Source organism: Anabrus simplex, chromosome 1 (genome assembly GCF_040414725.1).
Source record: "Anabrus simplex isolate iqAnaSimp1 chromosome 1, ASM4041472v1, whole genome shotgun sequence".
Classification (NCBI taxonomy): Eukaryota; Metazoa; Arthropoda; class Insecta; order Orthoptera; family Tettigoniidae; genus Anabrus; species Anabrus simplex.
Window position 1 is genome coordinate 1,637,657,749 of NC_090265.1, and position 121,896 is coordinate 1,637,779,644.

The 121,896-nt window shown below is 40.3% G+C and overlaps 1 protein-coding gene across 1 annotated transcript; it reads left to right on the plus strand.

Moving 5' to 3' along the window:
• The first annotated feature begins 35,277 nt into the window (after positions 1–35,277).
• LOC136858640 (myrosinase 1-like) lies at positions 35,278–117,909 on the plus strand. Its single transcript, XM_067138345.2, has 11 exons — positions 35,278–35,372; positions 38,678–38,811; positions 38,895–39,029; positions 48,549–48,671; positions 67,044–67,233; positions 79,756–79,850; positions 82,274–82,421; positions 94,325–94,476; positions 108,597–108,731; positions 111,548–111,654; positions 117,748–117,909. Exons 2-11 carry the CDS (start codon positions 38,704–38,706, stop codon positions 117,863–117,865), a joined length of 1,311 nt encoding a protein of 436 aa, XP_066994446.2. The 5' UTR covers positions 35,278–35,372; positions 38,678–38,703; the 3' UTR covers positions 117,866–117,909.
• Positions 117,910–121,896: the final 3,987 nt, after the last annotated feature.

Below are 121,896 nucleotides of genomic sequence, written 5' to 3' on the forward strand. Positions count from 1 at the left end.
TGGCGACGATGGGATAGGAAAGGCCTAGGAGTTCGAAGGAAGCGTCCATGGCCTTAATTAAGGTACAGCCCCACCATTCGCCTGGTGTGAAAATGGGAAACCACGGAAAACCATCTTCAGGGCTGCCGACAGTGGGATTCAAACCCACTATGTCCCGGATGCAAGCTCACAGCCACGCGCCCGGTAATATGGTCCTGAAAAAGTGTACTTATCTCCCATCAACGGTAACGATGATATTACTTTTCTTATCATCAAATGAATTGCTAAAACAGCTTCGGCATGATAAGCAGGAAATTGAGTGACTTTTTTTTTTTTGGACACAAATACTGAAACACAATGATTCTTCAGGTTATCACACAATACTATAGGATGTGTCCTTTCTTCTCTGCTGGTATGTCAAAGTCAAGTTGATTGTCATTTTGAATAATAGAAAATCTATTCTACTTAACCTAATTCCATGTATGTGGTGGGTGAAGTCAGATAATGAAGCTCCAGTTGGTGCCAAGGTACAGGAAGATAGGATTTAGTGACACACGTTGCGCACATGCTCAGCTTTAACAAAATCTGTGATTCAGGATTGTCTGGACAGACAATTATTCAGCTGTAAAAGTGATCTACTTTCTTAGGATTGCTAGTTTCTCAAAATGAAAATAACTTATGACGTGCTTCATGAGTGAACGACAATCTGGAGAAAACACTTTATGAATTATTATTATTATTATTATTATTATTATTATTATTATTATTGTCTGGTCCATGGCTAAACGGTTAGCGTACTAACCTGTGGTCACAGGGGTCCCGGGTTCGATTCCCGGCAGGGTCGGGAATTTTAACCATCATTTGTTAATTTCCCTGGCACGGGGACTGATGTATGTGTTGTCTTTATCATCATTTCATCCTCATCACGACGCGCCTGTCGCTTACGGACGTCAAATCAAAAGACCTGCACCTGGCGAGCCGAACCCGTCCTGGGATCTCCCGGCAGTAAAAGCCAAACGCAATTTCATTTTCTATTAAATTATAGATCTTTCTTTCTTTCTTTCTTTCTTTCTTTCTTTCTTTCTTTCTTTCTTTCTTTCTTTCTTTCTTTCTTAATCTGCTTACCCTCCAGGGTCGGTTTTTCCCTCGGACTCAGCGAGGGATCACACCTCTACCACCTCAAGTGCAGTGTCCTGGAGCTTCAGACTCTGGGTCGGAGGATACAACTGGGGAGGATGACCAGTACCTCGCCCAGGCGGCCTCACCTGCTATGTTCAACAGGGGCCTTGTGGGACGGATGGGAAGATTGGAAGGGATAGACAAGGAAGAGAGAAGGAAGCGGCCGTGGCCTTAAGTTAGGTACCTTCCCGGCATTTGCCTGGAGGAAAAGTGGGAAACCATGGAAAACCACTTCCAGGATGGCTGAAGTGGGAATCGAACCCACCTCTACTCAGTTGACCTGCCGAGGCTGAGTGGACCCCGTTCTAGCCCTCGTACCACTTTTCAAATTTCGTGGCAGAGCCGGGATTCGAACCCGGGCCTCCGGAGGTGGCATTGTAATAAAATCCCGGTCGTTCCTTGGTTGAGATTTTTCTATTCATGAAAAGTTCATGAAAAGTGGGCTCAGGAAAATTCTTGCAGATATAATTAATTAATTAATTAATTAAGATAATTAATGTGCTTTGATAGAAGGCACTTACGGTTTAGGAAAGCATATTCCAATGGGGCTCAACTTGCAGTATTCCAGCAAGATATAGCACATATTTTAGCTTCAGAAGGTCAAATAAACTAAGGAGGGGGGGATTAGTTCAGTGGCTTAATTGTTGGCTTCCGAGCCAGAAGGCTGGGGTTGGAATCTCGGTCAATCCTGGGTTGACATTTTTCGATTCATGAAAAGTGGACTCAGGAAAATTCTTGCTCAAATGAAATGTTGTGAATATTCCGCTTAAATGGAATGTGTTTTCGTCTTTTGTTGCAAAGACCCTCCGTAAATTATTGGAACATCGCAATCATTGATAGTAGCTGTAGCGGACCATAGGACTCTCCGGTCTAGTACACATCTGGTATGACTCACACACTGCTTCACCGTCAAATATTTGCCTCATTTCATTTCGCCTGTGAATTCTGTGTGATGCACTATGGAGTTCCTTACAACGACCAAGGACAAGCTTCACATACAGTAGGGGCCCATGACCTAGATGTAAGGCCCCTTTAAACAACAAGCATCATTATCATCATCACCACATACAGTAAACTACGAAGGCTACGTGTACCAGCAGTACAGGAGTACAACAAACGCCCTTATCACTTGGCAATGTCATACCGTCCGCACACGGTGCAACATTTTACACAGACAACTCGTACCTTCCAAGTAAAGAATACCTACAATAGAATGTTCTCTTCTTCTTCTTCTTCTTCTTCTTCTTTGAGTAATTAGTCTAATGATTGGTTTGCCACTGCGATGTGTCTACTCCAACGGGGTCAATCATGTGCAGTACGTTTTGCGTCTGCATATCTCCGGCATCCTGAGTTTACAAGAAACGTCATCATGACATACTTCAGTAGTTTTTTTTTTTTTAAGGCTTTTGAGGTCCCACATCTTTTTGTTAGTTCATTTCGAATGAGTCAAGTGGCGTACATTAGATTCCGACGAAGAATAAACAGTAGGAAGTATTGGGTTCATCCCTACAATCAAAAGAACATACGATGCAGGCTATTCACTGCAACCAAAGAACTGCAAGAAAGTGACGTCATATATCTTGCATTCTATAGAATGCAGAAAGAGTCATATACTGTACTTGTTGAAATCATTACCCCTGCTCTCCATCACCAATACACGAACATGAGCGAGCGGATCAGCGCTGGAGAAAGAATTTGATTGTATTAAGATAAGCATTGCTTCTATTTCCTCAAAATAGTTTAATTTTTTACAGGTTTCTTAAAAACAGAGAACTAAGCACATTTACAAAAAATAATGAATTTCAAAATTTTAACGCGATATAGTTATAGGTTTCTCGATTACGCTTATATGAATTACTAGCAAATGTACCCGTGCTTCGCTACGGTATTATACCTTGTATACAGAGTTCTACGTAAGTTACTGCACACACAGTGAGTAAGATTGTATTAAATTGCACGTCTCATAGCGATATCCGAGAAACAAAACGGGCAAGACCCCATACGTTGTTTCCCATGTAAGATGCAATTTTGGGGAAATTTAGATGATAATGGGAGGTCACATTTCCTCCTGTTATTCACAATCGAGTTCGGGAGTTTCTACAATAACGGCAGGCTCACTTACCAGCTGTCATTCACAATAGAGATGGGTAGTTTTCATTATAATATCAGGCCCCCTTCCATCTCCAGTTGGAGAGATTTGACTGTAACCGAGACATGCTGCACTATCCTAAATATAAAGAATTGAGATACGACAATAAGGTATAGCACCAAAGTTGAAGATCTCTCCAAATTCAGCAGCGATTGTTTAATCTACTTTGTGAAATGACTTATGGTTTAGAAAGCAGTTACCACGAAACGAAGGTCTGAACCGTCGAGGAAATTGCCTCCATATTTCGATATTTTTCGGGGACTAATAGTAACACATTTGAACAGCCTGGAATACTCACTCAAAGGAAAGAGTGTGCAGTGACAAGCGAAATAATGTATATAACAAATGGACGTAACGTATGATGGATGTTTCGCATGTAGTCCACGGATTTTACAGAAAATCAATAGCTTACTTACTTACTTACTTCCTCTTCATGGATTAGGCTAATAGCCTGTTCCGACCTCAGATTTCATTCCATCTCTTCATAGGACGACCAATATCTCTTCTTCCTGTAGGATGGTATTCCAGGGCAAGTTTTGGGATTCTGTCGTTATCCATCCTCAGAACGTGGTTTTTCCAATTTATCCTGTTTTGGAATATTCTTTCATTCATTGAGAATATATTTAATTTTTGTCTTATCTCTTCATTTCGTATTTTATCTTTTAGGGAGTATCCTTTCACTGATCTTAGGAATCTCATTTCAGATTATTGTATTTTATTCCTATAGCTTATTTTATCTACCCATGTCTCACTTCCATATAGCAAAGTTGGTACAGCCATAGTCTTATGGAATTTAAGTTTAGTATCTTCTCTTACTTTTCCTTTCAGTGTTCGGCAAATTGTCCCACACATATATTGAAATCGATGAAGCTTCTTCTTCACCTCGTCATCATCATTAAAAGATATTTCACAACCAAGGTACTTAAAATTTGTGACTTGTTCTACTGGTTGATTGTCGATTACTATCTTCGCTCTGATAGGATATTTCCCTTGCCACGCCACAACTTCGGTTTTTGTTCTGGATAGCCGAAGATTATAACTTTTACAAATGGTGTTTAACTGATGTATTGATTTCTGGAGTTTATCTTCATCATCCTGCAGGATAAATTGATCATCTGCAAAGAGCATAGTGTTTATGTATGTGTTTGTGTTCAATTTTATTCCAGAGTGCACAATCCGTTTCCAATTTCTGATTACTTCATCTATATATATATTGAACAGTGTTGGAGAGAGGCTGCATCCCTGACGTACACCTTGATTAATTAATATTTCTTCCGTTAGTTTGTATCCTAAATCTAACACAATTCTCGTCCTTTTGTACAGACTTTGGATAAATTGAATAAGATGTTTAGGGTATCCATTTTTTACCATTATATTCCATAACTGTTCTCTATTTACCCTATCAAAAGCCTTTTTATAGTCGACAAAAGCGACATTATTCAAGTTAAATTCTCTTCTCTTCTCCAGTATCTGTTTGAGGCTAAATATATTATCTGTACAGGATCTGCCTTTCCTAAATCCACATTGTTCTTCCAATAAGAGATTGTGTGCAATGATTTTAAGTCTATTATTTATTATTTTAGCATATATTTTATAGCCAACATTTAATAAACTTATTCCTCGATAGTTACTGCAAAAACTTCGATTTCCTTTCTTGAAAAGTGATATTATTTTAGCTTTTCTCCATTCTTCGGGTATATTTCTTCTTTTCCAACAAAGATTAATTAAATGTAACATTCTAAATTTAAGAATGATCCCACCATATTTGAACAACTCCATATTTATGTTGTCTAACCCTGGTGCTTTTCTATTTTTGAAAGATTTCAGAACAGTATTAAGTTCTTCTATATCTATTAGGTCAATTCCTTCAATGTCGATATCTATATCTTGATCTTCCTGACTCTCTCCATACTCTCCGTTATACCACAATTCTTTGTAGTGTTGTATCCACGTTTCTTCTTCGATTACATTTATATTAGCAGTTTCTCTTTCATCACTGTTGAGGTGCTTCATTAACTTATATGCCATCTCTTGCCTACCATGGATATCATCCTCTATTGAGTTTATTAACCTATCCCATGATTCTTGCTTGAGTTTTCTCGTTAGTGACTTGACCTTGTTCCTGCTGTTTTTATATTCTTTCTCATTTTGTGGGGTGCGATGCTGTATCATTTTCAGGTATAATATTTGTTTTTGCTTGACAGCTTCTGAAATTTCTTTATTCCATATTTTAAGCCCAGTTTTTCTCCTAAATTTCTTCTTCACTCCAATGGCTTCATCTGCTGCCCTCTGAATTGCTGAGGTTATGATTTCCCATTCTTTGTTAATATCAGTACTTGTCGGAATCTGACCTAAATACTGTTGCAGCCGATTTTGATATAAGTATTTTATTCCATCATCCTGTAGTAAATATACCTTATAGATCTCTTGGTTTCTGTGTATATTTCTATTCAGCCTTTTCCTCCATTTAGCAAGAATTCTGATTTTTGCAATGACCAGATAATGATCTGTATATAAATCGCTGCCTCTATGTACTCTGACATCTGTTACATCTGGGCCTAACTTTTTATTGACCATTATATAGTCAATAATTGATCGCTGTCCTCTTGCAGTCCATGTGAATTTATGTATATCTTTCTTCTCAAAGAAGGTGTTAGTAATTTTTAATTGATTATAGGATGAAAATTCTATCAATAATTTACCATTTTCATTCAAAGTTGGTTCACCTTTATTTCCCACTATTTCTGCAATTTGTTTGTTTGCTACTCGAGCATTGAGATCACCAGCCAGAACAACAAAGTCACTTTTACATATGTTATCCAACACTGATTGAAGAACTTCATAAAACTGTTCAGATTCTTCCTGTTTGTTTTCTTCAGGAGCATACACGGCTACCAAGGTTAATTTCCCTCTCTCTACCTTCAACCTCAGCATCAAAATCCTTTCATTTATAATGGTGTAGCTTTCTATTTTGTTTTTCCACTTCCTGTCTATTAATATTGCGACTCCTGCTGCAGCTCTTTTATCCTGTGTAACTCCGCTATAAATCATAGTGTATTTATCAATTTCTTTTGTTCCTTGTAATTTCTTTTTTGTCTCAGTAATTACAGCAACATTGATTTCTTTCCTAGCCAGCTCTCTATCCAGTTCTTCTTCTTTTCTTTTTATGCCCCTCACGTTCCAAGTTCCCAACTTTAATGTATCTCTAATTCCAAATCGTTTGGCCTTTGATCTTGCCTTTGTCGTCATCATAGAATCTGTCCGGTTATTCATCTGAGATTTATGAGTGAGCTAAGTTTTTAAGTGGAAGAGTTACCAGCCCTTCGCACAACCCCCAACCTGGAGGACCAGGGACTCTTCTGTAGGGGTTACCATACCTTAGCCGAGGGACCCAGTTTTAAGGCGCCAGGAACTCGCCCTCACCCATCCCCATGAGGGGTAGGATTTGCTGGTTACATTGACAGATGGACTGTCAACTAAAGCATTTCTTGAGTTTTAATGGCAGCACTTAGTCGACATCAGTGCAACCCCCAAGACTCAACAACCAGCTATTGACCCTCCTCCTTTACCGGGCTTGGGACCGGCACTAGGAAATCCGAGTCATTCCTAGTGGCGGAGCATAAGAGGAAATGGAAGGAAACTGTTGTTGTTGACCTATAAACCCCCATTCTATTCAGTGATTTTAAACCATATGCATATCTAAACCCTCCCCTGGATCAGTACACTCTATATGTGAATTTTGGTCGAGATCTATCCAGCCGTTTCGCCGTGGTGGTGGAACAGACGGACAGACAGACAGACAGGCAGGCAGACAAATAGACACGAAAGCTAAAAACCACTGATATGGTCTTGAGTTGACCTAAATCGGATAAATATCTGAAAAATTTGCAAAACAAACGAAATTACAGACAGCGGACCCCCTACAACTTTATTTATATAGATAAGTTTTTCCGCTATAAAGTGTTGGCTTCCAGTGGATGTTCAAGGTTTTGATCAAGGCCATAGGCCCTACGCATGTGAGGGTGGTATTTCCATTTGCGGCCTAGTTGGAGCAAAAGGATCATATGAGGACAGGAAGATACTAGCCGGTGAAGGTGTTTCTAAAGAACTAGGTATCTAGCTCCACAAATAGATTCCATCCTGTTACTTCACCAATCAGAAGGAGTGTCCTTCTTTTGAAGGATCGCAATTGATGGTCAGTCAGTGTCAAGAGATCAGATACAAGACTGTTCAGAAACTGCAGAATTCCTTCCTTCCTTCCTTCCTTCCTTCCTTCCTTCCTTCCTTCCTTCCTTCCTTCCTTCCTTCCTTCCGGCTTTGGACTGCAGAGTACTCTTGCTCACAGCGTAGTACTCTGGGACAGTTCTGTCAACGTCATTTTCGAAGATAAGTTTTACTTCGTTTCTTCCCTGTTGGTTGTTTTCGATAAATCTGGTTAGGATTGGACTGTGGCAGTTGCCTCGATTCAGTCAAAGTATTAGCGGACTGTTTATGGGCTAGTGGCAAGGAATCATGAACATTAGATGACAACAGAGGTAAAGTCGGATCAGCTGGTATTGGTGCTGGCGGAGGCGGAGACGGAGGGGACAATGGATCCCAGTCCGTTCATTCGGAATCAAAAGGTGTTGAAAGAAGGGGCGAAGAGCCCATATCTTCGGGGTCAGTTACCTCGCCTCCTTCGAGATTTGGAGGTAAATTATCCGTAGTAAACTGCATGGCTTCATGTAAGTAAAGTAAAAGTACACTTCTGTCCTCATCCTGCGGTGATGCAGCTCTTTTCATGCGCACCCCCCAGTGGAGGTGACCTGCATGTACCATTTCAACCACATACCAGCCCTTCCGCCATTCTTAAATTTCTGGCAGTAGCGGGAATTGAACCTGGGCCACCGAGGACGGCAGCTAATAATGCTAACCGCTACGCTACGGAGGCATACTTCGTGTCGGTAATACGTCTCCTTTCCTTGGTGGGGCTTTCAGCCTCCTTAGGTACACCGTTCTTAAATTCTTCCATCTTTCTTTACACGCACTTACAGTAAAAAAATATTAATAAATTATTAATTAAAATTAAGGTCCGCCTCTGTGGTGTAGTGGTTAGTGTGATTAACTGCCACCCCCGGAGGCCCGGTTTTGATTCCGGGCTCTGCCACGAAATTTGAAAAGTGGTACGAGGGCTGTAACCTGGTCCACTCAGCCTCGGGAGATCAACTGAGTAGAGGTGAGTGCGATTCCCACCTCAGCCATCCTGGAAGTGGTTTTTCGTGGTTTCCCACTTCTCCTCCAGACAAATGCCGGGATGGTACCTAACTTGAGGCCACGGTCGCTTCCTTCCCTCTTCCTTGTCTATCCCTTCCATCTTCCCATCCCCCTGCAAGGCCCCTGTTCAGCATAGGAGGTGAGGCCGCCTGGGCGAGGCACCGGTCATCCTTCCCGACTCAGAGTCTGAAGCTGCAGGACACTGCCCTTGAGGCGGTAGAGGTGGGATCCCTCGCTGAGTCCGAGGGAAAAACCGACCCTGGAGGCTAAACAGATAAAGCAGAAGGAGAAGAAGAAGCGTTGACAACAACTCGCACTAAACACAACAATCGCTCGGAAAAGCTCACTATTTTAATTGAATGCTTTGAGGCAGAAGCGTAGCAATGATCGGTCGATGGAGGGGGGGGGGGGGGAGTATAGTGACAAAATAATGATAGAACCCAATGAAAGTGCTTGTGCGTGTGTGGTGCGCGCATGCAAGACTTGTCATTACGAAGGGGTAGTACCCAAAACTAAGCGGAGTAATATCGCCATGGGATGGCTTCTGTAGTACGCACTTCTACCGCTAGGCGTGTATGGCGCAACTCATTGCCAGTTCAGTGCCGCCTGTGTTGTCAATCTGACTGGTTCTGTTCATGTGGAATGATTGTTTTTGCTAGCGCTGCTTTGTTCTCGTTTCGTATTTTTTATGATAGCAAGTTTAAGTGAACAACGTGCAGCTGAGAAATGTTGTTTTCTACTCGGTAAAAAGACCCAATTTGTGGCAGACAGGAGACTGGTTCTTCCACCACGACAACGCACCTGCACACACAGCCATCTCTGTTTGACAGTTTTGGGCTAAAAATGACATGGTTCCGCTGCCCCACGCACCTTAATCGCCTGACCTGGCCCGTGCGACTTTTCTTATTTCCACGTATGAAAAGGGGCATGGAAGGATACCGATTTCACAACATTGAAGAGGTCAAGAAGAAAACGAAGGAGGAGCTGTCAGCCATTTCTATGATGATAATTATGATGCTTGTTGTTTAAAGTGGCCTAAGATCTAAGGTCATCGGCCCAGAGCCCAGGGCGCTATGAATCTGCAAATCGCTGTAACCATTACCCTTGAACGCGACTCTGAGCGTGTCTATCTCCACCTGGATATGTGATGGCTCACAAATTCGTCTCGCCCTCTTGGCGAGTGTCGTGAGAATGCCTTGTTTTTGTGCTGGATGGTGGTGAGAATCTGCATGAAGATAGCGATTTGTGTGGGGGGGCTTACGATAGACGGTATGTCCTAAGGAGCCGTCCGGTTTCTTTCTTACTAGAACATCCAAGAAAGGAAGGCATCCGCCCGACTCCATCTCCATAGTGAATTTTATTGAAGGATGTTGCTGATTTAGGTGGTTTAGAAATAGATGAAGTTTCTCAGGACCTTCTGTCCAGACCACAAATGCATCATCAACATACCTCCACCATATCATAGGTTTGACGGGCGCCGAAGCAGTATCCTCCTCCTCAAATTGCTCCATAAAGAAATTAGCCACTACGGGCGAAAGTGGACTTCCCATTGCCACTCCGTCCGTCTGTTCGTAAAAATTCCCAACCCACAAGAAATAGCTGGAAGTCATGCAATGGTAAAATAGCTTAGTAATGCCCTCAGGGAACAGGTGTTCAATGAGAGTCATGACCGAGTCAATCGGCACTTTATTGAACAAGGACTCCACATCGAAACTCACCAAAAGTGCACTGTCGAGTATTAGAATAAGATCTCGGCTATATTGTCAGAGCCTGTTTACAGACTGAGCTTCCGTGACCCAACCACTCGTGTGCCCAACGCCACCGTGAAGCTCTTAAGGCAATCTTCAATTCCAAAAGAGGAGGCTAAACATCTGTCCCCGGGGGATGCAGTGCCACCTAGATTATATGGACTGCCTAAGATCCATAAAAAAGATGTTCCCCTCAGACCTATTGTTAGTGCGATAGGTTCTCCTACGTATGCTCTGGCTAAATACCTAAGAAAATTGCTTCAGCCACACATAGGACGTACTGAATCATATGTCAGGGACTCTCGGTATTTCGTCAACAACCTGTCAACCATAATTCTTCAACCTAATGCACTGTATATTCTTGTTTTTGTTTTATTTGTGTTGCGTATTTACACTTCAGACAATGGACGTCATCCTACTTCTAATGAACCCATGACTGTCACACAATGGACGCCATCGTACCAGCTAATGGGCATATGACAGTGACACAATGGACGTCATCCTACCAGCTACTTACAGTATAATTAACACATGACTGTGACACAATGGACGTCATCGTACCAGCTACTTCTAATGGACACATGACTGTGACACAATGGACGTCATCTTACCAGTTACTTATAATGAACACATGACTGTCACACAATGGACGTCATCCTACCAGCTACTTCTAATGAACATATGACTGTCACACAAGGGACGACATCCTACCAGCTACTTCTAATGAACATATGACTGTCACACACGTTGCACAGAACACGAATTGTGCAAACAGATATCAACACCACCAACAAGGAGCTGTGATGATGTCAGCCGGTCTGTCAACGGATAACATCAGCAAGTTACAGGAGATGCTCCACATGTTTACCACCCATCTGCACACATGCTCCGGCTCTTCTTCGCAAGGAATCCCGAACACGTCCAATCACACCTGGTTACTCGCGGATGTGGGCACTACAGCATTGCAATGTATGCTTTCACTCCCTCGAATTCGTTGGAAGGTCTTGGACTCGAGCGGGTTTCGCCCGAACGGAGAGCACTTTTGCAACTATGCTGACGAGCGAACTATGCTCCCGAGAAGGACAATCGCAAGAAACAACAGGTAATCATTTGAATGTTTATTAGAAAACGATAAAATTAATAATGCCATAATATTTACGTTTGTCCTGATTTTTCTTTATATTAAAATTTATACTCGGTGGCATCTTCGTATTACACAATAATGAAAATCAATGAAATTTAAATAGATAATATTTATCTTGTAGTTCGCCTGTGTGGTGTAGTGGTTAGTGTGATTAGCTGCCACCCCCGGAGTCCCAGGTTCGATTCCCGGCTCTGCCACAAAATTTGAAAAGTGGTACAAGGGCTGGAACGGGATCCACTCAGCCTCGGGAGATCAAGTGAGTAGAGGTGGGATCGATTCCCAGCTCAGCCATCCTGAAGGTGTTTCCCTGTTTTCCAGGCAAATGCCGGGCTGGTACCTAACTTAAGGCCACGGCCGATTTTTCCCTCTTCCTTTTCCCTTTCAATCTTCCCATTCCCGCAAGACCCCTGTTCAGCATAGCAGGTGAGGCCGTCTGGGCGAGGTACTGGTCCTCCTCCCCAGTTGTATCTCCCGACCAAGAATCGGAAGCTCCAGGTTACTGCCCTTGAGGCGGTAGAGGTGGGATCCCCCGCTCAGCCCGAGGGAAAAACCGACCCTAGAGGGTAACCATATAAAGAAGAAGGTGAGCAGATTAAGAAAGAAGAAGAATATTTATCTTGTAAACATTAAATATCATTATCATTTTAATTAATATATTCGGTTAAAATGTATATGAATTAGAACTAAACGAAACGAAACGAATAAAGGAAATAAAAGAGTATATTGTGTTCCCTCTGTTTGTTTAATTCAGTTTCATATATTTCGTTTGCCGTTGCAATTGTTTAAATATACACTATACAGTGTGATTCAGCAGCCCCTTCCAATATCGTTTGCTGCAGCCCAACTAACGTGCACATGGTTAGACGGGTGCTATTACCCTGCAGGCGTACTCTATGGTACTAATGTTCAGTGAGTACATTTTGCACACGATTCTGCACCCTACAGAAATTTTATATCATCCGTTCGCAAAACATGACGCCTTGAAATCATGTAGCAACGTCTTTTTACCATGTAACTATGTTGATGTCCGCCTCTGTGGTGTAGTGGTTAGTGTGATTAGCTGCCAGCCCCGGAGGCCCGGGTTCGATTCCCGACTCTGCCACGAAATTTGAACAGTGGTACGAGGGCTGGAACGGGGTCCACTCAGCCTCGGGAGGTCAACTGAGTAGAGGTGGGTTCAATTCCCAGCTCAGCCATCCTGAAGGTGTTTTCCCTGTTTTCCAGGCAAATGCCGGGATGGTACCTAACTTAAGGCCACGGCCGCTTCCTTCCCTCTTCTTTGTCTATCCCTTCCAATCTTCTCATCCCTCTGCAAGGCCCCTGTTCAGCTTAGCAGGTGAGGCCGCCTGGGCGAGGTACTGGTCATCCTCCGCAGTTGTATCGCCCGACCCAATGTCTCACACTCCAGGACACTGCCGTTGAGGCGGTAGAGGTGGGATCCCTCGCTGAGTCCGAGAGAGAAACCAAACCTGGAGGGTAAACAGATTAAGAAAGAAACTATGTTAATGTGTCGTGTCTCGTGACCGGGTGTAACGAAGAGGAATCAATGCATAAAACCAGGTAACAGCGCAGTAATTAATGACTTTAAACACGGAACCGGGTGGTGTATGTACACTGATCACGTCGTACTACCAACTTGTTTGCAGCAGTGTAGCGTAGGGGATGTGGTTAGGCCTTCGCCTAGCAATCGTCGAAATATGCCAGCAGTGGTTCGAATCCTGCATCGTTCAAATATTTTCGCATCTGTATGATGTTTGAATACGTAAACACAGGCCCACGTTTGCCACATTCAGACAGTAGAATGACGCTGTTATTCATCTCGTGCCCTGTGCGTACTTCACTGGTTAGGGCCTGAATGTACTGTAATCTCTGCTATGCGTTAACATGCTCCTCGTTTATAAGGAAGCAAGACAAAACGCGCGAGGCACTACGTCTCTACCAGGAACGGTATCCCGACAGGCGACATTCCGTCGTGTTGAAAGACGCCTAAGGGCAACAGGGATTTCCAACCAGCCACCAGTCCGCGATAGGCCCGTTATATCGGGTGAAAACCGGCCCTGAAGATGGTTTCCCATTTTCACACCATGCAAATGCTGGGGCTGTACCTTAATTAAGGCCACGGCTGCTTCCTTCCAACTCCTAGGCCTTTCCTATCCCATCGTCGCCATAAGACCTATCTGTGTCGGTGCGACGTAAAGCCCTTAGCAAAGAAACATCGGGTGAAACACAAGAGGCCGTTCTAGAGGCAGCCCGTAATAATCTACACATCAGTACAAGGGTGACTGCACGACAGGTGAACGCCAGCCAGCCGTCCGTCTGGCGAATATCGTATGAAAATAAATTTCACCCATACCATCTTGAGCTAGACCAAGAGCTCCATGGGCGGGAATTCGAAGCTCGAATGGAGTTCTGTCGGTGGTTATTAGGCAGGCTGGACAATGATGCAGCATTCGTATCGCATATCTTGTTCTCGGACGAATCGCGCTTCCACAATAATGGGAACGTCAATCCCCACAACATGCACTATTGGAGTCCGAACAATCCTCCCTGGGTGCGACAGGCGGCCCATAAAGTATGCTGGAGAGTGAATGTTTGGTGTGAAATCTTGGGAGATCGCCTGATTGGTCCTTATTTCATTGAGGACCATTGGACGGGCCCACGCTACCTTCACAATTTACGTCGGAAACTCCCACTGCTGCTGGAGGATGTGCCCTTGCACGATCGTTTGACGATGTGGTTGCAACGGGATGGAACTCCACCACGTTCGACTTTGCACGTTCGTAACAATCTGAACGAGGAACTGTCAGGGAAATGGATAGGACGAGGAGGCCCTGTTTCTTGGCCCGCCAGATTCTCCATGTGGAGACTTTTGAAGAACGTCGTTTACACTCAAGCGCCGGAAAATTCCGACCAGCTCCGGTAAATCATCACAGAGGCCTGTCGAGCAATTACATCTGGAATGCTTCAGCGCGCAAGAGGATCTATTGGACACTGCGCCCGAATGTGCATAAACCGAAACGATCATCACATCGAGCATTTGCTGCGATAAAACGTTGTCATGGCAGTTGTGTTCCTATTATATCCGGTCTGAATGTGCCCGGCCTGCTAACTAATCGGCCCTTATTAGAGCCACAAGCACATTCATTTACATGAAAGCGGGTATTGTACTTATATCGGGTGCGTACGTATTAAACAACCATTTCAAAACATTTGTAATCTTCGCCCCGGACTCGAATCTCCTACTTGGCATTCAAGCCCGCTCCGCCACGCTTTTATCAAATACATTACGGTTCCGTACGGCACACTGGGCAGCTTATAGCATTGATTAGGTTAACTGCGGTCACAATACCAATCTAGTGTTTCGCCGGCGTGTCAGGTTCATATGATCTAGAAGGCACACGCATGTCTTCCAGTGTATAATACGAGTATAGCATTACGGTATCCTATCCTAGTAAGGCGGTAAATACCAAGATATTCGGTTGTGTTTTCCGAGCATACCGGCAGGGCAGATGTCTTCTAGACGTATAATAGTGTGGGTTGCATAAAATTACCTTGGAAGGGGCAGCTAAATCCCGCAGTATACTTTGTTTCCCTTTCTTTAATCTGCTTACCCTCCAACGTTGGTATTTCCCCCGGACTCAGCGAGGGATCCCACCTCTACCGCCTCAAAGGGAGTGTTCTGGAGCGTGAGACATTGGGTCGGGGATACAACTGGGGAGAGTGACCAGTATCTCGCCCAGGCGGCCTCACCTCTATGCTGAACAGGGGGCTTGGTGGAGGATGGGGAGATTGGAAAAGATATATAAGGAAGAGGGAAGGAAGCGGCCATGGCCTTAAGTTAGGTACCATCCCGGCATTTGCCTGGAGGAGAAGTGGAAAACCACGGAAAACCACTTCGTGGACGGCTAAGGTGGGAATCGAGCCCACCTCTACTCAGTTGATCTCCCGAGGCTGAGTGGACCCCGTTCCAGCCCTCGTATCACTTTTCAAATTTCGTGGCAGAGCCGCGAATCGAACCCGGGCCTCCGGGAGTGGCAGCTAATCACACTAACCACTACACCACAGAGGCGGACATGCTGTATACTATGTATTTTTATTCTTGTATACTAGACCGAACGTAAATTAAATTACGTCTTGGGGTAAAAAATAACAATGATATAGAATAAATGCATTTTTAAAATAATGTGACCGAACAAGTTGGCCGTGCGGTTAGGGTCGCACAGCTGTGAACTTGTATTCGCAAGATTGTGAGTTCGAACCCCACTGTCGACAGGCCTTAAGATGGCTTTCCGCGGGGTTTTTTCTTTAGATCGCACCGAGACAGATAGGTGTTATGGCGACGATGGGACAGGAAAGGCCTAGGAATGGGAAGGATGCGGCCGTAGCCTTAATTAAGCTACAACCCCAGCATTTGCCTGGTGTGAAAATGGGAAACCACGGAAGACCATCTTCAGGGCTGCCGACAGTGGGGTTCGAACCCACTATCTCCAGGATGCGAGCTCACAGCTGCCCGCCCCTAACCGCACGGCCAACTCGCCCGGTGGTTTCGCTTTTTGACACCAAGCAAATGCTGGGGCTGAACCTTAATTAAGGTCACGGCCGTTTCCTTCCCACTCCTAGCTCTTTCCTCTCCCATCATCATCTTCTTCTGTCTTTTCTACCGTTTTTCCCATACATGTGGGGTCGTGGGTGCGAACTGTGTCGGACATGTGGACTGGCCCTGTGTTTACGGTCGGATGCCCTTCCCGATGCCAGCCCTATGTGGAGGGATGTAATCACTATTGCGTGTTTCTGTGATGGTTGGTAGTGCAGTGTGTTGTCTGAATGTGAAGAGGAAAGTATTGGGACAAACACAAACACCCAGTCCCCAGCCCAGAAGAGGCTATTAAAATCCCCGACCCGACCCGGAATCGAACCCGGGACCTTCTGAACCGAAGGCCTCAACACTGACCATTCAGCCAATGAGTCGGATCTCTTTCCTCTCCCATCACTGCGACGTAAAACAAGTTGCAAAATAATTAATATAAAATTGCTTATACTAGGTAAATTTCAAGGGCCTACAAGATATTTGATCCTCGATCTGACGTGAAACAAATGTCGTGTAAATTCAGGCCCTGTTCCCAATTCTATGAGCTTGTCTTTGATTTCCACTCTGATATTTTCTGTAGTTTATTCTGTTGTCTGGGAAAACGGATGTCGCTAAGACAATGCTTTTCATTGTCCATTAAGAATCAACCTAATGAGTATCTTCGCACTTATTTCAGCGGCCTTTGTTTATGTTATGCGAGATGGTTTTAGAAGGGGTAGAATATCATCCTTGTATACTCCTCCATACTGTGCACCAATATTTACTAGTTCCTGGGACATCTCACGAAAGTCATCACACTACCGGGCGAGTCTGCCATTTTCACACCAAGCAAATGCTGGAGCTGTACCTTAAATAAGGCCACAGCCGCTTCCTTCCTATTCCTAGGCCTTTCCTGTCCCATCGTCGCCATAAGACCTATCTGTGTCGGTGCGACGTAAAGCAAATAGCGAAAGCCATCACCCCACACGAAACTAAAAGGACGTAAATCAGAAGTGCACATTTTTACAGATTTCTGCGTAAGAAATTTTTAACAGCTTGTGGTACAGTACGCTGTGTTCTTTGGACAAGTACTTTACAGACGCATGACCTCAATGGTAATGTTATTGAATTTACATCCCTCTAACATGTGACCTCAGATATGGTATTGTAGCCTTATAATATGTTCACACTATGTACAGGGTACAAAGTCTACCTGCTTACCATCATGAATAATTGCAATATAAAACTTTTCCCACACATCAATTTTGAAGCCTACTGGCTTCCTTAAACTATAATAGTGACTTACAAGTTTATCCTTCATCACCTCCTTATTTTCCATTCCATGTTGACTAAGTAACTATCATCACGAGTGTTGCTCCTAGTTCGCTGGCGAGCGAAAAAGCCTCGAACACTCACTCCATCTAGCGGTGTACTAGCCAACAAACTGATCCCTCACTCACGCTCGAGCGAAACGCGACGATGCAGGGCTCTAGAGGGCACACGCATTGATCACACGCTCCTGTAACATCTGAATATTGTCGATGGGTGTGGCATACACCAATGTCTTTAAATGTCCCCATAGCCAGAAATCCAATAGATTGAGGTCCGGCGAGCGGGGAGACCATGCTACTAAACCTCTATGACCAATCCATCATCAAGGAAGGGTTTGGTTTAAGTACTGCCGCGCGATGCGTAGAAAATGGAGTGGTGCCCCGTCGTGCATAATCCATATACACTGACTGACAGAGCAAATGCAACACCAACGAGGAGTGGTTCGAAAGGGATGAAATTTGGGGAAAAAACAGAGACGGCATGGACGAATAATTGATGTTTATTTCAAACCGATATGCAGGTTACGCAATGCGCACGGCATCGACTCAGTAGGATGTAGGACCACCGCGAGCGGCGATGCACGCAGAAACACGTCGAGGTACAGAGTCAATAAGAGTGCGGATGGTGTCCTGAGGGATGGTTCTCCATTCTCTGTCAACCATTTGCCACAGTTGGTCGTCCATACGAGGCTGGGGCAGAGTTTGCAAACGGCGTCCAATGAGATCCCACACGTGTTCGATTGGTGAGAGATCCGGAGAGTACGCTGGCCACGGAAGCATCTGTACACCTCGTAGAGCCTGTTGGGAGATGCGAGCAGTGTGTGGGCGGGCATTATCCTGCTGAAACAGAGCATTGGGCAGCCCCTGAAGGTACGGGAGTGCCACCGGCCGCAGCACATACTGCACGTAGCGGTGGGCATTTAACGTGCCTTGAATACGCACTAGAGGTGGCGTGGAATCATACGCAATAGCGCCCCAAACCATGATGCCGCGTTGTCTAGCGGTAGGGCGCTCCACAGTTACTGCCGGATTTGACCTTTCTCCACGCCGACGCCACACTCGTCTGCGGTGACTATCACTGACAGAACAGAAGCGTGACTCATCGGAGAACACGACGTTCCGCCATTCCCTCATCCAAGTCGCTCTAGCCCGGCACCATGCCAGGCGTGCACGTCTATGCTGTGGAGACAATGGTAGTCTTCTGAGCGGACGCCGGGAGTGCAGGCCTCCTTCAACCAATCGACGGGAAATTGTTCTGGTCGATATTGGAACAGCCAGGGTGTCTTGCACACGCTGAAGAATGTCGGTTGACGTGGCGTGCGGGGCTGCCACCGCTTGGCGGCGGATGCGCCGATCCTCGCGTGCTGACGTCACTCGGGCTGCGCCTGGACCCCTCGCACGTGCCACATGTCCCTGCGCCAACCATCTTCGCCACAGGCGCTGCACCGTGGACACATCCCTATGGGTATCGGCTGCGATTTGACGAAGCGACCAACCTGCCCTTCTCAGCCCGATCACCATACCCCTCGTAAAGTCGTCTGTCTGCTGGAAATGCCTCCGTTGACGGCGGCCTGGCATTCTTAGATATACACGTGTCCTGTGGCACACGACAACACGTTCTACAATGACTGTCGGCTGAGAAATCACGGTACGAAGTGGGCCATTCGCCAACGCCGTGTCCCATTTATCGTTCGCTACGTGCGCAGCACAGCGGCGCATTTCACATCATGAGCATACCTCAGTGACGTCAGTCTACCCTGCAATTGGCATAAAGTTCTGACCACTCCTTCTTGGTGTTGCATTTGCTCTGTCAGTCAGTGTACGTTGGCGTTCTAGAAGCCTAACGTCCGGGTAATTCATCGCGCAGGAATCGATGATACACAGCACCTGTTAATCTGTTCGTAAAATGCATAGCTCTATTAATTTGTCTCTCACTGTTCCTCCCCACACATTGAGACTAAAACGATCCTGATGCCTCGACTCCCTGACAGCTCGAGGATTTGCATCCGCCCACACGTGCATGTTGTGTTAATTTAAGACGCCATTTCGGGTGAATCCTGCCTCATCCGTAAATAAAATGCAGGCTGTGTCAGGGGAAATCTGGACTCGTCAGTGAAGAACACAGGCCTCCATTGGCGAAGTTGCCAGTTGACGTGGGTACGGGGAGACAGAAGGCGAGCTGCGTGATGTTGCTGCTTTAAACGAGGCACTCGAACAAGACGTCTGGGTCGTAAGGACACTTCTCTTAACCTGCTTCTTACTGTCTGGTCCGACACCGTGACTCCAGTGACCCTACTGAGGTCTTGTTGCAGTTCTCTGGCAGTTGCTGAACGATGCCGCAACGCACAGATGGTCAGATATCGGTCATCCTGTAGGGTTGCCATGCGTCCACGACTTTGCCAACCCTCCTTGTGAACTGGCCTGTCTCATTGTAGCGATTCCACAAGCGGTGAATAACTGACGGAGAGACATTGAGATCCACAGCAACACGACGAAAAGTCCATCCTTCCTGGATCTAAGTGACGACCCTTCCAACTTGAACCTCGTTAAGATGCCTCATGGGATGTGCTGGTTGACGTACAACGTGCTCAAATGACCGCAGTAGTCTGTGTACCTCACAACGACACACGGACGCACCGCTATTCACTTTGTTTTGAGGAGTCACCTGACAGTTTAATGCATGGCCACGCCTACAGATCGAGTATAACTTCGATTTGACATACCCTGAGTAGCTAAGGTCTCAAGGTATGCTCTACGCCCATTGGAACCCCATCTACCAAATTAACGTTCACATACCAGACGTTACAAAACATGTTCCCCTATTTTTAACTGAATAATAATAATAATAATAATAATAATAATAATAATAATAATAATAATAATAATAATAATAATAATAATAATAATAATAATTCCTTGCGGTATTTATATACTATACAGTTTAGGACCTAAACATCTCCAAAATATGCTTTTACAAATAGCTAAATGATCCAAAAAGTGGAAAATATAACCAAACATACAGTATATAGGTACTTCCATCGAATGGTTTTTGCCCTGCCCATTTTGCAATCTTACTGCATTACTTCAGTTCATTTCCATACTAGATCCACATAGACAACCTTCACGATGAAACGTTAAGAAGACGAACAGCTCTGTGAATCAGTTTGCAGAGATCTCCTTGTACATTATATCAGTGTTCAATCCACGTAGAGTAAAAACAAAGAGATCACTTCTTTTACTGAATCTTAGCACAGAAACCCCCGTGGGTGGGGGAGATAGAATAAAACCCAAGGTATCCCCTGCCTGTCGTAGGAGGCGCCCTAGCATTGCTTACGCTTACTTGTGCTAGGCTCCTCACTTTCAACTATCCTGTCCGACCTCCCTTGGTCAACTCTTGTTCTTTTCCGACACCGACGGTATTAGAGCATTCGAGTCCTAGGAAGTCTTTCATTTTCACGCCCTTCGTGGCGCTTGCGTTTCTTTACCCGATGCCTTAATTTTTCGTAGTGTCGGACCGCTTCCATTTTTCCTCTCTGATTAATGGCTATAGAGGATGGTTGACTAGTTGTACTTCCTCTTAAAACAATAATCACCACCACCATCACCTGCTTCAGTGCACATACTGTCACAGACAAATCAAATCAAAAGCTTGATTCAGCAGTCTGTCCAAACTCATGAGAGATATGGAAATAATATTATGCACTAGTCGCTGTGGTTGGATAGGACTAGCAACACACAGCATACTACCACAGTGAGTATTGTTTAACAAAAGACTCCTTTCCGTATATAATCAGGGCATTTGTTGCTTTGACTACATGTTCAGGAAGAATTCAAGATCTAGGACGTTCGTATGACTACCATGCATTATTTTTCCCAAAGTACTTCCCAGATTGTATTGTCTAATTTCCATCAAGTTAAGCTCACCGGACATAAACAATACTGCGCACGCACAGATGGATCGTAAAGCCAACTGGCACAGCGAACGAGTCCCGTGCTCAATCGCACGCGCACTGCCTCTACGTGAGCATAAAACAGTAGCGATCAGTGAGACATTGATGTTTCAAGCGGACAGTGTACACCAACATAGGTAGATATAAGGATGCGACAGAGTGGCAAAAAGGGGCAATCGTGTTTGGCCATGCCCATAGCCATACGGTGCATGAAGTTGCTGGATTTATTGGTGATTCGCAGGGGACTGTACAAGCAGTGGTGTACTACACGTGGCCTCGAAACATGACGTCAGAAATGTGGTCGGCAAAGATCCTGACTAGTAATGGGAAGAAGCAGTTCACCTCTGGGAACTAGTTCATTCACTCTCGCTCCCAACCAAGAACTACTTCACGAACTACTTCGCGAACTAGTTCAAAATGTGTAATTTTCCCGCCAGAGCACTCTGCAACCGCTGAAGTAGTTCGCGAACAAGTTCTTTCTCATTCCCTTCACACAAGGCTTCATCGCTTCGCGAGCTTTCCAGAACGAGGAAGTACACAAAGCGGACAACAGGTAGCACGCAGGTGCACTTCTCTGTAACATTCATAAATGCTATAGAGGTGAACGTTCCTATTACCGGTAATGTCAGTTCACACTCTCCCCCCCCCCCCCGCCCCTTCCCGCTCTCAAACCCTCAGAAATGTAAGTGTACGAAAAATCTGTTTCTCTTCAAAGATAATCAAACTTTCTGTTAAATATTGTCGACTAGAAAATGAGATGTTTTAAACGTGGATTTGCTATCGCAGGAGAACCCTTTTCTTGGTGGTGATTCCATCCCCTGACTGAAACATAAACATCTGAGCGTTGGTCAACCTTTTCCTCGCCGGTGGCGCTAAACGCCAGACTCCAACACTCTCGCTCCCAAGAAAGAACTACTTCACGAACTACTTCAAAATGTGTAATTTTCCCACCAGAGCACTCTGCAACAGCTGAAGTAGTTCGTCCGCGAACAAGTTCCTTCCCAATCCTTCACACTCGTGAAGTCCTACAGTTCGCGAAGTAGTTCTCGAGAGATGAGTAAACACTTCACAGTTCGTGGGAGTGAAGTAGTTCCCGAGAACTAGTTCGTTCGCGAACTACCCATCACTAATCCTGACTGAGAGGAACCGGAGACGCCTTTCACGGCTTGTGAATCAAAATCGCTTCCAAACCCGACAGAACTTGCTGCAATCAATGAATGAAGGTCAATCCCAACTTGTCAGCGAGAGAATATTGCGACAGGAACCGTATGCAATGAACATTTGGAGTCGGTAACCTCGCAAAAGGCCATTGCTCACACTAGGCACATAAACCTCCGCGTCGTCAATGTGCCAGAAATTATTGAAGGTGGACAGTAGCTGACTCCGAAGGCCAAATGAAGCATTTCATCCTGGATGTGTGCAAGGTCAGGTTCAAGTCGGAGGTGGGTCTGTGATGTTTTGGGGATGTTTTTCGTATCATGGATTGGCTCCGCTCTCTGAGATGACCACTAACATTAACCAGCATGTTTATTTAAACATTCTGGATGATCAGGTGTTGCCTTTCAGTCAACGTCTGCATGATGAGTATGCTATTTTTTCAAAATTACAACAGCAGAGTTCATCGGGCTGGACGCATATGTGACTGGTATTATGAACACTCTTCCACCCTATTATATCTCGATTGGCCTGCAAAATCACCTGACTTGAACCGCATTGATAATCTGCGGGCACTGTTGGAACAGCGGAAAAAAATGCCGATATCAGCATCCCCGCAATTTGGTGGAATTGTGCGATTAACATTCTCAGCGAGTGGCTTAACCTGTACCTGCACAACCTTGTAGATTCACTTCCTAATCGAATCCAGGTGGTTATCAAGTCCAGAGGCGGAGTTGGTATTAAATAATGCTTGTAAAGATTTATCCAGGGGTGACTAATTTCTTGTCTTGTGAGTTTACGATCCCGTCTTAAAATATTTCATTTCTAAAGCTGACGTATTATGGTTCCCAGGGATTACGTACTGCGACTGTGAGATGCGGTTTTCAATATCAGGACCATTCACTCACTCTATGTAATCGCTGAAACTGGTTGGCGTTTAATAGGGGGCCTAGTACTTATGACCCGTGTCCGTAGATTTATAGGTGTCCTGAGGAACTTTTATTCAGGTCAAAATACTGGCACTCCAGCATCTTGTATAATTGATACCATTTGCTATTACCACGACATAATTATAAAGCGATGACTGTGGCGGTGATTACTGTTTTAAGAGGAAATATAACTTGGCAACTATCCTCTATTAACACTAATCAGAGGTAGAATGAAAAAGGTGCGACACTTTGCAGAATTAAGGTATCGACAAAGGTGAAAATGGAAGACTCCCAAGGCTTCGCAGAGGAAGGAATTAAGATATGACGATAAACTCGACTTTCTCCCCTTAAACAAACAAAATTATTAGTGGTGATTGTATTTTTAAGGGGAGGTACAAACGAGCAACCATCCTCATAACTCAGCAGACACCGATATTTCACATTCTACCACCTTTTATAATTTTAATCATCAAATTCAAACTTTATTTCATGGTCAGGATTTTAGCCTTGATGTTAACACAACTATCAACCCAAAGCAAAATTTTAATTTAATTAATTATTGAAAATAGTCGAAATGGAGTATGTAAGTCCTTAAATCGTCACATTATTCTTCTTCACTTCACTTAATGGAGAGAGTTCTCCTGAAACCTCCCTGAAACAAAGGTGTATTTCACATAGTTATCTATATATGACGGCACCACTGCCACCCCCCTTAGCTGTCAGCTGCCATTATATTTCCGAAACCACTTTTATTTTAAATTAATACCTTTCCTAGGAGCCGTAACTCAGCACAGTTCTTGAATTGCCTAAGTGTTCGCCTTTTGTGCTCAAACGAGCAGAATCACACCTCGCTGAAAGTGATCGGCATTTAAGAGTACTTATGAAAGACTCGCGTCCATTGATTTATTGGCGTGCTAAAGAACACTTTTAGGTCAAATTACTGGCACTCCAGCATCTCGTATAAATTATAATAGTTGCTACTACTACTAAGCCTACAACTACTAATGCTGCTGCTTAATTATAAAGTGGTGATTACTGTTTAAGAGGAAATATAACTTGGGAACCATCCTCTATTAACAATAATTAGAGGAAATGTATAAGAGGCGGGACACTTCGTAGAAAATAAGGAGAGGGCCATGGAGGGCATAAAAATGAAAGACTCTCAAGACCTCGCTAGGAAGAAATCAAGATATGACGATAAACTAGACTTTTCCCCCTTAAATAAACCAAATATTGGTGATTATAGTTTTATGAGAAAGTACAAATGAGTACCATACTGATAAGTCAGAAAACACGGATAATTCACATTCCGCCACCCTTTATCATTTTGAGCCATCAGATTCAAACTTTATTTCACCCTCAGCCTTATTGTTAACGCCGCTATCAGTTCCAAGCAACATCTTAAAGTAATTAATAATTGAAAATAGTCGAAATGGGGTGTATTTTCCCAATTATATTTATGTTCGAGATTACAACTGTAACTTAGGAACAATTCAACAGTAGTCGTGGTCATTTTTGGAAGTAATAATATCTTTCAACCACAACTGGACAGTCTGGGACTGTCTAACCACAATATAATACAAGAGGCCTTCCTTTCGACTAAATAATTGACTCAGGTTTAAGTAATGAGACACAGGACTCTGGTTTCCTGCCCCACGAGTGAACACGAAAACCAACCACGGAGTTTGTCATGTTGACGAATACAGCACAGTGAGTTAAGTATTTATCTCGAACTAATATTTCGCATCTACGGTCAAAACTAGAATTTTGTGTACTAGAGGCTTATCCTCGCCCTTGATCTACGCGATAAAATGTACCAGAAATACAAATATCGCACGAATTATGCCGCTAGGTGAATTGTTCTCATGTTTTATGATTTATTGATTTTGAAATTAATCTGTCGTACTAAAGAAGACGTTGAGATGCCGGATATTTTGTCTCATTGAAGTTGTTTTACGTGCCGGTATATATCTCCCAATACAACCGGACTAAGCCGGGATGGAACCCTGCCAGTTTGAAGTCAGAAAAGCAGCGCTCTACTATCGCAACCGCCCATAGTTAGCTCTTCAGCACATTTTTACAGAGTGGAGTCACAAGCAAACATAATTGTTCGAGTTGTTTCCTATCTTAATAACACAGGAGCGAATCCCATCAAATATTTTTTGTCATCCAGTTTTCCTCGTTATTCGGGGGAGATGATCAGACAGTACCATCGAACCAGAAAGTTTTCATGTTCTGAACTGGCAAGTTGGCCTCCGTTTCCTTTTTAATGTGTTCTGTGAGGCTTTCGTGGAGTACAAAAGCCTTCTACTTCCTTTTGCCATAGTTATCACCACCACCTCGTTCGCTGGAGCTATAGGGTGGATGATAAACAGCCATGTGATCATGTACCTCTGATTTTCTTGCCTTTCATCTTTCATACCTGCCCGTGCTCCTCGTCGAATATCAAGAATTCTGATAGCTCCTAGACAGTAATCATTTTTCAAGTGATACATGTCGCAAACGACGTGCTTAGTAGCTTCATATACTTGTGTGCATAAGTCTGATGTTCTTTGTTCAGTTAAGGTTACGATGACGTGTAAATCATCAAATGTTCACATTTTGTTTTCTTCACTTCCCTGAATAGAGGGAGTTTTCCTGAATTCGAAATTATATAATAATAGTACGCAAGCTTGTCTTCGACAGTCTAAATTACTATCTGTAAAGTAATTGGAAACTCTAAATGATGCGATGCGATGTGATGTGATGTGATGTGATGTGATGTGATGTGATGTGATGTGCCTTTGCTGGCAGAACCTAGTGTTTACAGTGCACTATGTCTTCTGATACGGGCTAGAGCAATTTTGTTACTTTCATTGATCTGTCTCTGTCTTATCCTTGGCTTTGACAATATGAAAGTGGCTGAGGTATGAGCGATGCTAGTAATGCCATTCCTTGTGCAGCCAGTCCCTGCTATAAATGGTGTGAAAATGTTGCTCATAGGGTTGTTTAGTGCATGCATTTCAGTGGGCTTGGCAGACTGATATGTAATAGCTACTTCTGGCTCAGTGAGGAAAGCAACGGGAAACTACCTCACTCCTCATTTCCTTAGTACGCCTCTTCAGTGATGCCTAGGCCATCTATGACAGCTGATGGCAGAGCTGTTTAGGATCCAACCAGCCTTAGGACTGAAGACTGAACATACTTGGTGTGGTGTGGTGTGGTGTGGTGTGGTGTGTGAGAGGCATGAATAATGCAAAATATATATTAAAATATAACTTGAACTATGAACAGTCTACGAGACATATATTTAAATTGCGTGCCTTCTGGGCAATTGTGCAATTAAACTATGTGTTCATAGTACGTGTGTATTGAGTCATGCAATGTACGCTTACGCCATCTGTGTGCGACGATTGGAACTCCTATTTGTGTACTGACCTTGCTCGCCAGAGCGCGTACAAATGCTAGACGGTGTCGCTACTAGTGGCCTCGACCTGAATGTGTCTGTCGATTGTTTGAACTGTTCGATAGTGGACGCTTACTGTAGCCATGAATAACTGCTGACCAGCTTCTAATATAATGACCGACTCGGTCGGTATTGGGTAATAAGGGAGATATGCCTCGCCAAGGGACGATGATGAATGTATTTTAATATATTGTATTTCCACATTATTGTTAATTATGTAGGATCTTTTTTAAATTCTTACTTGTGAGTGCAGTAGTAATTAGGTGAAACACGCGGAGTTACCTAGGCATATATGGCATCTATGTAAGTACCGGTACGCCTTTTATGATTTACTTCTGTTAATATTATTACACGGGTATGCGTCATTTAAACTTTAGTTATTGGATTTATTGTGATCCGAATTATATTTGTGGAATTGTGTTCAAGATTTACGTGAGTGCCGTGTGTAACGGTAAAGGCCATTGTTGCTTAGATAACTTTTGAAATACTCCTTTGCCTTGATTAAATTTGTTTTTCACTTGGATTTATTCTGTTTTCCGGCGTATTTGCGAGTGCTTTTCTGTACCTTTTCCTGGACGCGTGTGCGGTTACTATTTCAAAATTATCGCTATCATTGTTGCGTTTTGTGCACGTTACCGTGTTTATTTTGGTTATGATTCTCATCTAATTTATTTGTGCATCCTTTCGTGTGTTTCGGCCTTCTCATCCCCGTGTTTCGACCTAGTACTACGCTTGCACAAATTATTACAGTTTTTTAAATTTTATTATTATTATCGTCAGATTTTGTCAATTTTAATATTTCTTTGGGGCATATATTTAGGGTTAATTGGTTTGTTTTCATCTTTACTGCGGGTATTTTATGACATTATTGTCCTAATTATTTTGATATACCCGCATTAATTTTATATGGTAGTAATTTGGTAATGTAACTTGTAACGTTATGGGTTTTAATTGAGGGTTTGGGCAGCCCTAGTGTGAGCGATCTGGAGTTCGGTTATTATCTCGTCTTCTTATTGTTGTTGCTTATCTCATCATGGCTTGGCAGTTACGTGATTGATGATTATTCATTATTGTCTTGACTGCGATAGCGTCAACTTGAGTGTGGCGTCGTTGTTTCATCTTGAGGGGAGTTCGTGTGTTTGACTCAGTTATGTTTATTGAACTGGCTCGTTCTCTTATTTATTGATTCCCTAGCCTACTATGGCATTGTGATTTAATCTACTAATTATTTAGGTTAATATTTTTAATTCTGTGCGGGCTTGTGTGTACATTATGGCCTGTATATGTGTACTGTTTTAAATTTATGTGATGTATTGTGGGACCAACGTTTATGTGGGTATTTCGGGGAACGATCCTCCACTGGGTTGTCAAAAGCCCTCTATTTAGCTATCCAACCCATTTTCCCTGTGTGCCTCTCGACAATAAGATCTTCTATTAATTTGTGATGTTTGTTGTCGGCTGGTGCATCAATTACAATATAACTATGCTTATTTACATTTAAATTATTTATTAACTAAATATTAATTATTCTACATATTATTCTGTTCTTTTCAAGTTTCCCTTCATTAATATTTTATCAAAGATTACTTATTTTTCAAATTTAATTTAATGTAAATATTATTTATCAATTTATATTTTTATTTTTTTAATTTGAAATTTGTGTGTCTTTTTTTGGTGATGCCTCAGCATTCCTTGGGATCCTTACTTGTTGTTTTTATATGGCTGGGTTTCAGTACTCTTCCAAATTTCCACGAATCCTTGATGAATTATTGCCTGATGTTCTGGTCTGTTGGCTCTGTTTTTCCTTTTTCTTGTGTGCGCACTTCCCTATGACGTTAACTAGCCTAACGTCATTTACCATAATTGTTAGGGGGTGTTGCATATGATACACTGAAGAAAATGGAAATTGCAACACCCAGAAGGAGTGGCGTTACATTGCTGCAATTGAACATGCAGGACGAGTGTTCGGATTTGATTCCATGATTACACTTTCAGGTCCCTCTGACCTCAAGTTTTAACAACAATCAATACAGGATGTGCCCACCACGAGCTGCAATACATTGATGAATTCGTCGAGGCATGGAGTCAATAAGGCCCTGGACCGCTTCCTGAGGAATTGTGGCCCATGATTGCTACACTGCACGGGTCGGTTGTTCCAGAGTTGTGGGTGGCTGAGGACGGTAGGCCAGTTGTCGACCCATCATTTCCCACATATACTCAATAGGACTGAGGTCCGGAGATCTGGCGGGTCATTCTAAGGTTGTGATGTGGAGAGCTTCTCTGGAGATACGTGCAGTGTGAACTCGGGCATTGTCCTGCTGAAACATCTTATTAGCGATGTTTGCCATCATAGGGACAACCACTGGATTGAGTATCCTGTCAACGTACTGTCGAGCAGTCATAGTGCCCTCAACAAGCACTAATTGTGATTTCACATTACAGCCAATAGCTCCCCAGACCATAATGCTTGGTGTTGGCCCTGTGTGCCTCTCGACAATAAGATCTGGGTGGCTCCTCTCCCCGGTACGTCGGCGCGCACGATTCCGGCGATCGCCGCTGGCAAGACAGAAGCGCGATACATCACTAAAGACGATCCTATGCCATTCGTCGACCCACGTCGATCTTTCTCGACACCAGGCCAGCCTTACAAGTCACTGTTGTGGGGTCAATGGAACACCTTCTGCAGGGACACGGACTCGTAAGCCAGCTGCTCGCAGGTGATTACCAACTGTTTGTTGTGTAACATGGGGTGCCACAGCTGCTCGAATTTGCGCTGCTGTTGCATGGGGTTCCATCCGGGCCATCCGAATTATGCGGTGATTCTCTCTCACAATTGTCTGTAGCGCTGGGCCGGTGCCAGGTATAGGAGTGTGGGTACCTTCATTTGACCACTGTTGCCATACATGCTGTACCGTAGATGCCTGTCGGCCAACACGTGCAGCGACAGTCCTTAGCGATAATCCAGCCTCACACAGCCCAATTATCCGAGCCCTCTCAAACGGCGACAGTTGTTGATAGCGTGCTCTTCTCTGTCGTCGAGGCATGTTTGACGGGGAACACTTCACTGCACAGACTGCAAGTCAACTACGCTACACCAGAGTCCGTATACAGGAATTGATTCCTCCGCGACCAATCACGTGCGGAGACCTGTAGCAACAATCCAATTGGTCTGAAACTTTGATCGTTTACATACGTACATGGCATCGTTCCGTATCTTGAAAATCAACATAAACGATCAATGCCTTCATGGTGTTGCAATTTCCGTTTTCTTGAGTGTATGTGATGTGATGTGATGTGATGTGATGTGATGTGATGTTTATTGAAGAACATTACAGGCTTTCGGCCCAAATACATGTCCCCGCTACAAAGAGAAAATATAAAAAATATGAATTAAATCTACCATGTGTACGCAAAATAAAAATAAACTAAATCTACTATGTGGACGCTCACATGGGCGGAAAGCCGGACCACATGCAAGCGCCACCCTTAAAACATAAAAATCAATCAATCAATCAATCATTACTGATCTGCATTTAGGACAGTCGCCCAGGTGGTAGATTCCCTATCTGTTGTTTTCCTAGCCTTCTCGTAAAAGATTGCAAAGAAACTGGAAGTTTATTGAACATCTCCCTTGGTAAGTTATTCCAATCCCTAACTCCCCTTCCTATAAATGAATATTTGCCCCAATTTGTCCTCTTGAATTCCAACTTTATCTTCATATTGTGATCTTTCCTACTTTTAAAGACATCACTCAAACTTATTCGTCTACTGATGTCATCGCACGCCATCTCTCCACTGACAGCTCGGAACATACCACTTAGTCGAGCAGCTCGTCTCCTTTCCCCCAAGTCTTCCCAGCTCAAACTTTGTAACATTTTTGTAACGCTACTCTTTTGTCGGAAATCACCCAGAACACATCGAGCTGCTTTTCTTTGGATTTTTCCAGTTCTTGAATCAAGTAATCCTGGTGAGGGTCCCATACACTAGAACCATACTCTAGTTGGGGTCTTACCAGAGACTTTTATGTCCTCTCCTTTACATCCTTACTACAAACCCTAAACACCCTCATAACCATGTGCAGAGATCTGTATCCAACTAAATCTACTATGTGGACGCTCACATGGTCGGGAAACCTTTCCACATGTGAGCGCCACCCTTATAACTAACAATCTTACTGAGCGGCCGTGCCCCCCCCCCCCCGCCCACTGGTGAGGACACTCTAAATGGAATATCAATATATCTTCTGTATAAAAGTTACACCTTCCAGGTTTTATATGGCATTTGAATGGAATCAAAACAGGTATTATAGTATTTCCTTACAAACCATATTGAGTGAAGTTAGAGTTTGGAGTTGAACTTTGAAGTCTATGAATCTGAGTACTCTTGAAAAAGCTACGTACAACTGTATTAAATATACAACCTTTGACGATCGAAAATTATTTTAGGTGAGAGCTAATACTTTCATGGACGTCATGTTCTCCCGACGGATTTCTGGTGGTGTATTTCTGTGGACGTATAGATATCGTCTTAGTTTATTTGCAACTTCCTACTCTTCTGACATTATTCACCATCTGTTATTTTCTCCGTCCTATTCTTCTCCTTCCTTATAAAGATCCTTCTAAAGCTTCCATAAGCAAACAGTCTCTTCGTAGCCAGTACCCAAGTCAGTTCCTATTCCTTGTGTGGATGGTTTGTAATAAGTTCCTCTTTTCTCCAACTCTCTTCATTACCTCGTCCTTCCGTACCCTTTCCACCCAGGATATCCTTTCCATCCTTCTCCATAACTACATCTAAAATGGGTCTAGTCTCTTTTCATCTACCTACCTTAGCCTTCTTGTCTACGCTCCACATAGCGCCACACTCCAAGCAAAGCATTTCGCCAGTCTCTACCTTAACCTCAAGTCCAAGCGTCTACATAGGAGTCTCTCCTTTCTGTCAAAGGCTTCTTTAGCGATGGCAATGCGAGTCCTTACCTCCCTACTGCTTCTCATATCGTCTGTTATTATGCTTCCTAGATATTTGAAAGCGGACACTTTTTCTATATTAGGCCTATTCTGGTTTATCTTGACATATGTCTTTTTTGCCTCGTACACTTATCACCATACTCCTTATCTTGTTCTTATTTTCATTCCATATTGCTCACAGATTGAATTCAGGTCTTCTACCATTCCATTTAGAACCTTTTTAGTCTCTGCTAACAACACCATGCCATCCCCAGATCGAATACACTCTAGTATCCTGCCACAGTACGTACTCCTCTTCTTCCATCCAGCATTTCCCAGCAATATTTTCTAGATAAAGGTAGACAGGATCCTTGTCTAACGCCCCTTCCAATTTTACTTTCCTCTGTCATCTCATTCCGTACCTTCACTCTGACCATCTGTTGTAACTAAAGGCCTTTGATTAGTCTTCTGTCCTTCCAGTCCACTCCTTTTGCACTCTGTCTTTACCTCTACGAAAAACCATACTGTTCTCCTGCGATATATCTGTCTAACTTTCCATACAATCTTCTAGTTAATACTTACCAGGGTAATGGTCCTTTAGTCCTCGCATTTCTTGGAATTCTTCTTCTGTGGAATAGGTTATCATGAGTGTTGAGAGAAAGTCTTCTGACCATTAACCTTTGTTGTACATCTCATTACAAAGGTATGTTATTTCCTTCACACCTCTGTTTCCAGGACACTTTAATATCTCTGCCGGCCATCCATCAGTACCGTCTGCCTTGTGATTCTTCATGTTCTTCAACGCCCTTTCCACCTCGCTTTCCAAAATACAATATCCTTTTTCATCTTCCAGTACGCTTCTCATCTTCAATCTCAATGTCATTTGGTATTTTGTCAGACTCATACTGAGTCTCTATAAATATTCTTGCCGGATGAATTAAGTCCAAAGCTCCAATGCTTGAAACCAGAGATTAGAAGGTTCAGTCTTATGCCAGTAGATGACGTCAATGTTATTATGTGCAACAAAATGACAACCTCACCTCCTTGAATGAGAGGCATTATATCGAGAAAGAACCAAGCATACGAAATTCCATCTCAGCCGAAACATGTCTCTACCAAAGAAAAACCTACAACGAAGCATCTAAGATCAACATTTGTTAAGATTTCATTCCTCAAACTTGCATACCCAACGCATACGGGGTCGGGTGTGAAGTGAAATGGATCTTCGTAAGGAGTTTTTACGACAGGATGCCCTTCCTTGCGTCAACATTATCAGAGGAGTTAACGAGATAAAATGAATGACGTGATATATGATACTGTAGTTTGAAGGGAGAGGGTGAAACTCCTGCCGACATATAGCCTACTCCTGACTAATAACACCAAAAGGTCTGCTCAAGGTTTTACGTCGCTATCCGACGGACGAATCACCATCAACAGCGTCATATGCCCTCACTCCATATGAGTACTACGAAAAGGTTTGGAATTTAACCCAAGCATTTGGCATGTAATCACGGTGCCCGATCATTTGACCTGCAAAGCTAAGCGATCGTCGTCACCATGCGCGCTGTGCTAACCATGGATATAGTTTCATAGCCCAGAATGGGAAAAAGATATTCATTCATTTCAGGTAAAGATAGTATTTTTCACTAAATAGTTCAAGTGTGATCGTCATCATTGCATTTCTCTTGTAACTTCAAAGATAGAAACGTATTTTTCTTTTTAAAAGCACAAAAGTCGTGGTCGTGAGGGACTCATATTTTTCTTGTGAATAAGCTAGTGATTAGAAATTGAAATTTGATATTTGTTCAATATTAGGCCTATTCTGGTTTATATTGACGTATGTCTTTTGGCCTCCTACCCTGCCGGCCAACATTTTACGGGTAAAAAGGAAATCGACCAACAGGACTCGAACCGGCTAACCACAGCGTTAAGCCATTTTTATACACTTGACGGGTTAACGACCATGGCCACAAAACGCGCTGTGCCTTTCGTGGAAATAATGTCTTGATACCCAAGAATGGAACAAAGTCATTCATTTCATTGAAAGTATTTTGATGGGTGTCATTGCACTGTTCTTGTAACGTAACCCATACTTTGTACCAGTTTGTCTGTCAAACGTTCTCGTTTTCTCAATATACCTATGAACAGCAACAGAAGCCTGACGCAGTTCGACACCATGCCGATAGATATAGATGTATACCTATGTCATCATAGCGATGATACAATAACTTCGCTGACAGAAACATATTTTTCTTTAAAAGGAGTTCAAAACTCGTGATCGTAAGAGGTTTATTGTATTTTTCTTGCAAAGAAGACATAACATATAACTGGTGCCAATTTCAGCCGTCGAAACCTTTCCGTTTTCTCAATATCACTGTAAATGACAGACAGACTAGTGCGTAAGCCTGCCTTCGACAGTCGACATTACTATCTATACAGTAACTTAAAGTTCTAAATGGTCTATTAATGAAATGAAATGGCGTATGGCCTTTAGTTCCGGGAGTGTCCGAGGACAAGTTCGGCTCGCCAGGTGCAGGTCTTTTGATTTGACGCGCGTAGGCGACCTGCGCGTCGTGATGAAGATGAAATGATGATGAAGACGGCACATACACCCAGCCCTCGTGCCAGCGAAGTTAACCAATGGTGGTTAAAATTCCCGACCCTACCGGAAATCGAACCTGGGACCTCTGTGGCCAAAGGCCAGCACGCTAACCATGTAGCCATGGAGCCGGACGGTCTATTAATGTATCTTATGAATAAAATGTACATGACGTTGACAGCTTCATGCCTTGGAGCAGGAATACTCTTTGACACAGCCATGCGTAATCGGTGAAATGAAATGAACATACGGAATAGCCATTCCACTGCGATCACAGTTACAAAATATACAGATCTAAATACTGAAGAAACGCTGCCCGATTCTCAGAGTATTTGATCTCATGTTATTATTCTAATGTAATAGTGGAATGCCTTTTCTGCGGTGAGGTTAAGATATCAATAAAGTTTGAGCGCCACCAGAAAATATTTCGGGACAGTGGGACATTTTGCGAAAAGATGGGAAAATCCCGGGGAAAATGGGACGAATCGTCTCCCCACGATTGTCCCTAAATAATAATAACAATATTGGTACAAGCCCATATTTATCAACAATAATCCAGCAGTACACTTTAGTACCGTTGTTAATATTCCACCCATATCCCGAGCAGTTCAAGGATACAGTACAAATGTACTTATAGCAGCTTATCGTAGCTAATCCTTGATCTGTGCTCGGCTGATAGGAGACAGTAGTTGATTACCCCAAAAATTGTCGTGTATATGTCTTCACACACAAAAGACGACGTATCATTTAATGACCCATTCTCAATTAGGCTTATCTCCTTATCATGGGATAACCTGGTATATATAAACGGTATTGGGTGTGGTGGAGGACCACTGTCAAAATGGGCTCTTCAACACGATCGTGTCTCCTGCTGCTGGCTCTAGTAGTGTTGGTTCATGGCGCGGCGAGGTCCCGCGCAGCCAGCAACCGCTTCCCTGATGACTTCCTCTTCGGCTCTGCTACCGCAGCCTATCAGGTGGAGGGAGCCTGGAACGAGGATGGTAAGAAATTATTTTTCGATCAAACTAATTACATGTGACTTACCTTAAAGTACTGTTGTTATTCCAACTAACCTTATCCGATATCGATTAATATCGTACGCTGAGCAATCATCAAACCTTGAAAGCAAAAATCCAACTTGGCAGTTGAAAAATAAGATCTGACCATTTGCAATACATATTTATTAATAAGACACACACACACACTCATGTCTATTTTCTTTCTTGTTGTTACTTCTGCAGCTCAACCCCAACCACTTCTGCTGATTTCCAGTGTTTTAATGTGTGTTGCTTTGAGGTTAAAATCTCTAAAACATAGCGCAGCTCCGTTCGGGTAACGTTTTGAAATAATCGGTAACACTCATGGTCAACATATACCATATAATATATGTATATATATACACTGCCTAACAAAAAACCTTAAGCACCCAGGAGTGTTTGAAAGTGAATGAAACTACATATGCTGAAAGACCAAGTGCTTTTATTGAACTGATTACGATATAGAATGAAAGAAACAAGGCAGTTCACAGTTACAGGTGGAAATTTATGGGCCAGGTCATTAGGGCGTCGCCGCCACCCCCCCCCCCCACACACACACACCTTCTTCCCGTTCCTCCCCCCGGCTGAACGCATGCCCTTATGCGATTCGGAATCGTGTCAAGCAGCCTATGGAGCCTCTTCTGAGGCAAGTTCGTCCACAGTTGTTGCAGTGCAGCTCCAGATCCCGCAGGTTGGTACTGGGGCGTTGTCCCCTTCCAAAGTCATCCCAAACGTGTTCAATGATGGAGAGGTCGGGGGACCTTGCTGACCAGTAGCGGCGATTGAGAAGGAAAAGTGCGGGGGCAAAAAAGAATTGTAGACAACAAACAGTACCAGGGTTTGCGGATATAGCAGTTGGGGCGGGGGGGGGGGGGAGGGGGGCGTTATATATACATGGATGCTGAAAAAGAAAGGTACAAAGTGGTAAGCTTTTTTATGCTCTCTGAGCGAATTTCGACAGAGGGGTAAAGGATGACAGTTTACCAACTTAGAAAACCAAACCAAACCCCATGGCACTACAGCTCTTGAAGGGCCTGGACCTACCAAGCGACCGCTGCTCGGCCCGAAGGCCTGCAGATTACGAGGTGACGTGTGGTCAGCACGACGAACCCTCTCGGCCGTTATTCTTGGCTTTCGAGACCGGGGCTGCTACCTCACCGTCAGATAGTTCCTCGATTCTAATCACGTAGGCTGAGTGGACCTCGAACCAGCCCTCAGGTTCAGGGTAAAAATTCCTGACCTGGCCGGGAATCGAAACCGGGGCTTGCGGGTAAGAGGCAGGGACGCTACCCCTATACCGAGGGGCCGGCCTTTTTACCAGCTTAAGTGCGGTAATAATACTTTTGTGAGATTTATATTCAATACTATACAATAAAACTTTCACCATAGGAACAATATTACACATTTATTGCAATTAAATAAAAGTACGGCGTGATTATACAATTCAAATAATTTAGTATTTGACTACACACTAAGAAACTGACAGACACTAAACAGACTTGCAGACTGACGAATGCGCGCGGCAAGCGGGTGAATCATCATGACCTTGGCAAAAAATGTATACCCTGCTAACCTTCCTCACAACATATGCAAAGTGTCCACTACTTGCTGTGGCGCTTAAAAAAATCGGATATCCGGGACGAACGACATTTTGCGCGTATTTCCGCTAATATTTTTTTTTTGCTAGGGGCTTTACGTCGCACCGACACAGATAGGTCTTATGGCGACGATAGGATAGGAAAGGCCTAGGAGTTGGAAGGAAGCGGCCGTGGCCTTAATTAAGGTACAGCCCCAGCATTTGCCTGGTGTGAAAATGGGAAACCACGGAAAACCATCTTCAGGGCTGCCGATAGTGGGATTCGAACCTACTATCTCCCGGATGCAAGCTCACAGCCGCACGCCTCTACGCGCACGGCCAACTCGCCCGGTGCTAATAATTTTGTTAAAACTATGAATGAAGGAAAGAATCAGTTGATAAGACAACAGGGCTTGTACAAATTGCCTTTTTAATAATTCCTAGTTTCAGTTGGCTAAAATGGAATAAAAATTTAATATTTTCTCCACAAAGTGGGGAGCAACTGCCCCCCCCCCCCCTTAATCGCCGCTACTGTTGCCGAAAATCGGAGGACCTTAACATGCTCTAGGCAGTTCATGGACACACATGCTGTGTGTTGACGTGCATTATCTTGTTGGAACACTGTCTCAGGGTGCTGTGCCATAAGGGGTAGGACGTGCGGTTGCATAATGCTTGTGACGTATGGCTGTGGCATCAAAGTCTGCCGAAGCACTGTTAGAGGTGACTTGAACGCATATCCTATGGCTCCACACACCATGATTCCAGGGATTACGGCTGTGTGTTTTTCCACAACATGGGCAGGATCTGCCCTCTGTCCTCGACGCCACCAAACCCGCACACGACGGTCATCGGAGGTTATGGAGAAGCGGGACTCATCACGGAACATGATGCGACGCCAATCGTCCTCTGTCCATGCCTTCCTGGCAAGCGGCCTCTATTAACACTAATCGGAAAGAATGTGGAAGATACCGACCTTCAAAGAATGAAGGCATCGGCAAAAGAAAGGGAAGGTTGACGAAGGGGGTGAAAATGACTCCCTCGGCCTTGGAAACCTAATAACGTCGGAGTCGAAAGAGAACAAGAGTTGACCAAGGGAGGTTGGATAGGAAAGATGAAAGTGAACAGCTTGACAAAAGTAAGTGGAAGCAATGCCAGACTCAGCTACGGGAACTGTGGTTGCCAACCCATGCTCCCAAATTGAGAGCCACAGGTCACCCTTTTATTTACGTCTTACGACAGGCGGAGGATACCGTGGGAGTATTCTACCACCCCCACCCATAAGGTATTTTATTGCTCCTGTATCTTTTGTTTAAGAAGCGCCCCCGAACCAACCCCATACCCGCTGGTCAAAAATTCTACCCCACTGCCCCTTCCCCGAAAAATATTCCTGGGTACGACCTTGCACTGAATCCATGGGTACGACCTTGCACTATATCCATGGACGGACGGCAAAGGACTCTCGTGTGCTGTGACGTTAATTCGGCCTTCGTGGCAATGATGAGCTCCTGACGTCTAAGTTACCTGCTACACTAACTTGGAAGCGATGCCGCACGGATGCCAGGTGCGGTGTATGACTACTAAATTATCCATAGAGTAAGGCGGAGATCCCAGCAACTGCACCATGGCATCGCGTTGGTATCCTAGTGCTATACCTCCCTTAGGCAGCTAAAGAGAAGAAACATCTCTGTTGCAGGCAAGGGCGAGAGTATATGGGATCACATGCTGCACGAACATCCGGAATACTCAACGGACCGGCAGAATGGAGACGTGGCAGATGACTCATATCATCTCTACAAAGAGGATATAAAGATACTAAAAGAAACAGGGGTGAGTAGATTTCTTCTCTTAATTTAGGAAAAACGTATTATGTTGTTTTGCAACTTACTTTCTGAACGTTGGTATTGTTTCAGATGAATCAATACCGCTTCTCCATTGCATGGACTCGTATAATGCCAACAGGGGAAGCAAACAACATTAATCAAGCAGGAATAGACTACTACAATAACCTGATTAATGAGGTGCTGGATAACGGGATACTGCCAGTGGTGAGTGGATTTTTTAGATACTATTAATGCCGAATCGGAGCCGGTCAGTTGCTTCGCCTGGTCAAAATACGACATAAAATGCCTCCTGTTTGCATGAGCTACAGTGCAAAAATTCCCCCCACTTTAATCAGGAAGTTTTCCGTTTATAAATACGCCACAACAACCTCACTTTCATTACCATATGCAGATTAATGAATGTCAATATAGGCTTTCTTGCAAAATTCACACAAATAACTGGTGTTGTAAAAGCGTGGCTAAAATATCGGTCAGCTTCGGTTAGATAAACGTCGTCATAAAACTTAAAATGTGTTTAAAAACATAACACACTGATCTCTAAACATGCAAGAATTAAAAGGAACAGCTCTAAGAATTCAAGTCGAGTAATCCGTTCTTGACAGAATACAGTTATTTTATCTTATGAAACTAATTATTTTGCCGAGGCTTCTTCGCGAAACATTAGTGTCATGCTGCGTTTCTTTGAGAACTTCTATGAAATATTTGGAAGGCTGGCGTTGAAAAATATTCAATGAAATGATTCTCGGTTGTTTATAGTGCGGCTAGATGATAGTTCTATCCAATACACAGGAGGGAAACTGGTGAATTCTGATCCGAAGGTGTCCAAAATTTAGTCGGTGAATTCCCTCATTGCCGGTACTTAGTCATTTGGTTTTAATACCATTGTATCTACGAGGAATTCATCCATATCTTCGGGTTGCAGAAAGGAAGCCCAAAAAATCAACGAACTTCCCTCCTCCTCAATACATGGCGCATAGTCTCGTTTGATTATTCGACGTCCTAGCCAAATGGGAGGCAATTTACATGCAATATTTCTAGTAAAGTAAAGAAAATTGATGAATTTATTTTCATCCTCCTTGTTGAATCTGTGAGATTTGTTGATTTATTGTTTGCAATCATATATAATGATGCCAGAGAATTGGACATAATACGGATAGACTGAAAAGAACGAGCAGGGACTATGAAGTCATGATCAACAACAACAATACAAAAGTCATCGTGGACAAATATGGGTAGAGAGCTGAATTTCAGGTAGTAAGGAGAATCGTCTACATGAGAATTCTGATCTCGGAAAAGAGAGACTGCTTGGATGAGAAAAAGAAACGCCTTGACTTGCAGAAATCATTAAAGAACAAGGGGAGTGTGTGTGTGAGGATCTTCAAAAGGCAGAAGAATTCGGAAAGCAGTATGTAAACATGGCTGGTTAGAGGGATAATGTCCAGTTAGAGGAAGTGACTAACACTAAAGAAGTGTTACAATTTACCTATGATAACAATGACATTTACAGTAAGGTACGAAGTTGAAAACTAGAAAAGCGGCCGGAACTGATAAGATTTAGGGGGTTATACTAAAGACAATGGGTTGGGATATAGTACCATATCTGAAGTACTTATTTGATTATTGTTTGGTCGGAGGAGCTATACCAGATGATTGGAGAGTTGCTATTGTAGCCCCGGTGTATAAAGGAAAGGGTGATAGACATAAAGCTGAAAATTACAGGCCAGTAAGTTTGACATGCATTGTATGTAAGCTTTGGGAAGGCATTCTTTCTGATTTTATTAGACATGTTTGTGAAACTAATAACTGGTTTGATAGAAGGCAGTTCGGTTTTAGGAAAGGTTATTCCACTGAAGCTCAACTTGTAGGATTCCAGCAAGATATAGTAGATATCTTGGATTCAGGAGGTCAAATGGACTGTTTCGCGATTGACCTATCTAAGACTTTTGATAGCGTAGATCATGGGAGACTACTGGCAAAAATGAGTGCAATTGAACTAAACAAAAGAGTGACTGAACGGGTAGCTATATTTCTAGAAAATAGAGAATTAGAGTAGGCGAAGCTTTATCTGACCCTGTAATAATTGAGAGGAGAATTCCTCACGGCAGTATTATTGGAACTTTATGTTTTCTTATATACTGTATATCAATTTTATGAGTAAAGAAGTGGAATCACAGATAAGACTTTTTGCGGATGATAACTATTCTATATACAGTAATAAATAAGTTAAAATTGTGAGCAACTGAAAATTGACCTCGATAATGTTGTAAGATGGGCAGTAGGCAATAGTATTATGATAAAACGGGGTTAAAAGTCAGGTTGTGAGTTTCACAAATAGAAAAAGTCCTCTCAGTTTTAATTACTGCGTTGATGGGATGAAAGTTCCGTATGGAAATCATTGTAAGTACCTAGCTGTTAAAATAAGGAAGGATCTTCATTGGGGTAATCACATAAATACGATTGTAAATAAAACGTACAGATCTATGCACATGGTTATGAGGGTGTTTAGGGGTTGTAGTAAGGATGTAAAGGAGAGGGCATATAAGTCTCTGGTAAGACCCAACTAGAGTACGGTTCCAGTGTATGGGACCCTCACCAGGACTGCTTGATTCGAGAACATCAAAGAAAGGACAATAAGTTCCACCTTTTCAATACTATATATTGTGTGAAAGTTTTACATTACAGTTAAAACATCACAACTTTTGTACATTCGGTACCGGTTTCGACAGATTCCCTGTCATCATCAGCCGAGAATAATTAAACAAAGACAAGTATAGATCATGATTCTTATGGTGTGATTACAATGGTGGATTAAAAATATACATTATATGATTAAAATAGTATATAAATATATATACACAAATAAAAGGTAAGTAAAATGGGAATGGTCATTATTCTATGAGGTGTACACCTTAATATTTCTAATTAAACGGTTAATTTGTTAAAAGAGATTTTGTTCTTGTAATATATAATTAGGGCCTATAGTGAAATTTGATTGTAGGCTTAATTCTGTAATATTTTAACTTTTTGACCAGTCAATGCATTGAAGTTATGTAGCCATGTTTGACACATTAAAAAGGTAAACAAACATTTAGTCGAATGGTGTTCCACATAAAATATGTACAATAAAATTCGATTGGAGCTTCAACTTGGACTTAAGAATGGAAGAATTATATTAATGTTCAATGCAAGCAGAAATAGATGAGTTAATTTTTTTTTCACTATGTATTGATGTTGATAGTTTAGAATGTCCATTGAACAGTTCAATATGTCGATTTGTATTCTGGAATGGTTTACATTATTTTTAGAAATAGTAATTGAGGTTCTTGCTAAGGTGGTACTTGAAGATCTTGTGTTGTAAGTTGTGAATACATAAATGATTTGGAAAGATCCTGATCCAAGTCGGAACCTATAAGAAATAAAATGCTATTTAAAGTTATATGAAATCGGAAGGGGTAAAAAATTCGCGAAATATTAGCGAAATGAAGGACTCACCTCAGGTGCCAAGTTGGTAGTGGATGTATCGGAGTGGAACTAACAGGCTGAATGTGAAGAGACGGACCTCAGAAGGAAACAAGGAGGGGCGGAGTTACTGAGCGAGGGGAAGAGGGTGCGCGGTGGAGGCGGGGCTATAATCGGGTGGGCGCGGACGGCGGTAGGGGTAATATGTAAGCGTGTTATGGATTGTTTTGAAGATAGATCGATTTTTGGGGATTTTAAGATTGTTCAATATTTTGATAAACGTATCAAATAAAATCGTAGGTGTGTCGGATAAATCATTGAGATTAAAATTTGAATTATGGTACTGATCAAGTGAGATGTAAAATTGTTCAGTGAGATCAAGTATAGGACCTTTATTTATTATTTCAATGGTATCTATATCGTGGTCTATGCCATAAAATTTGTGTTTATAGTCGTGTATATGTTGGCCTACTGCGGAGAATTTTCTGTATTTAATTGCATTTACGTGTTCTGTATATCTAATTTTGAACGATCTACCGGTCTGTCCGAGGTAGGTACTGAGGCAGTCGTTACAATGAAATCTATAGACACCTGACTTTTCAAAGGGGTTGGAAGGGTTGATTGAGTTAGAGTTGTGTAGAATGTCTAGGTTTCTATTATTAGTTCTGAAGGAAATGTTAATATTCTGCTTCTTAAATATGTTTGTAATATTATGGATATTGCGGTTATAGGTAAAAGTTGAAAAAGTTTTTGATTTAGTAGTTTGTTTAATTAGGTTCGATTTTGGGCGATGTCTGAATTTGCTGATTATATTTTCTATAAAATTCTTATTGTAGCCATTATGAAATGCGATATTGCGTATAGTGTTTAATTCTTTATTAAGGTCTGATTTTGACATAGGAATATTGAATGCTCGGTGTACTAGGCTATTGTAGGTAGCCCGTTTATGATTAGGGGGATGAGTAGAGTCCTGTTGTATTGTCGTAGCAGTATGTGTGGGTTTTCTATAAACTTTATATTTAAAGGAAGATGGGAGTCTAGTGATAGTGAGATCTAGAAAATTGATGGTATTGTTGACTTCGGATTCTAGTGTAAATTTAATGTCTGTGTCGATAGTGTTAAGATGTGTTAGAGTGGTAGCTGCGTCTATAGTGCGTTGGTCCATAATAATAAATACATCATCGATGTACCTGGACCAGAGATGTATGTTGTTAAATGTTGCATTATTGTCTATTTTTGCATGTTCTAAAAAATCTAGATATATTTCTGCTAAAATGCCGGAGGCTGGTGAACCCATGGCTAGGCCGTCCTGCTTGTATATTATTTTATCGAATGTGAAGTAGTTGTTATTGATTAAAAGCTTCAAGATAGACATAAAGTCAGCTATCTCAAGTTGACTAAGTTGGCTATGGTTGTGTAGATTTTGAGGGATAATATGAAGGAGTTTTTCTGGTTTAATACTAGTGTACATATTAGTAACGTCAAACGAGTGTAAAGAGTGATATGGTTGAAGTGTAAAGTCATCTAGTTGTTTAATAAGTTGAAGTGTATTCTTTATAGAATTCTTGGACTGAAAGGTGTAGTGTTTTTTGAGGAATTGTTGAGTGAATTGTGCTGCTTTATACAAAGGACTAGGTCTATAGTTTACAATAGGGCGTATTGGGACATTAGTCTTATGTATTTTAGGTTGTGCTTTGACAGTGGGAAGTCCTGGGTTCATATGAATTAGTTTACTTTTTTCACTGTCGGTTAAGAGAAAGGATGTATTTTTAAGTGTCTGTTTTAACTGCCGTTGGATGGCTTGTGTTGGATCTTTGTTAATTATTGTAAAAGTGCTGTCTACTACACCTTTCAGTCCAAGAATTCTATAAAGAATACACTTCAACTTATTAAACAACTAGATGACTTTACACTTCAACCATATCACTCTTTACACTCGTTTGACGTTACTAATATGTACACTAGTATTAAACCAGAAAAACTCCTTCATATTATCCCTCAAAATCTACACAACCATAGCCAACTTAGTCAACTTGAGATAGCTGACTTTATGTCTATCTTGAAGCTTTTAATCAATAACAACTACTTCACATTCGATAAAATAATATACAAGCAGGACGGCCTAGCCATGGGTTCACCAGCCTCCGGCATTTTAGCAGAAATATATCTAGATTTTTTAGAACATGCAAAAATAGACAATAATGCAACATTTAACAACATACATCTCTGGTCCAGGTACATCGATGATGTATTTATTATTATGGACCAACGCACTATAGACGCAGCTACCACTCTAACACATCTTAACACTGTCGACACAGACATTAAAGTTACACTAGAATCCGAAGTCAACAATACCATCAATTTTCTAGATCTCACTATCACTAGACTCCCATCTTCCTTTAAATATAAAGTTTATAGAAAACCCACACATACTGCTACGACAATACAACAGGACTCTACTCATCCCCCTAATCATAAACGGGCTACCTACAATAGCCTAGTACACCGAGCATTCAATATTCCTATGTCAAAATCAGACCTTAATAAAGAATTAAACACTATACGCAATATCGCATTTCATAATGGCTACAATAAGAATTTTATAGAAAATATAATCAGCAAATTCAGACATCGCCCAGAATCGAACCTAATTAAACAAACTACTAAATCAAAAACTTTTTCAACTTTTACCTATAACCGCAATATCCATAATATTACAAACATATTTAAGAAGCAGAATATTAACATTTCCTTCAGAACTAATAATAGAAACCTAGACATTCTACACAACTCTAACTCAATCAACCCTTCCAACCCCTTTGAAAAGTCAGGTGTCTATAGATTTCATTGTAACGACTGCCTCAGTACCTACCTCGGACAGACCGGTAGATCGTTCAAAATTAGATATACAGAACACGTAAATGCAATTAAATACAGAAAATTCTCCGCAGTAGGCCAACATATACACGACTATAAACACAAATTTTATGGCATAGACCACGATATAGATATCATTGAAATAATAAATAAAGATCCTATACTTGATCTCACTGAACAATTTTACATCTCACTTGATCAGTACCATAATTCAAATTTTAATCTCAATGATTTATCCGACAAACCTACGATTTTATTTGATACGTTTATCAAAATATTGAACAATCTTAAAATCCCCAAAAATCGATCTATCTTCAAAACAATCCATAACACGCTTACATATTACCCCTACCGCCGTCCGCGCCCACCCGATTATAGCCCCGCCTCCACCGCGCTCCCTCTTCCCCTCGCTCAGTAACTCCGCCCCTCCTTGTTTCCTTCTGAGGTCCGTCTCTTCACATTCAGCCTGTTAGTTCCACTCCGATACATCCACTACCAACTTGGCACCTGAGGTGAGTCCTTCATTTCGCTAATATTTCGCGAATTTTTTACCCCTTCCGATTTCATATAACTTTAAATAGCATTTTATTTCTTATAGGTTCCGACTTGGATCAGGATCTTTCCAAATCATTTATGTATTCACAACTTACAACACAAGATCTTCAAGTACCACCTTAGCAAGAACCTCAATTACTATTTCTAAAAATAATGTAAACCATTCCAGAATACAAATCGACATATTGAACTGTTCAATGGACATTCTAAACTATCAACATCAATACATAGTGAAAAAAAAATTAACTCATCTATTTCTGCTTGCATTGAACATTAATATAATTCTTCCATTCTTAAGTCCAAGTTGAAGCTCCAATCGAATTTTATTGTACATATTTTATGTGGAACACCATTCGACTAAATGTTTGTTTACCTTTTTAATGTGTCAAACATGGCTACATAACTTCAATGCATTGACTGGTCAAAAAGTTAAAATATTACAGAATTAAGCCTACAATCAAATTTCACTATAGGCCCTAATTATATATTACAAGAACAAAATCTCTTTTAACAAATTAACCGTTTAATTAGAAATATTAAGGTGTACACCTCATAGAATAATGACCATTCCCATTTTACTTACCTTTTATTTGTGTATATATATTTATATACTATTTTAATCATATAATGTATATTTTTAATCCACCATTGTAATCACACCATAAGAATCATGATCTATACTTGTCTTTGTTTAATTATTCTCGGCTGATGATGACAGGGAATCTGTCGAAACCGGTACCGAATGTACAAAAGTTGTGATGTTTTAACTGTAATGTAAAACTTTCACACAATATATAGTATTGAAAAGGTGGAACTTATTGTCCTTTCTTTGATGTAAATCTTGTTTCAATACGGAACCTAAATATGAAATTCTTAACGTTAAATGATTCGAGAACTGGAAAAATCCAAAGAAAATCAGCTCGACTTGTTCTGGGTGATTTCAGACAAAAGAGTAGCGATACAAAAACGTTGCAAAGTTTGGGCTGGGGAGACTTGGGAGACATGAGACGAGCTGCTCGATTAAGTGGTATGTTCCAAGCCGTCAGTGGAGAGATGGCGTGGAACGGCATTAGTAGAGGAATAAGTTTGAGTGGTGTATTTAAAAGTAGGAAAGGTCACAATATAAAGATAAAGGTGGAATTCAAGATGTCAAATTGGGGCGAGTATTCATTTATAGGAACATGATTTAGGGATTGGAATAACTTACAGAGAGAGATGTTCAATAAATTTCAAATTTCTTTGAAATCGTGCAAGAAAAAACTAGGAAAACAACAGATAGGGAATCTGCCACCTGGTCGACTGACCTAAATGCCAAACAGTATTGATTGATTGATTGATTGATTGATTGATTGATTGATTGATTGATTGATTGATTGATTGATTGATTCAATAACTTTTATTCGTTCGTTTTTTGGAAAATCCACTATGGGGGTGAAAGAATTGAAAAATCAGTTGAATTATTTGTATGAGGATACTTATATCGAAAAAAAATCTAATGTTACAGACGTGAAAATTAGTATAAACAAACACACATTTTGGGGGAAATCAATTTAGGGTGGTTGGGTTGAAGAAGGAGTTGAATTCTTTTTATGAGGATACGTATATCTCAAAAGTGAAAATGTTAGTCATGATAATTAGTATTGTTAAACTCCTTTATGAAGAAACATGTATTTTGTGTTTTGGGGAAAATTTACTTAAGGGGGAGGGTGATAAGTAGTGAAAAAGTTAATTTCTTTTATAGAGATACGTATATCCTAAAAACTGAAGGTTACAGACGTGAAAATTGGTATTTAGAATCTCCTTTAAAAGTAAAGAAACACGCATTTGGGGGGGTAATCAACTTAGTGGGGCGTGGGGGTGAAAAATGAGTTGAATTATTTCAAAACTGAATATGTTACAGACATGAAAATTTGTATTTGGAATCTTTCTTCGAAGTGAAGAAACATTTATTCTTTTATTTTCGGAAAATTACTTAGGGGGAGTTGAAAGCATTGAAAAATTAGTTGAATTAGTAATATGAGGATACTTGCATCTTAAGAAACTAAAGATGTTACAGACGTGGAAATTGGTATTTGGAATCTTCTTTAAAAATAAAGAAACACGTATTACTTTTTGTTTTTGTAAAATTCACTTAAGAGGGTAAAAAGAATTGAAAATGGACCGATGATCTAGATGTTAGGCCCTTTAAACAACAAACACCATAATCAAAGATTTTAAAAATGAGCACCAGAATATCTACAGGATATATAAAAAACAGACATGAAACTTAGTATTTTGAAAGTCGTTGAAAAGTACAGGACCATGTATTTTCTTGTTTTTGAAAAAGGCACCTAACGGGAGTGAAAAGTTAAAAAGGAGTTGAATTACTTTTTATGAGGATACTTATATCTCAAAAACGGATGATGTTACTGACGTGAAAATTGGTATTTGGAACCTCCTTCAAAAATAAAGAAACATTTATACTTTCTTCGAAAAATCCACTTAAGTGGGGGTAGGGGTGGGGATACTTATATCTCAAAAACTGAAGATATTACAGACATGGAAATAGGTATTTGGAATATCTTTTAAAAATAAAGATTTTTTCTCAATGTATAGTTCTATGTCACGTGGTCATCTTATCCGCAAAAGGTAATACCACAAACGTGGTTTACAAAGAGTTTCTGGGGTAAATGAAACACAATTTTTCGGTGAGTTTTTATACCTTAGTGATTTTCAGATTTAGTCTTAGTACAGTATCAAGGAACGATTATTTTTAACAAATTACGAAATCCACACGAGCGAAGCCGCGGGTAACTGCTAGTTTGTATATAATTTTATCTTTATTCACAGGTCACTATGTATCACTGGGATCTCCCTCAGTGGCTTCAGGACCTGGGAGGATGGACCAATCCCATCATTGTTGACTACTTCGAGGACTATGCCAGAGTCTTGTTCGAGAACTTTGGTGATCGGGTAAGTTCATCTGTCTGAGAAGAAATCGTGTCATACAGCAGATATTCAGGGAAGTAAAATGGTTAGAAAATAGTCCCTGGAAAGCCGAAAGAGCTACGGAAGAGTCCGTGTAAAATCGGAGAGCATAAACTTTTGTTCATTTTGAAATTATAATCTATACTTCTATACAGAGTGGTCGGAAACAATGTGAATCGGATATATGAGCATTAGAGATTTGCTCATACTGATAAATAATTGAAAATAAATAATTAGATATCTCACGCCGTTGTCATTTGATCAGGTGCTGAAATTAGCCAATCTTATCGCTTAGCGGGCGACTTGAGATGTTCTAAATCTGCACGTGGCTTACGACCTGCTTGAGAGCAGCTTCTCTAGGGTAGCGACTTCAACAAGACCTCTCTGCAGATAGGCTCGGACCATAGCAAGCACGCTACGGTGACATTGGCTGAAACGCACGGTGCGTTAGTGCTTGATGCACATTTCTTGGCATGGCTCTCAAGCCCAAGCAAGCCACGTGCTGATTTAGCAACATCGCCTCGCAAAGCCCATTGAATTCGTCCGCGAAGCGATCTGATTGGCTAACTTTAGCAGCTGATTAAATGACAATGGCGCAGGATATCGACTTATTCTTTTCAAATTTCCTTACAGTATGACCAACGCTCTAACGCTCATATATTCGGTTCACGTTGTTTCCGACCACCATGTAGCCTATAGACTCCGCGCGTATAGCAATGTGCTGCTGCGGGTGGAAATTACGAGAACTACGTAGGGGCACCTTCATCAACAGCTGACCACAAGAAGCTGGAATATGGGTCATGTTTACGTATTGAGTCATTTTATAGTAGACCTCTATCGCTGAATCCCTCTCTATGTTCTTGTCTAAAGCCGTATTCTTTATTCTTTATACTTTATTCTTTATTATTATTATTATTATTATTATTATTATTATTATTATTATTATTATTATTATTATTATTATTATTATTATTATTATTATTATTATTATTATTATCATCCAGATCACAGTAACCAAATACCCAATCGATCCACTGAATGAGAAAAATAACAATGTTCATCCTAAGCCACCAAATTCCACCAACAGAAATTACCAACACAAATTCCTAATAAAATTAATAATACAAACGGAAATAATAATAATAGTAATAAACCCCAAACGTACTCCTTGGATATGCCATGAAGTCCGTTGGATACTCCGGAAACTTGACCCACCAAGTTTGGGTCAACACAGTAGTCATCCTCCGTACCTTCATGTCACGTCCATCGTCTCCCCTAAATATATCTATTGCCACTCCAAATTATGTTCTTTAAATAAAATATAAAAGACAAATTATACTCTACTCGTGTCCTTATACACTCAGCACTTTCGTCACATTCATCCTTGCCGTCACGGCACATTCCTTCACCGCTATTGTACTTCTGCTTGACCCACTCCGGATCGCCGAGTCCACACTCCCTTACATCACCAGTCTGGACTTTGTTTACATTCATCTGCTCATGTTGCAACTTTATCCTTGTGCTACTTCTCTGTTTCTGCACTTCATATTTAACCCTACCTAATCTAATTTAAAAACCCAGCCACACTCCACATTAAATTTGCCATCCCGTTTCCATGAAAATATACCATCAGTCCTTCTATAACTTAACAACTTCTCCATACTTCTCCAAGACTTAATCAATAGTACCTCCATAAATAATACTACAACAGTAAATACACCACCACTTCTCTATACTTCTCCAACACCACATTTCATCATACCAAACCGCCATCCCTTCGCCTTCATCCCTTACTCACAAGTTACTCATAATGCAATACCAACACAACTACCATCACTTCATCAATAAATAATACTCTCCAACACCACATTTCATCATACCAAACCGCCATCCCTTCACCTTCATCCCTTACTCACCAATTACGCATAATTCAATACCAACACAACTACCATCACTTTACCATCTTCCCACTACAAGAATAAATAGCCCATCAATAAATAATTCTACAACAATAAATACACCCTCATTTCTCTATACTTCTCCAGCACCACATTTCAACATCAAGCCAACATCACTTACCACTTACTCGCTCCATCAATTCAATACCATCACATAAATTTGCCATCAGGTTTCCCGTGAAAATATACCATCAGTCCTTCTATAACTTAACAACTTCTCCATACTTCTCCAAGACTTAATCAATAATACCTCCATAAATAATACTACAACAGTAAATACACCACCACTTCTCTATACTTCTCCAACACCACATTTCAACATACAAAACCGCCATCCCTTCACCTTCATCCCTTACTCACAAGTTACTCATAATTCAATACCAACACAACTACCATCACTTTAGCATACTTACACCTTCAACCCTTACTCACAAATTACTCATACACCACCACTTCTCTATACTTCTCCAACACCACATTTCAACATCAAGCCAACTTCACTTACCACTTCCTCGCTCCATCAATCCAATATCACACATATTCACCAATATATAATACTACAACAATAGATACGCCACCACTTCCCTATACTTATCTAACACTACATTTCCAAATACCAAGCCACTTTCACTTACCACTGCATCTCTTACTCACAGCTTTTACCATCTTTACATTACAACAATAAATACACCACCATTTTCCCTACTTCTCCAACCCCACCTTTCAACATTCATTCATCAATAAATAATACTACAACAATAAATACATCCACCACTTCTCTATACTTCTCCAGCACCACATTTCAATCTACTAAACCTCCTTCACTTACACCTCATACCATACTAACAACTTACTCATATTTCAATACCAACATATCATTAAATCATACTACAACAATACATACACCACCACTTACTCTTAGGTTCCATACCAACACATCTACCATCACTCTACCATCTACCACTTACTACTTCATCCCTTACTAACAAATTACTCGTAATTCAACACAACACATCAATAACTCATGCCACAAAAATAAATACACCACCTCTTCTCAATACTTCTCCAACACCACATTTCAATAAACTCTACCGTCTTCACTTATTCTGTCATGCCAACGAACATCATTTCTCAACTCTACATTCTGTCGTCAAACCATCTTTAACTTCGCTATTCAATACACTAATGTTTTTTGCTTCGAGTAACAACACCCCTCTTATTTTCACCTGTACCCCGCATGTCTGTCAATTTTCTGTGCCTTTCTGCTTCTCTACCAACTCTCTTGACCGCCATTTCATCCCTATCTTCACTCTGTTGGTTTCCTTTGCCTCCCACTTGAGCTCCACTCAGGTCCCTTAAACTTCTGCTTCTCCCTCTGCTCCTACTCAGATCCATACTCTCCCAGATCGCCCCTGACCTTACCTTTTTACTCTTCGCTTCTCTTACTTCACTGCTTTCATTTTCCTGCCTATACTCTTCACTGATTATTGTCCCATTTTCACTTTGCCCCTCTCCCTGCCTCACTTCACATAGACTACTGATACCTTTGGTGTTTTGCCTATCATCGCTACTGATCGCTGCTCTTCCCTCTTCTTCTTCGTCTTGTTTTATCTTCATTTCTAAGTCCAGCAATCTGTTCACAGACCAGGTTCTCTTCCAGTTGCTGCCTGTCACCACTAGTTCCTGTCCTTTGATCGTTGCTCTCAGCCCCTGATTTATAGCTCGTATCTTGTGTTTTCTCAGTATTTTTTCATTCCTAATCGCCTCCATTCCCACGTCTCTCTTGATCCATATTTTTCCCTCTGCACATTACCCGCATTGCCTAACACAGCATCAGCCATCAGCGTAGAAAACAGTTGAACTTTGATAGCCCTGTTGCCTCTAATTCTCCCCACTCTCTGCACATCATCAATGTCCACTTCACTAAAATTTACTTTCAATTTCCCCTGCATTAAGTCCACTACTTTGTAGGTTGTAAGCACTTTATCTTCTCTCAACTCCTCCAGCACACCATATATAAGTAGGCACTTCTTCCTGCGATTTAAAGTGTTGGCTTCCACTTCTGCTTTCAGTTTCAACGTCTCCTCATCTAGCCGTCCTATTTTTTTCCTTAATGTTGCAACTTCTTCAGCGGTTTTTCCTCACTTGTGCTGTTGTATCGTCAGCCCTTTCTCGTAACCATACCTTCATTTTTTCAAACTCCCTGGTTTGTTCTTGAATCATATTTTTAAGTTGCTCAAAGGGGCAGACTTCCTCAACCACCTCTCTTATAATTTTTCTGAATTCTTCCATGTCTTCCCAGATCTCATCTCCACTAGATGTCGGACCTGGGTTCAGCTCAACCCCCCCAATCCATAGCAATATTATAACCACTGCCGCTGATAGCAATAATTCTCCTTTAATCTCCATTTTATACCCACCTGATATCACTTCATCTTTCTTCTGTCTACCCTGCCATCTTCCTATAGTTGCTCTGTATTGTTCCACACCAATCATTGTCGATAAACTCCACATAACCTTCCAGCACTCAAAACTCTCTCTCCCTACTCCCACTCCCGGGACCCTCCACGCAATACGTCCGCGCTCGACCGTGGCTTAAGCTGAACTGTAAAGCCGTTTTTAGAATCTAAGACCACATCCCCTATGTGTTGATCCGGTCATGTTCATGATGTAGATAATCGCTGTGATAGATTACACTGACATGAAGAGTAGAACCTTGTGTCCCTGTACATTCTTTATCCCAAGTTTGATTTTGTTTTGTTTTTGACAAAGTATATGATACCTACGTATATTTTTTCAGCTAATTTATTACCTTTCCCCACTTTACAATTAATATATCATCCTTCATAGTTTTGGCTTTACTCAATAAAACGACTAGTGGCTGGGTATAACGCGAAAGCGAAACCCAATAAATAAATTAAGAAGGGAATAAGTAGTAGTAGTAGTAGTAGTAGTAGTAGTAGTAGTAGTAGAAGAAGAAGAAGAAGAATAACTTTACAATGCTGTCTTCAGTTGACTATATATTAATGTCATAAATTTCGGGCAGAACTATATGCTTGTTGTTGGCTGCAATAATAGATAATGTAATACAAATGTTTTCTTCACGGCCTCATGAAAGTCATTTGAAAAGATGGTGGATCATAGCAGTAAATCGCAAGAAGTAATTATGGATTTATACATTTTAATTATTACAAAAATAACTCTCTACAACATGTATTTTAATCATTTTACAAATAGGTTAACAATTAGGAAGAAAATATTATAGCAATGTTATATCTGCAAAGCAAGCTGCAGTAGGCCATCATTTTTACATCGCACACATCATAAAACATACTCATTGTATTGTATCGCCGTAGTCATAATTATAGCCAGTAGAATAATAATAATAATAATAATAATAATAATAATAATAATAATAATAATAATAATAATAATAATAATAATAATGTACTGTACTACCGAACAAAGTGTGAAATTTTATAGTATTCCGTTACAACCAAACGAAATGTATTTGGAAAGGCAGTAGACAAATATAATCACACAAATAGGCCTCCATTACGCAGTATCAATAGTTCACAGAAACATAGTATTTTACATCCGTAAATTCATGTCCTCGTCCCGAGGTGGCGCATTTCTTTTCAAGCACATGCCTAATGGAAATGAGCTGGCAGTGTCAGGATTCAAGTTCGGGCCCCCGAGGAAGGTAGCCAGTAGCGCCAACCGTTATATTACAGAGGTGGACTTGATCATATTGTAAATACAGACACACAATATAAATAATCACTTATTGGCAACTTTAAGTGATTCTGAACTTTTCTTCTCATGCATAATTTTTGATAGTGTGCATGCGGTTTCAATATCAGGAATTTCAATGCGTCCCACATCAAACCTGAATTTTTTTATCAGAAAAAGTTCCTCCACTCTCTTCCCCTTGTTGTAGCTCTCTTTCCCTACGTTTGAGATGCGAGGTTGAGACCATTCACACGATCGATCAGAACGCGAGGTGACATGTTCTGAGCAAACTGCATAAGCAACAGCTCAAATATGCTTACATTTCACGGAAACAATTATTCGCCTTCATGAAATAATAACGATTGTTACCAAGACCTTCGTTAGAACACGTGGTTAGGTTTTAAATTAATTAAAATTAAAATGAATCGCCTCCCTAACAGCATTAACCTACGCTAACGTGATATCGCATTAGAAATAGACCAAGGATATTTTTCTTAAGACAGCATTGTTGAATCTGTATATGAACACTAATACATTATCACCGCTACTAATACATAAATTACTGCGTTGCCTCTATCTTGAAATGGTAGGATATCTAGTGAACCAATGTTTCTTTCTGATTACATCTGAAGTTCTGTTGCTCTGTTGCTATTTCCTGCGAACTGCTCTTCTTGTATATTTATTACATGACCACTTTCTGCAAGTTTGTTGCATAAAACACTCTGAAATCCCACTGTTATTATTTAGTCGGCCATGACAGCACGCGGTGAAACGCATTAACTTACAAAGTTCGCCACTCGCAGCGCAGCGGTGCATTTCTCCCACCAGCGCACGGAGCCTATAAAGAAAATGTGAGTTTTTGTACATGTGATGGGCAATCTCAGAAGCTAGGGGACCGGTTTTGAAATTTCTTTCACCATTTGAAAGACAATGCAATTCAGATCAATACAGGCTACCGGTGTGTATCACTCCAGAATACGGAAGGGTTCCCGTGAGATAGGTGATTTGGGCCCTTTGGCACATTAGCATAGGCTAATACAGGAGAAATAAATTAGAATGAGGCAGAGCTCGTGTAAGCCTCACGACGCGAAGAACAAATCTCGGTAGGTCCCTATGGGACCAAGTTTTAAGGCCCTGAAACCAACCTTTTCAAGACATTGGCACCAAATTCGCCCGCTGTATGAATCGGATGAAGAAATTATCGGCTGTACGCATAGCAACGTCAGCTCAAGAGTTCTAGAATACAGGCCTGGTGTTCAAAGTAGGCACGTGCGTTGAGTGAAGGCAAGACCAAGGAGAGATTCTGTTTGAACATAGAGCTCATAGCTACCGTTAATCTGCAAGTTATTGTTTCTGGATCCACATTTGCATACTCTTATTAGTGTAATGACTGAGGATAGCACCAAAGTACTTTTGCTATGCAAAGGACCAATTTCTAACTAGCGTTAATCTGCTGATATATTTATTATTATTATTGGATCTACATTTCCATATTCTCTTCTTATCAGCATAATGATTCTGAATACTACCAAAGTGTTGTTTCGCTATTTACAAGAGATTATGTTTAAATATTTTAAACTCACAGACAGAGCTAATCTAGCGAGATACTCAGTAAAATATGTAGAGGAGGCTGGGGCAGAGGCTAATGTGCAAGATGGCGGCCGTGCGCATCTAGGTACCTCTGATAATCTGTGGTGGAACTTCCTACCGAGTTGGCCGTGCTTGAGGCAATAGGATGACGTCACTCGTATTGCTTGCAGTGTAGCGTAATTTTTGAGCAGAAGGCTATGTTGTAGCTGAGAAGCTTACTTTTTCGGATAACCGGATACTAAGTAGCAACTTGCAGTGATACCTCGTGTTACGGGAGTGAGGAGTAAGGAGGGAGCTCTCTCGGTTCCGGTTATACTGCCAACGAATGGAAATCAAATCTGAATTGAATCGATAGTATGATCGATCAATATGAATTTTCTAAACCTTTATTATCTTAAGCTAACAAATGTGTCACACACACATTATATAACATTTCTCGATGCGAATCTTGTTCCTAGCATAAATTCTATAGTTTGGCTGTGCTGTGTAAACAACAACAGTACTAGTACGTAAAGTGTACGCAGAAGTCTCACGGCGAGGCATAAGTGATTCATAGTTTGTGTTTCAAAGGTTGCCAATACGAATCTCAAAGATAACCGAGGTCTATCGATTCAGCACTAGGGATACCAGGTATCACTAAAAGTTGCGCGAGAAATACTTCCTTTTAGAATGGTGATAACTTAGAAATTTGTACAACACTGCATGCTTCTTTTTCATAACTGTATGAGTTTGAAGGAGTAGCCACTAATATGTTTCATTGCTAGGGGTTTTAAATGTATTCCGTGTATTTCTTACGATAGAACTGACACTGGTTATTTATATTTCTACGTGAGATACAAGCATATAACTTACGCCATCAGATTCAAGTCGTGAGTTTCCGATACAATGTACACATTTTCATGGTTGTTCGATAATTTGTTTCGTTGCTAGGGGGCTAAATGTAGCCTATATAAGTCATATCTTATGGTAGAACTGACACTGATTTTTCTTTCTTTTCTGTACAAGTTACAAGCTTAGAACGTATGTTAACTGATCTCAGTGGTATGTTTCCGAACTAATTTATTAACTTTCATGTTTATTCGAAAATAGGTTCAGTTGCTAGTGGCCTAAATGTAGCCTAGGTATTTCTCATGGCAGAACTGACACTGCTTTTCTTTCTTTTCTGCATGAGCTACAAGCTTATAACTTACGCAAAGAATTCAAGTGGTGAGTTTCCGTTCCAATTTATTCACTTTCATATTTGTTCAATAATTTGTATCCTTAATTATGGGCCTAAATGTGGCCCATATATTTCTTACGGCAGAACTGACACTGCGTTTTCCTTTCTGGATGAGCTACAAGCTTAGAACTTATGCTAACTGATTTCAGTGGTATATTTCCGATCTAATTTATTAACTTTCATGTTTATCCTACAATTTGTTTCGTTGCTAGTAGCCTAAATGCAGCTCTCGTATTTCTTATGACAGAACGGACACTGCTTGCCTTTATTTTCTGCATGAGCTTCATGCATGTTATGCAAACAGATTCAAGTGGCGAATTCCCGATCCAAATTGTTCAATAATTTGTTTCGTAACTAGGGTCTAAATGTAGCCTATGTATTTCTTATGGCAAAAAAAGTCTTGGATGTTATTTTAAATGACTTTCAGAATAACAATTATAGGATGGGGGTGAACACATTTCTTAACTTCAAAATGCATTATATCCTCAACCGATCATCATAGAAAACAGATTTGTAGCTTAAAATTTATAAAATAAATTAGCCTATCCTCTAACTGGTTATATATCAACTTACCCCTAACAGTTTCTTTTCAAAGTTTTGGAGTAAAAATAACCTTGAACGTTAAAAAAAGTGTTGCATGGTACTTTAAATTATTTTAGAGTAAAAAGCTAAAGGGATCAAGGGCACTATAGTGCCAAATGGCTAAAGTGCAAGAAAGAGCTAATGATCACTAATGGCCTAGAGAGCACTAAAGGGCTAAAGGGCACTAACGGGCTAAAGGGACAAAGAGTAATAAAGGGCTACTGGGTTAAAGGACATTAAAGGATACTAAGAAGGTAAAGGACACTAAAGGGCTAAAGGGTACTAAAGGACACTAAAGAGCACTAATATACACTAAAGTGTTAAAGGATGCTAAAGTCAGAAACACTCAATTCCTGATTTTAACTTTACAGCTTACAGATTTGAACTCTAGAGATTTATAGCACCCGACAATATGTTTACATCACTTAGAGATTAAAAACTTTGTGTTCAGAACAGAAAAGACTTCACGCTACTTGCCTAATGAAAGAGCTGATATTCTGACATTTCCGAGACATATAACTAGAACATAATGTTTTAAGAAATAATACTTACCCGTAGCACGATGCAAAAAATATAGCTGTTGCATTGCTCCTATGGGACTAATGCGTATACATAGCTACCTCAGGGATTCACAACATTTAACCTACTATCTAATTGTTTTATCAGACTAAAACTGGGGACCTAACGCACGGATATTGCATTTACATTTCTCTAGTATTTACGGTGTCTCTTCTCCTTTATCTGGGCTCGAGGCTGGCTCTACACTAGAGGCGAAATGGACACCCTAAGGAGGGAAACAGCATGTGGCGGGCAGGAACATAACAAGGTGTATAGGGTGCTGTACTGTCGAGAGATAGCTTACAGGCGAGGTCTTCACTGTGAAGAGCTATTACTCAAATATTCCCGCACAACATAATTATTGCTCAATTTGTAAAATAACCAGCATCTTAAGAGGCTCTTAGAAGTTGCAAATGTTTTACGAGTAGGTTGGGGTCTTTACAGTATATTACGTCTACAAAGGGTAACAGAGGCTTGTTGTTAACATTGAGTTTACATGCAAACAGTTGATGTGTAGGAATCAGTAAAATGTGTTTTAATGTAGTTCGTGCTTCTGCAGTAGCGTTTCTAGGTACAAACTTAACGTGTTTTGATAGCAAAGAAGCGTTGAAATATTCTTCTACCTAATATTGCCTCTCTTCTTCCGGAGATGTTTGCATGATGACGGAACTTGTAATAGGCTTAAAAAATGAAGTATAATTAAAAAGCTCTGACGGTAAAGAAACGTTGACATCTTCTTCCTTTTCTTCGTCTTCATCATCATCATCCTGCTTCTATATTGAGGTGTGCGCAAAGTAACAGAACTTGTAGCAGGGACAGACAATGAGGAAGATTTGAAAATCTCTCGCAGAGGTGCATTTTAAACAAATAAAACAGTACTTGCTCGAGTACGTTTGAGCTCTTTCAATTTTCATCTCGATGAAGTTACACTACACGCATCTTCATGGCGTTGATCGTTGTAAGCTTTCTTGACCTGTCTTTTTAGTCTTTGCATTGAAAAATTGACTTACAAAATAGCTCATTGCGTCTTTTGTGATACCCCCAAGAGAAAGGATTTTCCACACTCTTTGGAAATATAGGTAGGAATGGGTTGTTCAAGATAGACTTTATCTTTTGCCAATAAATTCATCCTTAGAAATAGATCACACCTGAGGAAGAAAGAAACAGAGTGCTGTATGCTCACATCAGCAGTTTACTACAAACTAAATCTACTAGACACCTACTGCTCTCTACTTACATACTGTAATACAAAGCTGTGTAGAGTAGAACTGTAGTCTATACTAGCTTTAATAGTGTATATTTTATCCCTTCTTTAATAATGTGTTTTTACTGGTTTCTTGTAGTATAGTGTTCGACAAACTGAAGAGACTTTTTAAGTTACATTTTGCAGAAAACAGGCATATTTGTATTTTATATTCTATGCAAAATCTTGAGCTGTATTAGCCATTTAGCTCCTCAAGAATGAAACAATAAAAAATAAAAATCATAATGGAAACAAATGATAATAGCAGGTAAATCCTCAATTTTATTTTATTATAAATCTTGTGATCGTAAGTCACGGAACCAATTGTCCAGATAGTCTCTCCATCGTGAACACTACCATTAAAAACCACTGGCTAAAACACTAAACACTCACTACGCTGTTGTAGTCCTCATAAATCGTTATAGCAGTCAATATCTACTTTAATGTCAAAACCACGGCTTCATATGACCTCACTACCCTGGTATTCACCTTGAGAGACTGAGAGAAACCGTGGGAAAACCCTACCTAGAGTATTTATTAATCTTTATCGGGTGCCAGTAATATGCTCCACATAGATGTTGCGCGTGTAGCTAATAAGATCCGACACATAATTTAGTCATCAGATGTCTTGCTACAGTTGGAACGTAGCACTTTATCATTAGCTGGATCCCAAAATCCCAATGGCCCAGCTAAGATAGCGTCCACCTTTACAACAGTAAAACGCCAAGGGCGCGTATTTTTCTCTTTTGACCTGTCGGGCAACTTCGAAGACGGATTTTCTGTGATCGAATGATACTGAAACGTCTAAAGCCTTACCATCTTTCCGTCAACCAGGTCTGGTGTTCAGTTGTCATGAACAACCTGGTTATCGCTGAACATATTAAACCTCGTTGCAGCTGCCCTTCTTACCCTGAAGACTACAGCATTATGTCTCTGCTGACTATTTCATGTAATGGCTACATGAGGCAGGGTCTCATTTTCGCAAACACATCTTCTGCACTTATTACCGTTAGCTGTTGTACGACGACTCCCACTGAGCGGTAATAAATTGAACCTAGCTCTATGGATGAATTTCCAGTCCGCAAATCTAGTAAACAGACCAGTCCGTAGAAAATGTGAGCTTGCTGTGTCAACGACTACGCATTCTAAAACTTTTCCTTGGTTGGGCAAGCCGATCAGTCCATTAAGGTGCTTCGACTGAAGTTTCATTCTGAGTGTCTGTAGCACCTTATGACGATCATTCCTCTGCAAGGTCTCTTTGATGGTAACAGATGGTTATATGGTTCCAAGCCCTACATGTTCCATTTGATCTCATTTCTGGCTGATGCCTTACGAGCTGGAGTCCAGACAGATTGTGTTCCATTTGAACACTCCCTCGTTCCGGCCATTCAGATGAGCAGAGATATCTCCATGAACAAAAGGTGTTCCAAGTTGTTCCAAGTCTGTTTTGGACCAAGGTCTTAAGGTCCTCTAACGCAAGCTCCGCTGTACAAACATCAGTTGAGGTAAGGAGCCTGAAGGCGTTGTCAATAAGGTGATAATCTGAATCACTCTCCGTTACCGGTAAGCCAAGACATCCTGACTTAGTAGGACCATACAAATAGTCGTTAGAGGCCTCTTTGAGGTAGGTAAAGGGTCTTCTTAAACTCGGCCTTAATAATGTCATCCAATTTCGACCATTGTGCTTTCTGATATCGGGTGTCCCTCACTAGAAATTGCAAAGATGGATAGAAGAATGCTTTCAGAGAATCGATTCTTTGCCAGAGTGCCAACTTAGAGTATAGAATATTTTGTGCTATGAAAACAAGATCAGCCGGTTCTTTTGTGTTGGAAGAAATGTGAAAACCAACAGGCTTCCCAAGGAACTTTTCAAACTCTCTATCTTTGAGTGCCTTTAGTTCTTCATCGTCAATCTTGAAGATGGAGTTCCTCGTCCTAATGGGTGTCTCACCAGACAGATATAATCTGAAGGACGTCGAAGCCTTAAGCCGTATATTGATCTTCTTTGACAGGTTATTGATGACATTAATGTTCTCTTGGAGTTTTATCGGATTGTCAGATAAATAAAACCAAGTCATCACCATAGACAAGAATCTGATGGTCTTAATTCTAGCCCTGTGTTGCTCGAATAAAGAGGACAATAGCGTGGTTAAATAGGATTCCACTAATTGGGCAACTTTGTCAGACTCCACACCCAACTGAGATGTTACCTGTGACCCCATCCTCTCTAAGTACACGAGTGAATAAACCAGTGTATTAATCTCGCAACTTTTAGTAATACCTGGTGTTACGAGTTTGAGGAGTAAGGAGGGAGCTCTCCCGGTTCCGGTAATACTGCCAAATGAATGGAAATGAAATCTGAATTGAATCCATAGTATGATCGATCGATATGAATTTTCTAAACCTTTATTATCTTAAACAAACAACAAACAACATTATATACCAAATCTCGATGAGAATCTTGTTCCTAGCATGAATTCTATAGTTTGGCTTTGCTGTGTAAACAATAACAGTACTAGTACGTGAAGTGTATGCCAGATGTCTCACAGCGATTCATAAGCTATCCATAGTTTGTGTTTCAAAGGTCGTCAATACGAATCTCGAAGATAATCGAGTTCTACCGATTCAGCACTAGCAAGCCCAGGTATCATTAAAGTTGCGCGAGTAATACATGTCTTTAATGATCTTTTTAAGTTCCGCGCCAGCTCCATTTCTATCCAAAGCCGCAAAGATGGCGTCATGCAGCACGGGTCCAAAAGCATTATAGAAATCTACTTAGCCACAAAATGGCCTTTCTCTGATCTAGCTTAATCGAATTTTGTTTTCGAGCGTGAAGTTGTGTTCAAATACTCCGTCGTGAGGCAGCAACTCTTTCTGCGCTGGCGCTAATACATTATTCTCCATCATCCAGGTGGTGATCCTTTTCGCTAACAAAGGAATCTGAATATATCTTATAAATGCTCCGCATTACGATAGGACGCCATTTGGTGATGTCATGCAGATCACCTTTTTTATAGATGAGTATGGTAATTGATTGCTCCCATCTTCAGGCAAATGTTGAAAATACGTGCCAGCAGTGTGCAGGCCGAATCAACCGTTTTCCAGTGTTTGTAAATTAAACTATCGTCCTAAGGGGCTGTGTTCTCGCATTTCGAAGACGTAGTTGACTTCCTTTGGCGTCATATGGTTAGTTTTCACGTCTGGAGTGTTCTGTGGTGGACGAGAATTGCTGTCCGTTAGGTCACTAGTCTTCTTTTGTGCTGTTTCTCGGAAGAGGTTAATTACCGTATTCCCATCTATTGTACACCTCCACCCGTTGTCCCCAAGGATGAGCCTCGTGGCTTTCTTTCTGTTATTCCTGAACCAAAGAAACGCGATTGTCCGTTTCGAAAAACTCACATGCTCCTGCTTTCGGGAGAAGGTGAGTTCGAGGCTCACAGTCGGCACTCCTAAAATGGTTTTCTGTGTTTTCCCAATTTTACACCGTGTATCTTAAGGCCACTCTCACCACCTTCCCAGTACTGGTCCTTTCCTGTCCCATCGTCGACGAAAACTGCAGATGTTAATGTGATGTTAAACACGTAGCAGAAATAATTGCACATGCGCTCTAATCCGTGGTCACTTTGGTAAGAAGTCAGCATACTAGGAATGAGCTGTCCCTCCCTAGAAACCAAGAAACACCACAAGGCCGTCGAAAGGGAAGGAAGAGCGGGGAGATGCTACGAGCTACGGCCTGTTAATTTATGAGAGGGGCGGTGTGTTGAATATATGTTTAGGGATTAAGAGAGTCTCACAACAGATGTTTTCGAAAACTCGAACCTATTCGTGATCATAAATTAAATTGACACCAGGAGCTGGGCCTTTGAACATTTACGCGCTCTCTCTCTCTCTCTCTCTCTCTTCCCTCCTCCATAAGGTCAATTTGTCTGTGTATTATCATAATAAGGAAACTTTTGTCATTTATGTTGAACTGGCGACAGGCCTACCTATTATCATTTTGTAACGCCACATTACAATTCACAGTGATTACTTGTATATTATCATATCGCCCTCGACACTGATGCTCTCTGTAAATTTACTTTTTTTCTATTTTAATCTGACGATTTGGATCCGTCCCTGGACAATTTCCTCAGCTCTGCTAAAATTGATATTGCCGACTTAAGTCCGCGGAGCAGGACGCACATATATATATATATAGAGTGGGCAAAATAAAACTGGGCCAGAAAGTATTTTACAAGACTGACGCGGAATTCACCCTTGTTAATGAATAGAACCGCCCATCACAGGAAATGCTGGAAACCGTGAATTCGATGCACCAATCAGAGACGCGGAATTGACCTTTGTTAATGAACAGCAGAACTGTCCATCACAGGAAATGCTGGAAACCGTGATTTTGATGCACCAATCAGTGATGCGGAATTGAACCTTGTTAATGAACAACAGAACTGTCCATCACAGGAAATGCTGGAAACCGTGATTTTGATGCACCAATCAGTGACGCGGAATTGACCCTTGTTAATGAAGAGCAGAACTGTCCATCACAGGAAATGCTGAAAACCGTGATTTTGATGCACCAATCAGCGACGCGGAATTGACCCTTGTCAATGAACAGCAGAACTGCCCATCACAGGAAATGCTGGAAACTGTGATTTCGATACACCAATCAGTGACGCGGAATTGACCCTTGTCAATGAACAGCAGAACTGCCCATCACAGGAAATGCTGGAAACTGTGATTTCGATGCACCAATCGAGTGCTGTCACAAGTCTGCGCGTGCGCATCTTTTTCAGGGTTTGTCCCGAGTACGTCGCTGTGTCATTACGTGTGAGTGAGTGAGAGGAGCAGACGTGTTTAGTGACCAGTTTAATGCAACACGAAATGGTGCTCACGATTAAACAGCGCGTGTTCATTTTCGAGTGTTATGCGAAGCACGATTCGTGAGAAACCTGTCCGGAACTGTTTGCCCATGAGTTTTAGAATGGAAGTGTTTTGGCAAAACTTCCAGAATAGTCTGCAATGCAAAACTTAGTAGCAAAATAGCGCTATGACGGGCTCTGTAGCGAATAAAAACCGTAACTATCCGAAAAGAGTTCGAATATCAGAAAACATTGCTGGAATGGAGTCCAACGAAATCTCAACGCCGTTCATCTGCGCAAATGGGAATTAAGAGAGCATCGTGTCGAAGCATTATCAGAGAGGACCTGCTTCTGTTTCCTTACAAATTTACTGTTGTGCATGCGTTAAAGCATGCAGACGAACCTTCGCGGGTTGAGTTCTGCCGGTGGTTTCTGAGTGAATTGGAGTCAGGATCCGCAGTTTCTCATTTCGTCAGATGAGGCCTGGTTCAGCCTGTCAGGGTACGTGAACTCACAGAACACGTGCCATTATGCATCAGAAAATCTCCATCAGCACGTCGAAAAGCCGTTGCATAATCTCGAGATCGGTGTGTGGTGCGCAATGTCTGGTGTCCGCATCGTAACACGATTCTTTTACCAAACTGTTAGTGCTAACCGCTATGTCCAAACACTGTTTAATTCATATGTGGATCAACTCCCAGCAAAACGAAACAACAGCACACATCGCCTTGACAACCTTGTCACGAGTGCATGAGGTGTTCGGTGAGAAGAGGACGATCAGCAGAGGCAGTGCTATCGAATGGCCACCTCGATCGCCTGCTCTCTCTCCCTATGATTTCTACCTGTAGAGCAAATTTAACGGTCAGGTGTACTCCAATAATCCTCACACACTGGAAGCGCTACAGTAGAACACTGAAAACGCTAATGCTGCTATCCTTCAGTGAGAGCTGCTACGGGAGTCTCACAGTTTCATAAATCGAATACAACGTTGCATCGACATCAATGGTGGCCATTTCTAGCATCTTCTCCGATGTTCATTAATAAAGATCAATGCCGCGTCAGTCCTGTTGTAAATATTTTCCGGGTCAGTTTTATTTTCCCCGCCCTGTATAATTAAGAAGCCTATATTAAGTGCGTGAAAATAAAAACCTCATTCAATGTTTGTTTTTATCTCCGGTGGAGTGCTGTCGTTTTCACCTACCTTAACTTTGTTAAAAATCATTCTTCCGTTGGAGCGCAAGGTCGGCGGATGTACAGTGGCAACGGCTGGTCCGTGATCCGACAGCTCTGCACTCCGACCAGCCAACTGAGCAGATAGGGGGTGGTTACGTGTCTGCTGTGGCTGTACGCCTCTATATTTGGCAGAGATGGAGAGCGGCTGGTCCCCACTGTCGGCTGTCCTGAGAATGGTTTTCCATTCTCCTGCACTAAGGTGAATACCGGGTCAGTTCCTAGTAGGCCACGGCCGCCAACCCTCTCATCTTCTCCGCACATCTCCTCCGATACAAATCTCCTGGCCTGAGAGATGGCGTCACCGTCTAGGAATCCCGCCTCCCCCTTCAGGAGAGGAAAGTACAGTAGTGTAGTAGTGGAATGCAAAACAAAGTTTTGATTTTTTTATAGGAGATACTTGTTCCATAAATGCATCAAAGTTATATCAGTGGACATTTTTGTGTTATTACCGACCAAGCTGGCCGTTTGGTGAAGATCGCAAAGCTATGAGCTTGCATTCAGGAGGTGGTGGATCTGAATTCCAAAGTCGACAGCCCTCAAGATAGTTTTCTTTAGTTTCCCATTTTCCGACCAGACAAATGCTGGGGATGTACCTTAATTAGAGCCTCGACGCTATCTTCCCAATCCTTCCTTGCGTCACCGGAAACCATCGATGTGCTAGCATGATGTTTAACCACTAGCATTCTCTTTTCCAAAATGCTTTATATCCGGAAACAATTCAGACTGCAATGATAGTCGTTTATACGGTGAAGTTAGACAACGGGCATTGAATGTTGTTTATAAAAGCTGCCGTTCTTCACATTCGCACTTCCAGACTTGCTATGACGCAGGGATTTGTTCTAACTTTTACTATTGCTCCTATTTGAGTCACCTGGTATAAAAGGTTAAAACAAACTACCTCTACGGTAGGACATAATTAACAGCAATTTAACAATAAAATTAAAGGTGTTGTAATGGTATTGGAAATAATTGAATCTATTTCTAATTCAATGTTCTGAAACAATCCAATAAAACTGTATATATTTTTAGCACAAAAAAGGAATAAAATTCACGATCCGCGAATGTTTAACTAGAAAAAATATGGGAAGTTAAAATGTAAATCCGTACCCTTGTATACACTTCAAATAATTCATGCACATGTTCATAAAACAAGCTCGCCACAACAATTTGTTTCGGAAAATAGACGTCACTCATTTTCAACCATGTCCAAACAGATCTCGTTTTCTCCCTCAAATGGAAAATAATTTCAGTCTATGACAGACAGAGGGGAAGGAAAATTCAGGAACGAACATAAAAAACGGGAAGACGGACTGTGAGATTAAAACAAAGATTCCATAACATACAATCAAAACTTCCATGTATTACAATAAATGCTGTTGGTTTCAGGTCAAATGGTGGATCACATTCAATGAACCCTTATCATTCGTGTCTGGATACGCTGGCGATGGATCGTACATTCAAGCTCCATGGATCAAGAAGCCCGGTGTCGGGGACTACCTCGCCACTCATCATTTGCTTATCGCTCATGCTAGGGCTTACCATCTCTATGACGAGCAGTACCGCACCAAGCAGCAAGGTGAGTCCTTATTACTGTTCTACTCTTCAGGCTACGGCCAAAACTAACGCCTATACATTCCGCCCATAGTAAATTAAACTCGTGTCCTCATCCCGAGGTTGTGCAGCTCTTTTTCAGGCACACCTCCATTGGAGGTGAGCTGCATGTACCTACCATTTTAACCACATACCAGCCCTCCTGCCATTCTTAAATTTCTGGCAGTACCGGGAATCTAACAGGGGCCCCCGAGGACGGCAGCTAATAACACTAACCGTTACACTACGGAGCATGAATAATAAGAATTGTTGCCGATAATAACTAACAGAGTTGAACGAAAGTGACCACACGCAGCAGGTCGAACTGATGGGAGCTGCGCCTTCAAGTACACAACGCTCGCTACATTTTTCGGGTTGAAATTGCAGTTGCGTCATGTGGGTCCTGTGCCACACGTGTATTCTGCCGTGGATCATTTAGGTAGTTAACTTTAGTTTGAGAGGTATGCCGGTCTTTACATCGGATGTCCACACTAAAGAAATACGTCCATGAAAATGGAGTCGGGGATATCTGTATCCAAGATATTAGTTGGAAATAACTGGAGTGTAATAGAGTACAGAAAAAGGAAAGGAAATTGAAGAGTATACAAATTCATGACAATTGTAATCCGTTGTAACCGAACTGCCACACATGTATACAGCTATTTCTAAGACCCTAAAGTGAGATCGTCACCACAGGTTGCCCTGGAGTTCCAATCCCGGTCAAGACAAGTGGGATTTTTGAAGTCCCTTCGGTTCTGACTACACGTATATGAAATTGTAGCTGCTTTTCTATTTCTACTTCCGCTCGTACTGTAGGATAGAAATGAATAAAATCCTGTTCCGTACGGGCCCCAATCACCCAGCCGGTGAGTAAGTACAACGAATTTGTACCCGCTACTCTGGACACAGGACGGTCCAGTTTGCACTCCCAACTCACTCGGACGTAAAGTATGGTTTAGTCCGGCTCACGTAGTGGATTACATCCAATTAAGATGGGAATAACTGGAGACGATGGAGTAGTAAATCCACTTTTCTTTTTTTGTGACAGAGCAGGGAATCGAACCCGGGTCTCCAAGGGTGGCAGCTAATCACACTGGCGACTACATCACAAAAGCAAATATAATTAAACTTGGTGATTATTTATTTTTATCTAGCAAAGGTTATACTAACCTACACAGCTAGAATGTTCCGTGGGCTGCCACTTATCAGGTCGACAATTTGGAACCCATTTTGCGTTCCTTTTCTTATCTTTCGGGAATATAAATAACCTGGTCCCTTTACATGAATGACTTCTACAATATGGAACAACACAACCCATGACAACTTAATCTCACTCCACTGAAAAAAATAAAATGGCGTATGGCTTTTAGAGCCGGGAGTGTACGAGGACATTTTTGGCTGAGCAGGTGAAAGTCTTTCGATTTGACTCCCGCAGGCGACCTGCGCGTCGTGATGAGGATGAAATTACGATGAAGACAACATATACACCCAGCCCCCTTGACAGATAAATCAACCAATGATAGTTAAAATTCCCGACCCTGCCGGGAATCGAACCCGGGACCCAGTGCTATGCACTGAACCCCATCTAGCCCAGCACTTCTGGGGTAAATAACTTTGTATTAACATTTTCTAATTATTCCTTAGAACGCCTTTTATAATGTTTATAAAATTGTGAACATCTAAGCCAAGCCAAGTACAGCTGTCTCAACAATCTGCTCACACTACCGCAGTTCAGCTTCTCCAGGGAGCTGGGTTTTCTTCCTGGCGCAATAGAGAGCTACCCCCAGCAAAATTTAAGATCCCTTGGGTGACGCATGCACTTGAAGCTTCCTCAAGGCGGGGCTGTGCCCCTTCCCCCGCCAGCAATGTATGGCGACAGGCCAGCTAGGTTAGGTAAGGGGTGTTAGTTTTAATACTTGACACTCGAAGTCTTCAGCGCCACACACTAGAGACTGCAAGAAAAATTTTGACATCTTAACAGTATAGCTACTTGCACATCGTCTTGCTAATAAAAATAGAGCCAGCACTGGCGGATTTAGTGGGTAGTCTGCAGGACTGCAGCCCCCCGGTTCTTCACACAAAATTTACATGAAGCAACGTTACATATTCAATAGAGAAATATTATCAATCCCTTCTGCGAGTTTCTTTAACACTTGATTTTTTAACTCCGGAATAGCACAATAATTAAATGCTACTCTTCACATGATAATGTCATATGATTTCACTTCCCCCTCTTTGGACTGCCAGGACATGGCTCTGTTATCTGGCCATAAGGCTTTGAATCTGCTTCCCCCTCCGTGTGCGCTATAAGGCGCCTGCCAACCCCATTCTAGCGGTCTGCATGGATTGCAGACCAGTGTGTCTTATTTGTTGTCCACCAATTGCGATAGTAGAAGTTCTAACAACAACATGAGTATTGTTAACTCAGTGCAGTTTTTTAAAACTATCAAACTTAACAGTTTAACCCTAAATGAAAAGTGTGATATTAAACCTCGTGGAAGACCTACCCCATAATTGAAAATCTCCCTGACTGGTAAGAGCCGTGACAAAGAATACAAAAGAATTTTCAATCCAGATGTATATTGTAAACATGAATGGTTGTGTGGGTGCGAAGTTCAAAATGCACATCTTTGTTTGCCGTGCCTTATTTTTGGAAGTGCCAGTGAAGGAGCAAACAGTGCGTGTGTTGATGCAGGAGTTCGTGATCTGAAGAGAGTCATAAAATAAAGAAGCATGAAAAATCAGGAAAACATGTGAACAGTGTGCTAGACTTAGCTCTTCTAGGTTCCGTAGATGTGTGCCAGGGTTTAAGTAAGGAATCTGTACAGCGTCATAACAATGAAGTAAGCAAAAATCAGCAAGTACTATCCAGAATAATAAACTGCACCGGTAGGTATTAAGTTTTGTGGGTCAAACAAACTGGCGTTGAGAGGACATGATGAGAGGCCAGACTCCGAGAATCCTGGTATATTTCTGAATTTAATTAAATACACGAGTGAACTAGACTCAGTTTTTAAGTCACATCTAGAGAATCCTTCCTGTATCAAAGGAACATCAAAAATGATCCAGGAAGAAATGTTGCAATGTATGCCGGAGGTATGCAGAGAGGCTATTTTTGGAGAGGTATCCAAGTCTGAATTTTTAGCAATCATGGCTGACGAGACGACGGATGTGTCGGATGGATTTCAGCTTATTCTTGTGCTAAGGTACTGTGATTCGCAATGGGTTTGGGGATTTTTTAATCCTTCTGGTCAAAATGCAGAGGCTATTTCGGAATGTATTCTTTTCCAGCTTGGCGTTATTCTGGAAGATAAGAAGAATAAACTCCATTGCCCAGATGTGCGATGGCGCGTCTGTTATGAGTGATGCTGTCAGTGGCGTGCAGACAAGAGTTAAGGAAGTGTACCCGAACGCCCATTTTATACATTGCTTTGCACACCAGCTTAATTTGATAATGGAGAGAGCTGCTAACCAAGACACGAAAGCAAGAATATTTTTTTGCAAATTTGTCTTCAATACCGGCATTCTTTTCCCAATCACCCCAAAGAGTGTCTGTTTTAGATTCTTGTGTGGCTAAACGGATACCGGCTGCTGGAGCCACAAGATGGAATTTTAAATCAAGAACAGTCAATACTGTATTGAGAAAAAAGATGCTTTAATAGATTGCTTTGAATTACTGATCGAATCTGAGTCTTCAAGTGACATCACAATCAGAGAAGCATCGGCTCTGTACAAGTACCTTCAGGGTGAAGACTTCAATTTCTGGCTGAAATGTTTTAGGCATAGATATCAAGGATAATTTAATAAAAAACCACCTATTCAATACTTTCCACGTTTAATGTGGTTATTATCTACATGATTTTATGTAGACTTATTTGGTCAGGTACATGTTTCACCCATTATTTTGGGCATCTTCAGCCTGTAAACAACCTTTAGGTCAAGGTTTGGGACCTTTTTAACCAATATAAACATACCTATATATACACTATATACAACATATACATTATATACAATATATACAAACATAAGTTAATATAGTTAAGTTTTTTGGTCCTAATCTATCTAATATGGAAAATGTCCAAAACTAAAATGGATCTTCTTTTCGGTGAAGAGGATTGCATATTGGGGTTTATGTGACCTCTGTAACATATTAAGTTCTTGACGTATCGTGTCTGGTGACAGGATGTGTCGTCAACAATAAGTGGAGATTTGAATTGATTGTAGGTTGGTCAAGATTGAAAATATAAATTTAAATGTGTTTTAACTTGGCAGTTCTATTCTGGTTAACTTAAAATGTTCAAAACTAAAAATAAAATGAAACGGATCTTCTTTTTTGAGATGGGGTTGTATTAAAACTGGAGCTTGTTTGACCCACGATTTTCATTTTCATGTTCTTGACGTAACTAATATTTAAATGTGTTGTCATGCACAAGTGGAGATTTAAAAGCCGATTGTTGTAGGTAGACTGGTCAAAAACGTTGTGAATGAAACTGTTAGCGTCTTGACTTTGGGTCTCATGTAACGTCAAGGAATTGACAAGAGTACAATATTTAGCTGTTATGGTGATAAGACAGACGCTGCCAGAACAGACAGGTCCATCTAGTATTAACTGAACAAATATTCTTAAGATCCCTCCCAAAGACCAAGCAACACATCAACGGGAACAATTTTCACACAAGACCGATCAAGTGTCTAGGATGTTTCTTTCCAATTAAGCAGCAGCCAAAAACTATGAAACAGCTAAATATTGTACTCTTGTCAATTCCTTGACGTTACATGAGACAAAAGTCAAGACGCTAACAGTTTCATTCACAACGTTTTTGACCAGTCTACCTACAACAATCGGCTTTTAAATCTCCACTTGTGCATGACAACACATTTAAATATTAGTTACGTCAAGAACATGAAAATGAAAATCGTGGGTCAAACAAGCTCCAGTTTTAATACAACCCCTTCTCAAAAAAGAAGATCCGTTTCATTTTATTTTTAGTTTTGAACATTTTAAGTTAACCAGAATAGAACTGCCAAGTTAAAACACATTTAAATTTATATTTTCAATCTTGACCAACCTACAATCAGTTCAAATCTCCACTTATTGTTGACGACACATCCTGTCACCAGACACGATACGTCAAGAACTTAATATGTTACAGGGGTCACATAAACCCCGATATGCAATCCTCTTCACCGAAAAGAAGATCCATTTTAGTTTTGGACATTTTCCATATTAGATAGATTAGGACCAAAAAACTTTATTAACTTATGTTTGTATATATTGTATATAATGTATATGTTGTATATAGTGTATATATAGGTATGTTTATATTGGTTAAAAAGGTCCCAAACCTTGACCTAAAGGTTGTTTACAGGCTGAAGATGCCCAAAATAATGGGTGAAACATGTACCTGACCAAATAAGTCTACATAAAATCATGTAGATAATAACTACATTAAACGTGGAAAGTATTGAATAGGTGGTTTTTTATTAAATTATCCTTGATATCTATGCCTAACGTCATCTTCAATACGGAACAATAATGAGAGTTGTTACTTGTAATTTGGTAGTGAAATGTTTTATACAATCAACCTCAAAATCGGCAGGCAGATGTAGCAAAAATTCGTTGCCATGTTTTGAACTTTGTTAAAACTATTAATGATGTGAGAAATACAATACTGGACTCCAACGAAAATTCTGAAACCGGAAATGTAAAGAAACAATGTCATGTTCAGGAAACTGTGACAAGAGTGTCTGTGTCAAAGAAGTCTGTGATGTTATCATAATACAGGCAAATAGCCGGTTTCAATTTACAAAACATCTCCAAGTGTCAACTCTGGTGATGCCACCAAATTTTTCTTCCTTCAAATCAGATTTTCCTGAGAAAGAACTAAATGACTGTGTATGACTTTTTCCTACTTTTGACAAAAAAAATTACAAACTGAACTATCTGTTTTATACTCCAGAGAATAATTCAGATCACTGTCTGGTGCTATCCAGCTGCTTCAGTTCATCATCTCGAACAATCTTCAGTCATCACTTTCAGAAGTAGTGAAACTTCTTCGCATTGCAGCAACTCTACCAACTACCACGAGTGAACCAGAAAGGTGTTCTCAGCCATGAAGAGGAAACAAAACATACCTCTGCAGCACTATGGGTGAAGAAAGACTGACAGCTCTGGCAATGCTGTCAATGGAAACTACTTTGATGACAAATATACCAAATTTCGATGAGAAGTTTATCAACATATTTTCAACCTACAAGTCTCGCCGAATGCAGCTCATCTATAAATAAGGTAAAATTCAGTAAGTATACATGCAGCCTCCACCCCCCCCACCCCCTGCCCTAGTGTTAAATGCACGAGCCGCCACTGAGAGCCAGTATATTACATCAATTGCAATATAGAAAAATATATTTTAGTCATGGGTTTCGGCATGTATACAGTTTTTTCGAGCAATTTATTGGTGGCATGTGTAGTTATGTGTTCCGATAGCTGCAGAAAAATATTTACATTGCCCAGCATGAACACAGAGTTAAGCGCGAATGGTTGTCTGTGATGGTGGTATATTATGAATGGTGAATATAACGTGAGTTATACGTCGTGACAAATATTTTCCCCCGTTTGTCGGTGATCCACGTACACTCAGGATGCGAGTGAAACTATAAAACTTCAACAACGGTATAATACCAGTTAAATTTTGCTGATTAGTTTAGATTAGGCTTTTTAAGTAAGAAAACAAATAGTTAGTCCCAGTGTATTTTTGTGAAAACCATGACTGTACCATCACAAAGCATCACCGGATGAAACTCTAAGTAGATTGTTTAAAATCTACTATAGATTAAGTTATGATGGTGTCGTCACTGCCGTGAATATCAATTTGAAAGTATGTGCGAGCATATGGTTGAAAATATTCTTGAAAGATCTTTCTCAGGTAGACCTTTCAACGAAAAATGCAGCCTTATAAAATGTTAAAGTTGACTTTAGAGAGTGTAGTGGGGCTACGATTGTTTATAGTTAAAAAACTGTTTTGCAGCTGGGGTTATGAATATGTTCACCGCTTATCACTGACGGGACTCCTGTGACCAAAGACCAGCACACTAACCATTTAGCCATGAAGCCGAACACTGCACTGTATAACGCTCAGTGAATGCCTTTGGTTCCAATATGGGCACTGCCGCAAAGAATTCTGGGAGCGTGACCAGACCTGTGTATACAGACCTTGATAAGTGCGACTGTCAACAGCACCATGCAATTATTTAATTAACCATTCCGGTGTAACAGCTCTGTGCATTAACCACTTTCATGGACTATACTATACGTGCTGCCATCTTTGGGATTTGAAAAGAACTTTAAGAGAAGGCATCGGAAGCGGGTCAGCGGTCCGTAATCCACTGCCTGCTCGATATGAAGCAGCCACCTGATGCATATCAAGCAGGCAGTGCCGTCATCACACAGTAAATTGTGATCATGACAAATAAAAATGAATAGTTTGATGACTCCCTCTGAATCACATGTTCAATCAATTAATCAATACTGATCTGCATTTAGGGCAGTCGCCCAGGTGGCAGATTCCCTATCTGTTGCTTTCCTAGCCTTTTCCGAAATGATTTCAAAGAAATTGGAAATTTATTGAACATCTCCCTTGGTAAGTTATTCCAATCCCTAACTCCCCTTCCTATAAATGAATATTTGCCCCAGTTTGTCCTCTTGAATTCCAACTTTATCTTCATATTGTGATCTTTCCTACTTTTATAAACGCCATTCAAACTTATTCGTCTACTAATGTCATTCCACGCCATCTCTCCGCTGACAGCTCGGAACATACCACTTAGTCGAGCAGCTCTTCTTCTTTCTCTCAATTCTTCCCAACCCAAACATTGCAACATTTTTGTAACGCTACTCTTTTGTCGGAAATCACTCAGAACAAATCGAGCTACTTTTCTTTGGTTTTTTTCCAGTTCTTGAATCAGGTAATCCTGGTGAGGGTCCCATACACTGGAACCATACTCTAGTTGGGGTCTTACCAGAGACTTATATGCCCTCTCCTTTACATCCTTACTACAACCCCTAAACACCCTCATAACCATGTGCAGAGATTGGTACCCTTTATTTACAATCCCATTTATGTGATTACCCCAATGAAGATCTTTCCTTATATTAACACCTAGATACTTACAATGATCCCCAAAAGGAACTTTCACCCCATCAATGCAGTAATTATAACTGAGAGGACTTTTCCTATTTGTGAAACTCACAACCTGACTTTTAACCCCGTTTATCAACATACCATTGCCTGCTGTCCATCTCACAACATTTTCGAGGTCACGTTGCAGTTGCTCACAATCTTGTAACTTATTTATCACTCTACCGAGAATAACATCATCCGCAAAAAGCCTTACCTCCGATTCCACTCCTTTACTCATATCATTTATATATATAAGAAAACATAAAGGTCCGATAACAATGCCCTGAGGAACTCCCCTCTCAACTATTACAGGGTCAGACAAAACTCCACCTACTCTAACTCTCTGAGATCTATTTTCTAGAAATATAGCAACCCATTCAGTCACTCTTTTGTCTAGTCCAATTGCACTCATTTTTGCCAGTAGTCTCCCATGATCCACCCTATCAAATGCTTTAGACAGGTCAATCGCGATACAGTCCATTTGACCTCCAGAATCCAAGATATCTGCTATATCTTGCTGGAATCCTACAAGTTGAGCTTCAGTGGAATAATCTCTCCTAAAACCAAATTGCCTTCTATCGAACCAGTTATTAATTTCACAAACATGTCTAATATAATCAGAAAGAATGCCTTCCCAAAGCTTACATACTATGCATGTCAAACTTACTGGCCTGTAATTTTCAGCTTTATGTCTATCACCCATTCCTTTATACACAGGGGCTACTATAGCAACTCTCCATTCATCTGGTATACTGTAGCTCCTCCGACCAAACAATAATCAAATAAGTACTTCAGATATGGTACTATATCCCAACCCTTTGTCTTTAGTATATCCCCAGAAATCTGATCAATTCCAGCCGATTTTCTAGTTTTCAACTTTTGTATCTTATTGTAAATGTCATTGTTATCATATGTAAATTTTATTACTTCTTTGGCCTTAGTCTCCTCCTCTATCTTGACATTATCCTTGAAACCAACAATGTTTACATACTGCTGACTGAATACTTCTGCCTTTTGAAGATCTTCACATACACGCTCCCCTTGTTCATTAATTATTCCTGGAATGTCCTTCTTGGAACCTGTTTCTGCCTTAAAATACCTATACATACCCTTCCATTTTTCACTAAAATTTGTATGACTGCCAATTATGCTTGCCATCATGTTATCCTTAGCAGCCTTCTTTGCTAGATTCAGTTTTCTAGCAAGTTCCTTCAATTTCTCCTTACTTCCACAGCCATTTCTAACTCTATTTCTTTCCAGTCTGCACCTCCTTCTTAGTCTCTTTATTTCTCTATTATAATAAGGTAGGTCTTTACCATTCCTTACCACCCTTAAAGGTACAAACCTGTTTTCGCATTCCTCAACAATTTCTTTAAACCCATCCCAGAGTCTGTTTACATTTTTATTTACAATTTTCCACCGATCATAATTACTTTTTAGAAACTGCCTCATGCCTGCTTTATCAGCCATATGGTACTGCCTAACAGTCCTACATTTAAGACCTTCCTTTCTATCACATTTATTTTTAACTACCACAAAAACAGCTTCATGATCACTAATACCATCTATTACTTCAGTTTCCCTATAGAGCTCATCTGGTTTTATCAGCACCACATCCAGGATATTTTTCCCTCTGGTTGGTTCCATCACTTTCTGAATCAGCTGTCCTTCCCATATTAACTTATTTGCCATTTGTTGGTCATGCTTCCTGTCGTTCGCATTTCCTTCCCAATTTACATCTGGCAAATTCAGATCTCCCGCTACAATCACATTTCTTTCCATGTCGTTTCCCACATAGCTGACTATCCTATCAAATAATTCCGAATCCACATCAGTGCTACCCTCTCCCGATCTGTACCCTCCAAATATATCAAGTTGCATATTATCTTTAAAAATGAGCTTTACACCTAGAATTTCATGTGTCTCATCTTTAACTTTTTCGTAGCTTACAAATTCTTCTTTCACCAGAATGAACACTCCCCCTCCCACCATTCCTATCCTATCTCTACGATACACACTCCAGTGCCGTGAGAAAATTTCTGCATCCATTATATCATTTCTCAGCCATGATTCAACTCCTATTACAATATCTGGTAAATATATATCTATTAAATTACTTAATTCTATTCCTTTCTTTACAATACTTCTACAGTTCAACACTAACAATTTTATGTCATCCCTACTTGATTTCCAGATTGACAGACACGGTGTACATGTTCTCCGCCACCTGCAGCGCTGCTGTCGATATAAAGGCCAAGTAGGCGTACTTTTCGTAGGCTTAAAGCGGAAGCATGTAAACAGTTTCTGGTCTTTTTCGGTAGTTTTATATGCGCAAACTTTCTGTTGTTAAATTTTCGTGAATTGAAAAGTGAAAAATATTACGTATTTGAGATGTAGGACATATACTTCAATTTACTTACCGCATTAGAATATGCCAACAACTTGCTATGTCCCAGGTTACAAGTCGGCTTGCGATAAACAGTCAAATGAGAAACATTATTATTTCTCACTCCAAAGGATCCCAATCTTTTCTCCAAGTGGTCAAAGGCTACTCCACGACAAAATCTGTCTTTGAGTTATAAATGTTTTATCTGTGATCTGCATTTTTTACTGCCAAACTTACACAAAATTGTAACAGTTTCATTAATGGAGAAAAATTGGAAATTCTAAGACAGAGATGCAAATTGGATCCCATAGCAGTCCCACACATTTGTCCAAATCTTCCATTATATTTGTCCTGAAACATCATAGTAAAAGATGTCCATGTCAATGGCAATGTACTAAATCAGATGTTCCTTCCATTCATAATTATTCCATACTGACCTCCTCTAGTATTAGCTCTGCATGCTCTAGTGCTGGTGATAACACAAATTTAGTGCTGATAATCAGCAGGAATTCTTCGTGCATATGACAGCCTCATGTGTATTACATGTCGTGTTGGCAGACTTGTAAATTTGTAGAATACCGGATAATTCTTGTACAAGTTGCTTGTTGATGACGTTGATACCTTCATTCCTCGGTGCGAGAATTGCTGTTTGAAACAGCCATGCGTGATCGGTAAAATGCTGTGCCCACGTACGTTAAAATGTTCAGATCTCTGCGTGCCGTTGATTTGGCTGGGCATCGCACACATACACACAGATAAACACTTCCGGATATCTCGGACTGGATATGGTCGTGTCGGGAACGAAAAGGGCTTCCTATGTCATGGATATAAAATGGCGCTTTGACTGATATATGTATCACTATTCCTTGTTTATTATTATCTATCTTTTGTGCTATATGTTTCCTCTAAATAAATATAAGATTGAGTTATTTGAAAGAAAATACGGTTCACGTTTTATTGCTGGTATAGCAAAATCCTCGTATTCCCAAAACTTCTATTTGAATGAAATGAATATCAAGTAAATATGAAATAAATAAATAAATAAATAAAACTCTTAAAAGTAATATAAGTTCTCCTCCTTTCACAGAAGTAATACCCGCTCTGGTTCCTCCATTTCTATTCATGTTCACCGATCCTCTATGTATAACAATTCTTTTGTTGTGATGCATTTCAGACTTCGTAATTCCATGCCTGTTAGTGTCAGAGATAGACATCTTGCCGATACTACCTGCTGAATGCAAATGACTAGTGCGACTAGATGGGTGATTGACTGTGAGTTAGAAAAGTGAACTGTATAATTGTGTAGATTATTTACTATATATTATATACTTTATATGCTTTAAGCTCTGCTCCCAATGATGTATTGCTACAGTGGTTAACTGTAAGAGAGGGCCAAGAGCCCTAACTTCACATAAACAATAAGTTAAATAATTAATAATGTAGTAATGAAAGCAGGTCTTTACCTGTATAAAGGATCATCTAAGAATATGCTTATGTTACAAATGTTACTAACATCTAAGACCATCTGCGCGGAGGTACGAAAACACTTCGTGAAAAGTTTTGTATGGAGTATTGTAAGCTATGTTGCCTGGCGACAGTGAATCTACACATTTAATCCTGGTGACGGCAAGCTGGATTGTCATAACCAACACACGTTTTCCGTCAGTTTTTCGTTCATAACTCCCCAACAAAAACGAAAATGAAAACTCCCGCTTGGAGGTGCATTTGGACTCGCTTCCATTCACCTACGTTTAAATTTCAGATCTCGGCATGCTGTAGATTTGGCTCAGAATCGCGCACGTGCGCACACACTCACTCTCTCTCTCTTTTCCTTTTATTATTATAGATTCCTATTAACTTATTAATAAAGATAATTACAGAATTTAAAAAACAAGTAGGGTCTATTGTATACCTGTCAAGTGTCCTACTTACTTTCTTCCAGGAAAAGTGGGCATCACTATCAACTCATACTGGTTTGAACCCATGACCAACTCTACCGAAGACATCGCTGCCGCTGACCGTGCCATACAGTTTGCGGTAAGTGTTTACTTTCAATCCTGCCTTCAATAAAATGCAAATGTAACCAACTTTTCACTTATCTGACCATAGGTGATGAATATAGTGGTATTAATCATTGGAACTTCACATGATATGAAGTATAATTTAATGATGAGGTATACCTTCATCTGAAATACTCTAGTTATCTCATGGCTTCCTTGTCTTTCTTATTATTTAACTCATAAGAACCTTTATTACTTGCACGGAACAGCTTGATTTTGCTTTGCTCTCCTGCAAAAATGCTCTTTTGTCGCTTACATATAATCATAATTAATTAACCCCAGGACTAGATTATTGCCTTGAAGTTCCTCCATATTCGGCAAGCCTTCGCAGTGTTTTCATTGGGTGTAAAGCTCTCTGCTCCTATGCCACTCACTATTTGTTTTATGAAGATGTATATCGGCTGTGCACGTGGCATCTTCCATTCTACGATACCTTCTGCTACTGTCTATGTCAATTCTGAATGACGAATCACTTGGCCCCACTAGGGCAAACACAGCTTGCATATGAGGTGTACTATTGATTTCTGGTTTATCGTCTCAGGGAACTTTGGAATAAATCTCTCATCCTTCTGCGGGATTTTCATCATTCTACAAAAGCAACACATTGCAAATGCTTTCAGGCCATACATTCATGACTTATTTAGTGTTAAACTTTTGACCAAGGTAAGTGAATGTTTTTCCTATTCTACATTCTGGCCATGGGTATTTAACCGAAGCTTCAGAGGTAAATGTGTAATCAACAGTCTTTGGATAATAATGCACTCAAAAATGCCTAAATATCCACTATCAGTTTTGAAATATACATTGGAAACAAGCATAAATATGATGCCAATTAGCAATGTTGTACAGTATATTATATTACAGATTTTAAGTATTGCCAAATTAACCAAAATTACATAATGCACCATAAAAAAAATGCTCCAGGTTTTCAATGAAATTTGAATTAAATGATTGCACTTAATCGCAGTATGATGCAACAGGTGCTCAAAAGCAAACTTGCTCTTCCTTTCACATGAGCTGCGGTTACGGAACAACTCACTTCTACTAGTGCTTTAATGTGCTAGTAGCTAGTAGACGCTTTCACACTTGTTCTCAATAGTAGTTGACTGGATGCCAGTCTGAGGGAGTTCTTCACAAGTGATGGAGGATTCTATCGGTGAAGAGTTATTTTTATATGAAAATAGTTTTCTGAAATTTATATATTTACAGAGATGAAAGTATTCAATGCACCCAGTTTATAAAAACCAACGTAAACTCGGTGAATTCCATCCTTTGCATGGAATGCTTAATGACGACAATCAAAAAATGTCTAGAATATTATCGAATGAGGCCGGTTATATCTTAGAAAATATAATGGGGCCGTATTACAAGGCGCAGAAAACATCCTATTTCACCAGAATAGAAACTTGCAGTAACACTGAGGTAAGGGTGTATTCTTTCATCTTACACATAATTCTATTAAAATGTTTAAGTATGAACGGAATGAAATCAAATTGTCTTTAGTCATAGTACAGGATACTTTATGTAACTTTAAATCTGCATTATGATTAGGCCTATTAATGTGACTCTATTGAGTGTCCATTGCTATTTCCCGTGGAAACAGCGGCTGCGGTCCGTTAAATATATCCAAAACCAATGCACTCATTTCCATCCTGAAATGTAAATTTTGCACATCATTTATTGCTTCATAATGAGCACAAAACTTATTAAGAAGTTGAAATCTCCATCCATTTTAATTCCCCTGTTACTTTGTAAAATTGAACATTTTTCTCTCTTGATGGATAACAATGGGTTGTCTTCTCTTTTTTCTCATGGGATATATTCTGCGACCGCCAGAAGCAGAGAAATTACCAGTAGAAGTGGTGTTTTGCAATGGGGTAGTTGATATAACTGCAGTTTCATTGGGTACAACCTCAGGATTCGAAGTAAAAGTCTCATTTGCATTTTCAGAAATATCTTCCGTGTCATTACCTGGTATGGATGGTAGGTTCCCAGACATTGGTTGTAGCATAAGGATATCTTTCAAAAATGACATATGTATAAAAAAATCTTTTCCAGATTTATAAAAGCTTGCAACCTTCTTGGGTTCTTGCCTGTAATTATCCCTAAGGCTTGACCATTTCTTCAACACTTCTGTTTCTTGAATACAAAGAAAACAAACAATAATTTGTAATGGAAATTTGATGTACTGTACTCATAACATTGCATTATTGCATTGTGTATCTGAATAGTAAATTAAATATAAGTACAATAATTGATTTGTTTCAGGTTTCTAGCAACAGGAAATTCATTATCATATTGCTTATTGCACCCTATCATTAATAGTGAGAGAAGTCTGCAGTGCAATATGGAACAATAATTTATTGTTTCTATAATAGGCATTTTTTCTTACCGTCACAGTTTGGAATGTTCGCTCATCCCATCTTCAGTACCGAGGGTGACTATCCCCCTATTGTTCGGGAACTTGTGGACAAGCAGAGTAAGGCTGAAGGAAGAACTCGCTCCCGTCTGCCTGTCTTCAGCAAGGAGATGGTCGAGTACATCAGAGGTAAATGTGTGAATTGCAATGAATGACAGACATTTTGTTTCTTTTTGAAGTGAGAACATCACTGTAAAAGTAGGCTACATACTACAGCAGGGCAACCTCCCTCCTGTTATATATCGCTCATTCTCGCTAGTCGCCGAGTAAGTGTAAGCCACCGTCACCTCAATCCTATATGCTGCCTGCTCTATGCAATGCAGTTAACATGCCTCTCAGCATGAGCTCTTAGTGCCACGAACCTCCGCTAGGGGCACCAGTTAACGCACCCAACTTATCTCCGTACCCACATTGTTGTTCCAGTGCATTTGCATCAAGCATTTAGGTGTGTGTCTTTGGTTGTAAAATGATGAATTGTTGTGTTCTTCTCTGTATGTCATAGCAAGAAATCCAAATTCTTCATGTGTGAGGATTCCTGAAATACCCCCAAGTAAAGAACTTTGGGAAAATTGGCTTAACACTATATCAAGGCAAGGATCAACCAAGGGTAGTCAATGGATTCCATTCGATTATTCTCGTGTTTGTAGCCTGAATTTTAGAGATGGCAATAAAAGATAAAACTAAAAGAAAAATATATTGAAGCCACAGAGCATGCCTAGTCAGTCTTCGAATTATCCCCATTACCTTCAAACCAGAAAAATAGCTCCACGGAAGACCAGACAGTGACAAGATATTTCTTCGGAAGAAATTTGTGATGAAACAAGCTCTTCAACAGCAGGAAATACATTGGATGACGAGTACGAAATTCATGTGAACAACGATGTCTCAATCCGTGTCAATATTCCAACGAGTAAGAATGACAGCAGTGATCAGAAAATCAGACATTCAAGGCTCTGATCGAGAATTCTGAGACTGCAATAACAGCTGATGACTAACCATAATGAAGTTTAAAGACTACAGAGGAAATTCGAAGACAACCCAGAAACTGATCATCGGAATAAAGTAAAGGAAGCAGCCAAATATAATGAATAAAACGACAGGTTTTTTTTTAGTCAAATCTATAATTTTTGCAAGACAAAATCCACGCGGTCAGAACAAATCACATGGTACTATGTGGCGTGGGGAATAGTATCCCAAACGATTACAAATATGGCAGGACTCCTGGTCTAGTGATAGCTCCATCACAAAGTACTCTCGACAGATAGCCTAAATGGAAAATGTTGATAGTGTTTGTCGGATTTCCCAATTAGTGAAGGAAAGACTTAGAGATGAACGTAAAACCCTCAGACCAACAGAGAGGAGTGTAACAGTGATCGCCGATTAAATGGCTAATTAGGTATGGCTCCTTTACGACCAGATCAGTGACAAGTTCGTTTGCGTGGTCAATGCTGAAGGTGGACGCGGCACATATATTGGAAAATCTGCTCTCGCGAATAAACTGTTGTGTTTCCTTGTAATCGGATTTTCAAAGAAGTTCTCTATTCCTGCAGCCTACTTCCTCATTAAAGTCTTAAAAGTCTCCGATCTATTACTTTTAGTTCACAAATGATTAATGCCATTGACTGACAATCATAAAACCAGTGTTGAAACATTTTGGAGAGGGAAAAGTGAGAACCTGTGTTTTCACTATTACCATTTGATAAATGTGAGGTCCCAGTTCCTAGACAGTGAAATGACGCAATGGCATCACCACCTCCAAATATGTGAAAGAAGTTTATCGCCTCCAGAGAGAACTGACATTCAAGCCTGTTTGGTATTACGAATAAACAGAGGAATTTGGAACAGATGAATGTTCTGCTGTATAAATATTTCCCCAGTGGTCACTGCTGCTATTCGCTTCATGAAAGAAAACCATGCCCGTTTATAAACAAATGTTTAGACATTTCATACGCGGAATTGATGGTGTGCTTTGTGGAATGAATTTACAAATTTTTCACATTCCACTATGTCATTGACAGAATTTAGCACTTTCAGCAAAACAATCCAGACTGTGTGCATTTCTATTCACTAGCAGATAAAATACTTACAATGGCTGAATAATGGTTCATTAAAATCAAAACGTGAAAAAATGAAGTGTCTGACTAATGAGAAGGCAGATGCTGTCTCGCCAACTGTGAAATCTATAGTGGAATGTGTGTCTTATCTGTTACAAAATCGGTTATTTTATGTTCTCACTAGATGATTTTCTGGAGACACAATGGAAGCTCTATTTAGTGCAGTGAGATGGGGTGGTGGATGTAATGACATAATGAATGCATGCACTCTGTGCTTAAAACATATCCTGAAACCTGGTCATGAAGAAAGGGTCAGCGAAATAGTGACAGAAAATTTTGTACGTCCACTGCTGGTAAATAACAGTAAGAAAAGGACTGAAAAGGTGCTCGTTACTCGTGTCGAGAAAATTCTGAAATTTTTATGTACCATGCAGCAGTGGGATGATCCTAATATATCTACTGTAGCTAGTAAGATTTTTTACATTTCTGTATCTTAAGCCAAGCTCAAATGTGAAATGTTAGTTTCTGTATGTACATTATCTTCTCAACTGGTAACATGTTGACGATTATTTTTCATTTTATATTGGTGTTACAGATGAACTCTCATTTAACCAACATATGCTCTGGGTGCAGTAAAGGCTGCCATCTGCAATGTTGCTGTAAAGGCAATTCTCACGGCACAGAGCAAGCAGTATATAGAAATTGAGACGGCGGTGGTGTAAGCAAATATAGTCTGCGAGATATCGAGGGACAGCGATTAGAGCTCTGTCTAGTGGAGTGACTTGGAGTTACTGATTCTGTATTTGTTTGTTAAGCATTTAGTGTTATTTAAGCGTTTGCAGTGAGTTAACACTAGTAAAAAGTAGCGTGCGTCATTCCTTTATATCTCCTCTCAAAATAAGTGGAAAGATATGTGCTGTGTTTGGCTGCAATAACTATGAAGTGCAGAAGGATTGGCGGTCTTTCTTCTGTTTCCATCGTGACGAGCAAATATAAGTAAATGTTGTGTTTGTATATATATTCTTCCTACTGGGCGAGTTGGCTGTGCAGTTAGGGTCGCGCAGCTGTGAGCTTGCATCCAGGAGATAGTAGGTTCGAACCCCACTGTCGGCAGCCCTGAAGATGGTTTTCCGTGGTTTCTCATTTTCACACCAGACAAATGCTGGGGCTGTATCTTAATTAAGGCCATGGTTGCTTCCTTCCCACTCCAAGGGCTTTTCTGTTCCATCGTCGCTATAAGACCTACCTGTGTCGGTGCGACGTAAAAGAAATAGCAAAATATATATATATATTCTTCCAGTGACAAAGAGATTTTCATAGTACTTCCTAAACTTCTGACCTGTATGACCCATATTTTAACTGGCTTAAAATAAAACAAGCTTATTTTATTGTATAGTGGAGCAGTTAACCTTAAATACCAATGTGGTGTTGTAGGTGTGAAGTGTGGGTTTTGAAATGTCAGAGAAGTGACTTCGATACAGTGGCGGCTGGTGGCTCTCAACTCTGGGGGTTCAATATTGGAAATCCAAAGCACAGCTTATGGAACTCTTCATGAAAGCTATAAAACTACATTATAAATGTTCCAACAATAATTTCAATACACTCACGTATACCGACTGCTTGTACATAAAGTCCGTTCTTCCCTCTTTCATTGCAGCAAATTTGTCGACAGAATCGTTAAAATCCTCCATATCCCTAATTCCTTCTCAACCGAAAGTATTGCATTCCTCACTCATTGAACTTCATAAGAAACTCGTCATTATCTTCAACATTGAAAAACAACGTTCAGCTTCCAATGTTTTCATCGGCACTGTTATGATGAGTTTCAATAATTTTATTATTTCACTAAATGTGGGCCCCAATTTATTTTGAAGTAAAACTCGAGGAAGGCATACAGCACTGTACAGAGATCGGAAATCTGCTCCCATATATAGAATTTCCAATTCCGTTTTAAGTTTATTTTGCCACGAACCTACAATACTGGCGCAGCAGGTGGAGAGGTACTATTCCCATGTATGGCGTCCCAAGTGGCGGATAGGTGGGACCTAACCAGCTTGCCGGCAGATTTGAGGGAAATAAAATAGCTCTCGCGGACCAAACACACAACCCCCTGTGGCAGGAGGGCGCAGACGGAGAATACACCCACGGTATCCCCTGTCTGTCGTAAGAGACAACTAAAAGATGCGACCAAGGGACGACTGAAATAGAACCAAGAAAATACGTGTGAGTAATACCATCATGCAGGGAACACCATGGGTCGCCTTTACTTGCAAGTAGTACCACTATGTTAGGTACAAAATAGGTTTGTGTTTAGTAGCAGCAAAGAGCGGTTCACTGTGGGTGTACAGTACCTGTAATTAGTACCACTATATTCAGAACACCACGGGCTTATGTTGCCTGTGATTAGTACCACTGTATGAATGACACCATGGGCCTGCGATACCTGTGATTAGTACCCACTATGTGAGGAACACCACGAATACTGGAACCTGTGATTATTACACCAATGTGGGGAACACCATATGTTTGCGTTGCCTATGAGTGGTGCCATTATGTGAGAAACACTATAGGTCTGCATTACCTGTGTGACGTACAATACTTGTGAGTAGTACCATAATGTGTGGAACACAGTGAATCTACATTGCTTGTGATTAGTACCCCAAGGTGAGAAATACCATGCTTCTACTTTACTAGTGATAAGCACCATTATGGGGGGCCGTTGACCTGAATTTTGGCCCCTCTTTAGAAAACAAGCATCAACAATTCAGGATTGTACTTTGGAAGCAGTCCCTTGGTAAGTACTACTATTGTTATAAGTTTCTGGGCAGGTGGGGCATTGCAGGTCGGATCCACTGATTTTTTCAAGTTGATTGAATTCTAGTCAGAGGATCGATTTTGGAATTATTTTTAACATTCAATATTGTGTGTTGGATCCACTGATTATTTTAAATTCATATTCATCCATTCAGTCTTCATCTTCACGTATTGAATTCTGATGAAGATGAAGAATGAATGGATGAATATGAAAAAACCACCAGCAGATCCAACTCACAATATTGAAAGTTAAAAATAATTCCAAAATCAATCCACTGACTAGAATTCAAAAAGACAACAATGAACAATGATTATGAACTTTAAACAATTAGTTGATCCAATCGACAATGCCCCACCTTGCCAGGAACTATCTTAAAAAAATAGTATATACTGAACAAGGGGCTGCTTCTAAAGCACAATCCTGAATCAATGATGCTTGTTGTCTAAAGGGGTCCAAAATCCAAGTCAATAGCCCCTCATAATGGTACTTATCGCTAGTAAAGTAGAACCATGGTATTTCTCATTTAGCGGCTAATCACAAGTAACGTAGACTCATAGTGTTCCACACATTATGGTACTACTCACAGGTAACGTACTACACACAGGTAACGCAGACCTATGGCGTTTCTCACATAACGGCACTACTCATAGGCAGCACAAACCCCATAGGTATACTAATCACAGGGACTCGAACTATCCCATGGTGTTCCCCACATAGTGGGTACTAATCACAGGCAACGCAGACCCACGGTATCACTCATATAGTGGCACTAATCACAGGCAATGCCCAGACCCGTGGTGTTTCTCACATAATGGTACTTACCACAGGTAATGTAAACCCATGGTGTGGTGTTCCACATATAGTGGTGCTAATCGCAGGTACTGTAAACCCATAGTGATCCACCCACTGTTGCTACTAATCACAAACCTATTGTGTTTTTACTACTCACAAGTAAAGGCGACCCATGGTTTTCCTCGCGTGATAGTACTAATCACAAGTAGTCTCATGGTTCTAATTCAGTCATCCCGTGGTTGACCCTTTTAGTCACCTCTTACAACAAGCAGGGGATACCATGGGTGTAGTCTTCGTCTGCATCCCCCACCTACGGGGGGTCCCATGTACAGGACAAAGATGTAAATGGCACTGAGTAGAAAAAGGATTGGGGGGAACTTCTTGTATGTGTTTATAGGTTAAGGAATCGGAGCCTGGGCAGGATTTTTTTTATGTTTCAGAAACTGGGAGATTTCATGGGGTGTTACGAGAGAGTTAATGGGATGAGAATAGTCTACTTGAGGAAAGTGGAGAAAAGAGGGTTGAAATTCAGGGTGGTTCTGATGTGCATAGTTATTTTTGTTGTTGTTAGTTGTTTAGTCACTTTCGACTCTCCGTGACCCCATAGACCAAAGTGTGCCATTTCATGTACTATTTTCCAAAGTCTTTCTAAATTGAGAGCCATGGCTTCCTTGATGCCATCAACCCACCTCATCCGTTGTCGCCCCCTTCTGCTGTTACCATCAGTCTTCCCCAGTTAGTTGCCATGATCTTTGTTTTCTTGACATTCAACGTTAGTCCAGATTTTGCACTTTCTTCTTTCACCTTCATTAGTAGATACTTAAATTCTTCTTCACTTCTGACAATATACAGCCTTGACGTACACCTTTCTCAATCTTTTCCAGTGAATCATGTTTTCTCATACTATGACCAAAGTACTTTAGTTTTTGTCTGAGTATTTGATCTTCCAGTGAACAGCCTGGGTTGATTTCCTGTAATATGGACTCAGTAGATCTCTTTGCAGTCCACGGAACTCTAAGGAGTTTTCTCCAATGCCATAGTTCAAATGCGTATATTCTTCGACGCTCAGCTTTCTTACTGTCCAGGTCTCGCTTCCATACTTTGCTACTGGGTAGACCACAGCCTTCACTATACGAATCTTCATTCTTAAAGTTATGTCTCTACTCTTGAAAATGTTATCAAGGTTGGCCATTGCAAGAGTCTTTTAATTTCATGGCTACAATCGCCGTCAGCAGTCATTTTGGAGCCTAAGTCGATGAAAATAGGAACAACCTCCATTGTTTCACCATTTATTTGCCAGGAGGTGATAGGTTTAGTTGCCATGATCTTTGTTTTCTTGACATTCAGCCTTAGTCCAGATTTTGCACTTTCTTCTTTCACCTTCATTAGTAGATACTTAAGTTCTTCTTCACTTCTGACAATATGCAGCCTTGACGAACACCTTTCTCAATCTTGACCCATTCAGTTGTTCCATATAGGGTTCTCACCATAGCTTCCTGATCAGAGTAGAGATTTCTCATAAGGCAAATAGGATGATCTGGTGCTCCCATTGTCTCGAGTACTTGCCACAATTTATTGTGGTCAACACAGTCAAAGGCTTGAGCATAGTCAATAAAGCAAAAGTATAGGTCTTTCTGGAATTCTCTTGCTTTCTCCATAATCCAGCAAATATTAGCAGTTTGATCTCTGGTTCCTCTGCCTCTGCGGAAACCGGCTTGTTCTTCAGGTAGTTCTTGATCTACATACTGCCAAAGTCTAATTTGCAGGATCTTGAGCATAACCTTACTAGCATGTGATATAAGTGTGATTGTTCAGTAGTTTGAACATTCTTTAGCACTGCCCTTCTTTGGAATTGGGATGAACACTTTTTCCAATCTTTTGGCCACTGCTGGGTTTTCAATATCTGCTGACATATTGAATGTAGCACTTTCACAGCATCCTCTCCTAGGATTTTGAACAGTTCTGCTGGGATTCCATCATAACCACTTGCCTTATTGTTTGCAATACTTTCTAGGATTCACTTGACCTCACTTTCTATATCTGGTTCTGGCTCTGACAACAGAGTAACTTCATCATCAGGAGTATTCCGATCTTTCCTATACATATTGCCAAATATTCCCTCAACCTTTCTTTAATCTCCTCTGCTTCTGTAAGATCTTTTCCATTTTTATATTTTATCATTCCAATCTTCGCCTGGAATTTCCATCTGATGTCTCCAATTCTTATAATCAATATAAAACAATACTGATCTATATTTAGGGCAGTCGCCCAGGTGGCAGATTCCCTATCTGTTGTTTTCCTTTTCTTAAATGATTTCAAAGAAATTGGAAATTTATTGAACATCTCCCTTGGTAAGTCATTCCAATCCCTACCTCCATTTCCTATAAATGAATATTTGCCCCAATTTGTCCTCTTGAATTCCTATCTTATCTTCATATTGTGTTCTTTCCTACTTTTAAAGACGCCACTCAAACTTATTCATCTACTAATATCATTCCACACCATCTCTCCGCTGACAGCTCGGAACATACCACTTATATCACAAATATTATAATAATGTTTGTGACATCCATCATCTTCAATACGGAACCAAAATGAAATAGTTACTTGTAACATACCACATAGTCGAGCAGCTTGTCTTCTTTCTCTCAGTTCTTCCCAGCCCAGATTTTATGTAAAGATTTCTTGTCTTACCTAGTCTGTTATTTTCCTCAACTTCCTTGCACTACAGTATTCATTCGAAAAGGCTTTCCTATCTCTTCTAGCCAGTTTCTGAAACTCTGCATTTAATTTAGACACCTTTGATCTTTCCCCTTTGATTTTTGCATTCCTTCTTTCTTCTGCTATTTGTAGTGCTTCATCGGATAACCATTTGGCCTTCTTCTTGTTCTTTTTCTTGAAAATATACTTTTCCGCTGTCTCCTTAATAACACAGCATACTTCTGACTTTAGCTCTTCTGGGACTCTATCTCTTAAATCTAATCCATCAAATCTGTTTCTAACCTCTACTGTATATTCAAGAGGTATGCTATTTAGGTCATATCTACTTGATGGTTTGGCTTTGTCAATCCGTTTTAATTTGAGCCAGAATTTGGAAATTAAGAGCTCGTGATCTGATCCACAATCAGCCCCAGGCCTTGATTTGGATGACTATACAGCGCTCCTCCACCTCTGACTACAAAGTATGTAGTCAATCTGATTCCAACATTTACCATCTGGTGAGGTCCAGGTGTATAGGCGTCGTTTGGGCAATTGAAACAGTGTGTTGGTAATGACCAGTGAGTTGTCTTGACAGAATTCTAGGAGTCTCTGTCCAGCTTCAGTTGTTGTGCCAAGGCCAAATTTTCCCGTTACTCAATCTACAGTTTGATTTCCTACTTTGGCATTCCAGTCACCAATAATGAAGATGACATCCTTCTTTGGTGTTAACTGTAGCAATTCTCATAAGTCTTCATAGAACTGGTCAATATCTTCCACTTCAGCTTCTGTGGTTAGAGCGTAAATTTGTATGACTGTGATGATAAAAGGTTGGTCTTGAAAACGTACCAACATCATTATCTCAGTTTTAAAATTGCACCTCCTCATAGTGTTATGCACCCTGTTGCTAACTATGAGGGCAACTCCATTTTTCCTTTGGTTTTCATGTCCAGAATAGTAGACCATGTACTCATCTGTAGCAAATTCACCAATACCGGTCCATCTCACTTCACTTATTCCCAGTATATCAATGTCCAGTCTCTTCATTTCTTGTTTGACTATATCCAGCTTTCCTTGATACATGGATTTTACATTCCAAGTTCCTAAACAGTACTGTTCCTTGCAGCATCGCACATTCTTGAGGCTTCTCTCAACCTAGTATCCCCCGGAGATCCGACTGAGGACCTTGAAACTCCGGAATATTTTGAATTGAGCAAAGCCATGGGGTTTTCTTGGGAAAATTACAGTGGTGGTTTCCCGTTGCCTTGTCTGAATGGTAAAAATAAAGAGCAAGGGAGAGTGAACATTTTTTCTTACAATGATCGGCAAATTTTCTTTTTTTTACAATTATTGGCTTTACGTCGCACTGACACAGATTAGTCTTATGGTGACAATGGGATGGAAAGGCCTAGGAGTGGGAAGGAAGCATCCATGGCCTTAATTAAGGAACAGCCTAACCATACGGCCAACTCACCCGGTCAGCAAAAAATATATATATATCAGCTTTATCAGTGAGAGGGATATTGGGAGGGTGAAGTATGCGGTAGGTTAGGAGGGGCTTCTTGGTTTCTGTTAGTCTGCAAAAGGTGGTCCAGAAACGTCTCAGGTCATGATAGTTGTCAAGTTCATTGCATTTGTCTATCCATGATTTTTGTTTGATTGCTTTGATATAAGGTCATGCATGTTGTAACATATTGTAATATTCATGAGATAGTTGTAGTAGACATAGGGCTTGGGGCGCATTGGTGGCTTAGAAGGATGATAGCTATGGCGGAGAATGTGAAGGTTATCAGCTGTTATGATAGCCTGTTCGATTTTAGTAATTAGGGCGTGGAGACTGGTTATGGATGTGAGAGCAAGTAGTCTTGTATAGGACAGTTAGTTTTTGTCTGTAATTGTTCCAGTTTGTATGTGAAAAAGTCTCATAGCTGGCAGTCGTGGGGATGGTTGGCGATCAGTTGGAAGAGTCTTGGAATAGTAATAAGGGCAGGGGCATGGTCGCTACGTATATGGAGAAGTTTCTGAATAGTAGGAGAGGAGGCTAAGGATGATGAGAGGATGAGAATGCCAGGGGTAGTGCTGGATAGGTGTAGAGTATGGAATAGGAAGGAAATGTGTATGCTCTAGAGATCTGTACATAGGTTATCAAATTCTGCAAGTTGTGTTTGAGTATAGGAATGAATAATGTCTGCGACAAAAATATAATGATTAAATGTATCAATAAATTTAATTAAGTCAATTGGGACTGGATTTCCTTAGGGGAGGTAAGTACGTAGTAGTTATTACTATTGATTTTTGAGGTGTATACATTTATAATATTAAATACGAGTATAAAAAACCAAACCAAACCCCATGGCACAACAACCCCGAAGGGCCATGGCCTACCAAGCGACCGCTGCTCAGCGCAAAGGCCTACGGATTACGGGGTGCCGTGTGGTCAGCACAGCGGATCCTATCAGCCGTTATTCTTGGATTTCTACACCTGGAATGTTAAATATATTCTGAAAAATTATTGTTGAAATTAAACGTGTGTTGTTTAACTCTTAAGTCTTTTTCTGATACCGATAGCTATGCTGTCCTCACCTTGAGTGGGGCAGTCAGCACAAAATAAATTGAAGGAGCTGAAGATAGGATTTTGTTGTGGTGTCAGAAAGGTTTCACGAACGACAAACACATCCGGGGCATAGCAGGAAAGGGAGGTATCAAATAGTGGCCTATTTGCTCTTAATGATCGAATCTTGACATAATAAATCTTAACCATTTTAACGTATAAATGGGATAGTACTTTCGGAGAAGAATGCAAAATGCATTTTGTTCCCTGAGTACGCAATATCCTCATGTGTATTAAGCACCATTCTGGTCACTAATTGAATTCAGGAAAGGATGTGAGGACAGTGAAAAGGAAGGACGTTCTGAAACACCACTGTTATGAAACGAATTATGTTTTCAGAACTCAGAATAGTGAGGGATGAAGAGGAGGTAGGAGTAGGAAGATCCTGTGACATCAGAAGAGAAATCCTGTACGTGCACTTGGAACAAAAATGATAGCAAATAATATTAATGTAATAATAAAAATATCAGTAATAACAATAAAAATGTCAAGAAAATAATTCATAATATAGATGTGATTTTGTCTGTGGCCATTATTTAAATGATTTTATACACCTGGTGTTGAACCAATACAAGCACTGTCCATCATCTTGACGGATGTTCCATCCTTACACCACGGAGGACAAAGTTCTGCTGGCTATAAAGCAACTTTAAGTTCAAATGTAAGACATAAGGTGACACCACAGCATAGAGGCATGATGATACACCCTATTTACACTGAAATCTCACTTTTCAAACATGTGTTGGTTACATCTTCATTCCGGGGAGGTCTTCAATTGATGGTAACAGCTAAATCTACTTTCCAGATTGTTTTCGTGAAACTTACTCAACAATATGTACGGTAATCTGTTGTATGATATTCAAATACATAAGTAATCAAGAGTAAAATTCAATTAAGAGTATTGATCAATGATTGGAATACAATATAAATATATCCCAGTCATTTCTGGGATTCAGTTAGATAAATTTTGACTCGGAGTAAATTTCTAATATATTCATGTAGGAAGCATTCCATGGTTATTCTGTTTCAATTATATGTAATTAATGACCTAAATGATTTTCAGGCACTTACGACTTCTTTGGTCTGAATTATTACTCCAGTAAACTCGTCACCTCCGGAGTCACTGGGAGCAATCCATCCAGAGAAAGGGATGCTGGGGTGGTGATCTCTGCTGATCCGTCTTGGCCCACCTCACCTGTTACATCCTGGCTGCAGGTATCCTTATTGGGAAACATATTTAATTTTTGACAATATTACTGTACCTCGCTTTATTCTCTAACAACATTCATGTCCATAACCATGGGACCGCTAGTTTACTTGCAATCAAAACACAGGGATATGACTAAACATTTCAAAAATACCACATGCACTGTTTTGGATTCAAACCGCGGCTGTCTTGGTGTGAAACCAGCGACGAAGTCATTCAGCTATTGCGTCCTCCAGAGAATATAGACCTAAACCCATATATGTTGCCCCACTTATACTAATAATAAATTCATTCATTCATTAATTATTTGATAACAGTGTCGACACAGCAACGCTTTTATCAAACACATCGCATTCTATGCTTGGATGAAGACAAAAGATAAATTCATTAAGATAAGTTCCGTATTTCAAGTTCACAAGTATATAACAGAAATAAACGTAAATGTCTATACATTGCAAAATACAGTATTTCATTGTGATTTGATAGAATCTGCAGATGTTCTTTCAAGAATGAAACATGTCATTCTATTTTAGTTAAGTTGTTTCTTTTGAGGTATAATACTGTTACCATACGTTTTCCTTTTTCAGGTAGTTTATAAATTCATTACTCAAAATTATAGTTTCCGCAGACTGAAGAACCTAACAGTTAAAAATTTAAAAATAAAAAAAATGAATTAAAGACAATACCTATAGCGATTTTGGATTAGATTAGATGTCATCGTTACTGGTGGGGAAATTAGGGCTCTAGTAGGCACTTTCTCACACCTAACCAGTGATTACAGTTTGACATGATTAAAATACTGAAACTGAGCTCTGTAGCTGCAGTCGCTTAATTGCGGCAAGTATCAAGTATATGGGAGATAGTAGGTTTGAACCCCAATGTCGGCAGCCTTGAAGATGGTTTTTCATGGTTTCCCATTTTCACACCAGGCACATGCTGGGGATGTACCTGATTTTTTTTTTTTTTGCTAGGGGCTTTACGTCGCACCGACACAGATAGGTCTTATGGCGACGATGGGATAGGAAAGGCCTAGGAGTTGGAAGGAAGCGGCAGTGGCCTTAATTAAGGTACAGCCCCAGCATTTGCCTGGTGTGAAAATGGGAAACCACGGAAAACCATCTTCAGGGCTGCTGATAGTGGGATTTGAACCTACTATCTCCCGGATGCAAGCTCACAGCCGCGCGCCTCTACGTGCACGGCCAACTCGCCCGGTGTGTACCTGAATTAAGGCCACGACTGCTTCCTTTCCACTCCTACCCCTTTCCTGTCCCATCGTCGCCATAAGGCCTGTCTGTGTCAGTGCGACATAAAGAAACTTGTAAAAAGAAAATAGAAGAAGATATCCTGAAGAAAATGAACAATGCACAACTGATGACGATAATAATAATAATAATCATAGTAATCATCATCATCATCATCATCATCATCAGAAAAACAATATGCCTAAATATAATGCATACTTACAATCTAAGTACAATAATACCAATATCTGAATACTTACAATAATTCTAAAACGAGCCCTAATACATAATTATACCCTAATAACAACAATATTTTGACCATTCACCTTTTTTTTTTTTTTTTTTTACAGGTTACTTCATGTCGCACTGACACAGATAGGTCTTACAGCAACGATGGGATAGGAACGGGCTAGGAGTGGGAAGGAAGTGGCTGTGGCCTTAATTAAGGTACAACTCTGGCATTTGCCTGGTATAAAAATGGGAAGCCACGGAAAACCATTTTCAGGGCTGTCGACAGTGGGGTTCGAACCCACTGTCTCCCAAATGCAAGCCTACAGCTGCGCGCCCCTAACCACACAGCCAACTCACTTGGTGACCATTCACTCAAACATTCATACCTTACTCATCACACTATTCAGTTTGATGAATCAAACAAGTACCTTCAGCAATCCACCTTAACACGTTGAGTGCCAGACCGAAATTCATGGGACTTCCGTCTGGTGCCATGGGCTAATAACATCGAGTTACTCCCTGGTGCCAAAACGTTCACAGGTTTAACCAAGCAAGTGATCGCTGAAATGAGGATATATTTATGATATATTAAGTTAACTTATTATGAATATTAGGTTAAATATTGCGACCCCGTATGGGGTCGTATTGGTCATTACGAATTGTATACATACAAGCGCCCCCATATGGGGTCGCACTTATACAGTAGTTGATGTCCCAACACTCGGCCATACTTACTTTTTCCTTTGCAGGGAAGCGTTATATGTCCTTGACTATGACAGACATGTTAGCTTCTTCATACTGGAGCCATACATAAATACAATCCCCGATTTTAGATTAGGAATTGTTTATAAATGACGATCTCTCGATATAAGGTTAGGAAATTTTCGTATAAAATGTTTTTATATAAAGTAGTGAAAAATCATGTGAATTTGGTAAATTAAGATGTAAGAGCGTAATATTATAAGTAGAATTTGTAGTTAGGGAATACGTATATAATTATGTTTGTATAACTTTTAATTTGTGTAAAAGAACCTAGCAATGATGATTATGCAACATGGGAAGCCAGTGGCTATATCACTGAAGATGGTTGAAGTCGGTCAAACGTGTTGCAAAAGGTGGCTTGGAAACGCGGAGTACAGTGGGGACATGTATTCTCAAGATTGTAATTCATCAATGTGAATGGATGTGCGATTTGCTCTATACTGGGTTCAAAATCACATTAACTATATACTTCATCTACATCATCGTCTGACTTGTTCAATATATCGTTCAGACTATATGCACTAAGTCTTCTACTGCTCGATTTACTCACAGTGACTTAAAGAAAAAGGAAACTCACAGCACTGCGCACTTACACAAACAATCCGTGCACGAGATAGACAATGATTTTGTCACCCTACAAAGCAATCTTGACGTACCCATATGGGGTCGCGCCAAAACAGGAATTGACGAATGAAAGGTGGACTATGCATGTACTGAAATAGATGGCCAACAGATGGCAGGAAGAGACTTTATACAGCTTTGAAACACACACATACTGCACACCCAAACGGGTTCACACAGTTCTCAATTTTGAACTAACGTATGACTCCATATGGGGACGTGAAGTTCAAAAACTTGACAAGTCTCACATACCCAAATGGGGTCGCTTGGCACTCAACGTGTTAAGGAAAGTCATATACCTACCGTCGGGAGGAAGGAAATTCCATGCCCTTGCAGCAGAAGTTGGGAAAGAGTGATTGTAGGTAGCAGTACAGTGTAAAGGTACGAGGGGAGAGGAACAGGATCATGTACTGTGATAATGATTTGATGAGAAGAATTTAAAATGAGTAGAAAAGTAATTTGGTTTATTCAAATTTGAGTATTCTGTGCATAGGAGATAATGAGTCCAGTTTACTATGGATTTGTACTCGAAGCATGACAGTTTTCTATGATAAAGTGTTATATGACTATCATAATGTAGATTAAAAGTAAGTCTAATGCAGCTTTTTAAAGTCTGGTCTAGTTTTTATTACTGTCTTGAGTTCTGTCCAGTATTACAGTAGTTAAGGATAGAAAAGATGAGGGAGCAAAACAGCTGAAGTTTGAGGCATAATGGGAAAGTAGTTGAGTAGCATTTCAATGGATAGAGGGATTTGTGGATTTCTTTTACATGTACCGTACTTGTTATGTTTTCAGTCCAACTTAACATCCCAATTCATTAGAACACCTTAGTCAATGACATGCTGTATCATTATTTAGTATAACTGGAGACACTTTACCATATTTTAGTAAATTCAATATTTTCTGGTACCAATAATATTATTATAGATTGAGATTAATTAGGATTGATTAATAACCTGTTTTAATAGCATACTCACTGAGTTCCTGAACATCAGAGTTGATCATTTGCTGTTATATATAGCATTTGAACAAAAGTGATGGTATATTTGTAAATCTTTTCCAACAGATGGCAGGAAGATACTTACTAAATTTTAATGCTTCAGCTATGTCATTGATACTAGTTAGAAATAGAAGTGGTCCCAATACCAAACCTTGTGGGCCCTTTAGACCTCTCTTGGCTCCATGAGAATAACAAGCAACTGCATTAGATTATATCCCAGACAAAAGTTTATTTTTCACTGTTATGCAATGCTTGATTTATAACTCTTAGATTCTTCAGTCAGCCAAAACTAATTTTCGATAAATACACTGATAAACTACCTGAAAAAGAAAACATTATGTTAACAGAATTATACCTGAAAAAGAAACAACTTAATTAAAATAGAATGACATGTTTCGTTCTTGAAAGAACAACATCAGATTCTATTAAATCATACTCAAAATATTTAGAAATGTATAAACATTTATTTTTATTTCTGTTTAAATCCATACAAACCTAAAATTTGAAACTTATTAATGATGTTTACACTTCTCTCCACTACAGCATAGATTATTATTATTATTATTATTATTATTATTATTATTATTATTATTATTATTATTATTATTATTATTATTATTATTATTATTATTATTATTATAAGGGTGTGTGGGTTTTAGTGAGTAGGAATCTCACATGCTTGTGGAGTGCGGACCCTCACAAGTGTCTCATGAAAGATTTCCCACACTTCACTCGTAAAAAAAAAAATTATTATTATTATTATTATTATCATCATCATCATCATCATCATCCTCATATTAATGAGCATCTAATGGGCTGCCCACTATGCCAGTAATTTTCTGTTATATTATTTTTGCTTACGTCAACTCTTATTGAACCATATTTGTTTACTATATTTTGGAGAAAATTCACTAACTTTTTTTTTACAGAATATGTATCAATCATCAGTGGCACATAAAAATTTTAATTCACTTGGTGACTTAATGACAGGACCTACTTGCACATTTTTAGCCACGTAAAAACCCACAGCCATGTCCCTGACACAGTCACACTAGTATCTACTCTATTGATAAGCCGGTCAGGAAAGCTAATAATTTAATTATTTTTGTACATAAATAATCCTTAATTATGCAAAATTAAGATGGCACTAGGAGAATTTTGCAATGTAATTGTAGGAATGAGGACTAACATAGCTAATATACGATAAGGGAAATGAGGGGGAATAATATGGTGTGTTAATGGGGGTACCGTACTCAAAAATAAAACATACAGACATAATAGGGATGATGACAAATGTTTGCTCTGTTCTAAAGAAATGGGATGGGCACTTCTTATAAAAGACTGTAAAGAGACAAGGGAAGCACAAAGTAAATTTATGCATGAAGTGGATATGAGGAAAATTGATAGTGAAACACAGTACTTTTGTAAAGTTATTGAACAGAGCACTGGCGTAGCCAAGGGGGGGGCCCAGTGGGGCCGGGCCCCCCCCAAAATGTTTCCTGAAACTAGAGCGAGGATCAGCCGTTGTTTTACGTACGATACGAACAACTTAAAACTTACGCCGAAATGACGAATTAACGTAGCGACAAGGAATCTACTAGCAGGGCTCAATACGGCCATTCATAATTCTCCATATTTGTACTGCTTGAATGAAAGGAAAACACTTAGGATTGTGATGCGCGGGGATATTTCACTGTAGAGGCCTCAGTATTGGGAATGTGTTGACAAATGCCAAAAGATGAGGAAAGGGGCAATTAGCCAGGGATTACTCAGTAGGGGGCCGGAACGTGACCACCGAGATAACGGAGTCCACAGCCAGAAACAGTTGAACAACATCGTGTCAGCTTTTGCAGATCAGTTCCAGGAAACTGGGGTTGTACCATGGTTGAAAGATGTGCTGTGTTTAAGTTGCAGCGTTCGGAAGACTGTGACAGGATTGTGAGCTGCACGTTAGTTTCTCATTTTGTGCCATATAATAACTTTATTTGTCACTAAGGGCAAAATAATGTGCATCCTCGGTAAGTTATGATTTTAAAAAAAATTCTAATAGCAAGACAGATCGCAGATGCATACCTTAGTTCTATAGGTAGGTCTATATATTTTGTCAAATGCCCGGGGACTGATTGGAACTTCAAATGGCACCATCAAAGGTGCATGTAACTATATTGTAATTAGCGGACGTGATAACTCAGTTCCAATGGTTCTATCTTCTCATAAAGATGGCCGAGGCTTGAGTCGCAGTCGATGCATGAAACATTTTTAAAATGGGAAGTCACGTTCTATTGATACAGATTCTACTTAAAATACTAGGTCGCGTGCCTTACCTTTCTTTAGTACTTTTGAATAATAACCGCATCATTTATGATGGTGTATTTTGAGTAACAACCATTCTTCGTGCTTACCTTGTACCTTAAATGGTGACTGGATGCAGTGGCGTACCCATGAAATAATTTCGGTGGCCAAGTCTCGGCCAGTAGCGTGGATACAACTTTTCCATGGAAGGGGTTGTGAAAAGATGTTTTATTTTGTATTTAGAATTTGCTTTACGTCGCACCGTAGGTCTTATGGCAACGATGGGAAAGTAAAGGGTTAGGAGTGGGAAGGAAGCGGCCGTAGCCTTAATTGTATGTTGTATGTTCAGTCTTCAGCCCTAAGGCTGGTTGGATCCGCAACAGCTCCGCCATCAGCTGTCATTAAGGTGTGAAAATGGGAAACCACGGAAAACCATCTTTAGGGCTGCCGACAGTGGGGTTCGAAGCGGATGCAAGCACACAGCTGTGCGCCCTTAACCGCACGTCCAACTCGCCCGGTGGATATGAAAAGAAAGCCGGTCCTACCGAGTGCGGTGACGGATCTTCTGTAGATATTGATGGTTTTGATTGTTGCCATGTAATTATATCCAACAATCGAAATCATAGCTTCTGTACTCTAAACCGGCTGCATTATTGAAACTGTTCGTAAAATTGATATCGTTCTTCGTTTGTGAGGAAGTAGAATCTTCATTTATTTTTTTTCTAAAAAAGAACCACTTTGGTACGACGCCCCGTGAAGGTGACTACCTGCCAGGTCGTAGATATTTCGATCACGGGAGACTCATGCCCAACTCTATTGCACCCACAGATAAGGCTGTATCTTCCCGATCCCATGCCTTTCTTAATTCTGTCAGTGGCAGGCATCGAATGCAGGATGCCTTAAGTCTAATTCTAAAATAAGGTGACCTGAAAGTAACAAGCCGACCCCGCAGAGTAGGGGTGGCTTGCCTGCCTCTTAGCGCAGGCCCCGGGTTCGATTCCCGGCCAGGTCAGGGTTTTTACCTGGATCTGAGGACTGGTTCGAGGTACACTCAGCCCACAAGCTTATAATTGAGGAGCTATCTGACGGTGAGATAACGGCCCTGGTCTAGAAAGCCTAGAATAACGGCAGAGAGGATTCGTCGTGCTGACCACAGGACACCTCATAATTTACAGGACTTCGGGCTGAACAGCGGTCGCTTGGTTGGCGATGGCCCTTCGGGGCTGTTACGCCATGGAGTTTGGTTTGGAAAAGTGTACAGAGAAGGAAGCGACACCCCTGCAAGGCTCTTTAGCTTCCAGCTAGTTCTTCCGTCCAGTCTCGTGCATTTAGGACAGTTGGAAAACGTACGCCTTAATAAATGCTCTTCATAAAACCTGTGTAAACATACTAAGTGAATCTATTTATAACAATAATCACAAACGCCTCCTTTTCATGTGGTTCAATTGGTTGAGTCGCTGTCCTTCTGAGTCCGAGTTCGCAGGTTCAAATCCCGACTTTGGTCGGTGGCCCTCAAAACGGTGTTGAAATGGCAACAGCTCCATGTCGTTGGTTTCTGGCATGTTAATAAAAATTATAGGTACGAATATTAGCGTCATAAAACTGTAACTTAATGCTACTATATTCTGCACCCCAGGCTTGCGAGGAAAACGAATTAACAATTTGCTTTACGTCGCAACGATACTGATAGGCCTTATGGTGACGGTGGGATAGGAAAGGCGTAGGAGTGGGATGGAAGCGGCCGTTCCCTTAATTAAGGTACAGCCCCAACATTTGCCTGGTGTGAAAATGGGAAACCACGAGAAACCATTTTCAGGGCTGCCGACAGAAGGGTTCGAATCCACTGGCTCCGGATGCAAGCTCACAACTGCGCTGCCCTAACCGCTAGGAAAACTAATAGGACAAGGTAAACACTCCCTAGCATATGTTGTGACATATTTTTCTTTACCAACTAACAAAATATCTATACCCATACCCCTTACATTCTATATTTACTTATTTATTTATTAGTGCCTTTTTTTACAGTGGCGAAGTTAGGGCTCGAGGCCCTCTCGTATACTTAACCACATACTAATCAAAATCTTAAATAAAATACTGAGATACGTAAAACAGTTAAAACTACATAAATTAATAGTTTAAAAAAATTTAAATATATTACTAACTAAATTAATATTAAAACTAATTAATATTGAAAAGTGTGGCTGCATGGCTAAATGGTTAGCGAGTTGGCCTTTGGTCACAGGGGTCCTGGATTCGATTCCCAGCAGGGTCGGGAATTTTAACCATCATTGTTAATTTCGCTAGCACGGGGGATGGGTGTATGTGTCGTCTTCATAATCATTACATTCTCATCCCGACGCGCACGTCGCCTACAGTTGTCAAATAAAAATACCTGCACCTGGCGAGCCTAACATGTCCTCGGACACTCCTGGCACGAAAAGCCATATGCCATTTCATTTCAATATTAAAAACTCTTAAAAATGACATCCTCAGGCACGCACACATTCACACTTCAACCATTCATTCAGCTGTCCTCAGCAGGTAGTCTCGGCAGGTTTAATTTAATTTCGTGTGGCTATTTTTAGCCGAGTGCAGCCCTTGTAAGGCAGACCCTCCGATGAGGGTGGGCGGCATCTGCCATGTGTAGGTAACTGCGTGTTATTGTGGTAGAGGATAGTGTTATGTGTGGTGTGTGAGTTGCAGGGATGTTGGGGACAGCACAAACACCCAGCCCCCGGGCCACTGGAATTAACCAATGAAGGTTAAAATCCCCGACCCGGCCGGGAATCGGACCCGGGACCCTCTGAACCGATGGTCAGTACGCTGACCATTCAGCCAACGAGTCGGACGTCTCGGCAGGTGACCTTAAGTCTTAATAAAGAGCTAGTTTCTCTGACCTGAGCTGACAGGGAATTCCATAATGTGAAGCCGATCACCACAAATAATCTATTAATTGTATTTGTGCGGTGCAGTGGAATAGAAAGATAGGATCTAGAATGTGTATTTAAGTTGTGAAATGATGATAAAAAGGTGAATTTAGAAGAAATATACAGTGGCTGACTTCCAGCTAACACTCCTAAACACCATCGTTAAAGTGTGTAGCTGCCGACGTTTATCAGGCTTCAGCCATGAGACAGCCTGATAGTATTGGGTGGTATGAACATCGTACCCGATGTTGTAAATAAATCTCAGGCAGGAATTCAGTGCTCGTTGAAGTTTAAGTGTTTCTTCTCTCGTCATATCAACTAATACAACGTAACAGTAATCAAGAATAGGGGGAATGAGTGTCTGTATTAGTTTTGCCTTTAGCTCAAATGGAAATATATCCCTCCGCCGTTTAAGAGGGTGAAGCACTCCAAAAATTTTTTTTTACGTATTTCTTTCGTGTGACCAGAACAATCAAGTGTTTCATTCATAATTAAGCCAAGATTTTCAACCGGTTTACTGTGGGGAATAATGTTCCCATTCATAGGATAGGCGGGATTGCGACATTGTTTGAGCAGCTCAGTAATTTTCGTGGTCCAATTATGATTACCTGAGATTTTGTGGAGTTTAGTATAAGAGAATTTCGTTGTGCATATATACTGAGTCATCAGAGGTCATTGTTAATATCTTGTCTTGCAGTGTCGATATGTTATTTCCTGTCACGGATGGTATGTCACTGATATAAATACAGAAAAGTAAGGGCCCTGGAATACTGCCCTGCGGGGCACCACTAAGTTTCATTTTCCATTTAGAGGCCTTGTCGTTTACTGTTACACGCTATTGATGGTTACTCAAATAATAACTAAGAAACTTAAGCGCAGCCAGGTTGAAATTTAGCAGTTCCATTTACTTTATCATAGTCGGAATTTCTATAGTGTCAAAGATGCTACTGAAGTCAAGAATGACAAGTTTAGTGAGCAGTCGTTTGTCTATAGCGTTTCTTCTTACCTTCAGAAGTGCTGTCGCGGTACTGTGACCCTTCTTAAATCCAGATTGCAAAGGGTCCAAAGGAGCATTTTTATTTAGGTATTCCAGAACTTGCTCATATACTAAACGTTCAATGGCTTTAGAAAGCACAGGGAGTATGAACACAGGACGAATGTCAGAGAGAGATTGTGGGTCTAAACTCTTAGGTACCAGTATAATATTCAATATTGTCTGTTTTCCAGACAGTAGGGAAAATTCCGTTTAGTGAACAGTAGTTCAGTATGTGCGACAGTATAGGCAGGACAGCACCAATAATGTTATGTATAAAAGTAATAGGATTATCATCTACACGCGTGGCCTTTGATTTAATCGAGTACAAAGCCTTTTTAACCTGATTTTCTGTGACACTGTGAAATGTGAATGGTGGATTGGCTGGAGGGGAGGGCGGTGATTCGGTGCAGTTAATTGGGGTAGGTTGAATATTTATTCTACTAGAGTAATCGTTCAGTTCGTCAAGTAGAATGTCAGGAGTTGTCTGGCTCTGCTGACGTTTTCCTATTCCCAGAGCTCTAAATTGGTCCCATGCGCGATTGGAATTAAAGTTGTTTGCTAAATTCCGGAAATATGCACATTTTTTATTTCTGATTAACTGCTTTGTGCGATTTCTTAAGATGCGGTAAGCTTCGAAGTCTGTGTCATCTAAGGTTTGTTTATAATGTCGAAATAACGAGTCACGGTGGACCATCATCCTCTTGGTTTCAACATCTAGCCATGGAGAAGGGCGAGAAACCTTTATTCGACGTGTATGTGTGTGTTTCTTTGCCGCATTAATCGTATAAAATGTCACTTCTTTATAGCTTATCACATGACCATTATTATAATAAAATTACCGTATTTATATTCTGGCTTGGGGACTTGGTGTTTGTCCCAACATTTTCCTCTTCATATTCAGACAACATACTACACTACCAGGCACCAAAGAAACACACAACAGTGATTACATCCCTCCATATAGGATTGCGTCGGGAAGAGCACCCGGCCGTAAAACAGGGCGAAATTCACATGTGCGACACAGTTCGCACCCATGACCCTACAGATGTAGGAAAAACGGAAGAAGAAGAAGAAGAAGAAGAATAGGAGGAGGAAGAAGACGAAGAAGATGATGATGATTACTATTAGCTTCCGGAATCCACACGAATCCACCACTCTTACTTGGATCCAAGGACACTAATTTCCTTTTTAGGTATTCTATACCACCTAAACTCTGGAAGTTTGGTCACCTATCAAAATAAATGGGCCCCCCACAAACTGAAATCCTGGCTACGCTACTGGAACAGAGAGTGGATCCACCTGGGAGGAATTGCAAAATTATGGATGATGGAGGAAAGAATTGATATAAATGCTAATTAGTGACAGAATTGTGTCTAAGACAACCTAGAAAATACAACTTTGTTGCAGTTTAGAGCACTTAGGTACATAATCAATTTACCATCATATTGTACTTAAATTGCATGTTTTGACAATATAATACTAATATTCATTTGATAGGTATATCAGACATGGTATGGAGGGGCTGAGGTTGACTACTGTGCTCACCCTCACTTTGGAGGGTCATGTTTCCGGGGTATCCAATGGACCTCAATGACATGTCCGAGAAGTTCCATTTCTTACAATACTGTTCCTAACACAACTCATTTCAGGCGATTTTTCTTTCAATTTCTAAATCACTTACAAGTGTTAGATTTTGGTTAATGATGTTTTATGGACACTTCTTTATTTTTGCAATTACTGCATTTCTTTTTTTTCTATTACGCTATAGGATATCAAAAGTAAGTAAAGATCAAAATAAACAATACCTTCTCCCGGATCTGTGGTTTCCAAGATTGTGGGAGACGAGGTTATCATATCTTAATTATCACCATTAGAGTTTTCATAGCTTTGCTAATAACATAGTAATAGTGACACAAAGTTATTAGTGGTGTTTCATTATGTACAGTCACTCAAGAAAATAAGTAGGCCTATTGTATATTCCTTGCATTCAATATTTTATCAGACTTAATTTTAATTATTATCCAAAAAATATTCTCCTTCCATTTGGATACTAGCCCTATAGACAAACACATTACAAAGATAATAACGGGAACTCTCTCAAAAATGCATATCTTTGTGATGAGACAGCACCACTAACGCTATCCATTAGCTCGCGGTTATAACTATTATACTTACCGCTCTCATCTGCTCCTGTTGGCTGCTATGACATAATACTAGAACAAGAGATCTCAAAATTTCACTTGTATTTGAAAATGTATGCTTTTCAGTTTTAAACTAATTATGGAGCAGGTTTTCAGGTAGAAAATGTTTGATCTGGGGTTATATCATGTTATTAGTCATGAGATAAGGCATGAAAAGTGAAATACATTTTAGGCCTACACATGTGATACTGTCTAGAGTTCTCAGATAAGACATGAAAAGTGGCCGCTATATACATAACTTAGGCTACTGTACATACGTTATTTTCTGCAAATTAAAGTTTAGACATGAAACATTACTTAGGCTACTGTACATATGTTATTTTCAGCAAATTAAAGTTTAGACATGAAACATTACTCTATAACAACCATAGGCCATGCAACCATATTTCCATTCAATTCACTTAGCATACATAACTTACATTCTATTTTTTATTTTGTAATTAGAGATTACATATGTACAGTGAAATCATGCACATATCATAATTATATATATTATGTAGATTCACAGGCACATTAACATGAAATCACATATGTGTTACCTTCTGTAATTTGACATGTTTCTTTTTATGTTGGGAAGTATAGGAATTATTGGTTTTATTTACAAAGTTTTTATTGAGAACTGCAAAGTATTTATGGGCCAACAAGAAGTAACAATTATCATATATGCCATCTACACTAACATCTCAACTCGCACTCACATTTCTTTATGTTTTGGAAATCTATAGATAGACTTTGACTCACTTTTGTGTCTGTTATAATTACAATCATACATAGCGCAATTACTGGCTCTTCCAGCCATTTTTACGTAAAATAATGAAATATTATTCACACTTGGCACTGTATTACATTACAGCTGTTGATGCCCTGTTTCCTAGTGTGCACTTCGAGCCACTAGAGTGAGTCACAGTCGCTGTCTCACATTTTTATGCCTGCTTTCCATTATCATCTTTGTAACCTATTTGCTGCAGATACCCATAAGAGACATCATATCATTCTCAGAAAAGTATACCTTGGAGGAATTTATACAACACCATGAGCTCATTCATTTTTTGAGCAAATGTACAATTTTTGCGAATCCTTTCTGTGTTTACTTATTTTCTGCTTTCCTTTTATACTGAATATTTAGTTATGAATCATAACCAGTATAATCATGATGATCACTCTACTCCTTGTCAGTAAAACTCCATCACCGTTCATGGACTGTTAGTGGGTTCAAGAGGTACCATACCTGGGATGAAGGCCGAGGTGTTGGAAGAGGTTTGCCCTCAAGGCAAGCTACCTAGCCACAATTGCCAAGGTGGCTGTGCACGGGTTCGTGCTTCTTTTAAGGAACCATTTGTATTCCAAAACATAAGAATCATACAATGCTGTTTTATGGCAAACCTGTTGAGGGTCAGTTTCCTAAATAAACATTTATAAACTGTGTGTGAGTGTGTGTGTCTGTCTATATATATATCTGCAGTGGTAATTCTCTGTCTTGCATGGCTCTGACAGTTGAGGTGCTGGCCTTCTGACCCCAACTTGGCAGGTTTGATCCTTGCTTAGTTGGTGGTGTTTGAAGGTGCTCAAATACGTCAGCCTCATATCGGTAGATTTAATGGCACGTAAAAGAACTCATGTGGGACTCAATCCTGGCACCTCAGCATCTTCGAAAACCATAAAAAAAGTAGTTAGTGGGACGTAAAGCCAATAAAATTATTTAATCCTCTATCACGAGGGTGGATAGGGAATACTAAAACTTGTGATTCCTCAGTTACACAAATCTAATTATAAAAACTGAGCCAATTAGAAGCTAATTTTAGATATTCTATTTCCAGGTTGTGCCCTGGGGGTTCCGCAAGTTGATCACTTGGGTCCATGAGAATTACAACGCTCCTGCTATCCTCATCACTGAGAATGGCTATTCAGACGATGGAACTCTTGAAGATACAGACCGAATTAACTACTTCAAGGTAAGATTAACGGCATGGTTTTTTTTGTACTCAGAGAATAGTGAAGATGATTAATATGACAAAATTTGATACACAGGTATGAAGTGGATGGCACCATATTTAGGTGGCAGTATCTAGATTACCCAGATACAGATAACAAGGCATGATTTTTACTAGTTTTCGTTTAAGTATGGCCATATTATTCGAGAAGGATCAAAGGCTCCAGACTTCGTACTTGCACCCAGAAAGTCACTCAGTTGAAGAATATTTTTCTTCCCATACAGACGACATTTTTCCTCTTTCCACGAGAAGATATTTCTGCTGAAGGCATTCAGTTTCTATCATTTATGGAAACGTAATAGTGGGTTAATGTAGCACTAATGCAGAGAAGGTTTATGGCAACTCAAGGGTGGGAAGAGGTACGATTGAGAAGGTACTGGTCATGGCTTTAATTAAAGAACAGCTCCACCGGGCGAGTTGGGCGTGCGGTTGGGGGCGCGCGGCTGTGAACTTGCATCCGGGAGATAGTGGTTTCGAATCCCACTGTTGGCAGCTCTGAAGATGGTTTGCTTTGGTTTCCCATTTTCACACCAGGCAAATGCTGGGGCTGTACCTTAATTAAGGCCACGGCCATTTCCTTCCAGCTCCTAGGCCTTTCCTATCCCATTGTTGCCATAAAATCTGTGTCGGTGCAACGTAAAACAACTAGCAACAAAAAAAAAAGATCAGCTCCAGCATTTGTCTGGTTGGAAAGTGGGAAACCATGGCAAATCCTCAGGGCTCCCACCAGATATTTTAATTATAGGCTACTGAGCAATACACTAGAAGCAATGGCAGTGTTATTTAATACAACTGTTTAGCTCATGGCTCCAATACCAGTCCGGTATAAGAATATCAGGAACTTCTACAAATCAACAGCTGTCTATCACCACTGCATTATTGTTTTCGTGTTATCACTATAATTTATTGCACTTACATTCACTTGCTTTATGTTAATTCATTGGAATAGTGCACTGAAATATCTTCACTAATGCATTGGAATACAGATTGCATAATCAACAGGACATAACTGTGTTATTTTGATGAACCAGATAGCTGAAATATATGGGGACTGCAGCATAAGGAGTTTAAATGCAAAATAAAACAGCATATTTCTGGACTGGAAGTTTTGTTCTCTGTATAGGTTATAAATACCTGTATGTACATTCAGTCCTCAGCCCAAAGGCTGGTTTTATCCTAAACTGTTCCACCATTAGCTGTCATAGATGGCCAAGGCATCACTGAAGAGACATGCTAGAGAAATGAGGAAGGAGGTAGTTACCCGTTGCTTTCTTCACTGAGCCGAGCTGCATGTTGCTCATGTCTTTCAGTGGGCTTGGCAGACTTATACTGAATACCTATGAATTTCATTTGTTTTATATCATGTACATTTTACTATCATTATTTATTTAATTTTGTAGTCATCTGCTAAAGAAACCCAAAACAAATACATCTCGGCTCCAAATTCTCTCTACATAAATTAAAGAACATGTCAGTGCTTCAAGATACAATCGTTTCTCTGTCATGGGACAGCACATGACAGACTCAGAACATAATTTTACATCAATTGACCAAGATCTAAGCATTTTAAAAGTAGATAAGAAGGGCACCATGCTCAACATATTGGAGAATTGTTACATACATTCAGAACAATACTTTAACCCTAACCATAATATTAATGAAATTAATGAAAAATCTAATACTCAATATTCTCATTCCTATATACACAAAGTATAAACGGAAAAAAGACATGTTAAGTCTACCAATCAGTTCAAATCTACCTACTCGCCCCCACCTGCCCCTCCTCACACATCCCTCCTCCAATCCCTGCCATCATAAGCTATACTCCTGCTCCCTCTCAACAATCAGTCTGGTGTTGGTATCCGTACCAAGTGAAACGAACAACATAGGGGTGAGTCTCATATAGCTATACATACTTATCTTAATCTTCTTGCTTCGCTTATATTCTCAATTATTTACTTCAAATTATTTTCTTTTCAGACATTCATCTCCAAATAAATTAAACAATAGATCACTACATTGATAATAAGGAAAACCTATTCAAAGTATGAATGTTCCCCTTAATGCTACATAAGTCTTGATCCATATTACTATTGAACAAACATAAATATCTATCAAGTTGCTCGTCTAAATAAAAGGATTCCAACTCCCAGATCAACTCAGAAACAATGGCTGCTGTAGAAATGACAAAATAGTTCGCCATCAACAACAATATTCTTGATGTGTTATTTAGTTTAAAGTGTGGATATGTCATTCGGACTTCATCAATGGTTTAAATTATATCAGTGTTTACACAGAAAAGGATATCAACTCAAAAACAATAGCTGCTGTAGAAATGACAAAATAGTTCACCATCAACCACAACATTTTTGATGTTATTTAGTTTAAAGTATAGATATGTTATTCAAACTTCATCAATGGTTTAAATTAAGACTATAAATTGTGTCATGTCAGTGTTTATATAATTATTGGTTATATGTGTGCTTATGTGTTCCAGCTGGAGCATGGCTGAAGATGACTCTATATATGGGGTCAAAACTAGTCCCAGTTTTATAAGGCAATATACAAACTAATAGTATTGAATAGGTGGACGCTTCCTACCCTTTGATAGTAATAAATTAAAGAGCTCAAATTACTTTATGTTATTGCAGAAGATCACTTCATCCTGAAATGTGCAACAAGTTGATATATCAAAGTAGACTAGTTTCATGTTCCGTATTGATGTTAGATGACTATGGCTGATATATCACTGAATGACGAATGTCTTTCCTTCACAGAGTCACTTAACGGAGTTGTTGAAGGCAGTGAATGAGAATGGAGCTAATGTTATTGGTTACACAGCCTGGAGTCTGTTGGACAATTTGGAATGGGCCACTGGTTATACGTAAGTAATATCGTACAACTTTTCTAGTGTGTAATTCAAGCATGTTTTGCGAAGGAGTTCTGTATTGTATTTTCCGTAGCAAACTGGAGACAGGTGTGCATTATGAACATCAACATTTTCTTCAAAATACACTGATATGACCGTTTGCTGTTAGAAAAGTGTAGTGAAGTCAGTGCAATTCTGTGTGAAAATTATTATTATTATTATTATTATTATTATTATTATTATTATTATTATTATTATTATCACCATCATCATCATTATTATTGCTTCATTTTTTCAATTTGCTTTACGTCGCACTGAGACAGGCAGGTCTTATGGCGATAGTGGGATAGGAAAGGGCTAGGAGTGGGAATGAATTGACCCTGGCCTTAATTGAGGTACAGCCCCAGCATTTGCCTGGTGTGAAAATGGGAAACCACAGAAAATCATCTTCTGGGCTGCTGACAGTGAGGTTTGAACTCACTATCTCCTGAATGCAAGCTGATAGCTACATGAGCCAAATCAAGTGGCAGCAAATCAAGTGGCAGCAGCCACTTGATTCAGCAGCTGCTGCTGCTGCTGCTGCTGCTGACTTTTTGTGGAGCATAGAGGTGTAATAGGTGCAGGCATGAATGGGTGGACAGAGAAAAGATCGAAGTATAATTTAAAACTCTAATTTTTGAAATTTCATATCTTTCCCTTTTTCTTTTTTTTTTTTTTTTTTTTACTGAACAACACCAAATAACAATTGGATAGATAAAAGTTAGCTTGTCAGCTCTAGTAACCGTATTAGAAAACCCTAAGGACAATTAGGTATAGAATGAGCTTGAAGCTCCCAAGTTACAAATTACAAAAGAGCGTCTCTGCTCCACACAATTAACTCCCTAGGAGACTACTCTCCAAAACTTATTACAATCAAGCCTGTCTGAGGCGCAATCTAAATTTTTACATTAGATAAAATATAAGCAGTTTTCACTGTCTTACTCGCTTGACAGCCTAAGTTACATTTAAATAGGAAGTTAAACTTCAACAGAGGCAATAAGTGCCCATTAGAGGTCAAAAGCAAAGGTTACAATTATCGGCCGTAAACCAAAATGCTAGGAAGTGAACACTTGCACTCCAGTGAAATACACTCGAAAATTCCTAAAAGCCCTATGTGGGCTTATGCCCCGAAGTTACAGAGGCTAAGCCTATACTACAGAGGTGACTAGATAAAGAAAATTTTATATTCCAAAAAGAAGAGCTAATTTACAAAATCATAGTAACCCCAATACCAAGCTGAATGGGAATTAAAAGAGGATTCACACTCCTTATTCCCTAAGTTAGACTAAGGTCTTTAGACTTGTTTGAAAATTTACATTTAAAAAAAAACCTACAACCTGTTTTGCAGTCATTGACCGGGTCAGGGATGGAATAAATAAAGCCCCCATCTCGCAGCGAGGATAGGAATTGTGCTGGCTGCCGAAGCCTGTCGTACTCCTCTGGGCAATGATTAATGACTGATAGATGAAATGTAATGATATTGGAGAGTGTTGCTGGAATGAAAGATGACAGGGAAAAACTGAAGTATCCAGAGAAAAACCTGTCCCGCCTCCACTTTGTCCAGCACAAATCTCACATTAAGTGACCGGAATTTAAACCACCAATCGCAGCGGTGAGAGGCTGCCTGAGCCACGGAGGCTACTGAAAATTTACATTGAAAGATTGATTTTTACATTAAGAAAGAAACCACACCCAGGCGACTGGAGTGGAACAATGATGATGATGATGATGATGATGATTATTATTATTATTATTATTATTATTATTATTATTATTATTATTATTATTATTACTGAAGAATTTTGTAACTTTCCCCTCAAGTTGACAACATGGTCCAAAAGGTCCCAGCTTTTATAGCAGAGAGGAAGGTTCCAGAACTCTCTGGGCCGAAGCCCTGTACACCCTCGATTGTGATTGGTAAATTTAATAAATACCCAAAATTCCTGATTGGTGGAAAATTTACACGGAGAAGAAAGGCATAGAAGTACTAATAACCTCAGAACACAAGAAGAATCTGAAAACATTACAGTTTAGCCAACTAACAAACACAAAAATTCTCTTGAAAATTAATTGTCCATCCTCTCACCAGAGGGGGCACATAAATCAACTGATGGTAAAGTTAGAAACTTCTTGTGCTTGACAGTTCACTGTACATATTGCAGATGGCCTCCTAAAAGGTGCTCAGTTTAAATGCATGGAGAGTGTTTACCTCCGGTACAATAATAATAATTATTATTTTTACAAGATTTTTACGTTGTACCGACGATGGGACAGGAAAGGGCTAAGAGTGGGAAGGAAGCGGCCGTGGCCTTGTGTGGAAATGGGAAACCACGGAAAACCATCTTCAGGGCTGCCGACAGTGGAGTTCAAACCCACTATCTCCCGAATACTGGATACTGGCCACACTTAAGCGACTGCAGCTATCGAGCTCGGTTATTATTATTATTATTATTATTATTATTATTATTATTATTATTATTATTATTAACCAGCTCCTTGGCTAAATGTCAGCATAGTGGCTTTCATTTCAGAAGGCATTGGGTTCCATTTCTAGTTGGGTCAGGGATTTTAATCATGTTTAGTTAATTCCTCTGGCTTGGGGATTGGGCTTGTGTATTGATGTTAATACACGCTCTTAATTTACACACAATACACCTCACTACTAACCACTACAGAAACACATAATTGTGGATATGTTCCTCCATGTACAGTTGGCGTCGGAATGGATACCTGATCGTAATAATAGCCCAATGCACATGGATTGCCGACGCCAAGAAGAGGGTGAAGTCAGTGTAATTCTGATCACTACATAATAATAATAATAATAATAATAATAATAATAATAATAATAATAATAATAATAATAATAATAATAATAATAATAATAATAATAATAGTTACGGTGTATTGTGGATGTGCAGAGGTGAAAGAAGGGGCTGGGATGAACAGGTCTCAACTTACGAAATTAAAGTTGATTTAAAATTTTACAAGGTTATATTTTCTTTTCAAGATCAAGAAACAACAAGTATAACAGGAACTCATTTGTATATCCACAAGTTAAGAAAGTACAATTACGGTTTATTAATGGATTTTGGGCTTCGAGCCCCAGATTCACAATTCTTGAGCAATTAGCCCAACTTTACCCAAAAACAAAGTTTGACAAAGGGGCAGAAAACCCCAATCATGCCCAGGAGCACTTGCTCCCTATTACTCAGTAAAGCCTGCTCGAGGCACACAGAAACCAACATTAAGAAAGAGCAACCCACTCTCAAAGTTCAAGCCTATCAAAGGCCACACCAAACTCCACCTTCAAGCTGACCTCCAAGCACATAAAAACAGGGGTAAAAATACCCAACCTACTGAGGCCTATTCCGTAAAGAAACCGGACAATTACATGGCCTCCAAAATACCAACTTGAGAGGAGGCGAAACTGCACTCCTAATACATTTCTTTAAATCCTATTTGGCACAAGGCCGCTTATGCAAGGGCTAATCCCATACTACGTAGGTGACACGATTGAAAAATGTTATGACATTACGAGTAGAAGGGAAACTGTTATAAAAACGTAGTCACCTCAAAACAAAATGAATGGGAGCTCGAGAGAGTTAGGCACTCTCTATCCCAATTTGTAGTTAAAGAGACAGAATTTATACCAAGTGTCTTTTACATTTTAAATATAGGTTACATGAGGAAAGTTTCGAACCCGCCCCGAGGGTTAAACTGCTGAGCTGGCAAGAAAATAAGTTATAAAACGGCCATTACCTGATGGTTGAACTGCTGCCCAAAGAAAGGGGCGCTTCCCGCCCCCTACTATATAATCACACTAGGAAAGATGTTACTGAAGTGGCACCGAGACCAGAAACACAGCAGTTTATATACCCTCGCGGAAAATTCGAGACGTTTCATGAATGAGAACCCACACCCCCCTCACTTTATTGGCTAGGGTCAAGCAACATATCCATGTTGGAGAAGATACACCTGATTGGTCAAAAATTAATTAAAGAAATTCGGGATTGGCTAAATTCAAAACTGGCCGAACGAAAGGATTAACATTGCCAACTCAAACAATGACTGAAAGAAATTTAACAAAGAGCAAACTTATACATACTAAATTTCTTCAAAAAAAAAAAAAAAAGTTCCTTCACTTCGCACTAGGGTGCACAACTGTAGTTCTTAAGTAGTGCCATCTAGAAGAGAATGTTCACACTTCTTACTACAGAGAAAACAAAAATAAATCGAAAAAGACACAGTTCAGAACTCTTCAAAATTTATAGTAATGACATCTTCTGGGAAATCTTAGCATTAATGTGGAAGTTAAAGTTCAAGCTTCCTCCAGTAGAGGAGTTTCAACTGGCGCAATGTTTGAATTAGCGACGCAGAGGTGTACCGCCCGGTACAATAATAATAATAATAATAATAATAATAATAATAATAATAATAATAATAATAATGCCTATGGTGGGCGGCGGTTACCCCGATATACAGGTGACACTCAAGTTCGAGAAATTCTGAATATCTGTATCCTCTTGAAATTGGAGGGTTTACTCCGTGTAACATTCTGTGGGCTCTCATGTCTCATCATGACTCCATTACAACACCTCAACACATAGCTATTGGCAAATAAACTTCATGAACTATGTAAAACAGGTCAGCGTTTTTAACATAACACTGAAAAATATTGGCTCTGTCTTACACTGGATAAATTAATTTACTTTCATTCTCAAACAACACAACATACCTCCTCAGCAATCAACAGTCTCAAGGTTCCATCTTTGTGGTCCCTGTACTCTTCAACGCACCAAGTTCTAAATAGTAATAACAATAAAACTAAATAATAATAATAATAATAATAATAATAATAATAATAATAATAATAATAATAATGATGATGATGATGATGATGATGATGATGATGATGATGATAATAATAATTACAGTGGGTGGCAGTTATCCTGGTACACGTGACACTCATGATCAAAGAATTCTGAATATCTGCACCCTCTTGGAATTGGAGGCTTTACTCCGTGTAACATTAAGTGGGCTCTCATGTCTTGTTATGACTCCATTACAACACCTCAACACATAGCTATTGGCAAATGGATTTCATGTACTGAGCAAAACAGGTAAACAGTTTTAACATAATGCTGAAAATTATCAGTTCTGCCCTTCACTGGATAAAGTACTTTACTTCCATTCTCAAATAACACAACATCATACCTACCTCATCAGCAACCAACAGTCTCAAGGTTCCATCTTTGTGGTCCCTGTACCTTTTAACACACCAACTTCTCTGCTAACTTTCTTAAGTGGGGAAAACATTATTTTTAGCAGCATTTCTTCTAATCCAAGAGAGTTCATCATGGAGGCAGTACTTAACTGAATCAGTCCAATTTTATGGAGATTCTGACTCAGGTGTAAAAATCCTTTTTACCATCTTGAACAACACTGAGGAATATGGTGGACACTGAGGAGTAGGCACAGAAAGAACATTATGATTGCCTCAAGAACATTCAAGACTGAACTGGCATAAGAACCATCTAATAACTCTACTGTGTTGCTGACGATGGAAAAACACTGCCCATATTGAACGTCAGCATCCAGAAGACTGGGCATGGCATATAAAAGAAGAATAAGAATCTTCCTTGTAGCAAGATGAACCCGTATGCTACACAGCTATAGCAGGAAGATTATGAAGCATAATATTTTACACTTTGCTTGCTTTGATTTTGTCATTCTTATAAAATGCTTAGGAAATGTGAGAAAGAACTTGCATTTTGTACTTTACCCTTTGGTATTTTAAGTTTCTAGACAATTCTAGTCATTCCATAACATACCGGTTTTTAACCAATGCCATTAACAGTCCTACTCTATACGTTTGGAAAAATATGAATGATAACCTGGTCAAATGTCACATGCTCATCTCAAGGTACTTATTCCCAATTTTGACAATGGTTCAAACCTCAAATATTTTCCTTCTCTTCTTCATTTTAACTGACTTAATATCTCCTGTCTATACCAATGTTGCTGAATTAAAATTGGAAGTAATTCAGCTAAATCTAAAATTTTCAGGCAAAAGTTCGGGGTGTTTTACGTGAACTTCACGGATCCAGCACGACCGAGGATTCCCAAAGCATCATCTCAATTTCTAAAGCAGCTCATCCAGACTCGTGAAATACCGCAGGATTAACTGGTGGAGGTCTACATTACAAGACAATAATTACTGCATGTTTTAAGACAATGCTTTCCTATAAATATGAACATTAAAATAAAGCTTTTAATTGTTTTAAGATAAATCTTTCTTATTAGTGGTAGTACATCCCTATTTACCACTCATTCTATTTCTACATCCTTGATTTCCTTACATTCCAGTGGTGGTAATTAAAGCTTCAAGAGGGAGGACTACCTGGCAACCATCCTCTTGTAACTTTACAAAATACTTGTCTATACTTCTAGGCGTTAAATGTAACTTTTCTATCTTACCATTAAATTGGGAGTGATTTGCAACATTATGACAATTAAGAATAATTATTATAATTTGCGGAAAGTGCATGTAAATGTGTGCCAGAGGTCACTATATGATACCTCAATATAGAGTGATGATGATGATGATGATGATGACAGGAAATTATAATTTACAGTAGAGCATAAAATATTCTATCTCAGGTAGTGTATATAATGACTCAAAAATTGGTATCCTGTTGCCAGCAGATTACAGAAAATTGTAGGAGCATACAGTACAATCTGGCTAAGGTATTTTACTTTAACCTAACTAACTGTTAGACTCTATTCTCTATACATACATACATACATACATACATACATACATACATATATACATTATCCTTATAGATCGTTATGCCTTTCAGCGTTCAGTCCGCAAGCCTCTGTGATTTACTAAACGTCGCAACAATCCTCTATTTGCAACTAGTGCTGTGGCCTCAATTACTTCTATACCTCTTATCTTTAAATCTTCAGAAATGGAATCCAACCATCATCGTCTTGGTCTCCCTCTACTTCTCTTAGCCTCCATAACGCAGTCCATTATTCTCCTAGGTAACCTATCCTCCTCCATTCACCTCACATTACCCCACACTGAAGCCGGTTTATTTGTACAGCTTCATCCATTAAGTTCATTCCTAACTTAGCCTTTATCTGCTCATTCTGAGTGCCCTCCTGCCATTGTTTCCATCTTTTTGTACCAGCAATCAATCTTGCTACTTTCATGTCTGTTACTTATGAATAAGATATCCTGAGCCCACCCAGCTTTCACTCCCGTAAAGCAAAGTTGATCTGAAAACAGACCGATGTAAAGATAGCTTCATTCGGGAGCTGACTTCCTTCTTACAGAATACTGTTGATCGCAACTGCGAGCTCACTGCATTAGCTTTACTACACCTTGATTCAATCTCATTTACTATATTAGCATCCAGGGAGAACACACAACCTAAATACTTGAAATTATCTACCTGTTCCAGCTTTGCATCACCAATCTGACATTCAATTCTGTTGAATTTCTTACTTACTGACATCAATTTAGTCTTCGAAAGGCTAATTTTCATACCATACTCATTGCACCTAAAGTTCCAAGATATTAAAATGCAGGCTTTCAGCACAATCTGCCATTAAGACCAAATCGTCAGCAAAGGCTAGACTGCTTACTACATTTCCACCTAACTGAATCCCTCCCTGGCACTTTATACCTTTCTGCAGATGATCCGTGTAAACTACGAACAGCAAAGGTGAATTATTACAGCCTTGTCTAACTCCCGTAGGTACCCTGAACCAAGAACTCTTTCTACCATCAATTCTCACTGAAGCCCAATTGTCAACATAAATGCCTTTGATTGATTTTCATAATCTACCTTTAATTCCATAGTCCCCCAGTATAGCGAACATCTTTTCCCTCGGTACTCTGTCATATGCTTTCTCTAGATCTACGAAACTTAAACACAACTGCCTATTCCTCTCATAGCATTTTTCAATTACCTGGAGCATACTGAAAATCTGATCCTGACAGCCTCTCAGTTGTCTGAAACCACACTGGTTTTCATCCAACTTCCTCTCAACCACTGATCGCACTCTCCCTTCCAAGATGCCAGTGAATACTTTGCCTGGTATACTAATCACTGAGATACCTCCATAGCTGTTGCAATCCTTCCTGTTCCCTTGCTTATAGATAGGTGCAATTACTGCTTTTGTTCAATCTGAAGGTATCTTACCAACACTTCATGTTAATCTCACTACTCTATGAAGCCATTTCATCCCTGCCTTCCTACTATACTTCACCATTTCAGGTCTAATTTCATCTATTCCTGCTGTTTTATGACAATGGAGTTTATTTGCCATCCTTTCCACTCCTGAAGCATAATTTCAACATTATTTTCCTCCTCCCCAAGAGCTTGGCTGTTTGCAGCACCACCAGGAAGATTTCCTTTTACGTTGAGAATATGTTCAAAATATTCTCTCCACCTATCAAGTGGTTCCCTGGGATCTATTATGAGTTCACCTGAATTACCCAAAACAAGGTTCATTTCTTTTTTTCCCTCCCTTCCTAAGATTCTTTATTACTGTCCAGTAAGGTTTCCCTGCTGCTTGACCTAGCCTTTCCAGGTTACTACCAAAATCTTTCCACAACTTTTTTTTTTGGTTTCAACAACTATTTGTTTCACTCTGTTTCTTTCCGTGTGGACGTCGGCCCTTGTTTGGAGCCATTTCTGATAAGCCTTCTTTTTACGTTTACAAGGTGCTCTCACTTCATCATTCCACCATGATGATTGCTTTTTCCCATCTTTAGACACAGTTGTTCCTAGTCATCCCCTACCTGTTTCTAGTACAGCATCCCTGTATGCCACCCATTCTCTTTCTATATCCTGAACCTGCTTACTGTTTACTGTTCGAAACTTCTCACTAATCATGTCCATGTACTTCTGTCTAATTTGCTCATCCTGAAGATTTTCTACCCTTATTCATTTGCAGACAGGTTTCACTTTCTCTATCCTAGGCCTAGAGATACTTAGTTCACTACAGATCAGATCATTGAAAAATCCCCAGAAAACTCGTACATTCCTAACAGACTTCCTGAATTCAAAGTCTGTTAAGATATAGTCTATTATGGATCTGGTACCCCTAACCTCCCATATGTAATGGTGAATAACCTTATGCTTAAAGAATGTATTCGTAACTGCTAAACCCATACTAGCGCAGAAGTCCAGCTTCCCATTAGTTTCCATATCTTCCCCACATTTACCAATCGCCCTTTCATATCCTTCAGTTCTATTTCCAACTCTCACACTGAAATCGCCCATTAGCACTATCCTATCCTTGCAGTTGACGCTGACTACAATGACAATCAATGCTTCATAAAACTTGTCAACTTCATCCTCATCTGCACCATCACATGGTGAATACACTGAGACAATTCTCGCCCTAATTCCTCCAACGGCCAAATCTACCCACATCATTCACTTATTTACATGCCTAACAGAAACTATGTTGCATGCAATGGTATTCCTGATAAACAGCCCTGCCCCATACTCTGCCTTTCCCTTTCTAACACCCGTCAAGTACACTTTATAATCTCTTCCTCGTTATCTCCCCTTACCCAAATATCACTTACTCCTAGCACATCCAGATGCATCCTCTTTGCTGACTCAACCAGTTCTAGTTTCTTCTTCCATAAGCCCCATTAATACTGATAGGTCCGAGACTTGCTTAAAATGTTCTGAGCTCGGTAAATTCATGAAGCAGGATGCTACCCTACTTGCACATAGTCCAAGTGAAGAACTCTCCTCTAACGGGTTAGGAACCACCGGTGGAATGTATAGTCCTAGCCGTCTGAGCACAAAGAGGGCCACGACTCGGAATATGTCTTGCCCACTCCCATTCCATAGCAACTGGTATCCCTACTCTCAGGACCACTTACTAGGCCACTCAGTCGTTGCCCATGGTTCACGAACTAGGACGTGACTACAGTAACCCACACCATGAACCATGTTATATACCAGGGCTGGCCACAACGAGGCTCGCGAGCCGCATTGTGCGGCTCCTGACACCAACCTTAGAGTAAAATTAAATGATATAATTAATGGAATCTAACGACATCTCGCGGCTGGCGGCAGTCAGTAGCAGTGATGTGCGGCTTAACGTTATTAGCGCTGTAGGTCAGTGGTGAGAGACGGGAGGTGAAGATAGTTCCAGTGCCTTCCATTTGATAGCGCT

Bases quoted from the DNA above. Each gene is read 5' to 3' on its own strand.
- LOC136858640 (XM_067138345.2), top strand. From the start codon at position 38,704: ATGCTGCACGAACATCCGGAATACTCAACGGACCGGCAGAATGGAGAC. The intron at 38,812-38,894 runs GTGAGTAGATTT...GTATTGTTTCAG, and splicing joins AGATACTAAAAGAAACAGGG to ATGAATCAATACCGCTTCTC. The intron at 67,234-79,755 runs GTGAGTCCTTAT...ACTTTCTTCCAG, and splicing joins GTACCGCACCAAGCAGCAAG to GAAAAGTGGGCATCACTATC.